This window comes from Nilaparvata lugens, chromosome 1, assembly GCF_014356525.2.
Source record: "Nilaparvata lugens isolate BPH chromosome 1, ASM1435652v1, whole genome shotgun sequence".
In the NCBI taxonomy this organism is placed as follows: domain Eukaryota; kingdom Metazoa; phylum Arthropoda; class Insecta; order Hemiptera; family Delphacidae; genus Nilaparvata; species Nilaparvata lugens.
Window position 1 is genome coordinate 54,978,132 of NC_052504.1, and position 119,153 is coordinate 55,097,284.

General features: G+C 34.4%; 5 protein-coding genes and 1 long non-coding RNA gene across 22 annotated transcripts; 3 read left to right on the plus strand and 3 right to left on the minus strand.

Annotated features, from left to right (window-relative positions):
- Window positions 1–1,488: 1,488 nt before the first annotated feature.
- LOC111053441 (polyadenylate-binding protein 4-like) lies at window positions 1,489–15,704 on the minus strand. Its single transcript, XM_022340336.2, has 10 exons — window positions 14,932–15,704; window positions 12,880–13,073; window positions 12,308–12,424; window positions 11,565–11,726; window positions 10,958–11,074; window positions 7,107–7,301; window positions 5,864–6,233; window positions 4,620–4,987; window positions 3,734–3,838; window positions 1,489–2,446 (listed from the first exon to the last, which is right to left on the minus strand). The coding sequence occupies exons 1-10, from the start codon at window positions 15,128–15,130 to the stop codon at window positions 2,372–2,374; spliced, it is 1,902 nt and encodes a 633-aa protein (XP_022196028.1). The 5' UTR covers window positions 15,131–15,704; the 3' UTR covers window positions 1,489–2,371.
- On the plus strand, window positions 15,614–26,193 carry LOC111053443 (glyoxylate reductase/hydroxypyruvate reductase). 5 transcript variants are annotated; one of them, XM_022340338.2, is made up of 7 exons: window positions 18,709–18,974; window positions 20,328–20,426; window positions 21,186–21,313; window positions 22,296–22,658; window positions 23,772–23,936; window positions 24,268–24,393; window positions 25,816–26,193. In XM_022340338.2, the coding sequence occupies exons 1-7, from the start codon at window positions 18,901–18,903 to the stop codon at window positions 25,932–25,934; spliced, it is 1,074 nt and encodes a 357-aa protein (XP_022196030.1). In that variant the 5' UTR covers window positions 18,709–18,900; the 3' UTR covers window positions 25,935–26,193. The 5 variants fall into 5 exon arrangements, with proteins under 5 accessions (XP_039292948.1, XP_039292954.1, XP_022196030.1 ...); XM_039437014.1 differs by lacking the exons at window positions 18,709–18,974; window positions 20,328–20,426 and adding an exon at window positions 15,614–15,756; XM_039437020.1 differs by lacking the exons at window positions 18,709–18,974; window positions 20,328–20,426 and adding an exon at window positions 16,734–16,793.
- On the minus strand, window positions 26,014–40,581 carry LOC111053442 (laccase-9). Of its 2 annotated transcripts, none has more exons than XM_039436998.1 (12): window positions 40,449–40,581; window positions 37,441–37,757; window positions 36,386–36,569; window positions 35,718–35,838; window positions 34,841–35,051; window positions 34,038–34,276; window positions 33,037–33,310; window positions 32,302–32,534; window positions 30,084–30,288; window positions 28,576–28,776; window positions 27,451–27,678; window positions 26,014–26,672 (listed from the first exon to the last, which is right to left on the minus strand). In XM_039436998.1, exons 2-12 carry the CDS (start codon window positions 37,514–37,516, stop codon window positions 26,533–26,535), a joined length of 2,112 nt encoding a protein of 703 aa, XP_039292932.1. In that variant the 5' UTR covers window positions 37,517–37,757; window positions 40,449–40,581; the 3' UTR covers window positions 26,014–26,532. The 2 variants fall into 2 exon arrangements, with proteins under 2 accessions (XP_039292932.1, XP_022196029.2); XM_022340337.2 differs by lacking the exon at window positions 40,449–40,581 and adding an exon at window positions 39,043–39,211.
- Window positions 40,582–43,336: 2,755 nt separating this feature from the next.
- On the minus strand, window positions 43,337–117,304 carry LOC111053445 (cytochrome b reductase 1). Of its 12 annotated transcripts, none has more exons than XM_039437049.1 (7): window positions 117,171–117,303; window positions 113,030–113,073; window positions 90,820–90,928; window positions 63,411–63,620; window positions 58,664–58,866; window positions 47,950–48,110; window positions 43,337–45,351 (listed from the first exon to the last, which is right to left on the minus strand). In XM_039437049.1, exons 3-7 carry the CDS (start codon window positions 90,914–90,916, stop codon window positions 45,171–45,173), a joined length of 852 nt encoding a protein of 283 aa, XP_039292983.1. In that variant the 5' UTR covers window positions 90,917–90,928; window positions 113,030–113,073; window positions 117,171–117,303; the 3' UTR covers window positions 43,337–45,170. The 12 variants fall into 12 exon arrangements, with proteins under 12 accessions (XP_039292983.1, XP_039293020.1, XP_039292993.1 ...); XM_039437059.1 differs by having other exon boundaries at window positions 43,338–45,351; window positions 113,026–113,073; window positions 117,171–117,300; XM_039437086.1 differs by lacking the exon at window positions 90,820–90,928 and having other exon boundaries at window positions 117,171–117,304.
- Window positions 77,935–81,250, plus strand: LOC120353424. Its single transcript, XR_005572390.1, has 3 exons — window positions 77,935–78,365; window positions 79,710–79,829; window positions 81,105–81,250. It is a non-coding gene; the product is annotated as an uncharacterized LOC120353424 (long non-coding RNA).
- On the plus strand, window positions 93,785–106,392 carry LOC120352075 (protein Fer3-like). Its single transcript, XM_039431657.1, has 3 exons — window positions 93,785–93,918; window positions 98,239–98,435; window positions 106,197–106,392. The coding sequence occupies exons 1-3, from the start codon at window positions 93,832–93,834 to the stop codon at window positions 106,390–106,392; spliced, it is 480 nt and encodes a 159-aa protein (XP_039287591.1). The 5' UTR covers window positions 93,785–93,831.
- Window positions 117,305–119,153: the final 1,849 nt, after the last annotated feature.

The window sequence follows — 119,153 nt, forward strand, 5'->3', positions numbered from 1 at the left end:
ATCACAAATATTTGTAATAAAATTATCAATGGCAGTTTCAGAGGTTGTAGTTATTCTAGTTGGAAAATCGACCTTAAATGACATTTATTATACATTTTTAGAATATTTCTGAACTTATGGTAAACATTATTCTTTTCTAGTATATTAATATTTATGTCACCAGCTAGTACATTTTTGTATTTCTTGCACAGAATTTCAAGTTTTTCTGAAAAAGAATCTAAGAAACAATGTTGGGGTGTTCTGTACAAACAGGCCATAACAAAAGATAAACTATTCCACTATCGTGGAAGCAAAACGCTGAAAATTGCAACTTTTAAACCACCCTCATCCCCTTAGCACATGAGTTAGGAATGGGGAATTTTGATATGTTCTCCTCCTAACTAGGCTCAATAAAGCTGCAGAGTCAAAAATTCTGTTTAAAACATTCCCTCCAAATTCCTTTGTCAATTGGTCTATTGTTGCAAAAATGGAGATTTCACACTCAACACTAAAGCTGCTGCAAAAGGTGTAGGGAAATTCATAAAAGTGTGAAATTATACATCAAATTGAAGAGAATTTGATGCTCTACAGTCTACAAGATGATAATCAGCATGGACTCATCCCGTCGATTTTTAAAACGTTATAAGAGCAAAAATAGAAAAAATTGGTGGCAAACGTGATTTTTGTTTCAAAAATGTCACACCTTCTAGAACGGATATCTCAAAAACTAGAAGAGATATAAAAAAGGTGTAATGAATATTGTAGGAAATTATGTAAGCTTCAATTTGTTAAAAGACAGTCAAGTCCTTAGGATACATAGTTTTTGAGTTTTATGCGAGAAACAAAAAATGGTACCTTTAAACCACCCCCACCCCCTTAGCACAGTGGGTAGGGGTGGGGACTTTTGATATGTTTAACTCCTTACTACTGTAAACAGATTTGCGTGGTCAAAAATTGTCTTCCCAACTTTTCCCTCTATAACCTTTCCTTGACTGGACTAAGTTCCCAGTTTATTTATTTGGTTAGCACAAACAATACAATGATCGGAAAAGAAAAAACAGGCTATTGCCCAAAACTTTTTCACTAATAATAATTCCAACTCTTTCTAGCCGCAACGGCTGTAAACTATTACTGTATATTGTAGTCTATAAATGGCGATATACATAGTTGGTTTACTTATGAATGTTCAATTTACAAATTCACCACTCGTTCAAATTCGCAATTATTTAGATTAATTTCCAAGTCTGCGTTTGGCCTAGAAAAGACACGCCCCCAGTGAGGGGAGCATTCAAACTTCAGGCATGAAAAGCTACAATACTACAACATTTACAGTAATAATACAACACTATAATAATATACAGTAATATGTTCAATTGATAAAGCGCGTATTGAGTCGTCGCTCAATAATTGTACCTTTCTGTAATCGGTAGCCTACTAATACTACTACTGTTTGTTGAACGAGAACCAAGTGCTGATGGTGCATGGTAGGGACAATGAATAACAACGATGTTTAAATTCATATTTATTCTCAAAAAAAGCCCCAAGAACCAAATACAGAGAAGGGGAAATGAGAAATGTTACCAGAAGGCACGTTCATATAACATGAAATAATAAAGAAAAGAATAATAGTAATAATAATTATAAGAATAATAATGATGAATCAAAAAAATAATAAATGTAACTGATACACGCGGAATTACAATAATGCTAACTTTGTTGCATGTTAATTGAGTGATACATTAAAATATAATTTTTCATGAACTCAAGACATTTTACTTCCAGGCCACAAAGAAATGTTGATAGCCAACAGGTCTTAAATTAACCTTAAAAATAAACTACTTCCTTCCACTGGAATTACAGACATGCCATAAAACAAAGGGTGCACTAAATTGAATAATAGAAAACAACAATTTTCTTCAAAGTTAAGCCACCAATAGGTTTACACTAGAATAGTTGAGCATGGTTATCTTATTTATTTGAAAATAATGACTTTCAAGAAACTAGGATAAAATTAAACAAGGAAACTACAACTGTAAAAACGAACGACATGAAAGTATGGCTATTCAAAGCAAGTGGTCACACAACAAAAGATAACTCAAATATTAGACTCAATACAACCGTAGTGTCATTTATCCCATTAACATAATAAGTGTCAATAGGAATCTTAAAGACGTGTCAATTGTGTTAGTGTCAGTGAACATAGTTTCTAGCGGTTCTGTCCAAGTGTTCTGCTATGGATCACACATGACACATGCAGAGGTTGGATAGAACTACTAGAGACTTGACGTTCAACAAAATTATGTTCATTGAAATTCCGACAATGTATCAACTGAATCTTAAGGATAAGTGTTGCATTCATCACTATTTTTACCCGCACGACTCAATGGTCAATCTACGGCTCCTTTTTTATCTGGGATGCAGCTTGTTTAGCTTGATGAGCTTGAAGCACAGCCACAGCCTCTTCGACCTGAAAACAAAGAAAAGCACATTTAGTGTTATGACAACAAAAATGTGCAGAATTTGAATAGTTCGAGATAAAAATGCTTCTATATTCAAACAGATTTGAAAATGACAAATTACATGCACTGCATTTTCAACAAGCAAGTTCATAGAATGCTCAAAACAACTTCTAGATTTCAAGTTCTCCAATCCATACTTGTTCAGTAATAATATTCAACGATCACACACAATGCAAATGTTTGTGATAGACATGGAATAAAAGTTGCAAGAAGCGTTCTAATAAGATCAACCACGAATCTGTGATTTCATTTCATCACGGTAAGTTAACAACACAGTATTTATATAAATAAATGTAATTCTCAATAAAAGTTTTTTTGCTGAGGATGGTACCCACATGAGCTCTAGACTTTTGCGTGGGTAATGAGACGATGGTGATAAGAGATGATTTTTCAACTCATAAATGGTATTTAGAGGAGTTCAGCTCTACAACATAAGTAGCAGGCGCATGGAGCCCAACTAATCTTATAGAAAGCTTACAAGCGACCACGAAATCCACAAAAAACGAGCTTTTTCATTAGTTTTAGCTTCCAAAGCAAGTTTCAAAGAATAGTTGTAAAAGCATTTTCAATAAGAAACTCCATGTTCATAAAAAAATATAAGTCAACTATTACAATGTGTAAACCCACATTGGAAAACTGATTCAATGGGCCCGTTCTGTGTACATGGAATGTGGTAAATTGTCCGATTCACAATTTACCAGGTAAAAAGTTCCGCGTCCCATGGGAAGAATTTTTACAGATTCTTTACCAGAAACCAGTTCCAAGTTCCTGCCCCACAGTCGAAGAGTGGTAAATTCTCCGGTCTGGTACAGTTCCAACTATCTGAGCTCTCATTGGTCGATTGAATTGTAGTCTGCTGCTTCTCTGCGCATGCGCTGATAGTTTATTTACCATAGCATAGCCATAGAATACATAACCAACAAAATGATGTTTGATAACCATTCGTTATTTGAATTTTTCTCTATAGAAAATTTGAGAGTAATGTAATAAAAGAAATTCACACTTTTCTAGACGGTAAGTTTGTAAAACAGCCTTTCTTCATTCACGCAGCTACTAAACGACACATTTTGGTGTAAATCAACTTTATAAGTGCGCGCCAAAAGCTTGAACCAACGATTTTGAAATGTCGTTACATGGGAACATTTTGCACTAGTCACGTGATGGAACAATTTACTGTACACAGAACGTACACTATTAGGCTACTAATTTATGGACAATAACAGACTATCCCTTACCTTGGCCTGCAGAGATTCATGATGCTCCAACATGTGAAGAAGCTCTGTATTGTCAATTTCAAGCAACATCCCTGTGATTTTACCAGCGAGTTCTGGATACATTCTCTGCAAATATTAAAAAATATTAGTAGATGGTCAAGAGGGCAAATAAGTGATAACTTTTCGACTGTTACTTGCAGAATTACAGTTCCATGTAACATGATACAATTTTTTTCCGTCAGTTCAGGCACATGGAGGTAATAAAAGAGATGCAAATTTATTCCAAACAAAGCTAATTGAGGTAAACTCAAGTTACCGACCGACTCCATTCTCTTGTTATTTGAAATAAAATAAAAGAATCAACTAGCTCTATTACTGGCATGCATTTATTAGTTAAGTTACCTTTGAGAGAATGACTGACCAGTTTTTAATTTTTCAAGTAGCATCCATTTTATTGATTTACTACAAAATTGTCAGTCAATGATATTGTAGCATCTCAATACGATGTTTAATTATTAATACTTAGACTAAATTTGCAGAAAGTCAAACCATAGTAATTCAAAGCTCATTAGTATTTACGCGATGCAATAGTATAATAGTAAGAACAGTTGACCAGCTCAAGCAGACTCGCAACAGCTACTTAGCGTTGTGAAAACAGTATTTGATTCATTTGACTTTCCAGACAAGTGAATCAACGTCAGTGATGTCAACTTGTACAAGAAGTAGATTTTAGCAGTAAAGTTCATCTTCAAAACTTCAACGGTACTTCAAGAAACTATTATTATTTAATAATAATAATAATAATGCTCAACGTATAAACTTCCAACGTGTTGACGGATTCTTGATTAGTAACCATTATACATTGATCTATTTGAAATTAGAGTTTGTGTGATATGTATCAACTTACGTAAATAACAGGGAAGAGACGTTCGCCGAGCATCTGCTTCTGATCGGTGGCGTTGGCGCTAGAGAGCATGGAAGCGGTGAGCGGCTCCTGGCCCTGCACAAGCACAGCCTGCTGTTGCGGCGGCTGCTGCTCAGCGGCGACGGCCGACATCGGCTGCTGCGGCGGGTTGCGCATGTTTGCCGTGTACTTGAAGTTGGCCGAGCGACCCTGTGCCGACACCGACACCGGCTGCGCCGCGCCGCCGCGTGCGCCCAGTCCAGTCTGCTGCCCGGTGATCGGGCGCGCCGAGATCGCGTTACGCAGCGCTGGTTGCGCGTTAGCGGGAGCGCGCGGGTTCGAGCGGTACGGAGCCTGCATGTTCGGGAAGCCTGTAATCATAACAAAGACAAATTGTGTTTCAAATTTATTTGCCATAAAATGTTTTACCATGTTTAGAATTTTATTAACAGTATACTATACCGAGTAACACAGTTAAATTGTATCCGAGTATAAGTTATGTTGAGACATACATTTTAAATGTGTCACAATTTGACACAAGTGGCATGTGTGTAACCTAACCTTCCCTAACCTAACCTAATGATCGAGAGAGAAAAAACGAAAAAATTGTTTTTTGTTTCGCACAGTTGAAAAATGATCTAAAACTGCACTAAAACATTCGTCACAATGTAGGACACGTAACCACTAGCACAACAGTAATAGTTGATTACAAAGCAAGACCATATCCAGAGAGACGACAGCATAACCATTTCCACATCCCTTTTTCAGAAAGACAGTTGAAAAGCTTGACTCATTTTAAAAAGCAGTTAAGTCTGTAAACTCGGTACAACCGAACTTTTCTTTCTTTTTCAATGAGCCAGATTAATAAGTTTGACTTTACGAGTGAATTTTCTCTAAATGAATGAAGAACATTCATTTTTTTGTTCGTCATAATTATGAAACTGCATTAAGGGAGCAACGCTCCCGTAGTATATGACATGTCAACACATTAATGATACCGATCAACATTAAAATCTAATTGTAACAAATTAATAACGATCATTTTATTTTACATAAGTTGAAAAATCATGAATTAGTACAGTACTATTTGAAACACATTTGACCAAACAACATAAACTAGTCATCAAACTCTCACCAGGTCTGGTTTTTCTGGGTTTCAGGTTGAGTTTTCATGTTATTATTATAATTGTGAATCTTTAACTTGGATTAGCATGTTATTATAGTGTTGAGCAGAGCAGAGGACTTGCCTGAAGAAGCAGCCTGTGCATTGGGGCGAACATGGGGCTGCGTGGCCCAGCGGGGCTGAGGCCGCATCTGCGCCATCTGCGTGGGGCCAAAGAAGCGCTGCGGCTGCGGCAGCGTGGGCACAAAGTAGCCGCTGGTGCCACCAGGCTGGAAGATCTGGCCCATCTGCTGCATGCGCATGTTGGCCATGCGCTGCATGTACTGCGACGCCAGGTGCGCCTTGCGGTCCTCCTTGCGTTGCGCCAAGGCCACATACAGCGGCTTCGTGCCCACGATCCGCCCGTTCATCTCCGTCACCGCCTTTGTCGCCTCCTCGGGCGACGAGAAGCACACAAATCCAAAGCCCTTGCTGCGTCCATCCTCCAGCATCACCTTGACAAAACATTCAACCAATTCAATTTCATTGATTGTGATAATTTTTGTAATGTTATTTTGGCAAATTGTTATTATACAGAGAATAAAAAAGTAAATACCAAAAAGACATCAAAAATCATTATACTACAAGCTTTATAAATAAACTTTCATATTCAAAACGAATGAAATAGTTGAGGGCTGCACAACCAACGATCCACGATCTGTAAATCATTTGGCGCGTTGCCCAGAAATAGTTCATTAATACCAAAGTTATTAATACCCATTCAATAAAATTTAGATATACAATTTTTTAAAGCTGAATATATCCACCCAGTACCATTGAAAAATGGTTATTGAAATTACAATACGAGCGTTTAATACAAATGATATATTAGGTAACACGTGAGGTTAATTAAGAGGGTTCAATACAGGGGTTTAATACCGATCGTGTTTCCATACTAGAGTCAAGGCAATTCAAGTACGGACGTATCTGTATTTATACAAGTACCACTCGTGTAAAGTACTATACAATTACGGATAAGTGACATTAAACGGCCATCAGTTGCTATTTCATAGCGCCTTGCCCGATGAAGATATAGTATACTTGAAAATGTCTTATTGTTTTGCTTAACTTATGTTCAGCCAACAGACCCCTGAGCTTTTAAATTTTAAAATTACTCGATTTTACCAAAATTATTCAAATTCACTAGCCTGAAACAATGTTATGTCAGATTTACTATCAATTTTTCTATTTGACCGTAAAAAGCAAAACATACTGTATTTATGAAATTTTAAAAAATAGACAAGCACCAACTTACAAAAAAATGTTCAATATAAACATCAAATTTATAGTACATAATAAAGTACTAGAGATGGTGTTAATGTGGGTACCTTGGCACTGGTGATGGCTCCGAATGGTTCGAACTCTTTTCTGAGGCGCTCGTCATCAATGGTGTCATCCAAGTTCTTGACGTACAGATTCACGCCCTGGTAGCGGTTCAATCGTTCCATTTTCAGTTGCTCGAACTTGCGTTTCAGCTCCTGCTGGCGCTCCGCCTTCTTTTGAGCTCGACCAACGTACAGCGGCTGCAACACAAATTATGTTTTCAGACTGACATGTGAGAATGAAATACAAAAATTTCAAGTAATAACCCATGTTTCAATTTAAAAGTGAAAGTCATAAGAAATTAGAGTTTACAATTGTGAAATTCAATAACAACCTTAGTGAATTTAAACTATCTATAGACACAATTTTAGAATATATGCAACATAAAATAGGACATTGAAAGAACTGTCATATGTATTGTGTCACAGTATGTGTGAATTGAATCATCAGCACAACACAACCTCTGAACAGTTTATTTTGAATTAATTGCCAAAAAAAAAAATCATAAATACATTATTGTACAATAAGATTTCTAGAGTATATAATACTAATGACAGTAGAACATGAGTAATTCAATATTATTGATGTATAGATTTGGATACTTGAAAATGGCATCATAAGTGCTCGTTGTGTTTATATGAAAAAATATAAGGGTACTAGAAAATTTCTATAATATTATAATTGATGTAATTTTTGTCATTGCCAACATAAGATCCCTCGTGAGTTGACAGTGACTTGCAGTTGACTTATCCGGCTTCAGTTCTGGTCATGTACAAAATAACATTTTTAAATCAAGGTTTGAAGCATTTTTGGGCGTATGCCTGTTGTATCTACCAGAATTGAATGTATTGTCTATGAATAAATTAATAGATATTTATGATTCATTTCAATTAAAAATTGGTTCTTAACTACTCATGTGCAGTTTTAACTCCTGTAGTATTCATACTTGATTCAAGTACCGTATCAACTCATTCAATCATCATTTTCAGTTATAAAGTCTATTTCCGGGAAGTAATAATTGTCGAGTGAAAGAATATAGACGCTATAATTTTGATAAACGTTGATACTCTCTTGCATAGTGGAATATTATTTAATTAGGAATAATCCATAGAATAAGACTGTCATAATTTGTCAAGGTTATCTATAGAAAATATATCAGTTTTTATAAATAGATAAACTTTTGCTCAGAACAAGGTAGGCTAAGTTAATTGAAGAACGATAAAATTTGATAAGTTACAGTGATAAAAATTATGTACAAAGAAAGAACCTAGTTTCAAAGAGTATCATAAAGTATCAATCGTGAAGTACCAAGAGCACGAACTTACCATTCTTATTAAATGCTAAAACACGGAACGAATTTATTTTAGGTTAAGTCATTGACTCTCTGTGAATGACAAGATTCTGTTCCCAACACTTCAACGCATAGCAAGAAAATAAACTTATGAATAAGCAGCGACTACACAACTCTATAACAACTACAAACCTAAAATATAGATAAGAGCTCGGCAGTGGATTAAGTAGTAAACTATGATTCATAACTTTCAAATAAAACTGATTGTTCGCCTATTAGAACAGTATGCCAACAGTTCTCAACAAAATGCATGATACTGGTGAATATGATGATCATTAAATTATTGTACTAGTTGCTAGCGACAGCTGAATAATGAACGATAAATAATATACGTCATTGATTTAGATAAGAAGAACTAGATATTATCAAATCCACAATTATCAAGAGTATATCACGTTTGGCATTTCGGAGACTCAGTTGTAAGAACATACTAGATAATAGAGATAATATGGACATATCGTTTGTCGGCAGATTGGAAGAAGCTGTTCATACATAATCTTATCTAAGTTTCAGTCAAGACAGAGACAAGGTAAATAACGTCAATGTTTGGATTTACTGATAACATATTGAAAATAGGTTTGAGCCAATCGTCTAGTATTGAAATTTCTCACAAGTTTTCAGATAATGAACAAACCACTTTATATTAATGTTTATTAAGTGTAGTATTCAATCTATCGACTCTATAGTGATGAAGTTGAATTTCCTGTGTCAATTTTCATCGTGAGAAATTCATTTTTCAATTGAGAAATAATTTTCTCACATCAAGATTATGCCAACTTGCGTCCGGTTGAGGTATTCTCACTGAACTTTATTTCCGTTGGCGATGGAAAATACACAAGTATTTTTGAATGTTTCAAACTTGCATTTCCCTGTTCCCAGGGAATTATGCTCTGACTCCACATGGAACAGTCGCCTCGTTGGCGACTTACACACATAATTTGCGCGGTAAAGATAAGTTCCAATCAAGCTGTGGCCGGGATCGGATTAAATTCCTCGGGGCTCTCGTTTGTATGTTAAATAAATTTTGTGAATAAATTTTCATTGGAAGTAACAGGAAGAAATTCGTTCTAGTCTATCATTACTGTCTGTATATGTTTGGTTTTAATTGAGTAGTTAGTTGAAGTAAATGTGTAAAAGTTTCAAGTGAGAATTTCAGTGAATCATTAAGGCTCAACTCACACTTACGCGACTCAGGTCGAGAAGAGACTCGACTCTAGTCACTACCTCTGTTTACGGAGGTAGTGTTCTAGTCGAGAGCATGTGTTTCCAAATGACACTCAGACCATTCGATTCTAGTCTCCGCGACGTCACCATTTGAAAACACATGCTCTCGACTAGAGTCGAGTCTCTTCTCGACCTGAGTCGCGTAAGAGTGAGTCAAGCCTAATAGTATAGTGACTAGTTTTAATTAACAATTACAGGAATTGGGATTAACAATTTTAACGATGGTGAGTGCGTGCCATTATATTTTCTAGCTCATGTTAGAAGCCCCCTAATTGAACGAATCGCAGTGTTTATTTGTAATAGTAAAATGAATAAAGTAGCCTACACGCTACCTTCGTGAACAGTTCAGAGTTCCAGATCAGTTAGAAAAAGTTACTTCAATTAGTTTACTTTACTTTAGAAGGTGCAAGAAGATAACACAAATTATTTCTAGTAGATTTATTCACTGAATAAAAGTTGGATAGAAAACAAAATGTTATTATTTTTCCAAAGTCTCATAACTCCCGAAAGTATATTTAAGAGATCCTTCTCTAGCCCCCCCCCCCAGCACTGGGCGGTTACATTTACCAGTGTAAATATAGGATTTTTTCTATACTAACCTCTCGAGATAATAAATTAATGAAAGTACCATATTTCAATATTTTACTCAATACTTAATATTTTTGAGCTCAACCCTTGCAAAATATGTCTAATGATTGAAAGCATATGTATGTTCAATCAAAATCTTAATAAGTGATACTATTATTGGCTTAAAGCTTAATAATAGTAGATTATTCTAACGGTAATACAATTTGTAAGATACATTTTAACAAAATCCTATTTGATTGAATGACTTGATTCCAGAAACAATAAGGGTCGGTGGTTTCCGAGCTCGTGATTTAGATAAGTTCTAGACTTTAAACAGCTGGAGTAGGAAAATTGGCATTCCGAAACGGGGCAGTCCACGTTTAAATAGAATTTCGAAAAACTATAAAATTGAACACAAAATAGAATAGAGAGAAAATAGTGTAAAGTTTCAGCTATTTTGAATTATTTAGAAATGTTTCATTTTGTCAAGGAAAAACGTTTCCAATTATAGAAATGAAAAATAATTATTAGGCCTATCATAAAAATTAAGACTAAGCCCAGTTTCGGAAAGCCAATTTTCTGACTACAGCTGTTTCAAGTCTAGAACTTAGCTGAATCCCGAGCTCGGAAACTGGCCCTTAGATTTTATTGATTGCTAACATGAGAGAAGTTTCAAAAATTTAAATACAATCAGTTTCCATTCTCATGACTCACCTTTCCTTCAAACACTTCCTTGCCGTTCAGGTCGTCCACTGCACGCTCGGCTGCCTCTGGATCTTCGAACGCTACAAAACCAAATCCTCTCGATTTGCCATCTTCCTTGTTCATCACCTGGCGGCACAAAAATGCAAATTAGTCTTTCTGCTTCATTTCATAGAAATTGCATCATACCAACTAATGAAATTGGATGAAAATACTTTGAACTGTCAAAGTATTGAAAAACCAAAGTATTGTCAAACCAATTACAATACATTGAAAACAGTTTCTGTTATCACAACATAGTCAATAAACGTTGGTTTTTGAAAAAGTGAAAACTGAGACTAATTTTCAATTAAATTAAAAGTTAGATACATTCAAAAACATTTTGCAATAACAAATAACTATTCGCATTGTAACAAATAGTGAGCATCTGGGTTGTAGAAATCGTTCAAAATGCCGCTGATATTCTATTGAAAGCTGTGAAAATTCAATAGTTTGAGTTGCTGCCTTCGTTTTAACCCTAGTAGGGTACTCATTTTATAGCATTGATATAACAAAATACAAATTTACTGGTGAGCCCCCCCAACGTGAAATAGAATAAGATGACATAAAATTTACTTACCCTGTGGCTAGTTATACGTCCATAAGTTTCAAACATTTCACGGAGCATGTCGTCGGAGAATTCTTCTCCAAAGTTTTTGACATACACGTTCGTGAATTGCTTAGCTTTCTCTCCCAGCTCCTTCTCGCGTTCCTTGCGTGGGATGAATTTGCCAACGAATACCTGGACAAAAAAATAAACCAATTGAGTTGAATAAGAATTGAAGACTCAATTTATTAGAAAAGTCAATTCAGTTATAGAGTCGATAATAAAATTCAAGTCAATCTCAAACTGAAAATCAACATTTTTGAATATATATATATATATATATATATATATATATATATATATATATATATATATATATATATATTACAAAACAATAGCCTCGATTGTACAGATTTTGATCAATTTTCACACAACTACAACACTTCAACTGAAACTTGGAAAATAAATTCCATCAATTTACAGTAAGAGTTGACTGGTGTATTATAAAATTCCATCTATATTCTATTATAATGAACTATACAAATAAAAAAATTATTGATTAGTTCAATTTTTTCAAGCTCTGAGTTTTTACCCTACCGTCATAATTATCCGTCTTTCCATGACCGGTTTAGGTTGGATAATCGAGATTATTGATTCATACTGTATTTGCAGCTTAAATATTTATAAAACTTTAAATAGAAAATCAACTTTTTAAGAAAGACAAATATTCAATTTACTAGGAATCAATTAGTCTACAATCACTTCATGAAACCAACCTTCTTGCCATTGAGCAACATTCCGTTCACTTTGTCAATAGATTTGTTTGCTGCTTCTTCAGTTTCAAAGTGCACAAATCCATATCCTTTTGAAGCACCGGTTTCATCTTGAGCGACCTGAACAACAAGGACATAACAAATTAATCAGTTATAATGAAGAAATAGTTATAGTAGTAAAAATATATAAATAATTGGTTTTTTAATCGAATAAAAATTATAAGTAAAATATTACAAAGACTATAGAAAACTATGAATAAGTGATTTGTCAATAGAAACAAATTAAAAATTATCATTAAATCTAATACTAAACGTGCCCTAAATGGTTGAGCTACTTTATTTCTCAAATGATTGATTCAATTCCGTAATAGATATAAGTGGGTATTTAGAAATATGAAAATGGTAAAAGTTGTAAAAGTTCATTGCATGTACATTAATGGAAAATGGAATAAATATTGATTTTTAAACTATTTTACATTTATAGTCAGAAGTTTAGATATACCTACATAATTGATAATATTGGGAAGACTCTGTTACAGGGTTATGTAAAAAAGAAACACACAAGTAGTAGTTACCTTGCAGCTGAGAATGTTGCCAAACGCAGAAAACGTATCATACATGGCTTTGTTGTCGATAGTTTTGTCCAAATTTTTTATGAATACGTTTCCAATCCCAGATTTTCTCAATGAAGGATCTCTTTGAGACCACATAATTCTGATTGGACGCCCTTTTAACATATCAAAGTTCATCGTATCCAATGCTCTTTCAGCTGAAAAAATAGATAACAAACTATAAGAAATTTGATTCAAGTGCATCGAACATGTTCACTTATTATTGTAAACACTTACTATCTTGTAAACATACCACTTCCGGCAGTACAGATTTTTAGTAATTGTACAATAAAGAGTGCGTGAAAGCGGAGACTTGATCTTTTAAAATTAAAGAATACACGTTCTATTGACTATGTTATTGGAAAGTGTATTTAATTCTTCAGAGCATTTGATTTTTACTTTTTCAAGTTTTAAAAACTTTTTTTAATTTATGAATTCAGGGCTACTTTCTGGTATTTATAAAATAGGATAATTAATTATAGTACCCTTCAAAACTTAATAAAACAAAAATAGCCTAAAATTTATATTCAAGTTAAGTTATAATTTGTATTCTTGTTTTATTAATTTTTAAATGGTACTATAATTCTATTTTACAAATTTAAAAACTTTATCCATCTATTTCCTAATAATGTTTATTGAGGAAAAGTAAACTCAACACCGAAATCCGGAAACGGGATTACCTTTTGAATGAAAAATAATGTAAAAAAATCAAGTCTAGAGCTATTTTGTTTAAAAAATTTATTGCAGAAGAGACTTCAGTCTTCAGCCATAGATTTTTGAATCAAGTATCCTCAACAACTTATAAAGGTATTCTGTTTTTCAAGAATAAGGTTCAAATACGCCCTGGATTATAAATATGAAATATCAGTTTAACGGTATCTCTAATACAAAATGTTGAGAAATTAAATTAAAGCAAATTAATGTAACCGATTCACAATTATTTTATAATTACTCTTAAGATTTACTCAAATCAAGTTACTTTTGATAGCCTCAATTCACAAAATCAGCTTTTTCCAATAAGTTTTATAGGTGAACAATTCAAACATCTTGTTAGTATGATTCATAACACAGCTCTTTGGTGAAGGTTACACAATATTGCCTCATTGCCCACAGCCTCATTACAAACAATTGTCAAATTTTATAATTATTATTGCAAAAATGGATTGAGCTTGAGCTTTTTTCACCTCGTTAGGTCATTTAAGAGGCTCTGAAATTGATCACCTGAAAACACCGGACCTGAGCCAGCCAGGCCACTCGATATTAATTTACCTTGATTAAGTAAGATAACTTACAAAATAATTACCTTATGTACAAGTGCATTCTAAGTTAATTGGAACTACTGTATTGTTTATAACTTATGAATTTTCAATTTTCATACACGATTTCCATACACTCATGTTTCACCTTCCACTTGAACATGCTTATTTTGTAAACTACTCCATGTAGCTAGTGATCAACTTATTTGACGTTTTAATGACATCCTTTGTGAAGAATGCGGATATAGGCTTCAATGAAAGTTTAGATCACATTTTGATTCATGTTAGAAATAAACTAACTAGTCTATATCATTCAATTTAATATCATGTTAACACAATGTAGTTTCCACAACAAAGTAGTCTTATTTTTACAAATGTGACGAGATTAGATAAAATTTAATGGTAATAAAACATTTCGACTATAAAATAGTTTGAAGTAGGCATAACTAAAAATCAAAATCATTCAAATAGGCTAGGCTACTCTAATGAAACTAATCTGTTCTTCAAAACCTAACCTTATAAGTCAACTAAGATTTATTATTTACATAAATAAATGGTTCTACATTAATGTAAAAAAGTTTAGAGCAAAATATGATTAATGTTTGTCATATTGCACAGAATTGCATCACTTTAGAAAGTTACCAACAATGCAAGGAAAAGGAAACATGTGGATGAGACAAGATTCACCATGCTTGAATTTGGCTACTCTAACTTGAATAATACATTTTAAAACTAAAAAAAAATGTATTGGTCTACTTACCATCGCCAGGCTGTTGGAAATTCACATATGCATAACCCAAGGATCTGCGAGTTATCATGTCTCTACACACCCTGATTGACAATACTGGGCCAGCCGTCGAAAACTTTTCGAACAGCATGGCCTCAGTAACTTCGGCTTGCAAATCTCCTACATAAAGTGAAGCCATTGGATAATTTGGACCACCCGGACCTGGATTCATTTTTTAAAGTAATAATTCGAAAATATTTGAAAATATACTTGGAAAGACACGATACACGTTCACTCAGGCCAGATACGAAAGGAGCCCACGTTGCACGATCCAAACCACGTTTCAACCAAACTTGAAAGTTACCCGTTATTTTCGATTTTTACTATTTTTTTGTAGTTTTAGTATTTTATGATTTTTTTGGGGTTTTTAAAAGTGAGTTATTTTTCACGAATAAGTGGGTTGTGTAACCTTTCACAGGACACACAACCTCACATAAAAGTGACTATACTGACTTCTTAGGAAGAAGAGGCCATGAAAGTGAGAGCGACGCTTAAATATATAGTAGTGTCACTCCGCGGGATAACGATGATAAAAATAGTGCGCCAAGTAAGTGGAATAAAATGAATTATGCTGAATATATATTTCAAGAAACTGCGTTTAAAAATAAACGGAAAACAAAGTTGAAAACTTTAACATCACTTGAGAAATAAAGGCTGAAGAAATATACTATTTAATAATAATAGGATGATGCATCACAACAGTACAGTTTGCAACTTCCAAGTTCCAACCTTCCAACAGACACACTCGTTATTTCAATTCAAAATTAAATATATCAAGTATCAAATTGCTTCAAAAAGGTATATTTATTTTTGAAAATATATAAAATTACGAAATAATAGGAAATATTAGCATTACTGTTTTGAATATCAATAAATGAATTTCATTGAGACAACGTTTATACATAACCTGCTTAGATAAAAACCTTTTCATGAGTTGAAATTGCTTGACTAGTGAGTAGATGTTTTGGTAGTTAATTGAGAATTGTACCTCCAGAGTGAATTATCAATATTTTTTATGGGTTGCTTTCAGGATTAGGTGAAATCCAACCAGTGATGATTAAATATTTTACTCAAGTAAACTGTTAAACTCAAGTAACTTATTTTTGTTCAGTTAGAATACTTGAGTGAATTCTAATGGTGATTTGAATCTATTGTAACGTTGGGTCAGATGAGTTATGAAGACATGTTGATTTTACATTCCGTACTCTTATGTGATTTCTCTCCGCGATTAATATTTATTTATGTGAGAATAATAGGTTATTCTGTTGTTCTATACATGCATATTTTATACATGTGAAGTGTAGGCCTACCACCTGTCACAGATTAACCTTTGTTACTTTGTCTATGCCTTCGACCATTAATAGACTACAATAATTATTGTATGCACCTATTTATAGAACCACACCCCCTTTTCTATTTATAGTTAGATGCCCGGCCTATAGTGAGGTCCACATTAAAATGTCAGTGGAATAGATAGGACAACAGCGTTGCTATTATCTGCGTTACCACCGCCTTCTATGGTAGATAGTATTCCCAGTATATCCCATAAAATATGAATTGTTTATTCTTGTAAATAATAATCAATTATATTTAATTCGTCGAGAAAACATGATTTTCATTTATTTTATAATTAATTTTCATAATTTTTTTTCCAAGGGTGATGTGCCCACATGATCTCTAGGCTTGTGAATGGGTAATGAGATTGATGCTAATGAGAGATGAGTTTAACCTACCGTACACTTTAAGGTGGGTTTCGAATAATCGGGAAACGATTTGCAAATCATGAATCATTTTCAGAGGAATTGGCTCAAGTGTTCAATCTTCCAACGGGAAAAGTAGGCGCATAATTCTTAACTGAGATTGAATATTTAGATAAATTAATGGTAAATTATATTTCTGAATGGTTCAAAATTAATCTGATTGCAACGTTGCAGAACTAGAAAAAGATACAGCTATTTGATTTATCTAATGACTGATAAGAACAGCAACATCAATGTTAATCAAGTGCTGACTTTATAACGTGGAGCTTACTTCATAGGCTGAGTAGGCCTATTGTAGATAGGCCTACTCTATACTTGAGTTGAGTACCTGCAGTGAGTTTTCACTTTCATTGTCCAACCGGTACTAGTCCAGTCACTATAATTATACAATGGTGTTTGCATTTTCAATCTTTCAATAATCTTATTCAAAACAACACGAAATACACAAAATAAATTAATATTATATACAAAACAACACAATAAACAATACAATTTTTTTAAAAATACAAAAACCTTCTTCATGGTAGGGTGTGCTGAACTGCGATTTTATATTGAAGTAGTTTTGATTTTTTAATATATTGTTCGGATGGATAAGAAAAGTTTAGACCAATTTTTTCATGCAAAATTTCCTTGTGCTAGATACAGAGTGGCCCAAAAAACCGTATTTCCGGATCATTTACCAGTTTTCAGCTATTTCTGCCAAATCAAGTAATCGGACAGTAAATTTTGCTCTCGACGTCTTTTTAGATTATGGAATTCTAAATAAAATGAGGTCATTCAGAACTCTCTATCTTTAATGAGTACTGAGTAATGATTTTTCAAAAATGAGTGAAATTTCAAGAAAAAATCAATTTTGATGCATTTTAGTTTTTGATTAACAATATCTTTCGATATACCATTAAAATCAACCATTAATCCACCATTTAAATGTACGATTCAAAATCTCTCATTGCGTGATTTTGTGCTCTACAATCTGAGACCAGCTAGAGCGCTCTATCTCATTCCCAGGTACACCTGACAACAGCAATATATCATGCTCCTTGTATTTTGAAAAACACCTAAGTTTCAGCTTCAACTATCATAACCAAATCCATTGTCATTAAATTGAGATCTCGCACAGTGATATAAGTTCATAAGATCATTTTCTATGAGAATCACCTGTTTGATGCACTTAATCTAGTGGAGAAGCGCGCATATAGGGACACCTAAGGATCAAACGGTTACCACTCTGTATCTAGCACAAGAAAATCTTGCATGAATAAATTTGTTCTGGGCTTCTTTTATCCATTCATACAATATATTAAAAATCAAGACTACAATATAAAATGCAAGCACACAACTTTTTCATGTCTATTTTGTCTGGACTACCTACTAGGCTAGAAGGCTACCGTACCATAGTTAATGGAAAGAATTGCTTTCCAGAAAAATTTAAGTTATTCCTATTTTAAGCTGTCTATACGTTTAAAGGTCCCCTGAGTCCGAAAATATGATTTTTGGGTGTTGATCTGTGCGTATCTGTGAACAAGATAACTCCATTCCTAAAGTGGATTTCATTAGTCAAGTTGTCTTGAATTCGAGTTTTGTATAAAATGATAAATAAATTATATTGTTTAAATAAGTGATATTGAAGTCAAGTTTAAAAACCCGGGCGAGTGAGTAAGAATAAAACTATTAGAAATAAAGAAATTATTTTTTTACTGTTTACTGTCACTGGGAATCCAGTGACACTGTTTACCTTTTTAACTGTTCACTTTTCACTGTTCACTGTGTGGGAGTCCAGCTTATTTAAATATTATATCTCTGTGTTTATGCATGAAGACTTGTTTTTTCTACAGTAAATATACTACTATTTCTACTGTAATATAGCTAATGTAGTTTTTTCTATTTTATTTTGATTATTTTTTCTGTGGAACACTATAATAGAATAATATATAATAAGTTAGGAATACCTTATGTTTTTCTATGGCACTACATAGTAGTGAAATGAAAGAAGAGCTCGTTTAGTGAGAGAACATGTGAGCCGTTCTAAACAAAAACTGTACCCCTGAATTTATGTAGATGAACAACAGAAAACATTCTTTCAGATTAATAAATCATTACAAATTGATTCCCAAGTATGGGTTTACCAATGAATTTTAAGGCAAAATGAATCATTTATATTGTAATTGAGAAGAATTTGGAAATGTCATTAAAATATTTTTGTTTTATGAGGAGTTTTTGTCTTATACAGTTCAGATCACGTCACACTTTTAGCTGGTAAGATAATATTAATTTTATCTCTATTGTATAATCACAAAAAAACTTCAAGTAATATAAACTAATGATTGAATATGTTATGTATATTGGTAATATATAATTAGTCTAAATGTATTTAAATCATTTTTTAAATTTATTTAGGTAATGAATAGGATTGCAAGAACTATTGGGTACCAGTAAGTTACAACCGTAAAACAATTAATATAATAGGTAAGGTAATTTTAAATATTTTAAAATATTTGCACGGTACAAGTATTTAGACCTATATGTGAGATATACCAAGCAAATAATAAAAAAACCTATATTTTTATATAGCAAATAATAATTTATTACAATACTTGGCTTCAATCCACATTTTTAAAAGTGAATAGAAAACAACTAATTCAATCATTTATAAATTAAATTTATTAAAATAATTTATTCTTCATAATAATTATACTATTGACTTCTGCTTTATATCATAATAAATAACTTAGATGGTGAGATCATTTAATTTTTCAATTGTAAAAGATTGGTCCATTTACATCGTATAAATCAATATAAATTAAAAAATGCAATTCAGTTATATGCTGGTTTTGTAAAAAATCAACTATAATTACAATTATTGTAGAAATGAAATTAGTCATTTTAATACGTCAGATAATCTATCGTTTCATAGTTGAAAGGCTATCAGAATGGTCAGTGGAACCTAATGTATCGGACTACCAAGCAATAGATACCGGATCAAAATAAATACTTTATAAGCAAATTATTTAATTGAGCATCTTAAGTCTACGTCAAATCTTACGATGAACAATCTGGGACTCAATTAATTTATTCAATCCGATTTTTTCTAGATATTCACATCATAATAACGTCTATTTGAAAATCGTTTCAATGTAATACAGTATTATTACCAAGCAATGATTCCTTATTGACTCTCATGAGATCATGTCTCTTCCTTAATCGAACTTATTATCATATGTATGGGAAATTGACAAAAAAGCAATTGTCTAGAATAATTGATTTAAATTCTCCAATTTTTTAATTCCAAAGTAGCATCGCTTTGATTTTTTTCAAAAAATATAATAAAATAATGGGAGTTTTACCCTACATTTTGTAATGACAACTGATTTATAGAAAATATCAGACCAGCCATAAGCTAATGTAGGGTATTTCAAAAATTGGTCCGAAGTCATTTTTATTGTATACGTCATGTTTCGATGGAAGAAGTTCTTGACAATCTATGAAATCCTTCAAAAATAATACTACAGGTATTTCAGAACATTAATTTATGTTAATAGCTTTTGAATAAGATAGATATTAAATAATATTTTTTCTCTACAAACATGCTGTTCTACTGTTTTTCTCCAGGAATCAGAAATATTTGTTTTCTCAAACTAACATGAAGCCAAAAGTTCTAGTCACATCACCTACAATTCCAAAAATTGGAACCGATCTTCTACAAGAAAAGTATGAGGATAACAATTTTTATAATTAAAGTAATCCAAATGATCACTATAATTCACTTTACTCTATTACTCATTGAAAAAAAATAGTATTCAATATAGAACTCGATTGGGATGAACAACCATCTACTCTTCAAGATTTTTCGAATATCACACACATGCTTCTTCTCCTTGTTACTGTATCACTGTAGTCAGCACTTATTAGAAAATTAACAACTTAACAATCAGATACATTATCCATTGTCTTCAGCAGAGTAGAATCTGTATCATAGCCTTTAAGCATGCTACACACAGGGCTACACATTTTAGCGGCCACTAGCTGCTATAGTGAGAACGTTGAATTAGAAATGTCTGTACTAGAATGTACATGATATTATATTTGTAATTCGCTTCTCAGTAGTAGCTAGAGGAGGCCTGAGTGCAGCCGTGCTTCAGGGTAGGGCCAGACGAGCAGCATCAATTCAGCACAAAATTGCAGCAAAAGTCTGGCCAGCTCCCATGCGGCCCATGAGCTCATTCATGACAACTGCTCATTTATCCCATTCAGCTCATTTAGGCGCGGCAGTTTGCTACCCGTCTGGCCATACCCTTAAGGAAACTGTTACGGTAGTTATTTTGCAATAACTGTTAGGAGTTAAATTATTTTGTCATTAAAAGAGCCATGAATTGAATTATTTGAAAAAGAAATATTTCTGTGTAAGAGCATCTATGAATGATCCAACTAGAGTTGAATTTGGCATAGCCAGTGACTGATTTGTTGTAGATGTGAAGTTATCACTTGTGCTGGCAAACCTCCAACCCGCCAAGAAATATTGGAAATGGTGAAAGGTGTCCATGGAATTTTATGGTGCTCAACACATCGACTTGATGAGGAGGTTGTCAATGTTGCTGGTGAGTACTCATTTGATTACACCGTTCAACGAAAACCGAAATACTCTGCTTTAAATTTGATTTAGTAATTAGCTTTTCAATCACACGAACTATTAAAGAATAAACCAGCTTTTAATTATGTTTGTTTATTAAATTTAAAAAAGAAACAATTCTGATGCGAATAATTTACTCATGTGTCACAGATTTGTGAATGAGAGTTTTATTAATACAGTACTACAACGCTTGAAATTTCAAAATCTGTACCGAAAATTGAATGCAGTCCAAATTCAGTATTAGGCGTTTAAATTTAATTAAGTATTAATTCATTTAATTAGACGATAAAAAATTTGCTACCTATTGATTTCAAAAAGGGATCTCCCATTGCAATATAATCTTTTATTCAGAATATAAAATCTAAAAATACATAGAGTTGATATAGTGTTAGTTAAAATACATAGGTAGTTCATTCATGTAACACTAGGTACCTTTCTTAGTAACTGAAACGAGATGACATAATTGTTATTCAGAAATTTCCAAAGCATAATATGTATGTCTACAAAAATAATTATTAGTGCAATCATTTTAATAATATACTTGTTAATAATACTTGTCCAATGCTGTATATTTCTATGTCGTTCTATATCTATGTAGTGAACTTCAATTTATTCATTCATTCCATCACATTTATTTATTTATCGAAAGGGGTTGATGCAACTGCATTAAACGTATATGAATGGTATCTGGAATTTTCCAAGCCCGATAGATGTGTGACAATAAACATAATTAATAATTGTTGGTGCAATAATGTTAAAAATGAGAGTCACTTGAGAGAATGGAACAAAAGATAAAAAAAATTGAATAGAATGTAACAATACATGAGTTTTCTCTGCTTGAGAGAGACACATGTCATCTATGAGAGTCACTTAACATTCATTAATTAATTCATTCTATTTATTAATTGGAACGTTGGAATTTAGTTTGAATGTTGCGGTGTGTGTTGCAGGCCCGCAACTGAAAGTGGCAAGTACTCTGTCGGTTGGGTACGACCACATCGACGCGAGTCTACTGAAGCGTCGCAACATCAAGCTGGGCAACACGGCAGGCGTGGCCGATGACTCGGTGGCCGAGGTGGCGGTGGGACTCTGTCTGATGGCGGCACACCGGCTGGCCGAAGGGAGGGACTTTGCGCGGGCCAGTCGCATGGTTCACGGCAACGTCGACGCCAGCTGGCTTCTCGGTCACGAGCTGCGTGACGCCACGGTCGGCGTCGTCGGTCTCGGCCGGATCGGAACCGAAGTTGCCAGGCGGTTGAAGGCGTTCAAAGTATGCGACATTATTTATGCGGGCAACCAGGAAAAACAAGAAGGTTTACATCAATGTATATAATTTTCATTGGTGGAGACCACAAGACCAGATACAGACCACACATTCCCAATATTTCCCTATTGAACCAAAAAACCCAAAAACCTACCCTACTATATTAAATCCTATTATAGCACAGATTTTTCACTTTCGTACCAACATGCAGTCAATTATTTTAATTGCCTGTAATTTTATTTTACTTTAAAATTATGTTGAATATCGGAATAAAAGTAGAAAATTGGTGTGTTTATAAATCGTAGGTCGGAATGGACAAAGAACCACCATATAAAACCAATTATAGACTCGAAGAGTTTCCAACATCCCCAAACAGGAGGAGTTGAGGAGGACTCATTTTGAGTCATGAGGAGTTGAGAAAATTATACTCATGGAGGAGGAAGAGAACTACCATTAGGTTTCTCTTTTGATCAGATATTGGATCTGCAGGATAGGCCTATTATATCTGATCTGAGGAGAGACAACAGTAATTCAAACTTCCCAAATATTTGAGGATTATGGTGGAAGAACACTTGAAAGTTATATTTTGCATCTAGAATAGGCTTGTAGACGTATATTTGGTTTTTATATTATCTTGTATGGGCTTAAAATAGGTTTTTATCAATACACATAATTTACTCATTTAGAAGGCTTTTTGATAAGTTATGATATAATACTGGATATAATATGGTATTTATATTCAAATAAAAAGACCACGAGATTGTCATAAAGCACATATCTTTCGAAAAGTTCTTAGTATTTTTATTCAATATGAATAATTACCACAATATCAACTTCTCATCTACACAAAAAGTGTAGCTATAATTCAATGTAATCAACTTGACTTACTAATTAAATTAGAAAATGTTAGTGTATGGAGGAGAGGAGGATGTTTATGAGGCACCTGGCTGCAGGCTCACCACTATCACTCTATACACAACACAACACTGTTGGCTTTTCGCCCCGATCTTATCCATCGCAGTGCTCCACCATTTATTATGTCGTCACTATTCAAAATTACCTCGCAATGTATTCATCGGGGATGGATAGACCTCGGGCGATGGCTATAAATACTCTAATTTATTATTGGAGTATGATAAATTGAGTAAATATCTTATTCCAGGACGAGATCTGGGAGCAACATTCGTACCACTTGGAGAGTTGGCCGAAAGAAGCGATTTTATTGTTGTGTCATGCCTACTCAACGATAAGACAAGACATCTGATTAACAGACATTTCTTCGAGAAGACCAAATGCTCAGCTATTCTAGTCAATGTAGCTAGAGGAGGTAAGTACCAGACTGTAACCATTATAATGAAAAAAAAAACATAATGGTAGGTAGGAAAGGTCCCACCGCCTGAATATATAATTTAAGCCGTCAATGGGCCTTACGACTGTCATACTTCAGCCGGCACCGACAGTCCCGGTTTACTTTCTGTAAACTAAAGTATAAAGAAATGTATATTATCACTTCGTAGGATGAATGAATACCTTCAACGCAATATAATTTAATTTATAACCAAAAATTATAGAAGCATTTAAGTTGCGATATTTTGGAGCCGTGCCATAAAAATGGAAAATAGTGATTATTATTTGAGCTATTATTTGTAATTTTTCAGAGGTAATCGACCAAGACGCGCTAATAGAGGCACTGAATTGTGGTAAAATCTGGGGAGCTGGACTTGATGTAACAACACCAGAACCTCTACCTCAAGGGCATCCCCTTCTGTCGGCTCCAAGATGTGGTATTTAGATGTTTCCATGTCTAATAATATTCATTTTCAAGTTTAATATAAGAAATATAAAACAAAAGTGTACTATTACAAATATTGAGCTCTCACTTGTTACTAATATTAGTAATACAAATATTACTAGCCATTTCAAAGTATTTTAATCTAAAATAAAATGTTTTTATTAGCTAAATAATAATTACAGGGAAAATCAAACTGATAATGTGAATTATCTATACAGAGTTGGTGAAAATTATGGAAACAGCTGAATATTTCTATTACAAGGATAATTTGACAGGTTTCATGTTTGAATTGAAAAGCTACTTTCATGTCGCTTCAAAATTTCGGTCCACCATTTTGAATCCAACTTTATTTTTGTTAATGAGAAGGTGGTCATAAGATACATTATTTCGATACAGAATTTCAATAAAAGTGAATGGCGAGAACCGCACATCGATATCTCAAACCGTTTCAAAGTTATTCACATTCAATGATACTAAGAAATCATACAAAAATAGAATTAATTCGTACATTGAAAATCTAAAAAAATTATAACTATCAAAATAATTAATTCTTTAATTATTGTAAATATACACTCATAGTAACATGTATACACATATTTAAAACTTTGCACAGAAAAGTTAGATCTGTCATATTTTCAATGTACCGAATCATTTCATTTTGTATGATTTATTGGTATCTTTGAATGTGGATAACTTGGGAACGGTTTGAGATATCAATAAGCGGTTTTCGCCATTCAATTTATCTTGAAATTCTGTAACAAAATGTTTCATGTGACTACCTACCCATTTAAAAAAATTAAGTTGGAATTCAAAAAGGCGGACAAAATTTTGAAGCGACAGAAAAGTAGCATCTTAATTCAAATAGGATCTTCAATTAAAACTACTGTCAAACTATCCTTGTAATAGAAATATGAAGCTGTTTACATAATTTTCAGCAACATTGAATACATTTTTACATGTTCTAAAAAGATCTGCTTGAAGTTGTGCAGTGTTTTTCATTGGCTGTAGTGAAATTTTATTTATAAACATGATTTCTATTCCTAGTATACTTTCTCCTCTACAATCAATTTCTTTAACAAGACTCTCGTACTCGAGTTGACAAACAATAACAGTCTGTACCTTTTTTCTTACATATATGAGTACCAAATCTATAAATGAGCTTCTTGAATAACTCATTCAAATTATACTGTAGTAAAAATTGGAAATAGTATGGTATTATATATATTCTATGAAATAGGGTAGATATAAATAGTTGGTTCATGGCATAGTAGTACAGTATAAAAATAACAGCCTAATAAAAAACCAACTGGAATTAAAAACAAATCAAAATTAAATATTAAATTATGATTAACTTTGGTTTCTCATCAGACAAAGTATAGAATCAATAACAACCTTCCTAATCTCTGTTCGACAGTTATAACAGCTCATCAAGGAAACGCAACAATCAGGACTCGGGGTGAAATGGCCATTTTGACAGCCAGAAACATACTAGCTGCATTGTTCGATGAAGAAATGCCATCACGAGTTGTTTGACCGAAAATAATAAATTATTGAAACCATGATAGGACTGAGCCAAAGAGAACACGAGGATGGATACGACTGACATTAGAAAGCCAATGAACATTCATTTATTAGCTACATTGAACATAGTCATTTAGTTACCACAAATAACAATATCATTGTTTGTGTTCGTAATATGGAAGCGTTGTAAATGCAATATCGCATTTGTGGTCATCTCATTTACTGCCTCGCACCAACATCACCCAATTAAAGTAATAAAAAATTATTGAAATTATGTTTTACAAAATACTCATATTAGTTTATATGTTGAATCACGAACCAAACACGTGAATAATAGCAACTTACAAAAGTCTATACAGTTAAAATTGGACAAGTTAGTTGAAGGTCACGTACGTCAAACAATGTAAAATTGGCGACTAATCAGTCCCTTTTACTTCAATGTTACGGAAAACAGCAAATGCTTAGAATCACTGTGAGCTGATTAGCTCTACACTTGAGTTAAATGTTCTTAACAATGTTAGTACGACGCTTATTGGAGTTGAGAGTTCAATTACTTATTACTAAATTTAGTATTTGGTGTTACAGAGATCAGAGAATAATGATTAAGCACTTAAACTTTGGGTAAGAAATTCCCACATTTTGGAAATCCTCTGGGAATTCGTGGTAAATCCCATTGGTCTCCAACCTTCAAGTTCAAAACCATTCCCACCTCACTGTGGTATATGAAGTGGCAATGCAGCATCCAGTAACCTGCAACAATCAATATCAAACTTTCAAACTCGGAAGGGGTTATTGGAATAAATTCAAGAAAGAAAAATACTTTTCATAAGTTTGCCATAGTTCATGAAAACTAGTTTCCAATGAAGTAAACTAAAAATCAAATAACATATCATTAATATAATAACATAAATTACATATTCATTAAAATGCTTATTTGGTATTTTGGTCACGAGAATGTAAGTAGCTCTCATACTTCATCGATAACTTGAATAATATCACATAAAACATATAAACAGAAATAATTGTGTCAAATATCCACATAAAGGGACGGAATTAAACAAAACTAATACTGAAGATAAAGAAATTCACGCACCTATTCTACTCCTCATATCCAGTCTATCGAAATAAGGAATACATAGCCTATCAATTTAATATTTAGGCGCAACTGATTTCAACAAACAATCTCTCTAACCATCGAAATAATCAAAACGTTCACTTCCTACAGGGCTTCTGGCTTCAAATGGCTTGAAAATCATTTTAAAATGATTGAGCTTCAACATAACATAACAATTATTGATTTTCAATGATAAAAATGTTAAACTTTCAATGGTGTACTGTAGGTAGTTGTGTTTAAAGTAGCCTATTTGTGAGTACGGTAGTGCTAACAACGAAAGTACGCAATTCCTAAGTACTTTCCAAAGATTTATGAAAATATCATATTCTTTGGAAAATTGTGACTACATTAAAAAAGTTGAATAAAAACAAGATAAAATCCGTAGCAACACTACTATTTAAAAGCATATAGTACCTGGATTGTCAGCTAATATTCTTGTCACAATGTATCCATAGCCCGGTATTGATAAAGTATCGACTTTGGGCAGGAAGTCGCGAGACTTTGATCTGCTATCCAATAAGTTAGTCAGCCACGTCAGTTGGTCTTTGAGACTTGCTTCAGGTAGCTTTCCCATATCGGTTACATACATATTGTAGCCATGCAAGTGCATGGGATGAGCCAATGTTGAATTTATCTGTCCAACTGCAAAATCAGAAATCAAAATTAGAATAATTCAATACCGTAATAATTTTGAATATCATTGTAAAAGTTTGTACGATACGATCAGACCTAAACGATGTCAAATGAGAAGCAGTCGATTCCTAAAAAAATATTCGTCGACTCAATTCTGAGATAAGAAAGGCGATTTTTTTTCAATTTCAATATAATAATAATAATAATAATAATAATAATATAATAATAATAATAATAATAATATAATAATAATAATAATAATAATAATAATAATAATAATAATAATAATAATATAATAATAATAATAATAATAATATAATAATAATAATAATAATAATAATGATATGCGTTGAAATAAAATTTTACGATTATATTATACAAACGAAAAGGATTCATTTGTTCTGTGAAATAAGATATTTTTAATTCTAGTGATCTGTTGTAAAAATGAATTTTGTACTGGATCTTAATAATCTTCTGTAGCTGAATTTTAATCAGAGATAAAAAATATAGAAATATGTCCCAGATCATAGATTTTATAATAAATCCAATCCAATCCAATTGGATTCAATTTTAATGATTTAATGTCACACATTTGATTGAAAATTTCCAGTATTTGATAGTTCCACTTTATACTATTTTGAATGCATGTAAAAAGCAAGCTATACATAAACTACGGTATTTAATACTGAGAGTATCGCCTTTTTAATAGAGTTTAAACTCGTGAATCTTGTATCCGGCATTGTGATCTGATTATAGGCCTACATCACAATTGAGGGTGAAGAGTGAATGAGATAGAAAGTAGAAACAAAATAGAATTATTGTTTCCTCATCTTATTGATGCAAAATTATTTTAGAACAATGGTGGAGGTCACACTTAATATAACAAAATATGAAGAATTTACTTACTTCCATCAACCATCACTAGCTCTAAAACAGAGCCAAGAGGAATTTGGATGAGATGAATGCACTCTTTATGTTTCTTGGGCATCAGATCATCGCAGAATAAATGTTGAGGAATGTCACGGATTTGGGTCATGAGAGGTGAAGGTGCTGGCATGTTGGTGATGTTGTTGATGAAACCAGCAAACATCAGGCCTTTTTGTGGAACTGCGAAAGAAAATAATTTTTCAACTTAAGTTATTTTAGTTACATCAACAATAATTATTGATTCATTTAGAGTAAAATCTTTGTCTAATAGGAAAAGGTGATTCTTTAGGCAGTGATGATTTGAAAATAACGAAATTCGCTCCATTCACGTATTCGTAACAAAACTATATTTTGAATTAGGTCGATGCATCATTGAAGTGATTTTCAGATGTCTGGGCCTCATTTCAAGTCCAAACGTTTTTTATGTCCACATATATATTATTTTTCACAGTCCATATTTTTATTGAAATTCGCATTTATGCTTTCAGATTTAAAATTCAAATTTTGTGATGTGATCATAATTCAATAAATTATCAAAAAAGGATTTGATACAGAGTTAATAATGGATCTAATTTGGACATTCATATTTATTAAAGTACTCATTTAAAACGAACAAACTTCATACCAATGGAAATAGAAAATACCAAAGTTTATTTATCACAATAATTACCTCAGGATTCCACTGTCAGACGCGCAGCCAGGTCACTCAGCCAGCCGGGCGGACGGTTGCTCACTCCGTTACCAGACTAGGGCATTAGGACTCCGTCACCAGACTAGGGCATTAGGACTCCGTCACCAGACTAGTCATTCAGGCAGTCGAGCCCAGCACCACACTGGTAACCAAAACGTAGCTGCCCTACAAGGTCCGGTGACGGAGTGAGCGACTACCCGCCCGCCTGACTGCGTGACCTGGCTGCCTAGTCCGATAGGGGCCCAATGTAAATATTTTGAAAAACAAAATTTCAAATTTTTATCTTGCCATTGGTACAAATATTGTTAATTTCGGATTAGTACTTTAATAGATATTATTTTTGAAAAATAGGTTTATTGGTAAACATGAATTTAAAAAAATCTGTTTATCTGTTTAGAATAACTCTGAATATTTTTGTGAAGGGTAAGTTACAGTTTTAGGCTGAAGAATCCAAACCGTGTTAAGCCTTTTCATTCATGCGTACCATATTATAGGTATCATATTAAGATTAAAAAGGAAATTAATAAATATCTTCACTACTTATTAAAATCAATTCGGATTGTATTGTCTTAAATATAAAGTGAATTCATTATCTACTCATAAATTAAGTAATTTTAGATTTAGATTATACAGATGTAGATTGAAAAGCAATCAACTTCAAATAATAATTGAATTCCTGTTCCTGTCAACACTCAAGGTTTGTCTTTTGTTGGCTGTGGAGACGGAAATTAAATTTACAGTACAATTTGTATGATATCTAGAACAATTTTAATTAAAAAATTCACTCAGTACTCACTCAAGAATCGACTGTATCGATTGGATTGGAACTGCTCCTCTAGTGTGAATTGGTGGAAACCAGTGACGAGCATGAGCCTGATGTCTGGCTTCCGGCACAATAGCCGTCGCGGAGTCGACTCTCTACTCAGCAATTGATTGACGCAGATCTTCTCCTTCCCTTCTGGGAAAGCTCCTCGACAATCTTCGTTGCTTGGGTTGAATACCTGAAAATACAAAAATATCAAGTAAAATGATTCAATCAAATAACTTTTCACATAACCAATTTCATTAGTCCTAGATGAGATGTTAAATACCCCAATAAATTGATGTAATCCTATAAGAACGTCATCATATCATAGGACAACCAAGGATTAACTAGTAGGCAATCAAATTCCAAGAATAGTTATTATTAGTAAGTGTAAAATAACTGAGTTTTAGAAAGAAGGCTGAGAATGGTGCTGGAACATCGGATAGAGGAGGAGCAGGCTGCCTTTAGGCCAAACAGACAGACTCATGATCGTCTTTTGCTTGAGAATGATAATAGAAAAGTGTCTGGATAGAGGAAAAGACTTGTTCCTGGCATTCCTGGATCTGAAGGCCGCGTTTGATTCTGTACCCAGAGAAGAAATATGGAAGGCACTTCAAGCAAAGCAAGTCCCAAATAAATTGATGAGAGGCATCAAATCTGTGTACAGCAGTCCAAAAGGGTTTGTTAGGCTCAATGGGGAATTGTCCAACCACTTCAGCATGACAAAAGGTATTAAGCAAGGAGATAGTCTGAGTCCACTGCTCTTCATCAATTACATGGACGAGGTTCACAAAATTTGTAAGAGAAGAACCCAAAGAGCGGTAGTGGGTTATTGGAGATTACAGCCAATCATGGATCAAGCCCTGCTCTATGCAGATGATATTGTATTGATAGAGGATACAGAAGAAAAACTCCAGAATGCTATAGTGGAATGGAGAGAGGAGCTGGAGAGAAAAGGTATGCATCTAAATGTGGAGAAGAGCAAGTTCATGCAAGTGGGAAAGACAGAAGAACAGAAGTTGGAAATCCAGTGTAATGAGAGGAGAATGGACCAGGTCAGTGAGTATGAATACCTTGGAGTAATTATAGATAGAAACGGAAGGATAGACCAAGAGGTGTTGAATAGAGTAAAGAAGGCGAACCAAGTGTATTAGTCAATATGCAATACAATTGTGGGTAAGAGAGAGGCGAGCAAACATGCAAAGCTGCAAATATTCAAAACTGTGTTCTTGCCCACAATGCTGTATGGAGCAGAAGGCTGGACCACCTTGGATAAGCACATGAGTAGGGTCACAGCAGCGGAAATGCGCTACCTCAGAAGAATAGTGGGTAAAAATAGGAGGGACCGTATTCGAAATGAAACTGTGAGGCAGGACTTGGAGGTGAGGCCGGTGAGTGGGATACTGGAGGAGAGGCAGTTGAAGTGGCTGGGGCACGCAAGCAGGGCTGACGAAACAAAGAAAATAAGACAGTTCCTTGAAGCCAAACCGGAGGGAAAAAGACCAAGGGGCAGACCACGGCTAGCATACCAGGATTATATGGAGAGGTTGGGGGAGATGCGAGGAAGGAGTTGGCGGGAGATGCGGAGAATGATGGGCGATAGACTGGAGTGGAGACGATGGACCGAGGACCAAAACTACCCGACGCTGAAAGGCAGAAGGGTTCGATAGAGAAGAAGAAAAAGTAAAATAACTGAAACAGTTTTAAATAATTATTGCATTTATAGATATGAAAAATATTGTTTTTTTATTTCAATAAAATACAATATAATCACACCAATAGCATTTTTGTTATTAATGAATACATTCATTGTTGATGAAGAGCGCAATTTTTTTATAACCTCAATAATACTAGAATGAATGGAGAAATTACATTCATAGAAAGGTAAAGCATGTGGAGTATCTATAATGTTTCTATAATAATATTGTTGAACGAGAAGCCAAATGAAATACTGTCAACCACTTCAAAGACTTCTACTACTGCAAATTCAACCATTTATTTTTGATAAGAGTGCAGTTTCACATTTATTTCATCTGTGTGTAATGTTTCTAGTCGTTCTTGTTGAGAAATTTAATATGATTTTGGTTTAATTATTTCACTTATTGAAAATTACAAAAATTTCATAATTTAGAAGACTTTTACACAACATATACAAGTACATTCCATACAGAAATATGAAAAGTTAAACTGAAGCAGTTTAATAACTCACCACACCACGCGGTTGTCCCGGAGGACTGAAAGGTGGGTTTACAGGAACAGATTTCAAGGGCTCCCCATCAATGGTAACAAGCCTCCGATGTGAGCCGGTGCTTTCTCCAAATGAGCTGACATACTTCAAGACTGCAACTTGTTTAGCGTCCAAACATGTATCCAAACCACTAACCATTATCCAATAATCGCCTGGGCTTTTATTTGCTTCAAGAACCACATCGAATCGTTCACCTACAATATGAATCAGCGGATGAATTGGAAGTACAGTAAGAATGTCAGTTTTTGTGATCATATTGTATATTTGATTATCACTCTTGTGGATTTCCTTCAAAGTCGATTTAAAGTATCATAAAAATAAACAATAAAGTGAAAAATAAGAAACATATCTGTTTCACAACTTAACCTTCTCATTACTAAAAATATAGTAAAAAAACAAGAAAAATTACATTTTTAGAGTTTGAAACTTGCACGCACATCCCTATTTGGCTTAGTCTCTCCTTTTTAAAAACATAGTATACAGTGCTGTTATTTTAGTCTAAAACATGACCAATAGTCTCAAAAAATATGAAATGGGTTCCTCTGCAATTAATCGAGAAATCTAATTCAATATTCATGAAAACAGAGATAATTGGTGAAAATTTGAAATTCGAAATTGAACAACAAAAATATCAACATACCGTGTAATATTAAGTACCTTATTCTCATATCTTTAGGCAATTAATGAAATAATTACCTGAAGACATAACAACCGAGTCGACAATAGATGGCTCCAAACTGTCAGCGCCCGTGCCAATGAGCGTGAGTCTGTGTCCCTCGATCGACACCTGGAAGGCGCAGTGCAGACATGCGCCAGCAATCAGCCTGAAGCGATACCTGAGGCCCTGTACCACCTTGAATGTGGCCAGCGGGGTGCTCTGCCTCGCCGAGGACGGTGTTAAGAACAGGTCATCCAGCAGGAACGGGTCATCGTTCACCGTCCAATTATTAGTTGAGTCTGTGGTTGGCATCTGAGGACGAATATACTGCGCTTATTTATTTACAAAGAAGCTATTTTATGATGGGTGAGTCAGTAGTGGGGAAAGAAGATGGTGACACAATGTCCATGTTGTGCAAATATTGTACATGAAGTCAAGGTTTTTCTTCTCCACTTCACCAGTTCTCTGAAGTTATCCGCCCATAAAAGAATTGACTGCTATCCTGAAATACGCCCATGGGATGCAAATTCCACATTTCATAGCAGTGATGGATGACTGGTAGAAAAGTAAACCTACACATCAAATTTGTATTGCATTGCACATTCTTCCACTCCATGATAGTGAGTTAAGCATGAAAAGACCTAAAATCCCCTCTTGTAAGGCGTTTCCACCACCTACATAATGGCAGCCTTTGCTTCAGGACTACTAACTGAAGTAGGCCTACGCAAACTTCTCTGCTCCACTCATATATTTCTAATATGATATTCAAACATATAATACATAGATTGTTAATCAAAAAGTGTAAACACTTTTCAAAAATTGATTCTTCACATGCTGTAAGTTGTTATAATGTACAATAATAGTGTAATACATACTTTAGAATTATAATTTATTATAGATATGAGAAGACTAGAGCTCAATATATGAGTGAGAGGCAATGATATTCAACAAATCTTTCTAACAAATAGACATACCACCTACTTGAGTTCTAGGACATTATTGTATCTCAATATTCATACTGACAATTTCGTTTTCTTACCGCATACTGAGTGAGGCCTTTTCCATTAATCAGAAACGACAACGTGTCTTGACCAATGCTATTTTTATTTTGCTCGGTGGTGTAACCCGGAAACCTCTCATCAGAGGTAGTGCTCATCCAGTCTGCGATCAAGAGGTAGTGTGACGGCAAATCTCTGTCATACAGCTCAGCATTTGGCTCTTGAGAGATAGGCTGTCTCACAATCAGACTACCAAGGATGCCATCCTGCTTCTGAAAACCTGAACAAAAGCAAAACAAACCGTTAGCCCTTGACTACTTATTGAAGCACTAATATCAATTGTGATTGCAGCGTTGTAATTGTTCAATTTGAATTTTCAAAAATTTTTACACTTTGATAACTTCTAAGTCTTAATACAGTGATTGCAGCTTTGTAATTGTTCAATTTGTAGTTTCAATAATTTTTACACTTTGTCAACTTCTAAGTCTCAATTCAGTACAAAGAGAGACAATTTTAGTGTCAAGTTGAAAGGTGATGCAAAAATACACGGACCTGAGACGAAATCAGAAAAATATGATTAGTGTAAATTGCAATGGAAGCTATAAAGGATACTTTACAGGAGGTATCATTTTTGATGCAATTATACTGAATTAAGAATTTTTGAAATACAAGAATTTATACTGTAATTCAAAAAAGCTTGAAATTTGATGTTTATTGCCTTATGCTTAAAAAACTTCACACTCAATGCAAACTGCGAATTGCATTTCATATAAACAATGTAACTGACTAAATATTTAATTCAACAAAATATTATTAAATTATGAAAGAGAGTATGGTTGTTTACCATCGTGTGAGTGCCAGAAGTAAGTGCCCGCCATTGATGGTCTGTATTTGTACCTGAATATTGTACCCTCCTCTATTGGACATTGGCTGACCATCGGCACACCATCCATGTATTGATATCCTTCCTGGGTTATCCCATGCCAATGGATTGTTGTGCTCCTTCCTGGCATCTTATTTTTCACGTCCACCACAACAGTGTCACCTTTGCATATCTTCAACAAAGACAAAAAATATATAAACTAAAATGTTTTATGAGTATTCAGGCCTATATTTTATTTTATTCTATCTTCTGTTTGGTTGAAGATGTTTGCTTCTGTTTAATTCAAGCGGATGATTTACACTGTTAGAATAAAACCTTTAATTAATGTGACATCAATTTATGTAGTCAAGATAAGAGATCCGAATTCCAAGAAAACAGGAATGATTTGAAACACCTAAATTTGAATATAGCTTATTCCTCGAAAATTGGGAAGGAATCTATAAAACTTTAGAATAAAGAAAAATATAATTTTTTTGCGATTTTTTGAATCAGAAACAAAAAATATGAATTTAAAAAAATCATTTGGTATCGGAAAATTTTCTGCATTCAAGAATTGAGATGGATGAAATGAACAAATTGAAAAACGAAAAATGACAAATAATGTCGTAAAATAAATTATAGATAATTCTATTGCATAAAATGACTTATTCATCAAATGAGTTCCGCAAAGCACGGGTACATACTAATAAGTAATTATTGGATTTCTTCAGTGACAAAGAAAACATACCCTATAACAAAAATAATAAGTGTAAATCCTGAAGCTATTTGTGAAGATATTTTTTGATGGAGAACAAAAAAGGAGACATATTGTAAAAAAACTAACACGCAATGATATTACCTGGATTGAAGGACCTGGAAGTCTTCTGTTTACAGTCAGAATGGATTTTTCTATTCCGTTAGCAGGGACACAGCCAGGAAGACTGCAGTCAGTGATGTTAGCTGGGCATGATCGACAAGCACTGTCCAAATTAAAATAAAACAAAATACATAAATATTTCAATAAAAATAAAAGACCAAATAATAATAATTCATAATAAGACTTTAAAGTATAACAATCAAAACATCTTCATAGTAGCACAAAACCAAACCTTTGGTAATTTAGTTTTCTATTCCATTCTATTTTTCACACTCCAATGTCAACAACAAATTTATGTTTAAAGAATCAATGATTGACTAGATAGAGCACATCTTCAGCTCTGGTCGAATAAATCGGCTTGAAGACTAGACAAGTAGAGACTAAGTTACTAGCGGCTAATTCATTTCATTACTTCAATTTCATTGAAGTAATTTTCAATGTCCATCAATTACATGAAAATTAATTGAAATGAATATTATTTATTTATTGTATAGAGCAAACAATACAATAGTCAGAAAATAAAAAACAGGCTATTTCCCAAAACTTCTTCTATTTCTTAATTTTGTCTCGAATCGTCTAAATATTATGTAGGTTATTACTTATTTGATAAAATAAAACTTATTCATAGTCAAAAATTTGAAAGTACTCACAGCCCAAGGGAAGTGTACGGTTCTAAAACGAACCGATAATAGCATATTCTGGGTCGTTCATACTCCAAGCAAGGTCTTGTACAGACATGTGGATCAAGGTCGATGTTATCCCTCAAATCGACTGCAAGTCGGTGATCGTAAGATCCATCACAAATGTTGTCGGGTTGCAAGAAGTTTAAAATATCTGAAAATACAGAATTTCAATGTCAACTGAGAATTGAAACTCTTATTATGAATAAATAGATAAGTTATCAAATAAATATAAACATTAAAAGATAAGTTGTTTAGAAATTTTCATAATATAGGTAGTGATACATTTTACAGATATAGTGATATAGAGAAGACCGGAGTATTCGGTCATGAGAAATCAAAGATGGAAACTTTTTTGAAATGTTTTCTAACAATCTTAGCATGAATTTCGATTAGTGTATACCATATCCTTCAAGTATTTCATGTGGTAGATTTCTTTCTGAAATTTCACTTATTATTTAATAATTAAAAATAAACCACTGATTTTGTAATTTTTTGAAATTTATATTTATGTATATTTGTTTTAAAATAAAGTACGGATCTGATGTACGATTAAGAGAAAAAATGTTCCTAATTATTATTATGTAGTTTTCTATTAAGTTGCCTTAGAACTAAAGTGAGTTTTCATTCCCCATTCCGCATGCCTCCTGATTTGAAAATGTGTTATCAGTCCAACGATTTTTATAGAACACTCAACAACTAATAAAAAATGTGCAATTCCATTGTGGGAATAGTAGAATCTCTACTAAAATAAATTCATTGAACCGACAACCTCTTCACCTTTTCAAACGTCAGCATTAAATTATTCTAATTAAAAAAATATATATTCTTGTAAAAATATGGGAATGATAATTATTTTTTGAGTTAAAAAGGAACATAAATAAGATATTTTAGACATATTTTGCGTCGAAATAATTATTTTCAATCCATACAGACTTACTTCTGGGAAATTAGTTTACTAAAGTGAGCTTGTAGATAACTTATAGTGGAAAGCGGAAAGAAATTTTAGAGAATAAAAAATGTACCTGTTGTATGACCCACTTCGATCCAACTGATCAGAGCCAGATAGATCAAAAACACTGCCCAATTTGACGGTTTCATGCCAATGGTTTTCTTTTCTTCAATTCGGCTCCAACAAGAAAACTGAAGTCAGACTAATAGAAGTAGATCACAGTCCATGAGAATCAGTTTTATTAACGGTAATGTAATATAGGTATAACACCCACGACTGGAATTGGCAGCTTACTGGCATTGCTTGAGGTTTGATTCAATTAGGGCTGTACTATAATGCACCGTTATACAACACATCACAGCATACCACAGGTCTATTGTCACCAGCAATCTGGAAATATCAAATGAAGTATATTTATATTTTCATCCACATAAGTTATTACACCTAATTGCAATTATATGGAACTCTGAATGTGAATGGATTGATTATTATACATCAATAATCCAATAGCCTAATTATTAGATTCTCATGTTATCCAATAAATGAGTCTTCCAATTAGACTAAACACAAAACAAGATTTATCGATTTTCTATATATAATTTTGTAGAATATTTAGTGTGAGGGATGAAATTGGTAAGCAGTTTGATAACCTGATAAATGACTTAATAGAAATAAAAAAATTGAATGAGAATAATATTATTTTCAATGAACTTAAATGTATTCGATCAACAAATATAACTTGTTCATTTACAAGTATAAAGCAATAAAATAAATTAATATTCAATTCTGAAATTACAATATATTTTATAGATGTGGGTGATATTAGTAGGTAATTTAATAACCGTAATATCGGGGAACGAGCTCCGCTCTGGAGTACAAAAGCATTAAAAAAATTTTACGAAAGAAGAAATTATAATAACATTCATAGTTCAGACAGAAATGTTCTATCTTATCACAGTAAATTGAGATTAATTCCCAGAGGAATGCAAAAATTTTCCTCACAAAGGCCCGGTTGCAGAAAAGCCGGTTAAATTTTAATCCTGATTAATTTCACGCGAGCCAAATCAGAGAAGACCATTTCAAAAAGATGGATCTACTGGAATTAATCAGGATTGAAAATAACCCGGTTTTTTGCAACCGGCACCAAGTACCTGATTGAATGATTACAAAAGTTCAACAGCTGAGTCAACACAATCTCAAACACATGAACTCGCTCACTCACTTTCATCATCAACAGACGACAAAATAATTATTATCAGCTGTTTTTCCAATGATGAATAATAATTATCCTTTTAATGTCCTTCAGCGAGTTTTCCCAGGGATGAGACCTAGTGCAATCGAATTTTTATATTACAAACTACCTACTATGTTCTGAATTTCGTGAGAATCGTTAGAGCCGTTTTCGAGATCCGGTGAAATACAAACATATAAACAGAAATTGCTCGTTTAATAGTATAGGATATTAACGGCGTTTACGATGAAACAGTTGGGATCACAGTTTGAAAGAGAATTACATAGAGATTTCCAGACCCAGGATCCTTAGAATCAATTAGCCTATTCCTAACGATACGTTATCAAAAGAGAATACTGTTTTTAAAATTTAAAAAAAAATTTGAAAACTACCATACCGGTGCATTTGCATAGGATTAAGTTAATGTTTTCAACAATTACGTACCTTCCTTGAGGTTTGTCCTCGTAGCAAAAAGGTTTAATACAGCTCTGTCTAATACCAGCCTATTGGTTAGGAACTAAAGCCCTGACAAAATACAATAGATTCAAAAACTTTCTTCAGTTCCAAACTGCTGTAATGGGACCCGACTCAACATTTCAAATCGTATTTATGTGATGCCCATCATAGAGCCTCGGTCTTAAAAAAGACCACTTAACATGGCCAGTCATTTAAGTTTCAATACTGTTGTTTCTCAACTAGGTACTATTCGAGCACGAAATAAAATAATAAATTTGGTACTTCTATTTAAATGTGTTCAAAACAACAATCAAAGACTAATTACAACGTTAATTCACATTCTTAGTGTCAGACTAAGAACTATTAAACGAAAAATAGATTATATATTACTGTATGTCATGTTATTTATGACGGTAGTCTACTGTATTATGCATATCTAAAAGTCGATACACTATAGCCCAAAGTAAATACACTATCACTACACTACAGCCTTCAATTCACTACAACATCGGTCGATAAATAAAATTCTCCTTTTATTCTGTTTTTCCCAAACTCTAATAAACAATCAAGTTCTTATTTATAAGGAAAGTAAAATTCACATTTTTAAATCATCACAATATGATAACAATAATTGAAGAGGGGTTTTCCCATAAAAATCATTAAAATACAATAACTCAATTTCGTAAAAATGATAACTTACGATCCTTAAAAAACCGATTCAATTGGATTAGGCCTTTGCTCAATTGGATTATATTCCATTTGTAATTATCAGAATAATAATACTTGAATTATTCATGTTAATGAAAATTGAGTGTTTGACAGCTAAAAATATTTGATTTAAAAATTAGAGTTTATTATTTTTCTTATGGAGAGTTTATGGATACCGTTATAGTTAAAGATAATGGTGATTTGGAAATAAAGTTTTTACAATTACATAGCTACCACCATACACACAAAGCAAATTTTCCTTTTTCTGTGTTCTTCATAGGAATTATTTTCAATAATGATTATTCATGGGTTATCTCAATCACATTATTTTACAATTTTCAACAGCCGTAACTGAATAAGAATGCCAATCTGATGATATCTGGATATTTTAAAAGAATAAAAATAATACAAGAATTATTATTTTAGAGCTTCAAGCTTCTGTTTTCAAGAATACAAATTCAAGTTTTAAAGTTTTGTATTTGACAACTATACAACCTATTAGAACTTCTGAACTATCAACTAATATTACTATTACCTCGACGCGAAAATCTTTTTCCCATTACACATAATCAAAATCAATGAAATGAAAAAATAATTCCAAAATTAGGTGCAAAGGTTTCGATTTAATTGCTAAATTTATGATTGTAATGACTGAATTAAGCCCCAATTCAACTGAGAAAACATACCTGAGTTTGTTGAGAACATCCTGAGCGCCTTCAAGCAAACGTTTAGCTGTAGAGAATGATAACGACCCGACCATAACCATTCCCACTTTCCTAGATTAGTCCTTCTCGATTGCTGGCTCCTTGGTCTGATAGGTCAACCCGCATCGTCACACTCAACCACTGACCTCACCGGCGTCGTTTTGAATTTCAGCACTACTGGAAATCCAAATGTATTTGCATTGAAGTGCCTGAGTTGGTCTCGATGCGTGAAGATGACCATGAAAAGTTCAATCAAAATGAAATGATGATTTCAATGTCGCGATCATGTTAAGTGCCATTATGAATTTCAATAACGGCTAATAATTATTGCACATCGAAAACTAGCTGAAATAGATTAGAAATTAATATCAATAGCAGAGACTATAATAATTATAATCTATATAAATATATGCAGGATTCAAAAGTGGGCAGTTAGAGTGATGGTGGGTGAATCTATTAGAACAAGTTGTAGAGATTATTTCAGAGTTAAAGATTTTTCCACTACCAGGTGTATAATTATATTTTGGAGGATCTTTGTTTTATTGATAAGAATAAAAATAGGTTTTATAGACAAAACCTCAGAGACGACATTCATTGAACTAGTATGTATGAGAGGGGGGTAAAGAGTGCAGGAATTCGGCTTTATAATTCATTGCCAACAAATATAAAGACTCTCACAGGTGAGAAATTTAGAATTAAGGTGAGGGAGGAGTGGTTGCAGGCTTTTCCTTATTCTAGTAAATTCTTTTTGCATTATGAAATGCAAAGATTGACTTGAAGATTGTTGACTTAGAATATAATTGACGAATCCGTATACCCCTTCATAGGTGGTCAGTGGATGAAAATGAAAAAAAAAAATGAAATTTAAAATATACTATAATAAAGGAAAGATCTGGCTTATACACGTACGGGATGGAAAATTCACAAATTTGAAATTATGAAATGTTGAGAATTTTTCAATTCAAACTTGAAATTTTGATCTCATATTAATTCCTAATTTACCGAGGATGGTTATAGGCCTACTTTAAATTCTTCAAGATATTTCAATAGGTTAAGTTCTCAGTTAGTCAAGTTTTTAATTGAAACGTTGCGTAGCACGGGTTACCTGCTAGTTTCGAATAAATTTTAATGTTACAAAACTAAACACATACTGATAAATTATTGGTGATGCAGCTATGAACAATGTTCATACTGTTTGAAATCTTTAGACATTCAACCTGTTGAATCGTATTAAAAAACTATTAAAGAACACGCTTTCGCCATGCACGCTTAGTATTACCAGAATCGTTCTGATTGATTGCTAAGATGTTATTGATTCCCAAAGAGTGCTTGGCTAAGATAAATAACGTTATCGTCCGTCCGTTTCTAACGTCTCGACAATTGTTTATGAATGAGGCCTACATATGTTTACATTGTTCCATGATAAAATTGGATACTCAAAAACACAATATGTAGCATGAATAAAATTAAAGTAGAAAGTAGGAAAAGGCTATGATGTTTCATAAAAGAATACCAAGATATAGCGTTTTCCTTTAATCATGTTCGTTAATTACTGACTACACTAACTAGAAAATAAATCATGTTTGATACAAAGTAAAATCGAATAAATAAGTTAGGCAAAAAAAAAACGTTTTCGTAAATTTCAGCCATGGTAATTTCTTCGGGCTTATTAAAATCCTATAGTGAGGTCCACGTTATAATGACAGTGGATAAAGATAGAAGAATAGCGATGCCGATTCTCTGCATTAATTAATCATATTTCTACACTGTCAAAAACATAATTGGCATCGTTGTGGACCTAGAAAAGGATAGTACCACCGGCTTTGTCGAATGATAGACAAGGATAGCAAAACCAAAGTTGATCATATACTGTCATTATAAGGTGGACCTCACTATAGCTATTACTCTACTGTTATTTACTCAAGTTTAATTCAATTTATCGCACAGTGATAACAATGAGATAAAGAATGTTGCTTAAAGCTGCGTTTACACCAAAGTTATTAACAAAATGTTAATAACTTTATCCTTATAGATTCTATTAGATTGAACATAACTTATCATTCACATGATGAACATATGTGTTTGTCAAGTTCCGTTCAATCTAATAGAATCTATAAGGACGGAAAAATTAAAATTTTGTTAATAACTTTTGTGTTGCTTCCAGGGCTTCAGCTGTTGCTTCGGCTCCACCAGGCAATAATTGAGCCATAGCAGGTAATGGTCCAGCAGGGGGGTCCTCAGTGAAGGAGGGTCTTAATTCTCCACTCTGGACATTGAGAGTCAGGTAATACATGAAGTCATTTCTAAGTTTTCTTTCATCCAAGGTCCTATTACATGTTGTCAACTTTCTTGTCCATCTCAATACTCTCTGACGGTCTGGAATTGATGCTAGATTCTTCAGAATAATTTTTGTGAGAAACATATTGTAGATACAATCATAATCAAGATCTTCGACTGATTCTGCCATTTTGATTATTTTGCCATTTTGGTGTAAACGCAGCTTTAGTATACCAAGCCCACTGGAACAAATTTGAAGCGTTTTATGCTAAAAAAAACAAAAACAGTGAAAATTGAAAATAGTTTTGATTGCAGGCCCTCCCTCCATGTGCTAATGAACATAGTGTTAACAAATTTATTAAACCTACAGGCTATTTCTCAAGTCGAAGAATTAAATAGCTGGAAATAAACACTATTCGTTTCAGAAAAAACTAAGTCTCTAATCCATTCAGCTGCTTGATAAGCCTTGCAAATTTCTCATCACATTTATAAACAGCTAAAATCTTATGGTTACGCTATCAATGAAAATGAAATTTGGTAGTAGATGTAGGTAGAGTAGGTAGTATGTTGAGCTGAAATGACAAACACTTTCTATGATTTTAATAGTTTAATAAATAAAAAAGTTGAATGACACTAGTGACAAATAGGTACAAGTTAGGAAATCAATATCTCACACACACACAAACACAAGTCAAACTCATTAGAAATAAATGCTCAACACAAATAAAAGATTGGCGCACTTTGGTGTGAAATCAACTTATGTAGCCTATGTGAATGATAATATATAATATTCTATTATTTCCTGATCGATAAATATGTGTGTGAGCTTTTACAAATAATACAAATTAAAATCAATGAGTAAAAAGCTATTAGTTTGAAATGTATACCATAAAAAAGCTAATAAATATGAATCAAAAATAGAGCCCACAGCATGGACATTGAATCACCTAGACATTATTCAATATTGGTCCTTTATAAAAATTAATATTTTTGTAATTGATAATAATGGAAACGAGAAGGCATATCATGTGCTTCGTACATATAGATCTCAGTATTTGGCATACACAACATTGATTATTATTACATAGAATCCGCAACGGTTCCATTGTAGTAAATTTATATGTGTTTCAACTTTTACAACTTGGTAACATCCAATAGATGAAGTATGTTATTTTATCTACTCTATCAATAGTATGTTATTTTTTCCAATAACCTTATTTACATTCAACTATTGCTATTATACACACTTGAACTACTATTAAATTAAAAATAACTAGTACACTTTTAAGCACATAACTACCCACAATCATATGGACATAAAGTTCTTTCAGATTATCTCGAAATGAAGAGTTAGCACCTATCTACTTTGGCCAAAGCAAATGATAGTAGTTTTAAGGGTGATGTTGCCAGCCTCAATCCTAATTTACAAGTGAGAGAAACTCATCAGTAAATAGAGCCTACATATTTCAGCTCTATTGGAACGCTTTAATTGTGCGACTTTGTGAATTGATGCAATAAAGATGATCTTGTGAATTAGTATCAAAATTATTTATTTTGAAATTCAATTATTTAGCAGTCAACAATCAATATCATCATTTAAAAAAGCACCAATGATGAAACAAATCCACGGAGAAACATTCAACATTACAGGTGATGATATAGAACAGAAATGGCAAAGCTTGACGGTAAGTAGTCGGGGCTTTTTAATTTCATGATTAGTGATTTTCCAATCATAGTGAAAATGCTGAAAATTACTTATTAAAATTATCTTTCATTGGTTTATGGAATACTTATATTTCAATTAATTTTATTATGAAGAAGTAATTAAGATGAAACAAAATAAGTTTCAATAATTTTTTATGAAGAAAAAAGCTAATAAAGATGCATAAGAAAGTCGAAGTTTTAGAAGTCAAAATGATTGCGAAAGGCCTGTTTGCGACAAATGAATTTCTATGGTTTAGAACTTATTATTTAACATGACGAATAGTTTCTATGGATTGGAGTTTTAAATTTATCAATTGGTGAAAATTGGAAAGACAATGTTGAAGATCCAACTATAGTTGTGAAAAAATTAGTGAATGTGCGCTTAATGAAAAATATGAGCCTAAAAATATATGATTTTAATTCAGCCCTCCAAGAGTTATGAATCCTACAAGCTACCTGAAATCAGTCTTGAAAGTATTTTGATGAATCAAGATATCCATACAATGATTTGCTTTAGTGTCAAATCACGCTCACCATTATAAATAAGCATAAAGATGATCATCCTCTCTGTGCCAAGTTGAAAAACAAGTAATTATACGTCATTATAGTAAAACAAAAATGATCGATTACAAAGTAATCAAAGATACACATCCTCTTATTAAACTAAGCTTCAAGTTAGTTTCGCCAATTTAAAGAGTTCTCTTGTTAGAGAGGTTGGAGAGTTTACTCGGAAACTCCAGTGAGAAGAACATTGTCTTCGGGTCTTGGGTACCGCTTGTAGCCGGCGTGAGTCACCATGTAGACAACCAGAATGCCAAAAATGGCGAACAGCATGCCGATTACATTCACCAACACACCTTCAGCTGGCAGGCTTGAATATTTCTGGTCAGCCGGCATTTCTGGTCTGAAAAAATCAATAATTTATCAAGATATTACAATTTCTATTACAAAATTATGATTGATTAGAATATTCGATTTCTTTATTATGAAGATTATGACCCAGCTACTTTTCTATCAACAATACAGCGAACGTCACAATTTATTTTACATAATATTCAACAATTATTCGACAGTATGAAGATGAAAAACAATTTTAATAGAATGACTGAGAATGAAATGTATTTTTTTATTTGTTGAAGTGGCGAAGTTTGGACAGTAATGTCCACTTGACCACTTAACCACGAAATTTGGTTCATATCATATCAAGTCTGACCGTATGATCTATGTCGAACCTTTGAAATATACATAATACTATTATATTAAGCGAGAAATTTCTGAATATATTTATGTATTTGGGTATATGGGTATGTAGTTATGTCCAACGGATCTCGAAAACGGCTCTAACGATTTTGATGAAATTTGCAATATAGGAGGTTCTTGAAATAAAAATTCGATTGCCTCGATGGTCTCATTTCTGGAAAACTCGCTGAAGGACATGAAAAGAATAATAATTATTCATCCTTGGAAAAACTAATGATAACGGTCTGTCGATAACGGAAGATGCGAGTGCCTGTGTGGGAGTGAGACAGAATTATGTTCAGCTGTTGAACTATTGCAATCAATCAGTGGATCTCACGAGAAGTATTATCTGGCAATTATAGATAAACCGACTTGATCAACATTATCTGATTTGTTGACATGACCAACGATTAGATTTACTCAAGATCAATTATTTGTTTTATTTAAATTAAAGTACCTATATAAACATTTTGAAAGTTAATGAAATGAAAAAATATCTTTATTAGGCGGTTAATCATTATTTTACAGTTCTAAGTGAATAGTGAGTGCTATATTTTGTGAAGCAATTTGGTTTGTAAAAAATCTAAATCTAAACTTATCTGTTTTCAAATGTTTGAACTGAAAATTGAAATTCAAAAGTGTGTGAAACATAACCTACTTTTTGGATTACCGTATTTATAGTATATACATAGAAAATCGGGGCAGAAACAGTTTTGGGCTGTGCCTGTTGGTCCTACCCCAATCAATTGAAAGAATTGTGTTCTGTGTATCAATAAATGAATATATAAATATAAACTATGCTTTTATGCTTCTATGCTTTTGTACTCTGGAGCGAAGCTCGGTGCCCCGATATTAAAGATTGAAGTAATTATTGTAAAAATTGATTTTTGAGAGTACCTGACGGAAGTTCCACCTCGCCTGAATATATCATTTAAGCTATCAATGGGCCTTATGACTGTCATACTTCAGCCGGGACCAACAGTCAAGCTTCATTTTGGAATAGTTAGTCATGTCGGTTGAATAAATTGTTCCCAAGATAAAAGCGTGGATGCAAAAAGCTGAAAAATGCAACTTTTAAACACCCTCATCCCTTTAGCACATAGGGTGGAGATGGGAACTTTTGATATGTTATCCTCCCATCTGGGCCTAGTCGCAACAAAGCTGCAAAGTTAAAAATTGATTCCATGCAAATTCCTTTGTCAACATCGGTCTATTGTTGCAAGACTGGAGATTTCACACTCAACATTATAGTCTGTCTAAAATAAGTTGAAACTTGGCTCTTCATCCGAAGAAATTATAAGGTTGCCAAACCGTGTAAAATTGCGACTCCCTTAAATTTTCAATTAAACGTCAGAATTGGATGTAGAATATCATCCCTGATATGCCAGCGTACGAGTTATAAAGGCGCAACGTTTGAGATGGTTGGGGCATGTCCAGAGAATGGAGCACTGCAGACTACCGCATAAGTTGTTAAAAAGTAAAATGATTGGTACGCGTAGAAGAGGAAGGCCCAGGAGGAGATGGCTGGAGGATGTGAGTGCCGATTTGCGTGTTTTGGGCATCAGAGGATGGGAGAATGTGGCGGAGAGGAGAGACGATTGGAGGCGAATTGTGCAGGAGGCCAAGGTCCACATCGGACTGTAGCGCCAATGAAAGTAAGTAAAGTAAGATATGCCAGTAGTGCTAAAAAAGTTGTAGGATTAAAAAGAAATTCAACTTTTTTGATGAAATTGGAAACATTGCGAAAATTTGTTTTCTTTTAAATACCACTTCTCTCAGAATAATCATGGAGCGTCGTAATGTGTAAGAATTTTATATAAAATTAACAGGGAGGACGTATTCTTTCTATTGGTATCTGGATCATTTTCATCCGACCTATAGTTATTTTTCAATTAAAAATTATGTTTGTCAATGTCGAGACATTTCGAACAGACATCAAATTTTCGACAAGCTAGAATATTTTTTGTTTGAAAAGATAAGTGGATGGTGAAAGAGTGAAAGTTTCTTAGAAATAATTGAAATGATTTTTCCAATTGTCAAAAGTAGTCTTTGAACCAGCCCCACCCTCTAAGCACAGCGGGTGTACCTCCTTGCTACCATAAACAGAACTGCGAGGTCAAAATATTGTCTTCCTAACTTTCCCCTCTAAAACATTTCCTTGACTGGACTATTGGTAAATATGAATATTTGAGAACGGTACAATAATGTAGAATAGTGGTATTTACCAGGATAGTAGTATATACCATCATGTGGTATTACTTACTTGTCCAACACAAAGAAGACTTTCTCAGTGACTCCCATGAGGCTGGTGGCTATGGCCAGCACGAAAGCGGTGATTCCGAAGTAGATGTGGTAGGGCATCATGGCCGCACGCACAGGCGCCGAAAGCCCGGGGAATAGGAAAGCCACCAATCCCAAAGCGTACTGCAATCAAATCCACTATTATTATACTGCTATATGGATTATTATACAAGTAGAATTTTCACAGTAATGTACCACACCAACCCTGTTCATGACAGTCGGAAATCGAACTCAACAATTCTAAGTATTTGTTATGATTATATTTATTTGTATTTGTATGGTTTATTATACTAGTAAAATTTTCACAGTAATGTATCACTCTAACCCTGTTCATGACAGTCGGAAATAGAACTCAACAATTCCATGTATTTGTAACAATAGCATAAGTTACACAAATGGAATTATTAATAATTATTAGCATTCTTGTTAATGTATACACAGAGATATACACAGTACAGTGACAAATTAAAAATATATACAAATATAGAGCATGTTTACAAACTATAACTACTGACACACGTAACATGATCCCAAAACAATGATACTATCATTCTACCAGCTCAATCAAGTGGTACCACAAATCTTTACCACAGCCAGGCAGGTTTAGCCGATATATCTACAATTTCAACTTTTAGTTTTACTAATTACAAAATCATGTTTTTCACATAATGTAGTTTGAATTTGTATTTTAGATAAAGAATCTTGTGAACCTACAATATTGTTGTAGCTGGCTATATTTTGAATTTGAACTGTAAGGGGCCAAATTTGAGCTGTTGGCCTCTAAGGGGCCAAATTCAGATCAATTTCATTTCACCAGAGGTGTGTGACGAACTGACCAATTAGCTGAACTGGCCCCAAGAGATGAACCCCACCACATAACAATATCAATCCACTCAATATCATATCCACTCCAATATCAATATCACTTTTTAATCAACTAAACAGGCATAATAAAGATTTCAAAGGTTTCAGGGAGAAACTGGAATATCATAATCTATTGTTACCAATAACAGGTAATGTCAAGCTTAACTAGAAGCATTCCATTGTTGGTAAAAAGACGTTGATCTTTCAGTTTATTGAGAAATAACACACATAGATTCGTTTTAGTGTCGGCTACTTGTGATATTCACTATTATAATCTTCCTAAAATGATATTACTAGCTGCACGGCATGGTTGGAGTTTACAATGTGAGCATGTACTCATTTTTACTTTCCTTGCCCTATTACCATAGGTAAGGAAAGTATTGCTTTCCAAAAACTTAAGGTACTCTCATTTCAAATTTTCTATACGTTTCAAGGTCCCCTGAGTCCAGAAACATGATTTTTGGGTGTTGGTCTGTGTGTATGTAGGTGAACACGATAGCTCCATTCCCAATAAACCGATTGACATGAAATTTTAAACTTGAGGTCCTTATACCATGACGATCTGACAATAAGAAATTCAATTCAAAATGGCGGATAATGACTAAAAAACCATGTTTTTCACGGTTTTCTCAAAAACGGCTTTAACGATTTTTTCAAATTTATACTCTGGATAGCTATTTATAAATTTATCCATCAACTTACATGAGTCTCATTTCTGGGAAAATTGCAGGAGCTACGTGATATTCTAGAGAAAAATGGATTTTGTTAAACTTCTATCACGATTTTCTCAAAAATGAGTTGACCGATTTTTTTCAAATTCATTCCATTTATAGTTATTTATCAGCTCTATCAACTTGCTTGAGTCTCCTTCCTGGGAAACTAATAGGGGGTCCACCCCATCCTTGAGAAATGGACTTTGTTACCTCCTTCTCGTGCATGAGGTAGGTAGGTAGAGCAGTTTATTCAGAAGAACACGGTCGAGATATTTTATCTGTAGAACAGCTGTTTTGACGAATTAAAAGAAAACATCAAATTTCACAATATTTATACAAAGGAAAATGTATTCTGAAAAAATTATTATTCAATAGTATGATCGTAGTTTTGAATATGTAGCCGCCAATTGTCATTATGTTATTCCCCTAAATTATTCTCGTTTAAGAATGAGGCTTGCAGTTCAATAAGCAAGGAAAGTTGAGTAAAGCGGGGTTTACACCAAAGTTATAACGGAAATTGACAAACACATATGTTCATCAAGTGTATAAGTTATGTACAATCTAATAGAATCGATAAGGATTAAGTTATCAACATTTTGTTAATAACTTTGGTGTAAACGCAACTTAAAGGTAGGCGCACACCTTTCCGATGCACACCCATACGATGCGGATAGGTATGCGAACTCCAATTGAAAACAATGCATTAAATCTAATCGTCCAATCCGTGCCGTCCGTCGACGATCTGTGTGCGCCTACCTTTAGTGTACCACACCAGATTTTTTATATTGTACTCAGTAATTAACTGAATCCCTCAGCACAATTTTGGCTTAAAAGGTCATAAACCATAACCTCTACCATCTAATAACATTTTTGAAATGTCACTTAGCATATTCTTCTTCCCATTTTATTTATTCATGATAAATCTATTCAATGTACTATCTTTATTTTGTTTGTGTGTTGAAGGAATGTTCAAATCTATGATAAAAAATAATACTCAGTATTGAATATTTTATGTTTGTATCATTTTGCAATGTGTTCATGTATGGAATTTCTTTGATGATTTCATTAGATTGGTTGGTTGAAAATTATTTATTGTCATTTTATTATAAGCAATAGTTTATCATATAAACAATGAACAACAACATTGTTTATTATTTTCCATTTTATTTTGTAAATTATTCTACATAACATCACAAACAAATCTATAGAAGTTGTCTTTTTGCAATGAATTTTCAAAACTATACTGTAATAGACACAAATGTACTGTATACTATAGAATACACTTTTCGAATCGATTTTGTCGCCAATCACAATAAACATTGTTGCAGAGAATAAGTTAGCTGATGGAACATTTCGCTACAACAGCGATTGTAGCCGTTACCATATAGAAAAGATAGCGTAAGATCTCCCATGGTATAGGGAGTTTATGTTCCAAATTTCACTGTTAACTCAAGCCGACATGTGTAGACCCTCCGGTCCGGAAACCTCACCTGAGCCCTTGTGTACCTGATTTACATCATACCACAAAAACGGCTCAGGGTCCGTAGCACCACTGCCAATCGTCAGGTGGGCATCATTGAGGAGTTTAGCCTGGACGCCAATGGAGAGACAAGGTGCCTCACCACAGACGCCCAGTTCCGGCGGTACGTGGGCCAGAAGGCCCGGACGTATCCTCTCCGCTACCTGAAGACTTGGAAAAAGCCCGCGCCACTGCCAAAATGACCCCGACAGAATCAGGGGCATTCAGACAGCAGGGCAGGGCGTTTCGGAAAGATGTTACCCGAAACTCCGCCTAGACTGTCGTCTGAGCACCGACAGCAACCCTACCCAAAATCTAAAACCCAACCTAAAACAAAAGTAACCCACCCACCAAAATAATCCCACCCAGCTCAGCCATCAACTTATCCCCAAAAACCCAACCCAACCCAAGATACCCCGGAGTCAATCACACACTCATACCACAGCACAGGCCCCGATCCCAGCCCAACTACCCAGGAACAGGCCATCTAGGCCTCCTAAGACCCATGCTGCCCAACCCACTCCACGCTGGTGCCTATGCTAAGATGATGACGACCACCCCCTACGGTGAGGGGCCTTCACCGCAGGAGAGTGGTATGGGCATTCAACAGTCCAGAACTCTGCCCTTTACAATTCTCAGGGAAGAGCTCCGGACCGGTTCCCCGCGACCAGGCACCAGAGACAGATTCACACAAGGCACGACGTACCATCAACACCATTCACAACAACCATACATACAAACATAACCCCAACCTACAGTACTCCTTCTCATTACCAACCGACTGAATTACTAGCAAATACTCCCCCCCACAACCAGTTCAACCCAACCAACCCATGGTACTTACACCCAACCTACAAACCCTACGCCTAAACAATGGTGACTCCTGAGGCTCATACACACTACACACACACATTCACACACACGCATTCGGGACTATGCCGCATACCCGCTCCTCAAATAAAACAACAAAATCATCTAACCGGTTATTCTTTAACCAAAATCAAAATAAAAATCAAAATCAAAATCAAAACCACTGAACATAAACATGAGCAACCTGAGCAAGTATGCGACATCAAACCTGGACAAAGTCCTCACGCATACGACCCAATCTCTCACAGAATCGTACAAACAACTTACACGCCTGCACACTACAAACCATACACTCAGACACAAAGCGACACCCAATCCTCTCATACTCTAACACGAATGCCGTCCGGACGACCTCATACCTTGCACACTCAAACATAACATGAGCACTGGACTCATCGACACCACATTCAGGGCAGAGTGGACTCTCCCGCCTCCCCCACCGGTACAAAATATCGGCGAAGTTCCCATGCCCGGTCAAATACTGCACGGAATAATGTGTCCAGTCATAAAACCGGACACGGACCCTCCGACGCACATCCGGGAAGAAGGCAAAGGTCTGCCGCCCAAACTGCCCATTCTCCCACTCATGTTGCCAACAGTCCAACGCCTCATGGTATGCTTCATACTTAGCAGCCCTACGATCCATACCGCCCATACGAAGGCCACATTCACGCACTCTCATTCTACACAAAACACTCAAGGGAAAAACACAAGCAATCACACACAACGAGGGGCCACTTGCAGTCCTATATGCCCTGGTCACACTCTTCAAACATTTCCTCTGCACACCATTCAGTCGACATAGAACTCGATCACTCAAACCATTCGCCCATACCTCGCAGCCGTACAGACACATCGACTCAATCACACCCCTATAAACAACACGAAGAGCATCTCCCCTGTAGCCCCAATCGCGCCTCGCAACCACTCCACAGCGCGAGAAGACCCGTAGACACCTCTCCTCCAATCTGGCAATGTTGCCCTCCATTCGCAGGTCCTCCCCAAGGGTGATTCCCAGATAAACACATTCACTCACATACCTAACAGGTACACCATTCATACAAACATTCCTCCTGCGAGACAAGCTACGCAGGCCTCTCATACTCATGCACAAAGACTTTTCCAGTGCGAACTCCAACTTAACACTGATGCTCCATTCAAACAGACGGTCCAACACAGCAGTCGCTCGCTCCTCCACCTCAGCCCGCCGATCACCGCCCACCAGCAGCACCAGGTCGTCAGCATAGGCAACACATTCAACATTCACACCCAGATCCATACAAAGCCATTCATCCAACAGAAGGTTCCAGAAGAGGGGGCCCAGAACAGATCCCTGGGGACACCCACGCTCCATCACACGCTCCACAAACACCGAGCCACAACCCATACGCACAATTCTACCAGTGAGGTACGCTCGGACCAACCTAACGACATCCAAGGGACACCGGAACCGCCTCAGCTGCCGCATTATGGCTGGCCACCAAGCCGAGTCAAATGCCCCCCGGATGTCAAGGAACACAGCCAACACAAACCTATACCCACACCCACCGACCCACTCAATCACATGCCTGACAGCATCAACAGTACTCTTCCCACCAACAAAGCCATACTGCTTCCTGCTCATGCCTCCAGCGGCCCCGATAGCACTTCGCAGGCTCGTCTCAATGAGGCGCTCCAATAGCTTGCCCCACACACTCAGCAAGGTGATAGGTCGGAATGACTTCACCAGGGACAAGTCCCTATCACCCGCTTTGGGTATAAGAACCACCTCACCGATCCTCCAGGCCGCTGGATACACTCCCTGGTTCAGGCATCGATTGAACAGATCCAAACACACATCTTTCACTCTCCCCCAAGCACGCCAGACAAGGTCAGGTGAGACTTCATCCAGTCCCGGAGCCGTTCCACGCTTCATCTTTGAAACAGCAACGGCCAGGGCCTCAGGACTCCACTCACCCACACAAGGCCCACAACCATCCTCAGACACAAAACCAGCACGAACAACAGGCTGTGCTCCCGCATCAACCCGAGCATCATCACCAGGCAGAAGCTCACACAGAAACGCATTCAAAGTCTCATTCACACCAGCTGTTACCCTCCCTTCCCTACGGACAGTGACAAGCACGCGATTCCTTACACCACCACGAATAACACTTTTATACACGATTCCCCAAGGATTTCGGGCACCCTCTCTGGAGACCCACTGCCTCCATGCATTCCACTTGCACACCGACACAGTATACACGTACATACGACGAAGATCCCTCCAAGCCACCTGCAGTCGAAGTCGCCGCTCCCCCCTTGCACGCTGAAACCGCCTTCTAGCACGCTTCACAGACTTACGAAGATCAGCCAACTGGCGTCCCCACCACGGCACCCGCTTGCCACCATGGCGAACTGGAATAGAGGCCCTGGCAGCACCAAGGACCGCAGCAGTTAGACTGTCAGCCAATCTGTCTACCCCACCACCATCAATTCCATTCATCCGACCAACCAACTCGCGATCAAATGTCAGCCAGTTCGCACCGGAAAGCACAAACCTCACCCGCTCTGGATCTGCCCATCGGTCATCCTCCAGCCCAACAGACATATGGATTGAACGATGATCGATGCACAGATCCCCCAGTCGCCAAGACACATTCATCACCAGACATGCATCATTACAAAAAGAAACATCCACATTCGATCTACCATTCACAGTTTCAAACGTACAGCGCTCATCCCATTCATTCAACACAGACATGAACTGCAGTGCTACCCAGTCCTCAATTCGCTGACTCCTTGCACAACCGCGACCTGTACCATACCACAACTCCGAACTGCAGTTCACATCACACCCAATCAGCAGAGGAACCCTTTCATACTCAACACTCACTCTCTCAACCATACCCCACTCATCATCATGCACACGACCAGGACGCAAATAAACACTACATACAACTACACGACAACCACCACCTGTCACCAAATCCACAGACACACAATAAGGAGAAGAGAACTCACTCAGTAGGACTGCACCCAAACAATCATTCAATACAACCACACACACCCAGACATCTATGCCTCGATTCTGGCGGGGCAAACCCACACAGAATACGCGACCCATGCCCTCTACAGGAACAGCACCCCTAGAGGAGTACGGCTCCTGCAGAAGGAGAACATCCACACCACATGCAACACAATCAGACAACAACTCAATCATACCCGCTCGGCTACGCCCAGTATTGGCTTGAACGATCCTAAACATAACGGGTCGATCTCGCCAAGGACTGTAACGCCGCCTTATACGAGGGGCAGTTGGGGGACAACACAGAGTGGTCCGCCAACCGACCCGCGCGCGAACAATTCACACACACTGGAGCACGGGCCGTGCAATCGGCCTCGCAATGCCCCCCCTTTCCGCACTTACGGCAGACTGGGGACGCCAGCCTGCACACCCTCGCCACGTGACCATAGGACAGGCAGCGAAGGCAGCGCAGGGGAGCCAGCCAGTCGATCACACGACACGAGCGCCAGTCCACATAAACCCGTCCAGCACATATCAAATGCTCACGCACACCGGGGTCACACTCTATCACGTAATTACATACATCATCCGAGCCACCAGCGAATTTCCGGACGACCTTGACACCCCGTCGGGATACCTCCCTCTCCTCCTCCTCAAAATTCTGACGAATCAGACAACTCAGAAATTCTTCCTCGCTGAGCTCAGCGGGCACGTCAAAAAGCTTCACCTTCGGGCGGAGGCCCTTAGGCTCAGCCACAGACAGGCCCGCTTCACGCAAGCGAGGATCTGCCTTCATTCTATTAACCTGCTCGTCCGAACCCAACACCACTGCCATGCCCCTCCTTCCAGTAACACGCCTTGCTGCCACCACCTGGAATCCATCGTCTGCAGGCTTCAGAATTTCCCTCATTTTTTCCCTTGTCTTGTCGGCCGTCCATTCCTCCTCTTTAGCCCCCTCAGGAGTCACCATTAGGGTCCTACTAGGTCCCCCCACCCTAACACCCCTCACCTTCAGCACACCCTCGGTGGCCCCAGCATAGCTCTTGGCTTTACTCACATTCGAACCACTCACACTCATACCTTCTTCCACACTCTTTTTTACACACTCACTCACACTGGCTTTCACACTTTCAACACAGTTTTCACACTTCTTTACACAAACAGCCACAGACTTGGCTAATGAATCCCCGCACTCCTTCGCCACAGCCTCTCTCGTTGCCGCGACACTTTTCTCCATCTCCTGAGCCATGGACCTTCTGAACTCCTTGACGGAATCCTCAACAACGCTCTGAAGCTGAGCTCGCACCGCCTCCACCACCTGCTGACCCGATGGGTCGGACCCAGCAGCCTCGCTCTTCCCCCTGTAGTAGGACACCGAGTTACTCAGGATATCCACACAGTCAGCCATCAAGTCCATGACACTTGTAACCACGCCCACCAAATTAACAGTCAACTTTTTATATTTCGCTCTCTCCTGATCCAGGACCAGCCTTAACTCCTTTCTGAGGTCATGAGCCAAACACCTCAGCTCAGGTATCCTCGCTCCGAAGCTCACACCAGCACTATCCAGGTCCCATAGATCTTTGAGAACCGCAGCCCCAGCGGACACGGTCAGCGCAAGCGCCTCCACCGTGCCAGCCGACGATTCCTCCGAAGTATGAGACATATCCTAGGCCATACTGAACCACAAACCACAGAGACAGCAAAAAAAAAAAAAAAAAAAAAAAAAAAAAAAAAAAAAAAAAAAAAAAAAAAAAAAGGGGGGGGCGGAGGGGTAAATGGGTGGAGGGGGAGGAAGCACCACTGAAAAGCGGAGCTTATGACTAAAGGGAACCCTCACCTTACAGAGGGGGCAAGAGAGTTATTGAAGGGGAAAGAAAATCACTATTTTCGAAGGATGATGGGGTGGAGGGGGGGGGAGGTATGAGGATAAGGTTCAGGTGATGGAAGGTGCTAGTCACCATACACCTCAGGTCAAAATCTGGAGAGGATCGAATGAGGGGGAGGGAAGTTATGGGGGGACAAAGTATACGCTTTAAGAGCGAATATCAGGAAAACTAAGGGTGAGGGGGGGGGTGAAATTTTGGCTATGATCCTCCCTTAAGGGGAGTGATCCAATAGCACAATAAAAATTTGGGGGGGGGGGTCGGGGGGTAAGGGGTATGACCCCCAAACAGGTGTCAAAACACCCCTAGGGCTAAAGATAAGGAAGATACCTCTTATGGAGGTATCACAAATTTTCTAAGTGCTGCCCTGTATCACACTAGTTGATCTGTAACAAGATACAAAGTCCCAGCGTATCGGTGAGCAGCTCTACCAACACTGCGTATCAATGCAACAGTATCAATAACTCCGTATCAACAAGCCAGCTGCGTATCAAGAGCACTACTCCCAGCAACTCCTGACAACAACAACAACCTGCAAGCAACCACAAGCTGAACTCTAGAAGAGAGCTCCCCTCACACTTCAGCCAAGAGGAAGCCACAGACCAATCACAGGCTAGCACCACCCACAAAATTCAGGAGAAGTGGAAAACACACGCACTCTCACACACAGGCACTCACCCTACCACACACAACACTCAACTCACAAAATACAACCAAAAATTTAAATCTCAAATAACTTCACACTCACACAAGCTACAGAGCCGGGAGAGACGTCAGTGTCTCCGTCTCAAAAAGACGAAACCACTGGAATGTCAACCGAATCTGTAGCACCACAGACACAAAAGTTATAAAATTCACAAAAACAAGCCAAAAACTATGCTTCTAGCTAGTACACAAACTTAAAAAATTAATAACACAGGAACCCTTTAATATTAAGAGTTGAAACTCACCACCAACCTAGAGCAACACTAGGTGCACCACTGTGCCAAATTTCAACACTGTACTACACCTTTTTCCCAATCAAAAGTTGATTTTACCAGGAGCTAAAAATCGACACAGCTACTGCTCTCAATGCTCAGACACCATCATCAAGCCGACAGTCCTAGTAGTTCTTTTTCGTGAAGCTATGTGACACTGGTAGTCTTTCATATTGTGCCGTTCTTAAGCTGCGTACACATATCCGCGCTTCCAACCCGCACCGAGCACGCTCCGCCCTCGTTCCTCCATCGAACCACAGTCGCTCCGCCCACGCACCCATCATGAACGTTACGGAAGATGTTAGATCTTCTCGCGTTCCCCGGTCGAACCACTGTTGCTCCCTGGTCGATCATCAATCGCTCTGCTGGAGTGACGTTTGGTTGCGGAGCAGAGCGAAAGTCTGTACGCACCTTTACACTCTCAACCGGCCAAAACAGTAATAATAGACAGCAGTCGACAGTAATCGGCTTGAGTTAGCAAAAAATTGGCTTCAAATTTGGAACATAAATGACCTATAACCTACCATGGGATATCTTCTTATGCTATTTTTCTCTATGCCATTACCTACTTGTTTGATTTCATTATCTTCAATATTCTTAATAATCATGTCTTGCTATTATTATTGTTAATCTCAATAATTTGAATAATGTAATGTCAATTGATAATCTTAATAATAATAGACATAATTTTACAATATTGTAATAACATAATATTTTAATACTAATGGAGCTTGTTAAGTACTGATTTTGCTTTAATTATCAACTTTTGAAACTATTGATAACAGTAAACTTTCATATGTATTTTTCTTTGTGTGTATGTGTGAATTGAATTGAGCTTACCTGAAAGAAGAATATGAGCATGGTGAGAATGCCTAGCCAACTGTGCAGTGAGTAGAAGTTGGGAATGTTGAGTTGGTTGTGGAATGAGATGACAGCGATCTGCGCGATGAGGATCATGACCACGATGACCGAGTGTGTGCCCGCGTGCACCAGCTTCAGCTGCTTCTTACGCATGCTGCGCAGCCCACGATAGATCATTATCGCTGCAACAAATCATTACAATTTTATTTCTCACAAAAGAACATACTATGCAAAAATAGACCAACAATCATGTTGTATACAATATCTTGTGATCTTTCAAAATTTAATTCAGTGAGTGATTCGTACGGTTGTCATTCGTAAGTGCGACATCTCAATAGAGCGAATATTTCAACTTTTCTTTATTTGTGTTTATAATATAAAATCATCAACACATTTCAAATAATATAAATATATTACAATTAAAAAGCCAAAACATAAGCTCCCTAATCCCAACCGTTCTTTTTACCTTTGAAACCTAATTGAACAGAAACTTTTAGGTTTATGTTCATACACTAGACAAATTGAAATGTCGCAGCAGTTCTGAGGCACTCCCATTATTTGTACTTGTAATAATTGACAAATGCTTGTATTTCAAAATTGAATTAAATCACTTTTATTTTGACATCATTCAATAATTACACTTTACAACTTTACATTATGTATACTTTTGCCGATTATAAACCTTAATAAAATCTTAGTTAGATAAGTTCAACAACAAAATACATACTGTGTTGAATATTCATAATTTTTCACTATTGAATTTAAAAAATACATTTGTTAACAATCATACAAAATGTTAATTCCTCATATTATCAATTTCCTCAGGGCTTCATTATTTTTCATCAATAAATCGAAATATTGTCGATTTCGGTATGAGCCATTAAGGGCCGTCTGCACAGTAAAAGCTGTGTAAATTTGGAAAAGAAGATTGAGAGAAGCATATGAATTTCCATAACTACAATATGGAAAGGAAGTCCTTTTAGCAATTTGCACTGAATTGAATCAGCTCGTGGTTTTAACTCAAAATGAACAACATTATAAGAAACTAGACATGATATGGATTCAATCCTGTTTAAAATTACATTTCGTTTAAACTGGCGCTGTGCAAACAGCACTTGGTTTATATCAGCTGGTAACTGAGGTGAATAATCATTACCAAATAAAGTTCTATCCTTTTCCAACTCCGCACCGTTGCCAAGTCACCAGAAACGTTTGAACTGTAGGTAGAAATATAGGAATATTTCTTTCTTTCTTTATTGAAATTAATCTCACATATATGACATGTATGAAAATGGAGAAATCAACATAAATTACACCATAAATATATATAATATATCAAATAAGTAGTAAGATTCATTTAGACCTCTATACTTTTTAAAGCTGGCCACTGACGAGCGTTCCAACAAGCCAAATGGCACGGTAGCGTGCCATTGGAACGACGTGAATGGTGAATCGCGCTCGTATTTTGGTGGAGCGACGAGGCTCGATGGAATTCCAACCGGTTGAAAATCCATCGCGCCACGCCAAACCTACGTCACTCCAACTCCTCGTGAATGGGGAATCTCGATGGCATGCTGGAACGACGGAACGACCGTGAATGTGGAAACCTGTGGGTTGTCCCGTCTCAGTGCGTGTCAGTCCGTTGACTTGGAAGGATAGATTGCTGTTTTGATCTTGTGTTGTTGTGTTGTCATGAGTTCGAACCGGGATTTTGTAATCTCTGTGATCGAGATGTACAGGGATCATACCTGTTTGTGGAAAATAACAGACCCTGGTTACCATGACAAGGTAAAAAGGAACGCTGCTCTGGAGATGATCCTTGAATTTTTTAAAACTGTTGATCCCACAGTTACAAAAGATGTAGTTACTAAGAAGCTCAACTCGATGAGAGGCTCATTTCGGAAGGAAATGAATAAGGTTAGTTGTTATTATCAGGTTTCAGGAATAATTACTCCCAATCTCTGCGGTGATATCGCTGTGATGAACTTCAGCTCTTCATAGTTCATCCCGGTGGCCAAGAAACGTAGAGTTGCAGCCAACCTCTCATGGGGAGTAATGCACTGTCTCATGACTGTATCTTTCTTTGTAATCATCGGTGTTACCAAACGAAGTAAATGGTTGTAGGTATCTTCATCCATACGCAAATAATTCTTCCAGTCCGAAGGTTCGACACTAAGATCTTGAAATAAATTCAGATGCGTGTGATTCCGCCTATTCGAAAATAAACGTTTCACCCATTTCCGTTTGGGTTTTTTTCTTTTTACGTACAAACACACAGCTGTTGAAATCAGGAGAAGTTCCTCGTCCATACTTGATCACAAACCATCAACTACTGGAGTGATGGAATGGAGTGCACGTGAATTGACCCACAAAATATTTACGGATTTGGATCGTTCCAGCTGGAGTGACATCGCGCCGCGCCACGCCGTTTGGAACGCTCGTCAGTGGCCAGCTTAAGATTTTGTGCCTACCCCATGAAGCTAATTTTATTTTATATTGGGGTGTTGTTGTAATACATTATTCCATAACATTTACAAAAAATTCTTGAAAATACTACAATAATTCCTTCTTCTTTTTGTATTTTTTTTAGAAAATGGTTACAGTACTATATTTGATCTCAATCTTGGAAATTTACTATTAAATCATAAAAATATGATTTCTCGATGAATATAATATTTGAGATAGAAATGATCATAATTAAGAAGAATAAACAATATTATTAAGAGATCATATACACCGGGATAACTTGAATCACAGCTATATGTTAGTCTAATAGAAGACGGTGGAAAAGGAAAAGCGACAACAACGCCTTCCTATAATTTTGATAGACTTTAGAAGGCACTGACAATTAGCGAAGAGAAAGACCATGCCGACGGTCATGAGGAGGGGATGCCAGTTGAAGCGAGAGGCTGGCTGCGCCCAGGCAAAGCCTCCCCTGTACTTGTCGCACCAGATCAGCACCAGCAGAACCAGCAGGGCCCCAGTCGCCTGCGTCACGGTGTAAATCACGTTGAACCCGGTCAGGTCCTCCTTGTTCTCCATCGCCGCTGGCTTATCTGCAACACATCAACACTGTCTAATGCCTGCTCACGTTTGTTTCACCAACAATTACTGAATTTATAGCATAGGAGCTCTTGAAAGATGTACACTCAAGTATATTTCAGTAACAATTAATAAATCGACATCAATTACACCATAAATATATATAATATATCAAATAAGTAGTAAGATTCATTTAGACCTCTATACTTTTTAAAGCTGGCCACTGACGAGCGTTCCAACAAGCCAAATGGCACGGTAGCGTGCCATTGGAACGACGTGAATGGTGAATCGCGCTCGTATTTTGGTGGAGCGACGAGGCTCGATGGAATTCCAACCGGTTGAAAATCCATCGCGCCACGCCAAACCTACGTCACTCCAACTCCTCGTGAATGGGGAATCTCGATGGCATGCTGGAACGACGGAACGACCGTGAATGTGGAAACCTGTGGGTTGTCCCGTCTCAGTGCGTGTCAGTCCGTTGACTTGGAAGGATAGATTGCTGTTTTGATCTTGTGTTGTTGTGTTGTCATGAGTTCGAACCGGGATTTTGTAATCTCTGTGATCGAGATGTACAGGGATCATACCTGTTTGTGGAAAATAACAGACCCTGGTTACCATGACAAGGTAAAAAGGAACGCTGCTCTGGAGATGATCCTTGAATTTTTTAAAACTGTTGATCCCACAGTTACAAAAGATGTAGTTACTAAGAAGCTCAACTCGATGAGAGGCTCATTTCGGAAGGAAATGAATAAGGTTAGTTGTTATTATCAGGTTTCAGGAATAATTACTCCCAATCTCTGCGGTGATATCGCTGTGATGAACTTCAGCTCTTCATAGTTCATCCCGGTGGCCAAGAAACGTAGAGTTGCAGCCAACCTCTCATGGGGAGTAATGCACTGTCTCATGACTGTATCTTTCTTTGTAATCATCGGTGTTACCAAACGAAGTAAATGGTTGTAGGTATCTTCATCCATACGCAAATAATTCTTCCAGTCCGAAGGTTCGACACTAAGATCTTGAAATAAATTCAGATGCGTGTGATTCCGCCTATTCGAAAATAAACGTTTCACCCATTTCCGTTTGGGTTTTTTTCTTTTTACGTACAAACACACAGCTGTTGAAATCAGGAGAAGTTCCTCGTCCATACTTGATCACAAACCATCAACTACTGGAGTGATGGAATGGAGTGCACGTGAATTGACCCACAAAATATTTACGGATTTGGATCGTTCCAGCTGGAGTGACATCGCGCCGCGCCACGCCGTTTGGAACGCTCGTCAGTGGCCAGCTTAAGATTTTGTGCCTACCCCATGAAGCTAATTTTATTTTATATTGGGGTGTTGTTGTAATACATTATTCCATAACATTTACAAAAAATTCTTGAAAATACTACAATAATTCCTTCTTCTTTTTGTATTTTTTTTTTAGAAAATGGTTACAGTACTATATTTGATCTCAATCTTGGAAATTTACTATTAAATCATAAAAATATGATTTCTCGATGAATATAATATTTGAGATAGAAATGATCATAATTAAGAAGAATAAACAATATTATTAAGAGATCATATACACCGGGATAACTTGAATCACAGCTATATGTTAGTCTAATAGAAGACGGTGGAAAAGGAAAAGCGACAACAACGCCTTCCTATAATTTTGATAGACTTTAGAAGGCACTGACAATTAGCGAAGAGAAAGACCATGCCGACGGTCATGAGGAGGGGATGCCAGTTGAAGCGAGAGGCTGGCTGCGCCCAGGCAAAGCCTCCCCTGTACTTGTCGCACCAGATCAGCACCAGCAGAACCAGCAGGGCCCCAGTCGCCTGCGTCACGGTGTAAATCACGTTGAACCCGGTCAGGTCCTCCTTGTTCTCCATCGCCGCTGGCTTATCTGCAACACATCAACACTGTCTAATGCCTGCTCACGTTTGTTTCACCAACAATTACTGAATTTATAGCATAGGAGCTCTTGAAAGATGTACACTCAAGTATATTTCAGTAACAATTAATAAATCGACATCAATTGAACTCTTGAACTATGTACATTTGTAAATTGTGTAATGCTAGTACTACTATGATTTAGATGGTATAATTATTTTGACAAGTTCCAGATCTCCCAGATTAGGTGGGCAGTGGATGCCTATTAATATATCTACCTATCTATTCCCGTGTCCATCTTATTAGAACTCTTAATATTGGATAAATACTTCAATATTGTATTAATTTCTCAATTTTAAATTTTTTGGATCAAACATACTCTTGTATAGGAAAGGCTCTTAAAATAGAACTAATTTAAATATATCAATGAAGTTTTCAGTGGTAAATGATTTGAAATATTCATAATTTTTTCAAGGATCATAAGCGTATTTAATGGATGAAAAATTCTACAATAAATGATCAAGAGTCCAAATATCTATCACTATTGTGTCTAAAATACAGTACATTTTCTCAAGTTGAATTATTAAAAAAAACACACATAGCCCTTGAAATAGTTTGCACAATAAAAAAAATATGTAATCTATATATATAAAAGCGAAATGGCACTCACTCACTGACTGACTGACTGACTGACTGACTCACTCACTCACTCACTCACTCGCATAACTGAAAATCTACCGGACCAAAAACGTTCAAATTTGGTAGGTATGTTCAGTTGGCCCTTTAGAGGCGCACTAAGAAAATCTTTTGGCAATATTTTAACTATAAGGGTTGTTTTTAAGGGTTTGAAGTTCGTCTTTTAGCATGTATATTCTTCTTCTCCCAATCTCTTGATTAAAATTGAAATTTCCATTATCATATGTTACTATAGAACTATAATCTAGATAGAGTACCTCTTCGAAACAGTTGTTAACTGGCAACTAAATTAATAATTTTGTCAGGTTGGCATTAAGTTGAGTTGACTTTGTTAGGTTTGCACCAAGTTGAAGATTTAAATGCATTTATCGCGGAAAAATTGACTGGGCACTGCTACTTCAATCCTGGGAATATTATATTACTAGCCGTCAGGCTCGCTTCGCTCGCCATATCCGTTTAGCCAGACACACATTAGCTGGACCCCCGACTGGATTGTCCTAAAATATGATAAAAATGCTCAAATGAAAAATGCAGGCGAGCGAAGCGAGCCTGCTGATCTCATTTTTGGACGATACAGTCGGGGGTCCAGGGGGCGGAGCCCCCTGGCTAGACGGATATGGTGAGCGAACCTAAATTTTCCTATCAATTTCATTTGAAATCAAATGAGTACATTGGTTAAAATTCCCCAAGTACACTAATTATTATCATTCTTGGTGAAATGTTTTCATTTGCAGACTTAAACAAATTTTGAGACTGATATCATTCTGTAAATTTTGTACAATGTACAATATTGTACTCGGAAAATCACCAGAATACAATACAGGTTATGTGATATTGGTAACTCAAATGCTCAACAGAATTTAATACGTCAATTGATAGAAGATAATACATGAATGCATAATATTATATAAAACGAACCAACACAAACACAATTACATCTAATATACTGGAAATGTTTGGTAACAAAATATTCTTTGGAATATTTGATAACATATGTTTCACCCATTCAACAGGTGAAACAGAATTTGCAACAATAAAGAGGATATTATAACAAATTTAGAATGTAGCTGTCAAATTCGAGTTGATTAATGATAATGCACCTATTTATTTTCAAAGATTTGTAAAATTTACCTGATATATTATGTACAATTGAAGAGGATTGAAGCAAACTTTTGAACCGCTTTTCAGCAAACAGCTGTTTGGAAATGGAAAATGAGAGACGTCAAGAGGTGGGAGAGTTTATTGATTTCCTCGCAGCTTCAACAGAGGACACAGATGGAGGGAGAAATGGCAAGGAATTTAATTTGCCGTAATAAACTTTTTCAATAAGAGATCATTATCGCTATAAGCCTAATACTTGTAATTTATAATGTGATAATAAGTGATCAAGTAATCATAATTAATTGGAAAATTGGCATGTTTAGTTATTTCTGTTTCTCTTGACTTTTTCGAACGTCAAGTAATGCTACAATGATTTAGGAGACAAAGATTCGAACTTGCATTGTAACTTGTAGTTTGGCAGTAAGATTTTGGTACTAATTGCTATATACTGGAATAAGAAGGAGGTACAGTCCAGTCAATAGACATAAAAAGGGGGTGTGCTTGCAATTTATATTGTAGTTCTGATTTTTTAATATATTATTTGGGCACATAAGAGAAGTACAGAACCAATTTCTTCATGCAAAGTTTCCTTGTGCTAGATACAGGGTGGCCCGGAAACTTCGTATTTTCGGCTCATTTTCCAGTTTTCAGCTATTTCTGCCAAATCTCGTGATCGGACAGAAAAATTTACTCTCGCCTTTTTTCTAGATTATGAAATTCTGAAAGAAATAAGATCATTCGGAACTCTCTATCTCCAATGAGTACTGAGTTATGATTTTTTCAAAAATGAGTGAAATTTGAAGAAAAAAATCAATTTTGATGAATTTTAGTTTTTGATCAACAACGTCTTCCGATTGTTACCATTTAGATGTATAATTCTAAATCACTCTGGGCGTATTTTTGTGCTCTACAATCTGAGATCAGGTAGAGCGCTCTATCTCATATAGATTTCCAGGTACACCTGACAACAATGCTCCTTGTATTGTGAAAAACACCTAATTTTCAGCTTCAACCATCATCACCAACTACATAGTCTTCACATTGATATTTCGCACAATGACATAAGTTCATAAAATTATGTTCTATGAGAATCACCCGTTAGATGCACTTCATTTCAGTATTTCCTAGTGGAGAGGAGCGCTTAAGGATCACCTCAAGCGCTTAAGGATCACGCTTAAGTGGACACCTCAAGGATCAAAATTTCAAACACTTATAACTTATGACACAATGCTCAGATTTCATCGTACTACACTTCATTCTTCTCGGCTCGTCAAGGCGGTCCGAAATCATGCATCATAAGTCAAATTCGGTCGAAGAATGGAAAATTTATTGTTGAGTGTACTAAAGCCCATTATTCCAATACACAAAAAATGGCAAATTTCTATATTCTTAAAAAAAGATTTTTTTTTGTTTCTAGAGAATACATTTTTACTGCTTCATGGATATGAATTTATTTTAGAGCATTTTATAGAGAATAATTGGATAGATGATAACACGAAAAGAGACTGATTGAAGGGATAGCAATAATAAAATCAAAGAAAATCACATCAACACTATTGTGAAGTTTTCTCTAGCTAGAGGTTGATTTAAAAAATCAACTACTTTTCGAGGTTTGGCCTACTAGAGTATTATATTGTTTTTATCAATTTTATTCTATTGAGTATTGACAGAATAGATAGTACTTGTATACGAACCATATTATTTCATTGAGCCAAGAAATAGTTTACTGCTGAAAAATTAATAGTAGCTTTTAGATATGATAAACCGTAACTAACAACTTATTCTAAATTGTTGTACATTTTTTAAAATCAAACCTCTAGTAGGCCTAACCCTTCTATGTACCATGTTTTATAAACATGTACTAAATGTTTTATATTGTTTTTATTAATTTGAATAAAGAATCCCATACAAGTGAAGTGATTTTGTGGAAAGGTTAATCAATAGAATAAGTATCATAGACTAATAGTTAACTATTTCATGCTTAAATAGTCTATACTCGTAGTATCTATTCTATCAATACTCAATAGAATAAGTATCACAGAATCTTCTGAAAGATTACGATTTTTTCATAGAGGAAAATAATAAGGAATTTGCATCGAGTCAGGTAGTGCTAGTTATAATATGAGCTATTATACAGTATTGTTATGTACATGGACAGCTTAGAATTAAAATAATCGCTAGCTAACATTGCAAAAGGATATTACAAAACGAAGTCTACTTTTGCTTTCAGTTAAAAATAAAAAGCGATAACAAGGTGTAACTACCCTGATATACGTCTCAAATGTCAGGTATTCATGAACTGTTTAGAAGAGTTTAACACATTTCATACAAATGTGAATGGAATCACTCCAGAGAGTGCTCGATTTAAAAAAATAAAAATTACATATCAATGATGCCATTATTTTTGAAATAAGATTAAATAAAAAATATGGAAACTTGGAGAATATAAAATTATATAAATGTTTGAAAAAAGAATCTTGTGAAGTATTATATTGGTTTCTCTTTCAGGGCATCAGGACAATAAATAACTAGATTTTGACCTCTCATTGCATCAATTCAAAATAACGTATTGACAGAAGCTTTCCTTTTTTACTTTCCTTGCCCTACTACCATAGGTGAGGAAAGTATTGCTTTCCAAAAAAAATTAAGGTACCCTAATTTCAAGTTTTCTATACGTTTCAAGGTCCCCTGAGTCCAAAAACATGATTTTTGGGTGTTGGTCTGTGTGTGTGTATGTGTGTATTTATGTATTTGTGTATGTCTGTGAACACGATTACTCCATTCCTAATTAACCGATTGACTTGAAATTTAAAACCTAAGGTCCTTATACCATGAGGATCCGACAATAGGAAATTCAATAAAATTCAATTCAAGATGGCGGAAAAAATGGCGGATGATTACTAAAAAATCATGTTTTTCTCGAAAACGGCTCTAACGATTTTTTTGAAATTCATACCCTGTATAGTTATTTATCAGCTATATCAACTGGCATGAGTCTCCTTCCTGGGAAACTAATGGGGGGTCCACCCCATCTTTGAGAAATGGACTTTGTAGCCTCCCTCTCGTGCTTGAGGTAGGTAGGTAGAGCAGTTTATAAAAATAACACATAGTCAAGATATTTCATCTGTAGAACAGCTGTTTTGACGACTTTTAAAAAATCATCTAATTTATTTCACAATTAACACAAAGGAAAAAGTACTCTGAAAACAATTATAATATACACATAAACAGTAGTCTGATCGTAGTTTCAAATATGTTGCCGCCAATCGTCATTATGTTATTCCCCTAAATTATTCTCGTTTAAGAATGAGGCTTACAGTTCAATGAGCAAGGAAAGTTGTGTGAGTGTACCACACCAGATTTTTCAATGTTTTCATAGTTTCGTCAATTGGATTCATAGATTCATATTGACAAGGATGGTTAAACATTTATATCTAACACGTTTCCTATTACTTTATTCAGTGTACAATGGTTGGTTCTTGTTTGATAGCTTCTAATAATTATTATGATCCTATAAGGAACTGTCATCATTTTTATTTGTGGGTCGTGCAAACACAAAACACAATATTAATATATAAAAAATTTCAGAAAATAGCTCAAACTAATGAAACAAACACAGCGATAAAGAGGTAGAAACTAATGTAGAAATGTCGAGAACATATTGTTTGAAAGGAATTGATATGAGGCATTTTAGTTCGATACTTTAGGTGAGTATCCTTCTAACCACAGAAATGTGGTTACTTATGTGGATGGTTTAGCACAGAACTCTGATAGCATGACTACTTGACTTGGTGGTTTGATAGTATTGGAAGTATATAGTTTGGAAGAATAATTTCCACACAGAATCAACAAATAATAAAAAACTCGTTTTAGAGAATCCAATACTTTAAAAACTGAAATAATTTAGATAGCTTTCAATCTTATCCTAAATTGTATGACGACTTGATGTAATCTAGACCCTAGAAAAAATTATTGTGAACAATTTTTTCACCTTTCAACAAAATATATAAATTATATGAAAACTAGAAATGATTTATTTTGCTCAACACAAATTTTCCAATTTATTTCTTAATATCGGGGGACCGAGCTTCGCTGTGGAGTGTAAAAGCATAGAACATATATGTAAAGAAAGATTGAATTTATGGTTTAAATTTTTTTATTAATTGTCTCAGTCGTACAATTATTTTTACAGTTATATGAGGAGGCACAACAGGCTTATGCTCAAAACTGTCCCTTTTTAAATTTATACTACAGTCCAAATCAAAATCTAGGTTAAGCTACTATCACTCACCAAAATAACAATTTATTCACACTTCAAAAACAAACACATCATCAATTACATACAAATAGATAATACTATGAATTCGATTTAGAATTCTATTATATTAAGCGAGCAATTTCTGTATATGGTCATCTGGTTATGCATGTCCAACGGATCTCGAAAACGGCTCCAACAATTTTCACGAAATTTTTTTTAAAGATGAGAAATTTTAATCGACTTGGTCAAAATAATCTGATTTGTTGACATAACATAGTATATCATTCTAAATTAGAGTATATCATAATTTTCAAAGTTATTAATTATTTTACAGTTTTAAGTGATTATTGAGTGTTATTTTGTTATTCAATTTGGTTTGTAAAAAATCTAAATTAGAACCTTTCTGTTTTGAAATGTGTGGACTGAAAATTGGACCTGAATTCAAGTGTATGGAACATAACCTACTTTTTGGACTATTTATAGTGTATAAAACAAAATTCGGGGATGAAACATTTTTGGGCTGTGCCTGTTAGTCCTTCCCCAATCATTTTAAAGAATTGTGTTCTGTTTATCAATAAATAAATAACGAGCAAAGCTCGGTGCCCCGATATTGATATACTATGTTTGCTACAATATTGTTGTTGATATACTATGTACTATTTTACACTAACAGCATCTAGTTACTATTTTTCACTTTCTGAAGTAAACATGTTTTCTAAATAAAGAGAAGTAAACAAAAATAAGTTTTTCTTGCTGGATTATTCTTCTGGTGAGATCAGCTGGGGAATAACCCACACATGCACTCGCTCACTCACTTCCATTACGGTATCGACAGAAGACAAAATTTCCAGCTGTTTCCCCAAGGACGCATTTATCCTTTTGATGTCCTTCTGCGAGTTATCGCAGGGTTGAGACCTAGTGCAATCGAATTTTTATATCATAAACCTACTTTGTTCCAAATTTCGTGAGAGTCGTCGTAAGAGCCGTTTTCGAGATCCGGTCACATACACATATATAAACATAGAAGCATCTAAACATATAAACAAAAATTGCTCGTTTAATAGTATAGGATTCATAAAGAGAGATGATATCTCTGATATTCTTTACATGTTGTTTCTTAAATTAAAGATAATAAATAAGAAAGCAATTTTATGATAGGTACTTACAATGTTGTTTCATCATATTTTCTTTGGACTTTGATATCAAATAACAATATTAGATTAACTCTCAAATAATCTATTTATGATACTGACATTTAATGAACATTAAAAAATTTGATTCAAACTGTAAACTGATTTAAATTGTAAATGAGACCACTATATCCAATCATATATTGGCAGATTTGATCAATAGTTGTTTCTGTCACCTCTATGGATTCGGAACACTGTAATTACTAATTGGAGATGAAGAAGACTATTGAATATTGAATGGAGTCAATCAGGAATGTATCAACATAAAACAAACAGAAGTATTCTGGATCCATATGTGATTGTATCAAGTTATAATATATCTATAATGTAACTATATAACTAAGCATATATTATGTTATGATGATAGAATACATAAGGAAACTGTACCCACGTTCTATCAAACATACTACACTATCTATATCCCAAATTGATAGAATCATCAATAGTGTTGGAGAATCCATTGTAAATATAGGCTAATATAAAAAAATTCAGTGTATTTGAAAAATAGATCTAAGGTGTAGCTGAACCTCAACATTCAATATCTATAAACAACAAAATAGCCATTCATTGTACTCAATTATACCGTATAACTATCAAAGAAGGCCTACAGCTACATTCTAAACATATATTTATAATTTTATACTGTAAACATTTAGATTCAATATTCATTTAAGAATGAATTGTAACATACCTAGAAACTGTTATCAGTTACAAGACATACAAAGATTTTTTGTGTAGTTGAGAAGTTGATATTGTGGTAATTATTCATATTGAATGAAAAAAGACTATTTCTTAGTCTTTTTTCATTCAACATACAAAGATAATTCGTTCAAACAATGAACGTCAAAATGTGAAGGACACTAACATTACACTTACAATACTCGTATCTTGCTGAGAAATAGTGAATTACCAATTACCTTTAATATAAGGAGGAAATTTGAAGAGGGAGGTCACAGGTTAATTCCAAAGTGCTGACAAATATTCCCACTTTTGATAAATCTGGCTAAAACATCTATACAATGATCTAAATCGATACACGTGTACAACGATTCACTTCCTACAGTGAAAGGGCAATGGTCCGCGGAATCTGACTGACTGACTGACTGACTGACCCGGTTCTCAATAGAAAAGCCGACATCTAGTTCCTTTCTCTATCCTGCACCGATGCCCACATTTACAAACATGGTTTCACACAGAATGCAGGCGGCGATCGCCTTGGTTGAGTTTCAAGGACACAAAGTATTCCTATCTACACAGTTACATTATCACATAAGTGAAGTAGGTAGGTGTTCATAGACAGAATCAAAAAAGGATTGCTCCGTTGCAAGTTCTTGAAAAGTGACACAGACATTTCACTTGATACAGAACTGGTTGGGGAAAGTGCCAAGATCATACAATGATGCAAAATAATCGTTGATGAAAGTGGTTCAGTTAATATTCAAGTGGAGGTGTTTTAACACGACTCAGTTTTTGGCAGTGTGGGAATTTTATCGATCAATCAGTTCAGTTGAAATTGTAAATAGCTAAAAGCAAGCAATAGTTGAAATGTGTGATTATCATGACGCTTGCAATTGAACGACGATTAATTTTATAGAAATAGAAAACGAAAACGCCAAAAGTTCTGTTATTATGTCAATATGACAGCTATGGAAAAGTGAGAGGCTAGAAAACTAATCGATTTTCAATTTGAAGAATCAGTCATTTAAAGCTATTGCCATAAGAAACTGAAAAATTATTCAGAAGGAATCAAAATCCTGTAAATAAACATTTATGAAATCCTGCAAATAAACATTATATGAAATCCTTAGGCCTTGGCTACTGTTATAATCACGACGTAATAATTTCTCAAGTATTTCAACTAATTTAGTCTTGTAAAATATAAGAAGAACGGAGAAAAGTTTTAAATGTTTATAGTTTTGTTAGACTATCATACCAAATATCCCACGAAAGGTCTAACAGCCGAAAACCATAGATTCTATGAGAAATTTGCAACAAAACGTGACCAGTAAAATGTTCATATATCGACCTTAGTTTTCGAGATCTATCGATTTTTGAAAATTGTCAATAACTAAAAAACTATAAGTCAAAATCTAATTCCAAGGATATGGATGGGAAGAGGAAAAAAAATAATAAGATCCATATAATGTTTCTTTTTTGACGTTTTTATGAGCACTCAAAGTTGAAAAAAATACATTCGTCGAGTTCAAAGACAAATTTCAAACAGTTTGAACGCTCATAAAACGTTCCAAAACGTCAAACAAAGAAACAAATGATATAGGTAGATAATATTTGAGATTTCTTCATTTTTCCAATTATATCCTTGGAATTAGATTTTGACTGACAGTTTTCTAGTTATTGACGTTTCTCAAAAAAATCGAAAAATGAAGTTTTGAAAACTAAGGTCGATGTAAGAAAATTTGACTGAACATTTTTCGTTGCAAATTTCAAGTAGAATCGATGGTCTTCGGCTGTTACTTCTTTCATGGGACACTCTGTATATAAGGTAGTTTGTAGTCGTGAAAAATCATCTTTGGATGGAAATAATATTAAATTGTAGAACCTGATTTTCATTCATATTTTCTAGTTTTTCTGTGAATTTTGTCTAGCATTACCACTGGGCGTCAATCGACTGCGACATCTAAATTTGATGTAAAGAAGAAGCTAGCAATTTGAGAGCTCCAACAATGTCAGATAAATTAGAACATCGGTCCAAAAAAAATTAGCAAAACAATTTTCGGAGTATTGAATTAATGTAATAGATTCTCAAAGGTCTTAACACTCACTGTATATCAGGTTGGGATTTAGATTAGGTTTGAGCGAGTTTTCGGATCACCCAGAGTTATTAGCGAAAGTGGGATTTTCCTCAACATATTTTTATATTCCAATAGACAATAATCAAATGAGATAAAACGAATGGATGTCTTGGTAGCCAGAAATAGTCTAGATCTCCGCTTTCCCGGCGCTATTATTTTGAGTTGTACAGGTTTTCCTTACGCATAGATGCTTGCAGTTTGAGAACACATTAAAATTTTGTAGGTCTACTGTGGAGAAATTATGAAAGGAAAAACTTCCTCTTTATAAATAAATCTTGAATGATAAATTCACTATATACCACCCTATTTCCGTATTGAACTGTGAACACAAACCATTTTCCCTTCTTGAAAAATAGTGAATTCATGAGCAAGAGAAGAATGAAAGCATGGATGGATAGGAATCCAACTTTTTAATAAAAATCGTACAGTAGATAAAATTTTGTAAATACGAACTTGAAATGGAAATTTTAAATATTGCACAAATATTTCAATATTATAGTTTTTGGACCTTGTTTTATAGTTTTTGGAAATGTTAACATCAATTATTGTGATTGTGATGTGTCAAAATTTAACTGTGATACGAGAGATGTACTCAAGTTTACTAAATTGGTAGCATTTCCAACCTCCTTCAGCCAGTTATTGTGAAGCACATGTAACAGCTTGCAACAATGGATGATGGGTCACACCCCCTCTGAAGCTCCGCCCAAAATATTATTGACCCGCGCATGTACCCAAATACTCATCTAAAATATGAATTCAGTGATTCAGTCTTTACAAAGAATAAATTCCAGTCAATTGAATCCTTACATTAATTGCTAAGACAGTAAAATAACTGAAGATTGAAACGCAATAGAGTAGAGAAAAATATAAATATTTATAAAAATTGAATAATAATAATTGACCGAGCGAAGTGAGGTCTAAGATTCAAGTCGACGGTTTGGCATTTCTCTTAATGTTTAAATGTTTATATGTTGCGCATTTACGGCGAAACGCGGTAATAGATTTTCATGAATTTTGACAGGTATGTTCCTTTTTTAATTGCGCGTCGACGTATATACAAGGTTTTTGGAAATTTTGCATTTCAAGGATAATATTAAAGGAGAAAGGAGCCTCCTTCATACGCCAATATTAGAGTAAAAATAAGACTAGAGAATTATTCATCATAAATCAGCTGACAAGTGATTACACAGATGTGTGGAGAAGCCAGTCTATTGCTGTATTTCCATAAGGTCTATAGTTTCAGTCAGGTACTTGTGGATGAGAATACTGCGTGAGGTCTACTGTTCACAGAACTACTAGTAGTAAAGAATTAATTAGCCAATTTAGATTATAAACCCTAAAAAAATGGATAAACATGGATTAGCTCAGTTGGGTAGCTCGATTTACGCCTACTTCATACTCTTTGTAGGTACCTATCCTATTATATTAAGCGAGCAATTTCTGTATATCTGTTTATATTTTTATATCTGGTTATTTATGTTCAACGGATCTCGAAAACGGCTCTAACGATTTTCACGAGATTTGGAACATAGTAGGTTTATGATATAAACTTCGTTTGCACTAGGTCTCATCCTTGGGAAAACTCACTGAACGACATTAAACGGATATTTTATCCTTGGCTGAAACAGCTGAGACTTTCGTCGTCTGAGGATAGTAAACAGTGAGCGAGTGATTCTGTGGAAAATCAAAATATCGCACCCCCGAAATTCATAAGTTGACGTATAGCCAGCTGTAAAATATAAACACGATCATTTTAGAGAATTGTATTCTGTCATGGCTAACTCTATCTACAGTAACTATCTATAGTAGGCTATGATTCTGTTTATCAATAGATAAAAATAGCGAGCGAAGCTCGTTGTCTATTAATTAAGAAAGTTTCCAATGTAATTTTTTAAGGCAGTAAAATTTGAATTTGAAAAAAGAATTATCAACAAACTCCTAACCAAAGAAAAGCTCTGTGCTCTGTTCTAATCGGAATGTATGAGACTCCATATACAGCTGATAGAAGGCGCAAACCGAACTGGCCAAGCATACAACAATGGAACAAACACGTGGCAAGTTCGCGCTCTCGATAAACACAACATTAATATTGGATCAGCTGATTGATAAGATTATTTTAAGCTTTCCAATGATTACAACATATGTTAGAATATCATGTGTCAATTATTTCAGTTCCATATGGCGTTCACCTTACCATGTTCATAACCTTACTTAATAGGAACCTTTTTCATCCTTTGAAACCCTTGGAGGCAAAATATCTCAAAATCCGTTCTTAGTGCGCGTCTAGCATGTTTGAAGAATATTTGTGCAAAGTTTCAAGTCTGTAGGCCAGAGCAGTAGTGTGATTTTACAACAAAATTATCGAGAAATGCCCTCTCCTTAACCCCCCCCCCCCTGTGCTCCTGATAGGAATTTTTCTGCATAGATCTAATTTTTTTCGTAGCTGAACAAAAAAGTTCCTCATGACTGCTGTGCAATGAGCGGATAAAAAGTACAACATTTTTGGGGGCCCCAGCTCCCTCAGGGGGGCAAATTTCTGAGAATCCTTTCTTAGTGGATGTTTTGAGGCTACCATAAACAATTGTGCAAATTTCAAGTTTTTACTTTCCTTGCCCTACTACCATAGGTAAGGAAAGTATTGCTTTTCAAAAAAATTAAGGTACCCCAATTTCAAGATTTCTATACGTTTCAAGGTCCCCTGAGCCCAAAAACATGATTTTTGGGTATTGGTGTGTGTGTGTGTGTGTGTGTGTGTGTGTGTGTGTGTGTGTGTGTGTGTGTGTGTGTGTGTGTATGTCTGTGAACACCATAACTCCATTCCTAATTAACCGATTGACTTGAAATTTTAAACTTAAGGTCCTTATACCATGATGATACGACAATAAGAAATTCAATAAAATTCAATTCAAGATGGCGGAAAAAATGGCGGATAATTACTAAAAAACCATGTTTTTCACGGTTTTCTCGAAAATGGCTCTAACGATTTTCTTCAAATTTATATCATGGATAGCTATTTATAGGCCCTATCAACTGACATGAGTCTCATTTCTGGGAAAATTGCAGGAGCTCCGTAATATTCTTGAGAAAAATGGCGGATAATTACTAAAAAACCACGTTTTTCACGATTTCCTCAAAAATAACTTGACCGATTTTTTCAAATTCATACCCTGTATAGTTATTTATCAGCTCTATCAACTGGTATGAGTCTCCTTTCTGGGAAACCAATGGGGGGTCCACCCCATCCTTGAGAAATGGACTTAGTAACCTCCTTCTCGTGCATGAGGTAGGTAGGTAGCGCAGTTCATAAAAAGATCACATAGTCGAGATATTTCATCTGTAGAATAGCTGTTTTTACGACTTTAAAAAAATGACGACTAAAAAAAAAACATCGAGTTTCACAATTCACACAAAGAAAAAGTTCTCTGAAAACAATTATATATACACATATACAGAAGTCTGATCGTAGTTTCAAATATGAGCAAGGAAAGTTGTGTGAGTTGTCATACCAGATTTTTGGGCTTAAGCCGTGTTTTCGTAACGGGCAGACGGCAGAATTCACTTTCAATTAACATTGGTTCTTATGGGAGAGTTCACCCATCGACAGAAAGTTGAGCAGAAAAAAAGAACTGTTCAAATCAGAAACGAACTGTCGTTCATTTTGCCGTTCTTTTTAAGGCCTATCAACACAATGAGATTTTTCCAGCTCGAAATCGGTTTTCAAGTCCGAGGCCGTAGGCCGAGGACTAGAAAAGATTGAGAGCTGGAAAAACATTTTTGCCCGTGGTGCGAACGATATTTTTCGCCACACTACAGGTATTGCTGACAAAATAAATAGTCTAAAGAATACAAAATAAAGAATACTCGTTAAGCCATCGTACCTATCTCTTGATTTTAGTGGTAGAAGATTTGCAGTCAGGATTTCAGATTCTTTTAAAATTCCACTTGGAATACCACAGTCATCTTCAAGCATTTTTGAAAATTTGGAATGCACTATTCAACAATAAATAATTGAATAAAACTGGTCGCGAAGCGAATTAATTTGATTCGAAACTGGAACTGAAATCATGGCGACTTTAGCTGATGATGAAAGTGGCCACTCGCCCGATCTAGCTGATGACTTATTAACTACTTCCATGAGCGGCTGGAAAGAGACAACTTTCTGGCCTAGCCCGGAAAAGAAACCCTTTTCTGACGTCGTCTGCAAACAAGGTCTTTCAGATCTACGTAGGGACTGGAAAACAGCTGCTTTCTGTGCAGTGTGGCGAAAAAGAACTAATTTCGGGATTCTGTCGACGGGAACAGACAGCTTCGAATTCTTTTTCTGCTCTGATCACGTGACACCGGCAGAATAATTCTTTCTCTGGATCAGACGCCATGTTCTTTTTAACCTCAATCTTTGATTGTTGGTTGGTTTGTTTTGATATTATTTTGCTGTCGGTTGTCAGATTTCGGATTGCTACTATTATACTGTGAAATTAATTTGCAGTAGAAAATTGAGGTTTAAAATATTTCCATTGATTTCTTTATTCTTATAATTTTTACAAGAGAAATTGAAAATGGATTTACAACAGAAAGGCGTAAAATTCATTATAAAATTGATGTGACAGTTCAAAGTTTTGTACTTTCCAGACCTGCACAACGAATTACCTATTTGAAAAATAGAATATGGTTAAAAATTGCTGATATGATAGAGGATTCAAGTAAGTAGACTTAAAATTCTCATAATAAAGTAGGCTAGATCTACCGTACACAATTTAATATAGTTTTTATAAGTAGACTCCCAGCATGTTTACAATTTTTATTCAGGTAGCCTAAGCCTACTGTAGTAGGCCTTTAATAACCTAGTCTCTAGGTCTAAATTGCTATCTTTTTCATTTTTCAAGAAGTTAGAAGTTGACAAAAGTTTATTTATTTAAAGTATAATTTCTAGTATTTAATAATAATGTAATTGTAAAGCCTAGACTAGGCTGTTTGTTTATGGTAGAGAATTATCACAAGAAAGAGATAAATCTAATCAATTATTTAAACTCATTCAAGCTTGATTGATTAGATTAACATTAAATGATCAGATTCAAAACATTATTCAACCAAGATAACATTTTGCATTTCATTATAAGATAAGATAGCATTTTATGCTAACAATCTTTTAAACTTTCATTGAGTTGGCCTAATCACAAAATACATTTTTTATAATGCAGCTAGTAGTTTACACAAACCAATTTATTGAAAATAACATCATTATTTGACTTTGAAGTATTTCATTACATTCTTAGTCCTAAACTTCCATTATCCTTGCTGTACCTCAAAATATTGTAAACCCATAGTTTATCAATACAATAACAAAACTAACCTGACTATTAGAACATTTACTTTGTCTTTGGTACCTATCTATAAATTAATCTTCTTTTAATTAATTTAAATTCACTTGGAAACAAAATTACATAGATTGTTAACCTATAGAAATAACTTGATCAGAGTCAGTGTAATTGAATATTGAAAGAAGATAAAATAGGTAGGTACTATTTTTCTGGTTGACCATTGCTACCAAACTCATTTAAAACTAAAATAGTAATGTATTTGAAACACTTATTCATGCTCTATAGATCGATATATTGCGTGAGGCCAGGTAAATCAATGTAAATAGTATAAATTAAAACATGAGACACACAACATAGATCGATAATAAAGACACTGGAAAACTTACATTATAATCGGAAATATTCAAGGAACTGTGTCCCTTTTCTCGACCGAACAGAGAGTGTAATGTAAGTTATTTAGTGTTTTTAATCTAAGCTATCCATGTCGTGTGTCTCTTGTTTTAATTTATATTATAAAACTTTAAAGTGTTTTCTGTTATGTGCTACGAATGTAAGTAGGCTATATACTTATAGTATGTATAGTCTATCTAATGTAAATAGTTTTTCGAGGCCCAGTTCACTTCTAATTTATTCAAAGTCCAAACTAAGTATTATCATTGATGATTAACTTCACTTTATCTCCAAAATGGATATATGTTGAAAGATTAAATATGTTTCTTTTTTCAGGTACTATTTACAAACAAAATATTGAAGAGAATGTGCTCAAAAGGAAATGCATATGAATTCTTTTTTGTTGACCAGGATGGAAAAATTCTTTGGAACCCATGGTTAGAATAAGTTAGTTAGGTAAGATAAAATTACACCCATTTTTCAAACTTCATATAGGCGATGTCATTTTATACAGTTTCCCATTTTTTTCAAAAAGTTTATCCACTTCGATGTTTTATTATCGACTTGATGTTAGATATTCAAATAGTAAGACATAACTATGGTATGTGACTAAAATAATTGAAATACTGACTGAATTTTGAAATCATTAATAGCTTACAGTATACAATATTTCGAAATAACGTGAAACCACATGATATGAAGATGGACAGTTGAGAAGAATGTTTAAAAAATAATGTATTCACTGTTTCAGGGAATAGAGCTGTTCATAAAATTTGGAATTCCTTCCATAAAGAAATAATTTATGTAACAGAATCTAATAATGTGATAACATTAAATCAATAATTTGATGTTAAAATGTTATCACATTATTAGATTTTGTTTCATAAATTTCTTTATGGAAGGAATCTCAAATATTATGAACAGCTCTATTCTCTGAATAGATAAGTGAATACATTGTTTTTAAAACAATCTTCTCAAATGTCCATCTTGATCTTGAGTAAATGATGAACTTTATGAATGACCATACATTAGAACTATGAATAGATGACTTCAAAAATTCACTCAGCAAGTGCTGGTAGAAAACACTGAATAATAGCTTTAATGACAGTGATTCCACCTTTTAAAATTTATGATTGAATTTATTAAATGCCTGCATTATTTTGAGAGATTCATGTATTTACAGTTTGGTATTTATTTTCAAATCACTTAGTTCTACTTATAATGTTGTAGATAATCATCATTTCAGATTAAGCAATTAATTTATTGATCATTTCCATTTGTTTCATTAAACTTGTTTCTCTGAATGTAGAACTAATAATTACTTTATGCAGTACATTTTGGAAGAGTTTAGTAAACCAAACGGTCGAAAAGTAGGCCTACTGACCACAGAAATAAATGAATTGTTCATGGTATCCAAAAATATGCTGTTCACCAACAAGTTCTTTTGACCTTGGGGCACACTGATTAATCCCAATTCCTGCATGGAGATTTATTTATTTATTCAATCAATCATTCAGAATTACACAACTTACAGATTGATGCTAACAATAATTTAACTGATTGTTGGTTTATTATTTCTCATATAATATTACTTTGTCATTATTGGGGGGTTTCTTCCCAAGAAATATAATTAAAAACTTATACAGATTACAAACAATCAATTCCAGAATTCACTTTGCAAAGTTTTTTATGATGAATAATAAATAATTATCAATAACTTTTTGATTTCAGGCCTAGAGGTGTACCAGCCAGAAGTAGAGGATGACAAAGAAAATCAACTATGAATAATATTCCATGTATATGATTCATGTATGATGTAGTAGCCTACAGAAGAAAGAGATGGACTAATCTAAGAAATATATTCATTTTTCAGTACATCTTGATGTATTTATTTAATGTTATTCATAATAATATCTTCTTTTTCTGATCGCTCCTGCTAACTGCTTCAATTCAGGTAGTTTTGAAGAAAACAGCAAGTGACATGAAATTAATAAAATATGTTTTAATTGTTTATACTTGAGGGATTTTTAAAACTATATTTAACCCAAAGCATCGAACTCTTATTAACAACTTTATTGGTTCTGTATGGCTTCTGCTTTTTTGGAACTAATAAAATTATTTAACATTGCTGACTGGCAAATGCTATAGGTAACACGTAGTTAAATAATAGACTTGAATTGGATATAAAAATAGGGTATCACAATTATTATGTATTGTATTAAGAATTAAGTAATAGTACTTATTTACTGCATTGAAGGGGTAATAATTCTTTGAATATGAAAAATAACTTGAGCAAAAGTTGAAAATATGATGTTCCAAGCCACATCAAATATAATCACTTTCAATTCTACCTTTTAGGCTATATTTCCAAGGTTTTGATTAAAATTGATAAGCTTTTAGAACATTATAGTGAATAAGGAGTTTGAAAGGCTACTCTAATTCTAATTAATACCCTAATAAAGTATTAATTTTGATAGGGCAACTTTAATGGTTAATTGTAGAAAATAACTAGTAGGCCTACCCTAAAATATTCAAAATAAGCATGACCAGTTTCTAATTATGTCATTGTCAAGAGAGTCCTTATTGAAAATGTCGAAACTAATCATGTTTCATTTTGGAATATCACAAGGGTACTAGTTACCTTCTATAATTAATAAATATTCATCCATTTTAAAATAGGCTATGTGTTATTTAAAGTACCATAACAGAACTCGTTTATTAAAGCAAGATATAGTTATCTCAACAATAATTATTAGAATTAGTTCGCCTGTTTGAATACACTTTGTACATGTCATATGTGTTAATCTATAATAATAATAATTTCCAATATTCGTATAGTTTTTACTGGTGAGGAGTCCCTAATTGAACATTGCCTGAGAAGGCATATTGATTTAGGCAGTCAATTGGCCTCACGATTCTTATACATGATTGTATATCAGCCGGGACCATACCCATCCAATGATCAAAAAGGGGACTGCTAAAATAAAATTGCCTAAAAAACGTTTACAATATTGATATCCCTTGGTGTAATATATCCCATAGATTCCAAAAATGCCAAAATTAAAGCACTTATTTGTTATTTATTTATTGATTTTCTTTTCGATAGAGCTTCAATAGGCCTTTGAAGTTGAATACGGTACTCATAGTAGGTAGGCCTACCTATTACCGATGTGATTCAAAGAACATGCATTGACTCTGAAGGCAATTGATTCTAGTTAATAAAATAATTATAATAATATCTTATTAATAATGGAATGCTTCTAGTTAATAAAATAATATCTTATTAATAATGAAATACAATTAGTTACTTCAAATAATTTACCCTTACAAATTTCAAGCATAGGAAATGAAAAGTTAACTCTTAGATTGACATGCCTATAAAGCATAGAATTTTGCATAATTATTGAAGTAACTAATAATTGTGGAAAAGTTATCTGAGTTTTAAAAAGCAATTAATTCACTTTATTGAATTAAATCTCCAATAATCATTTCAGAATTACCTTTTGGACAACCCAAAAAGTTCATTACCCATAACACATAAAGCAAAATTCATGTCAAAGAACTAGTTCTTTGAATGTTACTGTTTCTGCCCGCCTGGGTGCGCTGCAATCGATTCTGCTTCTGCCCGTTACGAAAACACAGCTTTAGTAGTTTGGGCTGTGGTGTGATTTAAGTCTGTCAGGGCTTAGCCTTTTTTAGATATGGATTTTTATTCTATTGATAAAATTTGTGTCCATTATTTGTTATTATATTCTTTAATTTTTATAAGTTTTGGAATTTTGACTTCTCAATTTGTTTTATTTTTACTTTTTTCATAAGTATATGAAATCTTTGTATTTTTCATTTTTGAATTAGGTGGTATATTTGTTGTTTTTATTATTTATTATTGCATAAGTTAGTATTATTTTTATAATTATTTTTTTTCATTTGTATCTGTATAATTTTTATTGTTAAGGAGACATATTTGGGGAAACCCGTTGTCTCCATTGTGAATAAATAAATAAATGAACTATTAATTGCGTGCAATAACGCTTGCGATTAATAACTAAAATAACATAGTATTGTCTCTCGAACTTTCTCTGCTTTGAACTTGGACTGTCCTGTTGCCAGTATTGTATGAAGTATCCAGTATACAGTATACAGTATACTGCCATACAGTATCCAGTATGAAGGAGATTAGCTTTTGATGTTAGCATTTTTGATACACCAACCTAAACAGCCATTAGCCGTTTTCACACCGATATCTCTCCGACACGACATACAGACAGGATTTACTCTGATGGACAGTATAAAAGGAGGCTGCGGTTTGTAACTGCACGAGGTCTACTGTTCACAGAGCTACTAGTTATACATAGAACTAAACTTAATCAATATCAATAAGCATCTATATAATTATTATTATTCCTTGGTAGGAGTAGTTTTACCAAGGAGTAATTATTATTATTATTATTATTATTATTATATATATAGGCTATTACTGTATATATATTATTTTTCTAAGGGTTGTGTGGCAGAGAGCACCTGTAGTCCTAACTCCACCCAAAATAAATACAATGAATCAATCAAATCGACCAATAATCTAATCACGAGAGAAAGTTATTATTCGTTCACAATTCGATCTGTTTGAAATAGATCTGATAGTGGGAAATTTAATTATTTATTTGTTTTGATTCTCAAAATTCTTTCTGAAGTTGTTTTATTCCCCATAACTCGAAAGCATATACTGTTTGTCTTTAGCTTTTGTCAGTTCTATTAGGGTGCTTTTATCATGTCCAAATGAGTCTGTGCATGCGTAATAGCGAAACAGGATCATTTTATAAAAATTAAGCATAGTGAATTAGAGATCGAACTCATAACTATTGTTTATTGATAATGTCCTCATGTCCTACGACTCGAGTTTGGTTGTTTCAATACAACTTTTTATCATAAAAAACGTTGAATAAATTAAAATGTTAATATTTCAAGATTTTATTTAGAAGAGTGAGATAATATGTCACAGTAGTCCTCTACCTAGGCTCCGATCTACCAGGCTAGGCTAGGCCTCTCTAGGTTCCTAGTATCACAATTGCAGATTGCACGAAGCATCAAATTCCATTACTATCATCATCTAATGGTTGTGACTAATGGTTATTATTATTTACACAGAAAAAAGCTTCAAGAGAAATTGTTGTATTCTGAACAATGGAATTTTCTTTGAATGTGTGATTCATACAACGATTATGCAATAGTTAGAGAAACAAGAAATGATATCTTGACTGGAATGACGCGCTCTTCATTAAATGCAAATCACGACTTCCACCACGGTATGCAACAGAGAACAGAAGTCAAGCAGTAGCCAAGCTAGCAATATGTTACGGATAGTACTATAACAAGGCGTGCTAAACAGGGTGGGGTGAAACCCTCACATATGACGCCTTTAATTAAAACTAAATCGTCGACATTCATCCCCCAATATCGCTACACCCCTCTTCACTAATCCACCCCTCCAAGTGGGGCCACGCGTTGCAATACTTTATAAACTACTGTAAACAATTAGTTTTCTTAATGCTAACCAAATTCTTATGAATAGCACTCTGTTTTTTTGTCGACGAGATATGTTGCATTTCAATTAAAAACTTTTCGAGTGAAATTAATAATTTCTAGAATTGATCAAACTCAATAATCACGTAGATCATGTGTGGTCTAAAAGTAAAAATGAAAATGATAAATAATGGAATTATTATGAAGGTCCATTTGAAAACTGAGGTTTTTCATTATTGCATTGAGATACAATGGAAATATTACAATTCTAGCAAGCTGTTAGTTTGTTACTATTATAGACTTTAAATTGTTACTAAGGAGTTCAATTACTATTTAGTAGTTCTATTGTTACTACTATTCAAGTTAAATTCATCATTAGACAACAATATTCTAGATTTTTATCATCATTAATTAAAAAAATTATCGCTTTTCACGAATACAGACAAAACGTACATGTTGATGTTCAATTAACCTTTGTAAGCTTGAGAAAATTGTATCAGGACTTCTAAATATTCCTTCAATTTTAATTAAAATTAATATTCATATACAGAATGCGTACTTGTTTTGGATTATTGGTTTTTTATTCATCAATGTAACGGACTATATTGATGAACTAATTCAATTATTCATCATTTTCAATTCTTGAGAAAATAATGATGTAATAAAGAAGAAGTAGTTTTAAAACGAAAAACGTGGAAAACGTCAACCGCAAACATTTTTATCAGATGGATCCATTCTATTCCAACGACTTTACGTGACTTGAAAAACAGGAAAACTACACTTCAGGAAAGCTATACTCAAAGGTTTTCTTACAGAATTTTTACAGCACCCATTGAAACATTTTTTCTTACAATCCTATTTATATTTAGGAATCCCACTATTATAGTATATAATGTTCTCTAAGCGATGTTAAAAAAAACAAGATACAATTATAAGATTATAACTCGTGAGTATAATTACAACAATAATCGCAATGTCACATAAAATTGGCTTAATTCACACAGAGTTTCGTATAATCATTTCTATTACTATTGCGATGATGTATTAATGTTCAATATTTTATCATAAACGGATCCATCAGAAGGAGAAACAATTTAGATGATCTTAGCTTGATTCTCAATGAGTTTATTGTTAAAAGCAAAGTTTCTTAAGTGTAATTAGAAATTGAATTAGTGACCTTCTCAAGTTAGAGTAGACAGACGAGACTGTATTGTTTATAAGTAGACTAGCTCTAGATTATTCAACTAAACTAGTTGAGTGCCTAGTTTTGTGAGACACTTCATTTGGGAGAATCTTTTTTTACAAACATTACGAAATGCATTATTAATTGAAAGGGCAATGAACCGTGTTGTGCAAAGGTGTTTCCGGTCGAGAAAAGTAAGAATCAAACATAACAGGATAAAAATAATAAGACTCTGATGTCAAAACTACTACATTTGTTCAGAGAACGTTTTTTCAATTCAATTTTCATTGACTCAGTTTCAGTGACTCAAATAAACTTTTTTTGAACAAAAAAATATAGTGGCATTGACAACATCAATGCATTATCATATTTTTCCATTATGGAGAAATACCACATCTTCCATACATACAATGTATTGAAAACGCAGATCAAAAATGAAGATGTCACCGTCAACCGATAATACATTAATAGGCGCACACTCAGTTCAAATCATTCAATCTGATTATGCTCTAAGAAGAGGAGCACAGATTTGTAAGCCGGATCAAAGGCACGCGACAGACAACATTTAGTGACAGGAGGGGCGGTGAAAACGGAAATTACTTATCAGGAATCAAAACTGACAAATTTTCATGTGTTCTTATTTGAGTGAGCACGCGACCTGTGATATTTTTAGTTCGACTTTATTAAAATGTATTTAACCAGTCTATAACCTTTGAATAGAATTGATAGGATTCAAGACACATGTCATTGACATTGACACAATAGTTACACCTAATCGGCCAGGGTTTGAGGGAGTGTTTGAAGAAATCCTGATCCAAAGCACTGTTCAAATAGTAAGCATTAGACGAGGTATTAACAATTTGGTTCTCTTCTTAATCTTGTTGTTTGGAAGGGTTTAAAAGAAAGTGACATATTAAAAATACAGAATACAGAATATGAAGACAGCAACTGAAATTTAACGTAACTAAGAAAATACCAAATTTGCGTTATTTTGATTCGGGTATTTAAAGTATTATGATATGTTTTGGGATCTATATTAGAATAATATTTGTAATAGATTTATCACAAATACACAACAGCCAATAATTTTGCTGCTTCAAACTCATGATTCATGAGTTGTAAATCGCTCTAGGTGGTTCGGAACCCACCTAAAACTGTAGGTCCATTATTTATCTCTCATTATCATCAGCCTCATTACCCACGCACAAGCCTAGTTCATGTGGGCATTACCCTCAGCAAAAAATAATTAAATAAAAGATTAGTTCTTTGATATTTGTTAGACAGATATATGCATTATAGTTATTGCTTTGGGTACCAAACAATTCGTATTTGTTTCTGTAGAATGTTCTTGAAAATTATAAGGTTCCATCTGTGATTTAACTTATTTTTGTTTGATTATTTAGACTATATTACATTATATTGTCATGACATTTCTAATGTATTTATGATGTGATGTTTATGACTTGTGATAATATTGTAATATCGGGACACCGAGCTTCGCTCGTAATTTTTATTTAAGGATAAAAAGAGCACAATTCTCTAAAATTATCATGTTTATAATGCACAGCTGGCTATACGTCATCTTATGAATGTCGGGGATGCGATATTTTGATTTTTCACATACTAACTCGCTCACTTACATTTTTACTATCCACAGCTGTTTCAGCCAAGGATGAATTATCCTTTTCATGTCGTTCAGCAAGTTTACCCAAGGATGAGACCTAGTGCAATCAAATCTTTATATCATAAACCTACTATGTTCCAAATTTCGTGAAAATCGTTAGAGCCGTTTTCGAGATCCGTTAAACATAAATAACCAGATATAAAAATAACCAGATATAAAAATAACCAGATATATAAATACAGAAATTGCTCGCTTAATATAATAGGATTATATACGCATAACATGAAAATAGAATTGAACTGAATAAAATTATCAATCAATAATATCATTGATGTATTTCATTCATATAATTAATCACAGATTACCCAGAGATTCAGAGAACCCAGTAGGATATTTTTGTGGTCAATTTAATGGAGAGAAACTGGCATTGAATTTAATCATCCTAAACGTACCGTACCATATTCTTTAATAACAAAATTCTAAATCATTTTCAAAGCCGCTAAAATATTTTTTTAGAACCACTTCTAATAGAGAAAATCTAATTTATCCATTCAGGCCGCTCACCCTCCCACTGAATTGAAAGATGAGCTGAAGCAGAACATATTGGTGCGTATCAGTGGTCTATTACGTCATAGCTGACTCCCTTTTCGGCAGAATTGCATTGTTTGCTTGAATCACGTGCGAAATAGGCGTGTAATTTCGACCACGAATTATCATATTATGACAGCGACGTTTCGGCTTCTTCATTACGATTCGCGACGGTAGGGGAAAGCACCCCGCCTAGAAACAGGTGTAGGCTCTATTTCACCCCTAACTTCAACCTTCTCCATCCCCAGTTGTTGTCCTTTTTGTAGGCGAGCAAAGCTCCTAATGAATAAATGCATTTTGTGCAAAATATTGGTATTTGCAGCTGTTTCTGGGCCAAATCAAAAATAAATCCTTTTCGACACTTGTCAGATTAAGGCATCAATGTGAATCTGTCCTTTTTCTCCCTACTAGCTTGAGCTTGTTGTCAGCCTGCTTTTCAGGCAGAACATCTGCTTTTGTCTACAAGTTTCAAATCGATGGAAATTATATTTGAATGATTTACAATAAAATACAGAAGTCCAATGCAGATATGAATCCAACTACAGTAATTCATCAGAAAATATATTGCATAACATATGTCATTTTCACAAAAGACACCCGAGATAATCAACATGAATAATATAGAATGCGGAATAAGACAAGAAATGGAAAATTTTGGTATCAGTCAAGGTGTATGAGTTAAATTTACATCTTATTTTCCTCTTCGTAAAAGTGCTACTGTATGGAGGGAGAGTAGACTACCATGAAATATTTAACAATTTTAATAAAATAAGAGAGAATGTGAATGGAACTACTAATAACAACTGCAAGTAGTAGAGAAGGTGATAGTATATTAGATATTCATCTACATTAACTTTGAATTGCCACAGCCACTTATTTATTAACCTTGATTTTAGAAACCTATCTCAAATCCTTTTCTTCGATATCATACGCCTGTGGAAACGACCTACGTAAAACGTTCAAAAAGAAAAATGCAAACAATTTTTACTGAAGCGGTCTCTAATGGTTTTTGAGATATAGTTTGGGATGCTACTGCAAGTGTTACATATAACACATACCTGATCGATTAAAGCAATTTCCAGAGTACACTTGACTTGTGTACACGACAAGTGTCAAGCACGCACTACGAAAAGTTATACAATAATTACTTGAACTTGGACTAAAGATACATTCCGAGATTTAGAAGAATGCTAAGCGTTCGGCATTATATAACCAAACAAACGGTGAATACATAACCGGTCTCTATCATCCGTCACTGAGTTTGTTCACCCAAGTTATTCTCTTCAAAAATGTGACGATCTAGAATGGTTATGCTGCACTTGAACAGTATGAATCAACATCGTTGATAAGTATAGTAAACATCAATTGATACGAGTGAGAGTCCAATATTTTCCATGGTAGTTATTTTGTAAACAACAAATAAGTGGATATTTATGAATGAAAATTTGAGTGAGTGTCCAGTGAAAGCAAGTAACACCAAATAGAATCTAAACTGTATATCAAAATAGAGAGATAAGATGAGTAAATTGATGACAAGTTCTCAGAATGAAAGAAATCATATTAAAACTTCAAAAGTGTCTAATCAATGAGAGCATAACAGTTAATTAATACAAATTTATTTTACTCTGAAAAGTATCGAACAGGTCAAGAGATGAACAAATCTAAACTTTCCTTTATTAGCCTACTATTTGAGGATTTAATTTCCTTGGGAGAATTAAAGGTTTAGAAGAGTTGCTGTGGTATTATTTTAAGGGGAAAGTAGATTCCTGAAAGTGTGATATTTCGAAGGATATTTTGCTGTTATATATGTATTCTATACAGTACTTTCACATACAGTCCTACTCACTTAAATGATATATATATATATATATATATATATATATATATTGATCTGTATATAAAAATATTGAACGATATTTTCACTGAAACAAAAATTGATAAACTAACAATAATTCAATTGTGAAAAAAACAAGAATTTCAGCGATAGCAGTTTTGGAGAAACAGTCAACCGAAGGTGTTCAAAACAAAACAAAAATGAATTCTATATTTAACAACACCAACAATCCTTCCAAATCTCCCTAGACTATTTAGAGTATTTTATTTACAGAGATTGAAATTTTACACTCATGGAGTTTACCGTATAATGTTCATTCTCTGTAGGTACCATTGAATGCATACATATGCCAAATTATAAAATTGAAATATTCAGTTATCAACTTGGAAAACCTGAACTTAGCTTTATGGAGGTATTTATTCCATTCCTATTGAGTTTGATTTGTCAGAAAGAGAGAAGGTGGAAAATACTTTATATTTGGCGATAAAATGATTGGAATTCAACAAAGGATTATTAATGTGCGGCTGTGCGACAGTGTAGTCAATTACAATGACAATTTATGAGATAAATCAGTGGAATTATTAGTATGTGGAAATATTCAGTTGTGAGGAAAACGTGTGTGGTGAATAAGTCTATTAAAACTGCAAAGTTAAAGTGAATGTGACAGCGAAGCGCAGAGTTGTAGGATATAGGCTACCTCGGGTGCGATCATTGGTGGACTCTGCCATACCGTCGCTGTTTTCCGCTGTTTTGCCCGGCCGAAGGCTCATGCTCGAAGGATCCTCCTCTACCATGAGGATACCGGCCTGCAATACAACAATCCACAACTGAAATCAACATTAAAGAAATAAAAATTGTGAAGACAGATGAAACCAAACACCGAAACCTAAGCATCAAGTTAATAAGTTTCGTGAGAAGAATGAACCCCAAAATAAGGATATAATGTGAGATAATAGTGGATTAAAAAAACAAAATTGATGACTAAATTTATTCACGATAATTAGATTTGGAAAATTGTAGTTCAAGAAGAAAAACGTTATAAATAATAGTAAATAATCAGCACCACATAATCTCTACAACATGGAGTTTCACCAACTAGTAAGTAAGGCTACCTATGTTAGTGACAACCCAAAGTAGAAGTTATGTGGTGCAGAAAAAGAATAATAGCAACAAAAACGCAGATATGAATACATCAAACCCAATATAATATGATAGGAGAGATGTGAAATAAAATATTAAAATATAGGATTGAACCAATAGATAGCTTGTGATTAGTCCAGGGCAATGAATGCTCAAATAAAGGTATAGAGGGAAATGTTTGGAAAACAGTTTTCAACTCCACAGCTCTTCTAAGGATAGTAAGAGGATTATCATATCAAAAGTCCTCACCCCTACCCCCTGTGCTAAACGGGTGGGTGTGGTTTGAAAGTACCATTTTTCATTTTTCGCATATATCTCGGAAACTATGCATCCTACGAACATTAGTATTCTGTGCAAAATTGAAGCTTACAAAATTATCAACAAGTTTTGTCCTTTACATTTTTTCATATCTCTCATAGTTTCTGAGATATCCGCTCTTGAAGGTGAGACATTTTTTGAAGAAACAATTCTGCCTTCAATTTTTTCATCTCTTCGGCCTTATCATTTTTGAACGATTGATGATGAAAATCCGTGCTGATTATGAGCGGATAGAGCATCAAATTATCTTCAATTTGATGTATATTTTCACTATTTTACGCATTTCCCTATGACTGTTGCAGCAGTTTTAGTGTTGAGAGTGAAATTTTCTGTTCTGTGCATTGAATTATCTTTCATTTCATGTATGATCCGACTATTTTACGCATTCCCATGTGACTGTTGCAGCAGTTTTAGTTTTGAGTGTCTTTGTTTGGTAGGAAGTTTCGAAACACCCCTTGTGTTTAGTTCTGCAGACGTTCCAATAGGTACTCAATATGAATTTTCATACTGAAGCACACTGCCAATTTATGATGACAGAATAGTGTGATATTCGAAGAAAGTCACTTGTTGCAAATCATGAGATTCGACACTCAATAGATGAAACAAGAATTTGCTGATTACGAGATTGTAGAGCATTAAATTATCTTTCATTTCATGTATAATTCGACTATTTCACGCATTCCCATACGACTGTTGCAGCAGTTTTAGTTTTGAGTGTCAAATCTCAAGATTTGCAAGAAGCGACTTTCTTTGAATATCACACTATTCTGTCATCATAATTTGGCAGTGTGCTTCAGTATGAACATTCATATTGAGTACCTATTGGAACGTCTGCGAAACTAAACACAGGGGGTGTTTCTAAACTTCCTATCAAACAAAGACACTCAAAACTAAAACTGCTGCAACAGTCGTATGGGAATGCGTGAAATAGTCGAATTTATACATGAAATGGAAGATAATTTAATGCTCTACAATCTCGTAAATAGCACATCCTTGTTCCATCAATTGTTGAAAAGTGATAAGACTTGAAAGAGCGGAAAAATGGAAGAAAAACTGGTTCTTCGAAAATGCATCACTTTATAACATACATATTTCGAAAAGTATCGGATTTATCGAAAACTTCTACCAAACAAAACTTGTAGGAAATTTATTAAGCTTCGTTTTAATTTTATTGTAGTTGATTATGTCAATAGAACACATTGTTTCCAAGATATAAGCACCCTCATCCCTCCAGCACATAATGTAGGGGTTGAAATTTTTATATGCTCACCTACAAACTAGTCTCAACAAATCTGTAAAGTCGAAGATCGTGTTCCAAACATTCCCTCCAAATTCCATTGTCAACTGATCTATTGTTGCTGAACAGAAAATTTCACTCTCAACACTAAAACTGCTGCAACAGTCGTAGGGAAATGCGCAAAATAGTGAAAATATACATCAATTGAAGATAATTTGATGCTCTATCAGCTCATAATCAGCACGGATTTTCATCATCAATCGTTCAAAAATGATAAGGCCGAAGAGATGAAAAAATTGAAGGCAGAATTGTTTCTTCAAAAAATGTCTCACCTTCAAGAGCGGATATCTCAGAAACTATGAGAGATATGAAAAAATGTAAAGGACAAAACTTGTTGATAATTTTGTAAGCTTCAATTTTGCACAGAAGATGAGAATAACCTTAGATAATGAATCATAGTCGTAGTTGAGATCAGAGAATGATGTGTAGTCAAGAATGTAGAAAAAACAAAATTCTACATTTCTGCTGGGTTGCACACACCTACATAAATGTTGAAATCCTGGATCAGCCCCGTGTTAAGTTCAGCTGATTCTACACTGCAGTTGTTTCCAGTTAGTGTAAACCCAGCATTACAGCCTTACAGGACTGATAAGGAAGATAAATCGAAATAATATTTAAGGGAGTAATAACAAGAAAATTGACTTCTTGAAATCTTCAAGAGAGACTGGAAAATTATGGAAACAAGAATTTACGTAAACCGATTTATAATATTTAAAATAGCAAGGCAACTCACTTTTTATCATATTCTGGGATGAGAGATTGAGGGAAACACGTGTATTTGTTGAGGGACTGGAGGATAAAACAAGAGGGAAGGCGCAAGCGCCACTTTGGCCAATGGGAGCGTGCCGGGGGCGTTCCAGGCAGGGTGAAAAGTATCATCCCTCGTGAGGCAATACAATTATACATTATACAGTGGTCGGTTGCAATGAGCCCTGACTGCAACTCTTATCAGCGATGAGCACCGCTTACTCTGGTGCCGCGAGCAGTCCTGACCCCCTGGCTCCCATCTGGGACATCAACCATCCGCAGAACCCCCCTGTGGTAAGTTTTATCAAAAATAATCATAGGTTGACCCGATCTTTCGAGTCTCAAATGTTCGCAGTCAAAGTGTTCAAATGTCGTAATTGAGCAGAACATTTTAAGTTATTTTTTTCATCTTCCTGAGCATGTTTTTCACTCGTGCATGTGCGGAACTTTCCTGCGGTAAATTTTCTCAAAACATACAAATAGTTTTATCATATCTTACTAAAAGCTTTACCAAATGTTTGTAAACAATGTTAGGGAACATCAATTTTCAATAGTTTCTTTCACTTCTTATGGTAGGCCCTCAAAATGGTTGTAGCTGGTGCATGAACATAACCCCTGTGGTGGATTTTCTCGAAAAATAATAAGTTTTATCCAATCTTAAATTCTAAAAGCTTTGTCCTGAATATTTATTTATTTTATTTATTTATTATTCTAATTTTTACAAGAAAGCACTGTCTATTTTATAATATTTTGAAAGTCTAAAATGAGGTTATGGTTATGATTCAACTTTTCTGAAATTCAGTCCTTTTTCACTCAAAAACAACATTAACTAAGAATTTTGCCACTGATCACTGACTATGAAGAATAGGAAACAAGTAACAAATTACAAATAATATTCGTAGCTATCGAATGATTATGGAGGAGAACTCGCAATACAGTACCGTACTGTATTTTTTTCTTGATAAATTCTAAACCTTCTTGTACCTTGTACATGAATAGGTGAGAGAAAAAGCATAATAAGAGCACTGAAGACAGTAATCCCTTGGAAATTCATGAAGCCTTTGCATGATTGAAAGGGTGAGAAAGTTTAAGATGTACTTTATATTCTCATGAAATTGAAATTTCCAGATAAAATCAATTTTGATGAATTCCACTTTTCAATCAACAATATCTTCAGATTGTCACAATTCAAAATTCCTCTAGGAGTAATTTTATGATGTACACCTGCTAACAATGCTCCTCGTATTTTAAAAAACACCTACTTTTTACCTTCAAACATCATCATCAACTAAATTGTCCTCACATTGAGGTTTCGCATAATGATATATAATATCATGTTCTATAATAATCACCCGTTAGATGCAATTGGTTTAGTGGAGAGGCGCGAATAAGGACGGACACTTCAAGAATAAAAATTTCACAGTCGTAACTTTCGACACAATGATCGGATCTCCTCGTACTATAGCTCATTCTTCTCGGCACGTCAAGGTGGCTTCAAAATCGTGTATTATATTATCATATATAGATGTTTTGCGCATTTTTAGCTCTGTGGTATAATCGGTTGTAATGAGCTAATGAGCTTTAAAAATTTGAACATTCTTGTACCATAGTAATAGTTTTCAATTATATTAGAAACAGTACAGTGTCAGTTCAAATATGAGGAATGGAACATAATTGAAAATCTGTGTTTGAAGAAATATCAAATCTCTTTTGAAATATAGAATATGCTGACGATTAGCTTGATCTATATAGCACATTATCCTTTTTTCTTGTAAAAGTTTAAACCAGGGACTAAATACGGTACTTGAGTAACTTGAGATTCAATTATGACACGCCAATCAAACAATTCCTTATAATCAGGTAAAGGAATTTTTAGTTTAAAATCAATCTGTTAAAACCAGTTACAAATTTGTTCTAAATCAGTTATGAATTATTGTTGACTGGATCATGACTGTTGAAATTGAAATTACATTGGACCATTGTGATCAAATAAAAAACCCTAAATTCATCCCGACGGTTTTGAACTCGCAGTAGATTGGAAACAATTTTTAGTTTAAATCACTTGAAAGTATTTTCTCTGAAAACTAACGAGTTTTGAAAATTTGTGTAGTTCAAGTTCAACAAATTTTCTTCAAATATAATGATATATGGACCTTTCTACAAAATACTGTATATCAATCGAACTAACGCATTCTAGAGTAAGATATTCTTCACGAAATTTAAAGATTGAAAATTGTAAATTTTTAATAGAATATTGAATCTTTACATTCCTCTTCTTCAATATTATAAAGCTTTGATGGACAACAAACTTCAGCTTCTATAAAGTTAGATGAACAGTTGAACAGACAACGTCATCATTTGGAGATAAAGTTCACTGAGAAATGAAATGAAGGTCTCTCTATTTGTGATGAAAACGTAAAAATAGGCTGTGAACTATGTAATAATAGGACATGGTCAATGAATTTTCGCGAGTTAATCTACCTGAACACTGAAAGTGACACTAATAATTAAAATCTACTTTCTAAAGCGCAATAATTATTAGTTTATTATGATGGGAAGAGTGATCTCAACAGTAGTTTGGAGGACAACTATTCACAATTCTGTTACTCAACAGCATATGGATTTTCAACAATAGGCTAGTACAGTTACCGTGAGACAGTATACTCAAGTACTTATTATTTTGAATAAAAATTTAGGACAGTAGATTATATCGTGGCAGCAAAATAACTAGGGTTATTTTGAAGGTATTCTATCAAGAGATTCTATTAAAGTTATCATGGAGCCACAAAAAATGACAAATGACAAATAGCTACACGTACTGTTATGATTGTCATTTTTGAGACGCTTCACAATTTGTCAAGACAATAATTAACTCTGAAGTTGATTGAATTTTGAAATTGAGTTGAGAAATACTATACACGAAATGTTTTCACGTTTCAAAGAAAACGTGCAAAGGTACGTTCACAAAGGTATCTAGAGTTTTTTATAATAATACATTAACCGATTGCCTAATATCGATACTACGATGGTAATTCAAGACAAACAAATTTGGGGAATTAAATTATTAAGGCCATAAATATTTATTACATACATAATATAAATATACAACGACCAACTTATTGGGAAATTGAGAAACTAGTTTCATTTGCTTCACCACGATCAATCACGTAAATTGAAAGCTCAAACATCAAGCAGCAGAATACAATAATGATAGGTTGTAAATAGAGCAATATGAACAGCTGAAATCACGCATGGTCGTGTCTAGTCTTGGCCAATGACAGTCTTCAACTTTGATGGGTCAACAATGAACTACCAATCATACGACTTCGTTTAGTTAAAATGTAAGTATTGAATAAAATAAAGTATTGTTAAAATGAATAATAATTCTGTCCTAGGAATTTTTTGTCACTAATGAGAATACTCGTACATTGGGACCCCGATATTAGCATATTTCAAGGTGCCAAGAGTTCGTTGTATCGAAGTATTCTTAATAAGAGGGTTTATTTTACAGTGAGTACGGGCATATCCAAGGTTTTTCAGAATAAATACGTAACACCAAGGGATTCATTATATCTAAGTTCAACTGAACTATGATCTATTTTCCAAGGTTTCAATTCAAGATTATGGTGAGATTCACTGCAAAATCTCAGAATTCAGCAGTATATCGGTTAGAAGATGAATATAACTAATATTTACATTCCAGCTTGAACTGTTGAACAAAATTATTTGCATGCTTTGCAAAATTCGGACGTGTTTCAAAGTATGTGGCCTTCAGGTTACTATCTCTATGCCAATGAAGATGGGGCCCCGTGCATTGAAAAGCGTTCACATTTCACAAAGCATGCAACTATTGTTGTAGAAGAGAAATCTGATACTTTCTAGATTATTGACCAAAACTTCAGGTCAGGATGAAAACACTAGAAGAAAATGATCTTCTCCATTATAGGATTATCTGTGTACACCTGTTCTGGTTTCAAAGTCAAAAAGTATACAATAATATACTAGTTGGTTATAATACTACTACTTCCACTTTTTACTACAGTACACTACACCTTTTCAGAAGTCTACCAATATTTCTCCTACCATAAGATAAAAATTTTATTGTTGATATATATTTCCGATACATGACTGATTGTGGTATTGTTATGCACCGAAATATATAGCAGCACTATGATTCTCATCTTCTGTGTCTACAGGCAATAATTGGTTTAAAAATGAAAAATATAAATTTAAATCGGATGTAAGAAGATTTTGATAGTGTTATATTATTAAAAATAGTTTAGAACAATCAGAAATCAGATCACAGTAGCACACAGAACTGAGTCACGGCTGTCGCACGGATTCGTGTGTTCCCCTGCCACCATCACCGTGTCGCGGACGCACGGGCACGGGCTCGGTGCGGTTACATGTGTCCCGGCCTAAAATGATATTGATCAAAAAAAGGTTATGTTTTTCGATCTTCACAATCCATCGTAATAATTATTTTCAACATCCGGCCACTAAACAAGAATACTGTAATATCGAACAGAATGTTATTATATAAAAATTCGGAAGAAGAGCAGTTTTGGGTTGAACCTTTTGTCCTTCTCTAAGCCATTCTGCTGGCTGTTACAGGGTCTCGCCGGTCCAGAGCTCGGCTACAACGCGGCGCTGTGGGAGCACCATCACCACCATCACACAGGCCCCCCCTACCACCCCGACCTGCTGGCTGGCTTCCCGTGCAGCCCCGACCTGTGGCCCCCCCTCGGCGCCCCCCCTGTCCACGCCACCACCGCCAACAACCACCGGCCACAGTGCATGATCCAGCAAAGGTAATTCATCACAATATTATACATTCAATAAAATAAGTTGTAAATATTTGAAGAAAGCAAAGGAGTATTGCTTAGGAGCAAGAGGAGTTGATCTATTTAAAGGGGCAAAAGGAGTATTGCTTAGGAGCAAGAAAAGTATTGGTTTGTAATGGTAAGATTAGTAATGGTTTTTAATACATTCATATAAAAAATAGTGATAGCCTATATTTTTTGAATATTCAAGATAAATTGTACTGGTTGTATATTATTTTTGTTCATTTTTGTTCACATTGGTTTGCAGACGTCACGGAGTGCAAGAGATTTTTAATAATTGCTGGACTCAAAAATCAATGGATTTTATTTTGTATAATTTAAAATCAAGTTATAACCATTTTTGTAATTTTGTTAGTAATGATTATTTTTATTTTATTTTTCTGAAAGTTGACCACGAATACTGGTTAGTGTGGTCAACTTAGTTCCTTTTTTTTAAATTGTAATTTGCTATGTTTTTGTGGAAAGGAATAAATAAATTTCATTTCATTTCAAGTAAATTGATCTATTTAAAGGAGGCAAGAGGAGTATTGCACTGCACATGGCCAGTGATAACTTTTTTCAATGAAATCAATTCGAAGAAGTCTAGTCTAGCACATATTTTAGTCTAGTCTTGTATACTCTGAAGAAAATAGGTTGAGACTTCATCAATCAGCAGACCTAATATTGGCGTTGTAAGATTGTATGAAATTGAGCGAGCCTATGTCATTGAATATATTAAATATGATAACACTGCAACAGTTAGCCGATGCAGCCTTGTCACACTTAAAGATATCGTCAAGTTTATTTCCAAAAAAATTGTCAAGTATGATTTTTCAAAATAATAGTTAGTCCAGTCACTATATACATTGGTGCATGCAAATTATATTGTAGTTCTGATTTTTTAATATATTATTTGGGTACATAGAGAAGACCAGAACCAATTTCTTCATGCAAAATTTCCTTGTGCTAGATACAGGGTGGCCCAAAAACCTCGTATTTTCGGCTCATTTTCCAGTTTTCAGCTATTTCTGCCAAATCTCGTTATCGGACGGAAAAATTAGCTCTTGCCTTTTTTTAGATTATAAAATTCTGAATAAAATTACATCATTCGAAACTCTCTATCTCCAATGAGTACTGAGTCATGATTTTCCAAAAATGAGTGAAATTTGAAGAAAAAATCAATTTTGATGAATTTTAGTTTTTAATCAACAATATCTTCCGATTGTTACCATTTAGATGTATAATTCAAAATCCCTCTCGGTGTAATTTTGTGCTCTACAATCTGAGATCAGGTAGAGCGCTCTTTCTCATATGGATTTCCAGGTACACCTGACTACAATGCTCCTTGTATTGTGAAAACACCTAATTTTCAGCTTCAACCATCATCACCAACTGCATTGTCCTCACATTTATAATTTGCACAATGACATAAGTTCATGAGATTATGTTCTATGAGAATCACCCGTTAGATGCACTTTATTTCAGTATTTCCTGGTGGAGAGGCGCATTTAAGGACACCTCAAGGATAAAAATTTCAAACACTTATAACTTTTGACATAATGCTCACATTCCACTTCATTCTTCTCGGCTCGTTAAGGCGGTCCAAAATCATGCATCATAAGTCAAATTCGGTCGAAAAATGGAAAATTTATTGTCAAGTGTACTTGATCCCATATTCCAATACACAAAAAATGGCCAATTTCTGTATTCAAAGTTGCATGTCTTGTGAAATACTTCTGATAAAATTTCCAAATCCAGTGAGGATGTGAAAATTGTCCCCCTCTACCCACTCCAATTAATAATACTTTCGATTCGAAAGTTACAGAAGATTTTAAAATGGCGATTTCAGTTTTTAGATTTTTTTGTGATTTTACTGTTGATCTAGAGTTTCTAAAACGACTCTGATACATCATAGAAACACACGATTGTTTCTAAACTATAGATAAATTCATCCTCTACGAGCTCTCAAGCTCTACGATCCTTAAGCGCTTGAGGTGATCCTTAAGCGCTCCTCTCCACTAGGAAATACTGAAATGAAGTGCATCTAACGGGTGATTCTCATCAAATTAGGTGTTTTTCACAATACAAGGAGCATTATTGTCAGGTGTATCTGGAAATCCATATGAGATAGAGCGCTCTACCTAATCTCAGATTGTAGAACACAAAATTACACCGAGAGGGATTTTGAATTATACATCTAAATGGCAACAATCGGAAGATATTGTTGATTAAACTAAAATTCATCAAAATTGATTTTTTCTTCAAATTTCACTCATTTTTGAAAAATCATGACTCAGTACTCATTGGAGATAGAGAGTTTCGAATGATGTAATTTTATTCAGAATTTTATAATCTAAAAAAAGGCAAGAGCTAATTTTTCCGTCCGATTACGAGATTTGGCAGAAATAGCAGAAAACTGGAAAATGAGCCGAAAATACGAGGTTTTTGGGCCACTCTGTATCTAGCACAAGGAAATTTTGCATGAAGAAATTGGTTCTGGACTTCTCTTATGTACCCAAATAATATATTAAAACTCAGAACTACAACATAAATTGCAAGCACACCCCCTTTTTTATGTCTATATTGACTGGACTAAGTAGCAAATATAATAGTACAAAAATAATAGCAGCCTAACTGCACGTATAGAACTTTTGTGTTTCTATGAGCCGCATGTAAATTGGTCCCGTTCAACATACAGTGACTATCAAAAGATTAGTTTGAAATTATTTAATGATAGGGTTAAAGTTTATTTATTTAGTTCCTGTAATACAGTAAATGTGTTGAAATGAATAAACAATCTATCAGAGCCTTTTGAAGTGAAAAATTAAGTAAGGCAGGGTGATGCCCTCTCGTCTCTTCTATTCAACCCGGATCTGGAAAAGGTATTGAGTGATTCAAAAATCAGCACAAGAGGAAATCTGTATAACCGATTGACACAAATATTAGCATATGCTGATGATGTAGATATCGCAAGTCGGTCTCATGCAGCTATGACTGAAGCCTACAGAAGTCTGGAAGAAGCTGCAAAGAGTATTGGCCTGGTAATGAATGAATGAAGAAAAATCAAAAGTAATGGTGGCCTCCAATTCTGGAATTTCCTTACAAGGACAGAGCATGAAAATCCAGGGGAACCATTTTGAGCTAGTGAAGGAGTTTGTGTATCACAAATCATTGGAGTAATTTTCCACCAAATTCAGAAACAACACATTAAGCGAAGTGAGGCGAACAATCATGCAGGCAAACAGATTATGCACTATTATGCACTGTACAACCCGATCAAACGTCGAAATCTGAGCATAGAGGTCAAGATACTCTTATACAGGACAGTTATTGTGCCAGAACTCCTATAAGGCTGTGAGACTTGGGCAACTACATTGACTGAAGAGAAAATGTTGGATGTCTTTGAGAGGAAGGTCCTAAGGAGGATCTTTGGAGGTGTTCAAGAAGCAGGAGTCTGTCGTAGGCGGCACAATGAAGAGCTGTACCAGTTGTACCAACAAGCTGATATAGTCACAGTGATGGGCAGGACACCTGATACGAGCAGATGACACATACCCACCCAAGATGGCAATGAATGGGAAGAAATATGGAAGGAAGAAGAGAGGCAGACCCAGGACAAGGTTGATGGATTGACGGCAAAGGCTGGAGTGCAGAGATCGAGAAGTGCTGCATAGAACAGAGATGCTTGGAGGAGAAAATTGAGCGAGGCTGTGACCCGTACTAGCCACTAGGTTGAAAAGCCAAACAAGAAGAAGAAGAACATCGTAAAGTGATACATTTACTACATTATACATTTTAGGGAAATAAAGTTAATATAAAATTACAGTACTGTTTGAAACGAATTCCACACTATAACGCGTGAAAGTCCACTTGACGTACTTGTATATAACACTAATGTAAAATAATCTTATTGATTGAGAATACCCTGGTATATTAATATCTCTAGTTATCCCCTCAGTTGCGGTATATAAGGGGGTTCGACTGCACTCGGTATATTCATTGATAAAATCTTTCTTTCTTCAAACGATATCCGAATTTGAAAATTCCTGTAAAGTAGCATGTCTCTCAATTAATGATTGAATTGTTTCACCTTACTCTTTTTCTCTCCACTTATCAATGCTTTAGTAACTCATCTCTAACTTTCATGCTCCATTGTCTCGTTTGTTCTTATCATTGTCTTCTTTGCTCTTTTTATCCAGAGAAATGATGTAACGTACTTCATGTCAATTTTAGGAAACTTTGTTTCTATTTTACTTCTTTTATTATACAAATAATACCTTAAATAACCTTCTATGGAATACATAATTTACAAATTCTAAGTGTTTGTAAATCGATATCACAGCCTACACATGTCTAAATGTCAATACGAGTCGACTAAAGTCCGGAGAATGAAATACATAAATACAGTACTCTGTTAGAATGAATTTCCCTGTTTTAACACGTCTGTTTTGAAAGATTGTTATCAATTCACGAATCTGTAATATTTAACTATCTATAGTATAATAACGATAATATTCTCTCAGATATAGTGTTTTTGAAATTTCATTACATACGTTATAAAATAAAAGAACAGATAGGTAGAGTGTTTATAAAATTACATATTAACCAGAAAACTGTTAGAACACAAAACACAATAAAGTATCATTCGGAAAAAGATGATTCCTTCTACGAGAAATCAATTACAGTAATCAATAAGAGATCCAAAGATATATTATCTTTAGAATAATCTTATTACAAATTTTAGTTTGAAAACAATGGAGCTATGTAATACATGATTGTGTATTTCAAGATTCAGAGTAGAGGAAGAATTCAAATTTTAAGTACAATGTAGAAGCAAAACTTACTATTTTACAGCGAAATTAAAATTATCCTTGATAGATAGCAGCGTAATTTTCGATAACTGCAGCTCGGTGAGCCAATGAAGCACAAAATTAATCAATCTGCAATATGAATTCCAGTTTGACAGAAAATTCAGACGAATCGAGCACTAGACAAGTAACAACTCACAACAACAACAACAACAACAACAGCATTCAACTACCGATTGTTCAATGTCTGTGACTCAAGTGATTTAGTGCCGCGAACGTCTCGACAAATCCTTGGAGGGGGAAGACTAAGTGACGTTCTGGGAAAAAGAATGTCTGTACTTGAGAATGCGAGTGACAAAATTGTGAAATCATACGTACGTTCGCCAAAAGGAAAACAACGTTAATTACGTTGGAAAGCCTACAGTAAATTGCTTCAGTAGCCTCTACAAAAATTAGAATGTGATGGGTGATGGGAGAAAGAGAGGAATACCATCAACACCTGCCTATTATTGAAAGGAAACTGACAAACAGTTACGCCAATTGACAATCCAAGTATTTGAACCCAAATTCAACGATAAATATAACATAGAACCACCATTAGAGTACTAATGGAGGAGTATTTTATCGGTTGATTTACCACGAGGTTGTTACCTATCAATGAACGCCCAGTGACCCAGTAATCATAAATTGGGCAAGTCGGCACACAACTGTTCACTGATAAGCGTCTACTGTTTGCTGTAGTGAGATTCACTATTAACTGTCAGCATTGTATGAATAAGGAGCATTGATGTTACAGTACTTATAAGGAATTGTAATAGGTACGGTAAAAGTGGATCTCACTATAACAGTAAACGCTGTAGAACACTAATTTAATTCCAATTTATCACTTAAATTTCACAAATAATCACTTCAATTTCTTACAAAAGCAATAGAAGTTGGTAAAATTGGAAAAACGAATAGAATCCACACTGTTTGCCTTGGGTGAATTGCCATTATGATGAGCCACAGCGATTTGTAACTACATCACAGATCCCCAGCTAACATTAATAGAGGTGTGCGAACCATTTCGTACAACCAATTTTTCGGTTTAACCTTCAAATTATGATAAAAATATTCTATTAAGATGGTGTGAAGGAAGAACTAATCAACGTTACAAATCCGCCGTTGATAGAAAGCTATTATATTAGAAAAAATAAGCTATTAATAGGAAAGTATATATAAATTATATAGACTTCTATAGATTGAGACTATGGATTTTCATGGTTATTTATCAAATCGATTATTCACTATAGTATTTTTGAATTGAAAGATAAAGAGCTTATCTAATAACTATGTGAAATAAGAAGTTGTTGAAAGTGTTATACTTCTCAAGAATACAACATATGCATAAGAAAAAAATGGAAAAATTATCTCCAAGTGCAAGAGATATTATTGAATACAATACCAGAAATTTTGAAAAATAGTAAGTAGTTTTTGAAATATCTAATATCACATTAAAAAAATTAAAATTAGATGTTTAAATGTATTAGAACCTACCTCGTGTGTTGGGATCCCAACTTACATCATAACCTACTTTGCTTCTTTGAATAGAAAACGCCCAAAATTACCAAACATTCTTCTTTGGAGCGATTAAGTTAACAATGGATCATTATTCAATATAGCACAAAAAAATGTGCGATAGTTATTTTCAAACATGCTATGTTCACTCCTCACTCCATAGCATCAAAAATAGAAAAAAATTATCTAACAGAAAATTTTATTATCGAATAAGCTAATTAAAATCTTCATGACAACAATTTTAAAAAAACAACAATTTTAACAAAATTGTTGACAGATTTTTAGACAATTGTTCATTTTAAAGACTATTAAGAAACATGTGCTCAAATTAAAAAAATATGCAAAATTTTCAAAGAGTAACTAGACAAGTATTTCATACTTGAGAAATAAGCTCTATAATGAAGTTCCAAGAGGATGGTTGATAAATAAGCCTAAAATAAAAGAACTCCATACCTGGGTGAAAGAAAATTATTTTTATTCAATTAATGATTTGGTTTGATATTGATTAATGTTGCATGAATTTAAAATTCAGCTTAATGTATTCTTTAATTATGTTATTTCTTAGAATGGAATATTGAGTTGGTTGAATGTTAATTATTGTAAGCCTATATTATAATATTTTATGATTATTTTATAAATTAATATTAATGTACAGTGAATAAGATATATAAGAATCCACGTCGGCGTAAAAGTTTTCTTTTGCCGACGTGTAGCACAAAGTTGAATATTTTTGTTATTGCGGATGATGCCCACATGAGTTTTTAGCTTGTGTGTGAGTAATGGAGAGTGCGTAGGTGATTTGATGAGATGATCAAACGTCAATGCCTACCCACGACCAGTTAGCGCTAGCCTAGCAGACAGAAGGGTTAGACCACAGAATGGAAACTATCAATCCAACCAATGCTTTTTACATTTCACAAAAACTTGGACCAGATAAAATCCTGGTCTTTTGATTGGCTCGCGGCAGTGAACGAGATCAATTGATCCGGATCAGTAAAGTGATCCGAACCTCCCATCTATACTACAGTATTACAATGCTGAACTTTTCAACAAGATGGCGGATTTTTGTGCCAGGGTACTAGCCGAGTTTCCATTCTGTATCTATTCTGTGGTTAGACAGCTCAAGCTGGATTCACACAGAACAGTCACAGTGGACCGTGAAAATATAATTCTCATTAGTTCTAATTTATACTCATTCGGTCGTGGTTGAGTGGAAATAGTCCAATAAGAACTTGTGAGAATTATATTTTCACTGTTCACTGTCACTGTTGTGAGCGAATCCAGCTTGTCGTCTCGGCTAACGTGGCCGGAAAACTAGAAATAAATGTCAACTAATAGTAGACTAATAGTTAATTTCGAGTGGAAATGTTGTTGTGGTTGTCAGATTCGGCGGGAGGACAAGCAGTACATCTTCGTCGGGGAACAGCGGAAGCGCAGTGGGGCACAAAAAGCCGCGACGCAGGGTAGCCACCCTGGCCCAGCGCAGGGCTGCCAACATTCGCGAGCGCAGGCGCATGTTCAATCTCAACGAAGCTTTTGACAAACTCAGGCGAAAGGTAAAAATATTAATGAACAATTAGAAGTTTGTGTTTCTTCCATGGCTCTAAATTTTCTCAAATAACAAATAACTCAATAATTATATAGTTTCAAGTGGTGACTGAGTGAAATATTTCCAATTTATTCATTAATTCAAGCCATCTAAATTCAAAATGTTTAGTTTCCATGTTCATTTTGAACTGTATAGGAATTGTACGTGAAAAACTAACCTGATCTTAGACTGTGTCATCGGCTAAATTTGGAAGAAACATAGCACTAGAATTGCCTATTATTTTATCTAGCAATAATCACATCAGTGTCATTTGTATTGTTGATAAATACATAAATAGGACAAATAATATCATTTAATTATAATCATCTGAATTCATAAATTTCTATAATATGCTCTAATTTCAAGTTAGCTAGATGAATAAGCAGTTGAAAGTTACACTGATTACATTAGTAATTTTTCATTACAAAAGTTTTTAGCTTATTGGTTTTTAATATCCTAAACATGACTGAACTATTATAATCATGACTATATCACAGAAATATGACAGCAAATTTCTATATTAGCCTATTCCATTTCTCAGCTCAAGCTGAGATTATAGATTTTGATTGATTGATGCATTTTCACGTTGGAATTGATCATTATTGAAATTATTATACAAGGCATAAAAACTAAATGTGATGAAAATATTCAAGATTAGTAATACTGTTCAGATGTTAATTTTGAGAATGATATTAATATGTTTACGATAAATGAAATTAGTTCAAATAGAAACATAGTTGAGGGTGAACATGGAGGGTAATAATAGCTTAGAAAAGTATACTCCACCTACACTAGTAACTTCAAAATAACAAATTCAATGGTGGAGCATTCTTATTACAGTTATGCATAAACATACAATACAGACTTAACAGTAATGGATAATCACCTGAAGTACGGTACCCAACAAAAGCTTGGGTACTCACAAACACTTCTCGACTTGAACCATGCAATTAAAGTTGATAATTTTCCCTAACAAATGCTTATATATTCTTGTCTGACATCAGTTACAAGTGGACGTTTGAGAACAAGTCCAAGATTCCTTGACACAATTCACATGCAGTTTTCACCAGAAACCATTATTTCCGACGTGAGACCATTCTACTTTTAGCCACATCTTTGCAGGCTTGTTCAATTATTTGACTTCTCAAAGCAAATAACTAAGACCTCGAAATGATTGAATAGAATAAATTTGTATGAAAATCGAAAATGATAATTCATAACGAGTAAATAATATAATATTCATTTATTGATTGATTTAAAATTATAATCAAGAAAAATATATTTTCTATCTATTGAATTGAATCTATTAGAGCACTTCTTCAATTGATAATTTTTCACTCTATTCTTTGCTTTCACTTGCAAAAAGTTTTAACAAATTGAACACAGTTGAAACCATGAAGTGAACTACCATTATGAGATTTTTACCATTGATAGTTCATTATAATGGAAATTAGAAAGTTGTTTAGTTCCCTACTACATTTCTAAGATTGATTTTCACAATGTTTAATCAATATGACTCTCTGTTCAAGTCAAAGCATATTATTTGAAATATCAGGAATGAAATGGGTTCCACCAGCATTAGGCTAGCTTCACACGCATTTGGTTTCATTCGGTTCGGTTCGTTACCGAAAACGAATGAGGCTTTCATACATGTCAGGTTTTAATTCGTACGGTTCTAATTAGGTATTTTCTTCTCAAACAAAGCTGGTGTTAAATTGTAAGATGTTATTTATTGAACAACAAAATTTTAAAGTTAATTAAAAATTGTGAATTATTTGAATAGTTCCTTTTTGATTATGTTAATTTTGGATGTTTAGAGAGATTATTTTTTTAATTGAAAATTTGTTCCTTGTATTGACACATGGTATATAAACTTCATCTCTTCTGATGAAATCATGTAATATTGATTGATGAAATCATGTAATATTCGTGGAAAAATAAAAAATAATAAAAATTCTAAATTCGAGTTTTAATTTATATCTTTCATATTTTTTTAGCAAACTATTCATTGAGAAAAAAATCTGGTGTGGTACACTCACACAACTTTCCTTGCTCAATGATCTATAAGCTTCATTAACGAGGATAATTTAGGGAATAACATTATGCCGATTGGCAGCTAAATAATTAAAACTACGATTATACTATTGTGATTGTGTTCAGAGTACATTTTCCTTTGTTTGAATATTATGAAACTTGAGGATTTTTTAAAAGTTGCCAAAACAGCTGTTCTACAAATAGAATATCGACATGTGTTCTTTTGAATAAACTGCTCTACCTACCTACCTCACGCACGAGAAGGAGGTTATAAAGTAAATTTCTCAAGGATGGGGTGGACCCCCTGTTAATTTCTCCGGGAGGAGACTCATGCCAGTTAATAGAGCTGATATATAACTATACAGGGTATGAATTTAAAAAAATCGGTCAAGTCATTTTTGAGAAAATCGTGATAGAAATTTAATAAAATTCATTCTTCTCAGGAATATTACGGAGCTCCTGCAATTTTCCCAGAAATGAGACTCATGTCAGTTGATAGGGCTTATAAATAGCTATCTAGGGTATAAATTTGAAGAAAATCGTTAGAGCCGTTTTCGAGAAAACCGTGAAAAACATGGTTTTTTAGCCATTATCCCCATTTTGAATTGAATTTCTTATGTCGGATCCTCATGGTATAAGGACCTTAAGTTTAAAATTTCAAGTCAATCGGTTATTTAGGAATGGAGTTATCGTGTTCACAGACACACACACACACACAACACACACAGACCAACACCCAAAAATCATGTTTTTGGACTCAGGGGACCTTGAAACGTATAGAAAACATGAAATTAGTTACCTTAAATTTTTTTGGAAAGCAATACTTTCCTTACCTATGGTAATAGGGCAAGGAAAGTAAAAAAGGCAAGCGTGTGTAAAAACTTTGTTTTTTCCTGTTTCCCTAGCAACGAATTCGAATATGATGAAACCTATTCGTGTCGAGGGGGCGTTCGGTGCTATGCGGTTGCTATTCGGTACCGAATTCAAACCGAATCATCATTTCACACTTATCGGAATTTGCCGAAAACGAAACGAACCGAAAGTGTGTGAAAGTGGCCTCTTACCGTTTCACACTTATCGGAATTTGCCGAAAACGAAACGAACCGAATGAGTGAGAAACTAGCCTTAGACTAAACCACGATGGAAATTGGTGTGGGATTATGTAAAATCTGAATTGCTTATGAATGACATCAATACTTCCCATTCGAATTTGATTGTTTCAAGTGAATCTCACAATAGACACATTTATGGAGAACTAAAGGAAAGTAGATTGACTCAGTGATATATTCATTTATTTAATGAATAATAGAATTATAAGTGATACTGAACGGAAGGTTTCTTAGGTGTTTAACAGGCTTTTACGCAAATATGATCCAGTTCAAAAATATCACAAAATGTGGGTTGTGTAGCATACTTCAGCAAATCACCTATTTTCACTCCAAAGTCAATACCAAGATCTTATTTTAGATGGCTATCCAAAAGTAGAAGGAGAATCAGAGCTCTTGATTATTGAAGGTTCACAATGAGTCACTAATAATTATTGACTTCTGTCTAGCAACTAATACAGTACTCATTGCTGGTAGTGCATTTTCAAGAGTTTGGACTTTTATTGCTCAGTTATCTTTCTCAGAATATCTCACTCAGTTATCTTTTTAGCTAATTCACAGGTGTGTCCCTTTCTAATCTAATGAAAGATGCATAACACCATTTACGACTTCCATTCCCAAACTCATTCAATTTGAATTATCAACATTATAACGCCTTCAAAACTTTACTTCAACCGATTGCATCTCATTGAGTTGAATAATTTATTATCAAATTTTCATTAAGAAATGTAGTCATTGTAGTCATTGCTACAATAAAATATTTATTTAATTCACTATGTATGTACATGATAGAGGTTAATGTCTTTTCATGGAATTCTCAAATTCTCATTATGAAAAACATATTTGATTAGATCTACTTCTTGAAGTGAGTTGGGTTAATATAGAAATTAATTTTGATCTGTAGCCTATATACAGGAATTTGAAGTGCAATATTAGTTTGTAAAATCATGTGAATGAAAATAAATCATGTAAATAAATTTCTTGATATATACAATGAGGCATTTCTTATTCATCTATTCCTGTTCAAAAGTGTAGAATATTCATCTGAGAATATTATTATTTTAGCAAATAATTTATTTCTGGTTACTACAATAGTCTACTTATTACGTTTTTCTAACTCATTATTCAACTTGATCATTTTCTATCTTATTTGTATAGCAATTAGTTTGTATCCATACAATCAATTCTGTGAAGTATTATAGAGAGTACACAAGGATTACATTTGAACTAGGATTCAAGGCAAATTGCCATTGAATCAAGGAAAGAAAAAATCATGCAAAAAGATTTTAAAAGTTTATAAAACAAATAGAATTTTGTAGAAGTATGTAATTCTGAAAGAAAACTATTCCCTTCCTGAATACATTCAAAACGGTAACAATCATTTAAGTTATTCATCAATGCACAAGTGGTCCTTTTAGCTGTTAGTGAACATCTGGTAGAGCAATTAATTCAAAAAACAGGCACTCAGAAAGAAGACATTCAGCAACAAACGATTAAACGACGCGGATATGAATCGGCACATTTTAAATTCAATAAGAAAGATTAGGTAAGAAGGGAGTATTAAGTGTTTGAGAATTTTTAAACAGTACAAAGTCCCCTCGAAGTTTACATTTGCAATGAGCAAATGTTACCAACAGTCAGGTCACTTTCAATTGCTAAAACAAACCGGCAATTATACACTCACAATGTGAAATCGATTATAAAGTCAGATGCCGATTAACGACTGAATTTTTAAAATGATTTTGATGGTGACATTCAATTTTAAGAAACAACATGCGACGGAAGCCACATCACGCCTAAGTACAAAGAAATCAGTAATTATGAAGAAACCAGAACAATTGTTAGCAAATAATGTTGTGTGTTATGGCTGTAGTGCAAAATAATTCCCCCTTAATCCCTTTAAAAGTATCTTGTGTAAGGGTGTAATTATTTCGACTTTACAATCATCAATCAATAATTGAGCTTCTTATTCAGAGGATCATTGAATTTCAGCCTGAATATTTAAGAGCTTCCAAAAGCTAAGGTGAATGGTACAAGACATAAAACAAACGATTCCTAATTTTTTTTATTTATTGAGTGCAATCACAATCATTGTTGGAACAATTGTTAGCAGGCTTGTTCAACTCTTCAAGGTACCTCTATACAATACGATTTACTCCACCATCACATTTCTTCTAGTCGATCAATACTGATAGCCTATACCAAAATTTTCTTATAATTTTTTAATTAAAATAGCCTATGGCCCAGTTGTACAAAAGTCTGTTTTGTAGTCAAAATACTACGAGAATCTATTAGAGAAGGGGTTTTTGAAAAGATAGCTTCTCTGAATCTTGTTCTCGTGGCATTAATCATGGTTGAAATCTATCAGAGTTTTGTGCAACCGAGCCTCAAAATTGGAAAACAAACATGAATCCACTATCTACCATTCTTACATCAGGAAGATGCTTTACTTCAAATTTCAAGACCTTACCAAAGATATAATGTCATCACAAGGAACTATACCGTACAATATTATACAATGTATATTATACAGTGTATATATTACTAGTGTTTCACAGTAATTATGTTGATTACTGAAAATTGGTCTAATTATGATGATTTCAAAACGTTTACCCAATATTTTTTGTAACTATTCCATCAATCTAGTATGAAGAAAATGCTTTGCTGCATATATTCTACCAAAAATATAAGTCATCTCCCAACAATATAACACATAATAAAATTACCTAGAGTAATCAGATAAAATTTGATTGCATTACAAAAAATTGAATACAGATTGTAGTTTACTTAGAAATCGAACGAAATTTTTTAAATATTTTATATTAACTGGCATTACCAGCAAAACCTTAGTTTGAGGGCTGGTGACGAGTAAAATACACAGGAAACGATAATATAACTCTTCACATAGAAAAATTATATTTTAGTTTAGTATACTTGTATAGGTATAGTGACAACTGAAAAATATAACTTATACTCTTCTATACTATAACTTATAGTTTATAATCATGAAAATATATTTTTTACTAGGTTCAATACCTACTTTTCCGATCGAGTTTATTCCAAGCCAATAAACTGGGCCTATGAGACTGGATTTTTGTAATCTGTATTTGTATGGTCAGCATAAAATTATACACGGAAAGGATCCAGAGGCTCAAGGACTTTTATTTTTGATCAGATAAGATACTAAAGTTTCATAGGATAAAAAGTATTGCTTCTTCTTCTTCATCTAAGTATTAAGTAAAAGGTACTAGGTACATCGGTAGTGAATTATGTATTATGATAATTATAAAAATTAATAAATCTCAAAATTGAGCATAATTCAATGGAAATCATGAAGAATAAAGATGAAAATTATTTAAAGAGCAATAAAGCATTAAAAATTAAACTGATAATTTGTGGATAGAAAACGCAAAAGGATATCAATTAAATATTAAAATTAATAAGAATTCACTTCAAGCAGCACCATGCTGTAAGTGGAAACGTACTTACAAGTTGTGGTTTGAAAAATGTTCTGCGTTCAAGTGAAGAATATCCTAAAAAAACCACAAAATATGAAAATGTGCTAACATAAAATCTTGAAAGCATTAATGAACATCAACATTAAAAATATCCAATGATCATCATTACAAGTGTTTTTACTGTATTATGCATCAACGATTTAGAAAGGGGTTCTCTCTTACTTTATGAATTGACATATATTTATTCGACATAAAAACTGTAGTTAAACAATACACGTCTAAATTCTCATTAAATTAACAGGATAAAAATGATCGGTTCTAACGAATTACCTAGGCTATAGGTTTTAAGAGACTGACTACAATGACAAGACGAATGATCAAACATATAAAGTTAGCATATTGAATGAACAATTCCAAAAATAATGGAGAATATTTAAAGAAACACTTGAGAGAACAAAAAATGATACAAAACTTTTGTTTCAAGTTTATAGATTGTACACGTCAACAGGAACTTTCGCTTTGCCTAAATTAGAATTTAATATATGAGCAAATTGAAAACCCTAAAATTGTGTGGTCCTAGCTGCGTTAAGTTATACCAAAAGCAAAACCTCGTGTATACCAGGCGTTCCGGGAATACTATTACATTATAGAATAAACAAATAACCTTAAATTAGAATTAGAATCTTAATTTACTCTTGTTGACTCTTTGATTTTAGTTTCAACCACAAATCAATAATCTCTATTCAAACTGTCATTATTCCTTACATTTACATACATCAATGCATCCCATTCGATTGATAATGAAAGTCTGAAGTAGTGAGTAGCAGTAGAGGTATTGAAAGGTAAAAGACTGCGTCATTTTCTATGTTACCCTGATGTGATTCTTGAAAAAATATTGCTAAGTTGTGTTCCAAAATACATTTTTTATAAGCCCATTGATATAATAATGCAGAAAAAGCTGTTTAGCCTTGCAAACACCGAAGCGAATGTTATGGAATAATGGCGACGGAATAAATTCAACTATTAAAACATGGCTTAAAAATTCTTCCGCTACCGTCGCCGTCATGCGATTTGCAGTGGTTTGAGCAAGGCTTAAACTTGAAGTGTCAAAGTTAATAAAATTCTAATTGGCAAAATTGTATTTAATCTGAATGGAGAAAATTGGCATATTTATTATTTTACAATAAGCACTTTTTCCATCTTGCTAGCAAGTCTGTCGTCGAAATCTTTGCCCGACATCAGTTCAGGATGAGAAAAAACTAATTAAATATTTAAGAGATTCATTTCAAATAAGCATTCATATTATATTATTCGTTCATGTTGTATTAATTTGCAAACTAAGCAATTCTATGGAATTCCGCAAGTTCCATTAAAATGCGTTTATTAGAACAATAATTCATCCGAAATTTCATTTCTTATAGCTCTCATTACATAGGCTACAAAATTTATAGCCTATGTGAATGAGAGCCATAATCCTATATCCTATACTATTAAACGAGCAATTTCTGATATGTTTGTATTTCACCGGATCTCGAAAACGGCTCACGAAATTCAGAGCATAGTAGGTTTATAATATAAAAATTCGATTGCACTAGGCCTCATCCTTGGGAAAACTCGCTGAGGGCATTAAAAGGATAATTATTATTCATCCTTGGAAAAACAGCTGATAATAATTATTTCGTCGTCTGTTGATGATGGAAGTGAGTGAGCGAGTTCATGTGTGTGGGACTGTGTAAAAATTATGACTCAGATGTTGAACTTTTGTAATCATTCAATGAGGTACTTAGTGCCGGTTGCAAAAAATCCGGGTTTTTTTTTCAATCCTGATCCAGTAGAACCATCTTTTTACTTGCCCTATTACCATAAGTAAGGAAAGTATTGCTTTCCAAAAAAATTAAGGTACCCCAATTTCTAAATTTCTATACGTTTCAAGGTCCCCTGAGTCCAAAATAGTATATTTCGCACCTAGAGCAGAAAATGAGATTTTTCCAGCTCGAAATCGGTTTTCAAGTCCGAGGACTAGAAAAGATTGAGAGCTGGAAAAACATTTATGCCCGTGGTGCGAACGATATTTTTCGCCACACTACATGTATTGCTGACAAAATAAATAAAGAATACAAAATAAAGAATACTCGTTAAGTTATCGTACCTATCTCTTGATTTTAGTGGTAGAAGATTTGCAATCAGGATTTCAGATTCTTTTAAAATTTCACTTGGAATACCACAGTCATCTTCAAGCATTTTTGAAAATTCGGAATGCACTAATCAACAATAAATAATTGAATAAAACTGGTTGCGAAGCGAATTAGTTTTATTCGAAACTGGAACTGAAATCATGGCTACTTCAGCTGATGATGAAAGTGGCCACTCGCCCGATCTAGCGGATGACTTATTAACTACTTCCATGAGCGGCTGGAAAGAGACAACTTTCTGGCCTAGCCCGGAAAAGAAACCCTTTTCTGACGTCGTCTGCAAACAAGGTCTTTCAGATCTACGTAGGGACTGGAAAACAGCTGCTTTCTGTGCAGTGTGGCGAAAAAGTGGTTTTTTGGTATTGGTCTGTATGTGTGTGTGTGTGTGTGTGTGTGTGTGTGTGTGTGTGTGTGTGTGTGTGTATATGAGTGTATGTGTGTCTGTGTACACGATATTTCATCTCCCAATTAACGGAATGACTTGAAAATTGGAAATTAAGGTCCTTGCACTATAAGTATCCGACACGAACAATCTCGATCAAATGTAATTCAAGATGGCGGCTAAAATGGAAAAAATGTTGTCAAAAACAGGGTTTTTTGCGATTTTCTCGAAAACGACTCCAACGATTTTGATTAAATTCATACCTAGAAAAGTCATTGATGATCTTTATCAACTGCCACAAGTCCCATATCTGTAAAAATTTCAGGAGCACTGCACCATCTATGCAAAGTTTGATTTTAGATTCCAAATCATCAGGCTTCAGATACAAATTAAACAAAAAATGTCAAGTGGAAAAGATTGAGCTTAAAAATCTTTACAATTAATGTTCAGTAACATTTTCAACTAAAATTGAAAATAAGCTCAAAATTCCATAAAATAAGATTATTCAATTGCAAACTGTTGATTCTATTAGGATCATTCACTATGAAGAGATAGCAGACTTTGTGTGTCTGCAGCGTTATTGTCCTGTCACCAGCTGGCTCAGATCTTACAAAAGTAGACTTTAGATGCGCGGGAACACTATCGTCAGTTGATCAATTTTCATAACGGCAAGGAAAGTTGTGTGAGTATACCACATGAGATTTTTGAAAATGGTCTTCTCTGATTTGGTTCACGTGAAATTAATCAGGATTAAAATTTAACCGGCTTTTGTGCAACCGGGCCTATGTAAGGGGAATATTTGCATTCCTCTGGGAATTAATCTCAATTCACTGTGATTAGATAGAACATTTCTGTATAAAGCTATAAACTATAAATATTATTATAATTTCTCTTTTTATAATAAATGTTTTATGCTTTTGTAACTACTTCAGAGCGAAGCTCGGTCCCCGATATTTATCAACTTAATAGCCTCAGTACCGTATGCCTAACAAAAAAATCTAATAAAAATATTATATACAAGTAACCCATAATGAGAAAATATAAATATAGCAAAAAAACTTGATTTCGCTGATTGTCAACCAGAACATTGCTTTTATTGAGTAGCCTATAACCGGTAATAAAACTTGTTGCCGAATAAAATTTTTGAGGTTATGTAGGGCTACACAGAATATTAAATATTATTCAATGATTTCAACTATGGTACCAGCAGTTCACTTTGCAATGGTGTGAATTAGTTCAATTGAATATTTTTTGTAATCTATGATAATTAGAATTTAGATCAAAAACATTTTTTAAATTCAAATTTGGTGATTGATCAAATCATAAACTTAAACATTGAAACATCAAACTCATAAGTCTTATTGATAAGATAATAACTTTACTTATTTTCATATATCTATAGCAATTTCTATATCAAAGTATTTGCCAAAACAGCATTAGGCTGTTATTTTTAAAATATCAAAGCAAAGATTTCGATTTCCAGGTATGCTGCAATCAACATCATGGTTTAAAATTCCAATAAAATGAAAGTAATTAAAAGTATTGGGACATCAGATCACACAAACAGATATTTTATTAGATTTGACAAGACATCGTACCTTCAATTTTATGAATCTTGCAGAAATATACAAAGTATAATTTCCAAAATGTAAACAATTATAATCACTTCACTTTTCAATTTCAAGGTTTTCAACTCAACTTGCATTCCGCATTCGGGTTCAACACAAGCCTCTCTCTGTCTCAGACAGCACCTTAATACGCATGCGCAATTAACGGTTTTTTCCCGCTCCATTCAGTCAGTTCTTTGTGATGACGGTTACCGAGCACTGTTACTGGAGCTGGCAGCGAACGTGAGTTTCACGAATTAATGGCAGTGGAGGAAGATAGGAGAACAACGTTGCCAATCCTCTGTCTTGTCAATGCCTTCCATAGATGGTAGCTGATTTACAGGTCTATTGATGAAATATTAACTGTGCATTCTTGTTTAAAATAATCAATTCTATTTTATCGAGCAAGAAATTATATTACAGTATTCAATAATTTCATAATTGAGATGAAATATTTTGTACCTAAATTAATTACTAATTCTACATTGTTAAAAGATGATCTGACAACAGAAAAGAGCTAGGAAGTGATGGCGCTATCCGATTTGTTGAATGATAGACAAGGATAGCAATACCATTGCTAATAAAACACTGCCATTATAACGTAGACCTCACTATACAGTATTAAATTCGTTTATATGCAAGTACTAATAAAAGAATGTTATTCTATTTGATAATATTATCATTTCATAATAATATATTATATTATAATATCATAATCATTAATTTATTCAATCAAAAAAGGAGTACTATTGAATAATAATTCTATAAATATGTCAGGCGCAAAAATGTCATTCCATGGTCATTTTTGGGTAACAGCACGGAGTAGAGAGCACTACTTTACTACTGGTTTCCTTTCCGTGGTAACAGCCAAATGTCTCAATTTCTTTCTTAGTAGGTCTAGCATATTAGTAAGTCTAGCATAACAAGATGGCCACCAAAAGTTTTAGGATTTTGCTATATCACTCTGTAAATGTATTCGCAGTAGACATACACTATATAGTATTATTGGCACAGTTTCCCATTAGTGAACTTTGAACTATACAGTGAGGTGGAACTACCCTTGGGTCTCCCCACCATTGAAAGTAATAAGCTAATAATAATAAGTAATTATTATTAATATTAATAATAACAGTAATTTTTCCTCTTTTTCCAATGACGCTCCAGCCGTGGAATATGGATATACAGCCTTCAACAAAGCTTCAAAATGACATCTGGTTGAAGGCTGTATATCCATATTCCACGGCTGGAGTGTCGTCGGAAAAAGAGCAAAAGTTACTGTTTGCATTGGAAAACACGCTATATTATGTCAAACCCTAACAATTAGAAAAGAGTGTATCTCATGACTCCTGGAAAGTACAGACTTGTAAATGGTATCAATCTCAAAAATAATATTTTAATCATGAAAAACAAGATGGCGCGTTGTAGATTTCTACAACATTGCCTATAAAAATATATTTTTTTAGGAAATCGGGAATCCTTACCACAGATTTGTTCAGAATGAACCTCACTTTCGAAATGAATGGTGGTATAAAGCCACTCAATACTTCGACCGAAACTCACCGGCCCGAAGTGACCCTCAATCAATCTTTAGCTTTAGTATGTAGGGATGCTCCACAGTGAAATAATGTACTAGTACTAGCACAAAAAAACAAACTTTTACCCCCACCCTAAAAAAATCAGAGTTGAGTTCCATGTGGTGGGAGTCGAAGGCTCATGTTATATCTCACCGCCTCTACCCAAGGTTGATCGATTTTATGTCATTGACCTTCGCGACCGTGTTTTCTTTCCTCAGTAGTACTACGGTATAAGTGAGCCTTACAACGGTATACTAGTATACTACTGTTATAGTGAGCCTTTAACGGGCTGAAGAGCCCGTTTAAAATGTCGCTGATATTATTTTGTTAGCTGTTCAATTGAAAGCGGTGTAAAATCAAGATACAGTTCAAGTTGCATTAAGTTATTTATTGCATGAAA

What these genes read in the sequence shown, in the direction of transcription:
- LOC111053441 (XM_022340336.2), bottom strand. Translation starts at nt 15,130, where the DNA reads ATGAATCCAGGTCCGGGTGGTCCAAATTATCCAATGGCTTCACTTTAT. An exon ending in TGCACAGGCTGCTTCTTCAG is followed by an intron (nt 4,988 to 5,863) that starts GCAAGTCCTCTG and finishes TTATGATTACAG; the next exon opens with GCTTCCCGAACATGCAGGCT. An exon ending in ATGAATCTCTGCAGGCCAAG is followed by an intron (nt 2,447 to 3,733) that starts GTAAGGGATAGT and finishes CTTTGTTTTCAG; the next exon opens with GTCGAAGAGGCTGTGGCTGT.
- LOC111053443 (XM_022340338.2), top strand. Translation starts at nt 18,901, where the DNA reads ATGTCATTAAAATATTTTTGTTTTATGAGGAGTTTTTGTCTTATACAG. An exon ending in TCACGTCACACTTTTAGCTG is followed by an intron (nt 18,975 to 20,327) that starts GTAAGATAATAT and finishes GTTTTTCTCCAG; the next exon opens with GAATCAGAAATATTTGTTTT. An exon ending in CAACCAGGAAAAACAAGAAG is followed by an intron (nt 22,659 to 23,771) that starts GTTTACATCAAT and finishes ATCTTATTCCAG; the next exon opens with GACGAGATCTGGGAGCAACA.
- LOC111053442 (XM_039436998.1), bottom strand. Translation starts at nt 37,516, where the DNA reads ATGAAACCGTCAAATTGGGCAGTGTTTTTGATCTATCTGGCTCTGATC. An exon ending in TTCCAGGTCCTTCAATCCAG is followed by an intron (nt 35,052 to 35,717) that starts GTAATATCATTG and finishes TCTTTGTTGAAG; the next exon opens with ATATGCAAAGGTGACACTGT. An exon ending in GCTAGTGATGGTTGATGGAA is followed by an intron (nt 27,679 to 28,575) that starts GTAAGTAAATTC and finishes CTGATTTTGCAG; the next exon opens with TTGGACAGATAAATTCAACA.
- LOC111053445 (XM_039437049.1), bottom strand. Translation starts at nt 90,916, where the DNA reads ATGGTAGAGGAGGATCCTTCGAGCATGAGCCTTCGGCCGGGCAAAACA. An exon ending in CACCAATGATCGCACCCGAG is followed by an intron (nt 63,621 to 90,819) that starts GTAGCCTATATC and finishes GATGTGTTGCAG; the next exon opens with ATAAGCCAGCGGCGATGGAG. An exon ending in GGTCTTTCTCTTCGCTAATT is followed by an intron (nt 58,867 to 63,410) that starts GTCAGTGCCTTC and finishes GATTTGTTGCAG; the next exon opens with CGATAATGATCTATCGTGGG.
- LOC120352075 (XM_039431657.1), top strand. Translation starts at nt 93,832, where the DNA reads ATGAGCACCGCTTACTCTGGTGCCGCGAGCAGTCCTGACCCCCTGGCT. An exon ending in ATCCGCAGAACCCCCCTGTG is followed by an intron (nt 93,919 to 98,238) that starts GTAAGTTTTATC and finishes TGGCTGTTACAG; the next exon opens with GGTCTCGCCGGTCCAGAGCT. An exon ending in CAGTGCATGATCCAGCAAAG is followed by an intron (nt 98,436 to 106,196) that starts GTAATTCATCAC and finishes TGTGGTTGTCAG; the next exon opens with ATTCGGCGGGAGGACAAGCA.